At 40.0% G+C, this 144,179-nt stretch overlaps 1 protein-coding gene across 2 annotated transcripts; it reads left to right on the top strand.

Moving 5' to 3' along the window:
- The first annotated feature begins 37,016 nt into the window (after window positions 1-37,016).
- SEPTIN7 (septin 7) lies at window positions 37,017-139,947 on the top strand. 2 transcript variants are annotated; one of them, XM_073332894.1, is made up of 14 exons: window positions 37,018-37,035; window positions 40,999-41,101; window positions 89,124-89,230; window positions 100,974-101,074; window positions 101,970-102,104; window positions 107,900-108,017; window positions 110,067-110,159; window positions 116,338-116,434; window positions 120,324-120,375; window positions 122,963-123,088; window positions 131,116-131,136; window positions 134,144-134,279; window positions 138,221-138,360; window positions 138,932-139,947. In XM_073332894.1, exons 2-14 carry the CDS (start codon window positions 41,092-41,094, stop codon window positions 138,969-138,971), a joined length of 1,176 nt encoding a protein of 391 aa, XP_073188995.1. In that variant the 5' UTR covers window positions 37,018-37,035; window positions 40,999-41,091; the 3' UTR covers window positions 138,972-139,947. The 2 variants fall into 2 exon arrangements, with proteins under 2 accessions (XP_073188996.1, XP_073188995.1); XM_073332895.1 differs by lacking the exon at window positions 131,116-131,136 and having other exon boundaries at window positions 37,017-37,035.
- The last annotated feature ends 4,232 nt before the right edge of the window (window positions 139,948-144,179 follow it).

Genomic DNA, 144,179 nt, shown 5'->3' with positions numbered 1-144,179 from the left:
CCTTGATATCAGCAGATCTTTGATTGCGTGAGCTACTTGCATCACAGCAGCCCCCACAGTAGATTTGCCCAATCCAAATTGATTCCCAACTGACCGGTAGCTGTCTGGCGTTGCAAGCTTCCACAGGGCTATCGCCACTCGCTTCTCAACTGTGAGGGCTGCTCTCATCCTGGTATTCATGCGCTTCAGGGCAGGGGAAAGCAAGTCACAAAGTTCCATGAAAGTGCCCTTACGCATGCGAAAGTTTCGCAGCCACTGGGAATCGTCCCAGACCTGCAACACTATGCGGTCCCACCAGTCTGTGCTTGTTTCCCGAGCCCAGAATCGGCGTTCCACAGCATGAACCTGCCCCATTAGCACCATGATGCATGCATTGGCAGGGCCCATGCTTTCAGAGAAATCTGTGTCCATGTCCTGATCACTCACGGGACCGCGCTGACGTCGCCTCCTCGCCCGGTATCGCGTTGCCATGTTCTGGTGCTGCATATACTGCTGGATAATGCGTGTGGTGGTTGATGTGCTCCTAATTGCCAAAATGAGCTCAGCGGCCTCCATGCTTGCCTTGGTATGGCGTCCGCACAGAAAAAAGGCGCAGAACGATTGTCTGCCGTTGCTCTGACAGAGGGAGGGGCGACTGACGACACGGCTTACAGGGTTGGCTTCAGGGAGCTAAAATCAACAAAGGGTGTGCCTGTACATCAAGGAGTATTTCAGGCAGGACTGCACGGAGGGTTCCAATAAGAAATGGTGCACCAAAGTTATCGTTGTTATTGGAACAAGGAGGTTAGCCTGGCCTCTGATTGATACATGGCTAGATTTACCTCGCTGCACCTTCTCTGTAAGTGACTGCAGTGTGATCTAGAAGAATGAGTCCCCTAGACAGGGGAAGGGGGGAAGCAAATCTGGTCTATTTCTTGTTTTGATCCACTCCATCTATCTTTTACATCTTTGGCTGGCAGCAGACGGTGCAGAAGGACTGCATGCCATCCACATCTCATGGCTGCTCGGCAGAAGATGGTACAGTATGACTGCTAGCAGTCCGTATCGCCTGCCCGCTCACCATAAGACGGTTCAATAGGACTGACTGCAGGACTAAAGAGAATGACCTGCTCAAGTCACTCCAAATTTAGTCCCTGCGCCATGTCTGCCCAGGCGCTCCTGATCGACCTCACAGAGGCGACCAGGAGCACCTCAGACATGACGATGACGGCTACCAGTCGTACTGTACCGTCTGCTGCCACAAGGCAAGGGGTTGCTGCTACTGTGTAGCAATGCCGTACCGCGTCTGCCAGCATCCAGGAGACATAGGGTGACGGTTACCTGAGCGGGCTCCATGCTTGCCGTGGTATGGCGTCTGCACAGGTAACTCAGGAAAAAAGGCGTGAAATGATTGTCTGCCCTTGCTTTCGCGGGGGGAGGGAGGGTGGGAACGGGGGCCTGACGATATGTACCCAGAACCACACGCGACAATGTTTTAGCCCCATCAGGCATTGGGATATCAACCCAGAATTCCAATGGGCAGCGGAGACTGCGGGAACTGTGGGATAGCTACCCACAGTGCAACGCTCCGGAAGTCGACGCTTGCCTCGGTACTGTGGAAGCGCTCCGCCGAGTTAATGCACTTAATGCACTTAGAGCATTTTCTGTGGGGACACACACACTCGAATATATAAAACCGATTTCAAAAAAACCGACTTCTATAAATTCGACCTAATTTCGTAGTGTAGACATACCCTAACTATAGTTATTTCATTATCATCCTGATACAAAGCTTTAAAAATTAAGCCTCACTGGAATATTTATAACCTTCCTGCTTTGATTTCAGAGAAATCTCACTGCCCCTTCCCATACACATTTCATGCAGTGGCCCTGGGTGAGAATTTTACCACCGCCCTGGACACACAGGACTGCCTTGGGATAGAGAAGTACCAGGCCACCACGAAAGTCCTAAGGGAGATTGTTAATCATCACTCCCTGGTGGACATCTGGCACAAGCACCAGCAGGCCTCCATCACCTTCACTTATATCTGGGTGGAGGACACTACACAACCCCAATCTCTGTGTGCCAGTGGTGGAGTTCCCCTTGGTGCACCTGAGGATGGTCCTGGCTGGTTCCACCAGACTTGGGAGACCTCCTGGACTATGATCAGAGGGACTGTGTGGACCCAGTGATGCTCAGCCAGTGCATGGGGCTGCCCACCCTATGTGTCACTTGTTGTGTGTTCAAGGAGATGAGGGCAGCCTTGCCTCCTGCTTCTCTCACTTTCCGCAAACAGGTCCTGAAGGGGAGGGAGGGTGCTCCCCATCCAACCCTCACTCCTGGCCCTCTGGAACTTGTCATTAGGCTCCTCTATCGCCCCCAACATATCATCTGAACTGGCTGAATAACATCCAGCCAGTCAGTCTCTGAACCACGCCCAGAGAATATCTGTACACACTCGTGCTTCACACCATCCACTTCTTTTCCCTCGTGTTCCACCCCAGTGTTAAATGGCAGAATCTGCTGTGACCAGCGGAGGGCAAGGAACCCCACTGGGCCAGTCTGTACTCTGCTGTGGTTCCACGGCCCACAGGGGATATCAGTTGGCGGCTCCTCCCCGGAGCCGTAAGCATGGACGTATACCTGCCGCAGTTCACTAACTCCCCCAATACCTACCCTTTCTGCTGCAAGAGGGAGACCCTGGTTCACATCTATAGAGGTTGCAGCCCCCATTCCAGCACTTTTCCCTGCACCTCCTGATTTTTGCACACCGCATCCATGGCTCTGCAAAGTCACAGACCTCCTTGTCAGCCTCCTGGCACTGGCCAAGATGGCCAGCCATCACTCCAGCAGTAGGAAGCTGGATGCGGGGTACTCTATGACTCTGGGGTCTATTTCTAGTCCCTTGTCTGCTTACACCTCTGGGCAGACTTCCTTAAGGCAATAACCACTGACTCTTTAGACGTCTTTGAAGAGTGCTGGGTGCTGTCTGGGGTTCTCTGCTCGGTGTCTACTTATGGTTCCCTGATTTTTTACCTTTGACTTAATTCCTATTCCTGTTTTTTCTCTTTTGTTATCCCCCGTAAACAACTGGATCCTGGCCTTAGTGGTTCCTTCCCTTAGTTCAGGGTGAGGCCCTTTACTTTTGGAAGGGTCTAGACCAGCTTGTCCCGTACTTCAAACAGTACACACTTCATTTTGTAAGCCCCACAGAGGATGGGGGGGGGGAAGAAATATCAGGTCCTCAAGAGGAGAAATAGGAAATGAGTAGCGGGCACTGGAAAGCCATGGAAGATAAGTAAAGAGTGAGGACATGACATGTGCAGGGCCAGGTTAAGGCAATCTGCGGCCCTATGCACACAACAACATGGGGATCCTGGTTGATTGCAATCACACAGCCCAGCCCCTAACCCCACAGTTCCAACCCCCACTTGGAGATGCAGTGGTAGGGAGCCCATCCCTTTCCAAAGAGGCAGGGGAAACAGCATAGGGCCCCTTTTTTTCCCCCAGAAGCCCCAGCAGGGGCACCTTCTCATCTTCAGAAGGTGTAGGTGGCAACCGGCAGCCCTCCCAGTACTTAGCCAAGCATCCAGGGTACACCTGCGTGGAATGGTGGGCCAAACCCACTACACTTTTCTCCTACTACACACAGAGTCCTCTGCTGGGGTGAGGCTGGCAGGCCCTCCAAGAGCAGAGGGCCTTGATTTTAACATCCCATTTAGGGCTGATGAGAGAGAGGTAAGAGTGGGGAACAATTGTATCAGGGCCCCATGCTGAGGTGGGCCCTCAGAACATCTGTAATGTCTGTGTAAATAAAGTAAAATGGGAGGGGATGGGGATCCAGCTAACATGATGAACTGTAGCCCCACATTTCTCTGGATGGGCCTGATGGTGATGCCTGGGGCAGTTCACCTCTCTCAGAGCTATTGTTTCAGGCTGTCTGCAGATGTCTGCATTAGTTACACTCAGGTCACATTTTTCAGGCTTTTCTTTGCAACTGTGAGAGCTAGAAACTTTTCTTTCTTACAGGAAATCTGAGCTGGTAATGTAATTAGATGACTCCAGAAGCAAGAGCACTAGGAACAGGCCTGTAAGTGTCTATACCTTAACAGACTTTGAGGATAGAAAGGACTGGTATGATTATCCTCTGTGACCTCCTGCATAACACAGATCATAAAATTTCACCAAGTGATTCCTGAATGAAGGCTGTATCAGCTGCCTTGCACTGATACCAACCATCAGCAAAGTAAGTGTCTGTATTAATTGGTTTAATGTTATTTACTTAATATTAAGGTGTGCTTACAGCCTTTCTGTTGTACCTTTTAATTAACAGGAGTAGGGGAAGCCCAACGGGTGTGGGTAGAGAACGGCCTCAAAATACCTTGTTAAATAAATGCAACGTGCTGTTCGATAAAAATGTTTTACTGTGCAAAGTTAAACATTTATTTTTCAAGGAGATGCTCCGAGTTCTGCTTTATTCCGTGTGGAGAGAACGAGGCGGGGCGCCAGGCAGAGCCAAGAGTAGCAAAATAGCTCCTCAGCTGCTCTTGGACCCTGCTCAGAGCAGGGAGGCGGGCAGCAGGTGGAACAGAGAGCAGGCCAGCCTCTCATCTTCCTCTTTTTAAACCATCTGTAGTAGAGGATCGCTCAAAGTCCCAAATCAGTATTGGGGTCCCATTGTGCTGGACACTATTCAAACAGTTTACAGTGTAACTAAGAGCTTGCAGTCTAAGGCCCTGATCCTACAATGAGCTCTGCATAAGAAAACCCTTGCATGCAACGGAGTTAACTGGAGAACTGGAGCCTACCACTGAATTGATGAGCGAGCAGGGAGACTGAGAGATGATGAAGCCAGTGCATGGAGCAGAAATGAAACAGAGGGGGAAAAGCCTTGATTAGCAACACCATCATAGCTGCACTTTTACTGAGAAACGAGCAAGAAATTCTCCTATGAAAAACATACTTATTATTGGCCAAAACTTCCCCGACTTTTTTGATAGTAAGTCAGGAAGTGATAAAGCTGGTCAGACAAAATGACTAACTTGTTATTTTTTCAGTATCAAAAGTGTATTTTTGGTCATTACTGTTGGAGAAAAACATTGTGGCCTAATCTGTTTTTACTATTGTAAATCCATCAGTGATACACAACAAATGGAATTTATGTATATAAAGATTCATTTCTTAAGAATTTTATTTCAGTCTAGGTCTGTGCTTTACCTATAAGTATCTTATTACTACTTAGCACTCATTTGGCACTTTACTTGTTCCATGCTCAGTACAAACATTAGATTATTTTGTAACAAGTTTTCCAATCAAGTAAACATAGAAAAATGCAGAATTTTAATAAGCATTACTTTCATGCTGAGTGTCAGCAGGAGAGGTTCACAACCCAAACCACCACAGCACACACAACGTAGTTCCCTTTATAGCTTATCCCCTTTTTAGTGGATCTTTTATTTCATTTCCTCAGGCCCAGATCCACAAAAGGACTTAGGCATTGCAATGCTCAGGATTGCAGTGTCTAACTTTTAGGCACCTAGAAAAATCACTGGAACAACACTGTGATCCATACAGCCTGAGTTAGGGACCTAGTCTCCCTATACAATGAATGGGGAGAGAGAAGCACCTTAAAATGTGAACCACAAAAGTCTAAGCTAATCAATATGAGATGCTGACAAGAGGGGTATGTGCTAAGCTTCTCTCCTCTCACAGAGGTTGACACCATGTCCAGGCTGCAGGGAGGTGCCTATCTCTGCTTGACAATCCAGAGGAACCTGTCTCGTGTTGTCAGGCAGCTTAGGCACTTAAGTAATATCTTACAGGAATGACTTAGGGCTGGTTTACACTGGAAACTTACACTGGCATAACTATGTCGTTCAGAGGTGTGAAAATTCCACTCCCCAGCAACATAGTTCAGCCACCCTAACCCCAGGTGTAGACAGCACTAGGTTGACAGAAGAATTCTACCGTCAGCCTAGCTACCACCTCTCAGGGAATTGGGAGAACTCCTCCTGTTGACATAGGTAGTGTCTATATTGAAGCACTACAGTAGTACAGCTGCAGTATTTCAAGTGTAGACAATCTTTAGGTGCCACACAAAATAGCCAGAGGAAGAGATGTCACTGCTTCCCCCCTTATAACATTTAGCCTAGTGAGTAAAGCACACACCTGGAATATGGGAGACCTCATTTCAATTCCCCCTAAAAGGGATTTGAACAGGGGCCTCTCACTTCTCAGGAGTGTACTAACCACTGAGCTATGGAACATTCTGACACAGTGCTTCCTCTCACCACCCTCTCTTGTTGAAGCTGTTCCACTGTGGCTAACTAATTAAAGAGCAACTGGAGTAAGTAAACTGGAGCCTGGAGTTACCACAAAGGTGCCCTAATCACCAAGCAACAGTCATTCTCTCTAAGTCTAGAGTTCAGGTGTCTAAGGACCTTAATGGATCCTACCCTCAGTGACTAAACTCAAAGGGCTGTACTTTTGTCGAAAGAGATCAAAAATCTCATATATGAGCTTGACTTCCTATCAAAACTTCCTGTTCTTCCCTTTTTAGATGGACTCTGTCTTATCTCCGTTGAGTGTGAGCTAATGAGACCCACCTGGTATGGCTGCCTGGGTGAAAGTCAGCAGACTAATAATCCTGCAACTCCTCACAGCTGTTCATGCTTCTCCCAGATAGAAGTAAGGAAATGGTGGTGCAGGCTTAATAAATTCCTTCCCATGGTGCCCTAGAGTCTAAGCACCTTGTCATGCTGAGATGTTATCAAAAATTACTGATTTTGTAAATAAACTATGAGCAATATCCAACTGGACAAATTAGGAATTGTTGTATCCCACACTTCTAGTAGGTACAATGCCTAAATAAAACAAATGTTTTCAATTTGTTGTTTGATATGATTTAACACATTGTGATTCAATAAAGTCTTAGAATGGTCGCATTTTCAAATTCACTGTAGAATGTATTGCATTTGGATACAGAAAAAAATTCAAGTGTAGAGCCTCAGCTCCATGTTCATTGTAAGAGGCCACGCACTACTATCACAACAGATTACACTCCATTATGTTAAAAACTGTCATTTTTGCAGCAGCATGCATTTATGCAACAAGACATCAGTAGCTAATGCATTTGCCAGAGACATTAACCTGAACAGACACTTTCTTTATAGCTACGGTAATTATGAATAATATGGAAAGGTTTTTAGCCAATCACAGCCTAGAAAAATCAAATGCTGTTCTCTTGCAAATGACACAGAATTTTTTTTACTGACAGTACAGTCATATCATTCCATTGCTATACAAACCAGTCCCTTACTGAAAGTAAAATCCACGCACATATAGGGCCTTTAAAAGACCCTCCACATTGTGCAAGCACTGCTTTGGCCCTTCACGGGGCAAGTAAGGTGGAGGTCATGTATAATGACCCTATAAGAGGGCTTCTTCTCTATCTACTTGCCACATAGGGCACCTGTGGTGGGCTACTCGATCTTTGGTCATATAGCTCGAATAGTCCAAAATCCCTTCGTAGGGATTTATAAAGGCTATAGCTACTCTATCAGCCCAATCACACTGGGGTGGTGGTGTAATCCACCAGTTGGTAGGGGAATTAATTCTGTCCCCCCTCTTCTCAGCAACAGCACGGTTCCCACCCAGCAACAAAGCCTATTTATTAACTCTATGTCCCACCCCAAAAGGGACCACAGAAAGTCCACTAAAGCAGCATCACCCAATTTTCAAATTCTCACAAGACAAGAATTTTTTTAATACTATGGTTTGTCTTGTCCATCACACAACAGGAACAATGCTCATGGTGTTGATTTTCATTCACAGTAAACAACTTCTGCTGTTACCAAACATCTTAGCTTCCCTTCGTATTTAGTTATCCCATAAGCCATTTATTTACATATGTAGTTATGATTCATATACCAGTATATTGCTGCCAAGACAATTCCATGGCAGTGGGGATATTTACAGACATTTTAAATATTATAGACAAATATAGTAAACAGTCAGAAATAACTTTGATATGAAATGGAAACTCATTGACTTTCAAAGTGGAATTCTCAATACTGAACTTCTTGAACAGCTAATAGATATGACAACAAATAAAACAATATAATTTTGAATTACAGGCAGAACTATGCTGCCATTCTTTTCGACATTAAAAATAATCAAAACAAATTTTCAGAAGAAAAGCTGCTTACATGAATATTTGCTTTCTGCACAACTAGCCCCATCTTTAATTAGGGTTCCATTTTCAAAAAGAGCCTAGTGCAACAGCTCAAACCAAAGATATTTTCAGAAAGTAGAACACACATCTAAACTGAATAATAAAGTGTGATATCCAGTCATTTATTCCTGTCACACTGATTCAGTTAAGATAACTGAAGTCTCAAAAATGGTATGGGTACCACAACACTAGCTTCAAAACCCATGACACTGAAAATCATCCAACTGTTCACTCATTTTAGTAGAAAAAAACTGGTTTTGTTTAGCAGCTTTTACAATGAAGGTATTCTAAAGCACTTTATAAAGTAGTGAGTTAGCTACTAATAATGCTGTCAATATATAACCAAACATAACAGGCTTCATACATAGCTTGCACAGAGCATTGGGCATCACATTACAAACCGTTTTACTGAAAGATGGAATGTTGGCTAGGATGTAGAACATATAATATAAACATCACACGTGTAGGAAGAGCATGTTGTCAATTAACCCCTAAATAACATATAACAATCTTGTGACCCAGAGAAGTAGAGAAAACAATGTGAAACTGTCTTCTTTTGTAAAGCTCATGTTTATTTATAGCACTATATAAATAAAAATGAACCAAAACCATGCATTTTTGAAACCAAAACACAAAAAATGTATTTTATACTTCAACAAGAGTTGAAAAAAAAATGATGCAGAAGCTTGTCACTATAAAGAGTATGTAATTTCTTCAAAAACTGTCTTCACTGTAGGTTTGTGTTAATATGTAAAATTTTTATTTGGAAGGCTAAGAAGGTGTCTTGGGTTTTTCTGATGTATCTGCTATGAAAACTGCAAAAAGAAAAGGAGTACTTGTGGCACCTTAGAGACTAACAAATTTATTTGAGCATAAGCTTTCATGAGCTACAGCTTACTTCATCCACTACATGCATCCGATGAAGTGAGCTGTAGCTCACAAAAGCTTGTGCTCAAATAAATTTGTTAGTCTCTAAGGTGCCATAAGTACTCCTTTTCTTTTTGCGGATACAGATTAACATGGCTGCTACTCTGAAACCTGCTATGAAAACTGGTTCTTGAAATATGCCAGGTTTATAGGTAGGATATATCATCAAAAAGATCAAGAATTCCAAAGTCTGCTTAACTAATTCCTTTTAAGTTTCAGAGTAGCAGCCGTGTTAGTCTGTAACCGCAAAAACAAAAGGAGTACTTGTGACACCTTAGAGACTAACACATTTATTTGAGCACTTGCCCCATAACCTCAGCCGTGCAGAACACAATGCCATCCACAGCCTCAGAAACAACTCTGACATCATAATCAAAAAGGCTGACAAAGGAGGTGCTGTCATCATCATGAATAGGTCAGAATATGAACAAGAGGCTGCTAGGCAGCTCTCCAACACCACATTCTACAAGCCATTACCCTCTGATCCCATGGAGGGTTACCAAAAGAAACTGCACCCTCTGCTCAAGAAACTCCCTGAAAAAGCACAGGAACAAATCCGCACAGACACACCCCTAGAACCCCGAGCAGGGGTATTCTATCTGCTACCCAAGATCCATAAACCTGGAAATCCTGGACGCCCCATCATCTCAGGCTTTAGCACCCTGACAGCAAGATTGTCTAACTATGTAGACTCCCTCCTCAGGCCCTACGCTACCAGCACTCCCAGCTACCTTCGAGACACCACTGACTTCCTGAGGAAACTACAATCCATCGGTGATCTTCATGAAAACACCATCCTAGCCACTACGGATGTAGAAGCCCTCTATCCCAACATTCACACAAAGATGGACTACAAGCTGTCAGGAACAGTATCCCTGATAATGTCACAGCAAACCTGGTGGCTGAACTTTGTGACTTTGTCCTCACCCATAACTATTTCACATTTGGGGACAATGTATACCTTCAAATCAGCGGCACTGCTATGGGTACCCGCATGGCCCCACACTATGCCAACATTTTTATGGCTGACTTAGAACAACGCTTCCTCAGCTCTCATCCCCTAACGCCTCTACTCGTGCTACATTAATGACATCTTCATCATCTGGGCCCATGAAAAAGAAGCCCTTGAGGAATTCCACCATGATTTCAACAATTTCCATCCCACCATCAACCACAGCCTGGACCAGTCCACACAAGAAATCCATTTCCTGGACACTACAGTGCTAATAAGCGACGGTCACATAAACAACACCCTATACCGGAAACCTGCTGACCGCTATACTTACCTACATGCCTCCAGCTTTCATCCAGACCACAACACACGATCCATTGTCTACAGCCAAGCTCTATGATACAACCGCATTTGCTCCAACCCCTCAGACAGAGACAAACACCTACAAGATCTCTATCACGCATTCTTACAACTACAATACCCACCTGCTAAGTGAAGAAACAGATTGACAGAGCCAGAAGAGTACCCACAAGTTACCTACTACAGGACAGGCCCAACAAAGAAAATAACAGAACGCCACTAGCCATCACCTTCAGCCCCCAACTAAAACCTCTCCAGCGCATCATTAAGGATCTGCAACCTATCCTGAAGGACAACCCATCGCTCTCAAATATCTTGGGAGACAGGCCTGTCCCTGCTTACAGACAGCCCCCCAACCTGAAGCAAATACTCACCAGCAACCACACACCACACAACAAAACCACTAACCCAGGAACCTATCCTTGCAACAAAGCCCGTTGCCAACTGTTTCCACATATCTATTCAGGGGACACCATCATAGGGCCTAATCACATCAGCCACACTATCAGAGGCTCGTTCACCTGCACACCTACCAATGTGATAATATGCCATCATGTGCCAGCAATGCCCCTCTGCCATGTACATTGGCCAAACTGGACTGTCTCTACGTAAAAGAATAAATGGACACAAATCAGAGTCAAGAATTATAACATTCAAAAACCAGTCAGAAAACACTTCAATCTCTCTAGTCATCGATTAGAGACCTACAAGTGGCAATTCTTCAACAAAAAAACTTCGAAAACAGACTCCAATGAGAGACTGCTGAACTGGAATTAATTTGCAAAGTGGACATCATTACATTAGGCTTGAATAAAGACTGGGAGTGGATGGGTCATTACACAAAGTAAAACTATTTCCTCATGTTTATTTCCTCCCCCCCCCCCACTGTTCCTCACACGTTCTTGTCAACTGCTGGAAATGGCCCATGTTGATTATCACTACAAAAGGTTTTTTTTCTCTCCTGCTGGTAATCATTCTCGTTACAGTGTGAATGGTAACACCCATTGTTTCATGTTCTCTGTGTATATAAAATCTCCCCACTGTATTTTCCACTGCATGCATCTGATGAAGTGAGCTGTAGCACACGAAAGCTTATGCTCAAATAAATTTGTTAGTCTCTAAGGTGCCACAAGTACTCCTTTCCTTTTAAGTTGTTGTGTCTTCAAATAGTGCTCAGTCATCACGGCAATATTACTAAGTGTTATTTTTCTTATGCAGAATAGTAGTCAAAGCATTGCAATCCACAATATGAATACAGAGAATTAATCTGAGTGTAAATTTCAATCTCCTGTTTGATAAATGTTTAATTTTCTAATATGTTCTTCCATGTGTTATGTATCTATAGTTTTTCTAACTTAATTCAGGTGTAATGATTTACTTTTTGCACACTAGATTCATGTATTTAGCTATTCACTGTGTTCTAAGTAAATGCAAACCCAGTTTTGTGCAGATGTTTGCTAATAATAAGCAAAGGTGACTATAGAACTGAGAGATAGTGCTCCCACTGAATCCAAATCCAAAACTCACACTGACTTCAACAGATTGGATTAAAATAAACCTAGATTTCTGTTGAACAAGCCTACAACAATATATACATATGGTATGAAGGATGTGGTGGCTCTCTCTATTTTTATATTGTATATGATTGCTATAAGGGATACATGGTAGCTATAGAGCATAGGGAGCTGAATAACATAGGTTTGTTTGATTTAATAGTATGCTGTTACAAAAGCAGTGCAGAGGGAGAGGCAATGCATACAGACAAGCCACCTCCTGATAAATAGCAGGGAGAGTCAGAGACTGTAAATAATTAACACACTTTGTTCTACAACTTTTTCTTTTTAAATGGGGTAAAAAACTGTCTAAAATTTGCACAGAAAAAAAGAAAAATGTAAGAAAGCCTTTTCTGTTATGGGAAGCTGGGCTCTTTTTTAAATAACAAATGTTGATCAATAAAGAAGTGGCCATCAATCCATGTGTATTTTACTTGTTTTTATTCTACAAGATGCAGTGCATCCTTACTAGGGTGCTAAGTGTTCTCTAATATAACTATTCACTAAGCTTCTGCTCTCCTCAGGCCTTGATCTTGCAAAATGATCAGTATGGAAAGACCCATATGCCTGTGAGACTGTGCAGGGATAAGGGTTCGTATGTGCAGATTGACTTGCAGGACTGAGTATTAATGATTACATATCTGGGTACCCTGAGAGCCTCTTAAGGTTTTATTTAAGATTGACCATCCTGAGTGGGATTTACTGATTCACAAATAAACAAACACAAAACTGGAACTACAGGAGATGTGCTCCCTCGCCAAATCTCAATCACATTGCTTTTTGTCACTCTTCTACACCCTCGCTCCCTGGCCTGAATATTGGTTGCTTTTTTAGATTCTAACTCCCCTTTGGGTATAGAATTTGTCATATTATTAGTCAACAAAGTGTCTGGCACTTTGTAAGTAAGTATTAGTTGCATTTTGCAAATAGTTTATTGTTACTATAAAACAAGCATTCTACCATATTTCCCAAACCACATGTTCTTCACAAGGAGCAAAATAGCGTAAAGTAATGAATTACTTCCATGAAGGCTATATCACATCTCATTTAATGAAGTACACATTATTTCTAAGGATACAAGACCAAGGGTTAAACTCTTTTCTAGATTCTACTGATATGTATTCTCCACTACTACACAAAGCACACATTTTCCTCTCCTAGACAATAAGTGTATGTGTACGCCTCTCACAAAAATCGCATCATTGGGTCATAATCTATCAAAGCCTCTTTCTTTAGATAATTGAAGTAATGGATGTATACCAGTACAATACAGTAAACACTACAAAACAAGAGATGCTGTATTTTTCCAATGGCTATTATTCAATGGAAGCTTGTGTTAATGTATTTTTTCAATATTTTAAAAGTATTTGTTGACATATATGGCATCTCACTGTTTTTAGCATTGCATTCATATTTTTGGAAGCACAACATATGGTGAGATTTTTAAAAAGGCTCTGAGAAGCATATAACATCTTAACTAATTTGCATATTTATAGAATAGTGTTATGAGCGGTACCCAATGCCAGGAGCCTGCAGGGACGGTAGTGACAAGCGTATGAAGGACACTGTATACTTTGCTTTTGAGATTGTAGCTTATTTGCCATTTCATGACTGCTCTGTTGACCTCAACAGCATCAACTGAAACAGAAAAGCTATACAAACATAAACCCTGATCCTGCAAACCCTTATTCACACAAGTGGTCCTATTGATTTAATGGGACTACTCACTAGAGGCAGGATATGAAGGATTGGGCACCAGGGGCCCAATCATGAATGGTTCAAAGTACCTTTTATTATTATGATTCATTTGTTTGTAATACTGCAGTATCTAGGAGCCTTAGTTATGGATCAGGACCCTATTGTGCTAGGCACTGTACAGAAGCAGAACAAAAAGATGGGCCCTGCTCCAAAAAGCTTAAAATCTAAGTACAGTAAAAGCTTTGTTATCCGGCATGCTGGAGGAATGGGGGGTGCCAATAAGTCAAAAATTCCGGTTAACTAAGAGGGAGGGAGTTTGGGTATGGGAGGGTGTGACGTTGCACCCCATAAGACTTTATGGAAATATGCTTATGAATGTATATATGACATAACTGGAATGTTTTATGCTACATATGCCATGTAACATATCTATATAAAGATTATGATCTACTGAATATATTCATCCTATTTGTATGCATGTGTAAATGTTATATTTGAAGTTATGAATATTGACTGTTTACTTGTTTGATTTTAAATAGCCTTAGTAAGGCATTTGGTCAGTGTCTTTAGAAAGGAATTTGCAAGTTAAGTGCCCAATCAAGAAGCACTTAACGGACAATGGATCTTGGAAGGCTCCAATCCACATAAGAAGTCTACATGAGGACGTTCAAGGTAGCATGTGAACCATGGCTGCTTCCTGTAAGTTCTGAATCATGCATGGACATGGATTTGTGACTCCAAAACTCCATCTTGTAGCTGGAATTCTACACAGGGGAAGGGAGGGTATCCACCCACAAGAGAAAATCTATTTAAACCCCTGGGAGACCCCTCCATTTGGTCTTCAGCTGGCTCAAGAGATAGCCTCTCCACCCCAAAGGATAGTAGCTGCAGGGGGTGTGAGTGATTGCTGGACCCAGACTAGAAGGAGACTAGTCTGTAAAAGGAAGCTTACTGGAACTCCTCTGAGGGTGAGGTTTTATCTGTATTCAGTTTTTTTACTGTATTAGGCATAGACTTCCAGGTTTTATTTTATTTTACTTGGTAATTCACTTTGTTCTGTCTGTGACTACTTGGAACCACTTTCTGTATTTAATAAAATCACTTTTTAACTTATTAATTAACCCAGAGTATGTATTAATACCTGGGGCCAGGGGAGGGGGGTCAAACAGCTGTGCATATCTATCTATCAGTGTTATAGAGGGCAAACAATTTATGCGTTTACCCTGTATAAGCTTTATACAAGGTAAAACGGATTTATTTGGGGTTTGGACCCGATTGGGAGTTGGGCATCTGAGTGTTAAAGACAGGAACACTTCTTAAGCTGTTTTTAGTTAAGCCTACAGCTGTTAGGGGACGTGGTTCAGACCTGGGTCTCTGTTTGTGGACAGCAAGCCTGTCTGGCACAGCCAGGCAGGGTTCTGGAGTCCCAAGCTGGCAAGGAAGGCAGGGGCAGAAATAGTCTTGGCACATCAGTTGGCAGCCCCCAGGGGGTTTCTGTGATCCGATCCGACCCGTCACAGAGGGGGCTCAGGGCTGGGGGTTGAGGAGTGGCAGGGAGTGCGGGGCATGGGCTCTGGGAGGGAGTTTGGGTGAGGGGGGGAGCTCGGGGCAGGGGGTTGGGGTGTAGGAGGGGGCTCGGGGTGCCAGATAAGGGCGGCGCTCGCCTCAAGCGGCTCCCTGGAAGCAGCAACATGTCTCTGATGCTCCTAGGCGGAGGCATAGCCAGGCGGTTCTGCGCACTGCCTCCACCTTCAGGCACCACCCTCACAGCTCCCATTGGCCATGGTTAGTTGCCAATGGGAGCTGCGGAGCCAGTGCTTGTGGTGGAGCAGGGCAGGGGCAGTTCACAGATCCCCCATGGCTGTTCCTCTGCCTAGGAGCAGCAGGGACATGTCACTGCTTTCAGGGAGACATGTGGAGCCAGGTATGGAACCTGTCGGCCTCGCACCAACCGGACTTTTAATGGGTATCAGAAATGCAGGTTTCTAGAGCTTTCCTGTTGGTAAAGTGCCAGATAACACAGCTTTTACTGTATAAGACAAGAGACAACAGATGGATACAGACAAATAGATGGGAAAGTGCAAGGAAACTATGAGACAATATTGATCAGCATGATAGGTTGTGTTCTCAGTACACCAGTAGCCTAACTGTTGTCAGGATGTTTTTTGTAGGCATCACAGCAAATGAGAGGTTTAAGGAGGGATTTGGAGGAGGACAATGTGCCTCCTATTTAGGTGCTGAGCATTCTCAACCCAGCTTCTAGCAAGAGGTGCTGGTCACTTTACAAACAAATTGCAGGTTTTTTTTAAATTAATCAATTTATACAGCAGCCTTGAAATTTCCTTCCCAAGTTAATTTTTCCTAATTCTAGTAGTGTAGTAGTGAAGGCCCAGATCCACAAAGGTACTTAGGCCGGATCCACAAAGGTGTTGCAACACTGAGCATTGCAGCACATAACTAGAAATCATAGGAACAACCCTGCAATCCACAAAGCCTGAATTAGGCACCTAAGTTCCTATACAATCAATGGGAAGACATAGGCGCCTTACAATATGATCCACAAAAGCCAGAATACTAGGTGAGGAGCTGCCTAAACTAGCCAAAGGGAGAGACCAGTGAATGGGGCATGTCCTAAACCCCATCCCTCTCACAGACTAGGTGACTAAGTCTGGGCAGCAGGGAGTTGTCTATCTCTGCTTAGCGATCCACAACTGGGAACCTGCCATATGGAGTCATATGGGTTAGGTACCAAAGGTGTTTCTTGTGGGAACGAATTAGGCACCTGCCTCCCTCCACACAAAACAGCCACTGGTGGAGGAGTTGGTGATGCCATTGCCCACCTTATAACTTCTAAACCAGGGGTTAGAGTACTCACCTGGGATGTGGGAGACCCACATCCAAATCCCCCCTCAGCCACAGGGAGAGAAAGGATTTGAACAAGGGTTCCCCAGCTCTCAGGAGAGTGCACTTCCCACAAGTCTGTGGGATATTCTGAGATGGGGCTCCTTCAATCTCTCAGGCTGCAGCTGTTCCTTTTTGGATTAAATAATTAAGAGTCATTGGAGCAGACGGACTGGACCCTAGGTCTCCCACCTCACAAGAATGACTGAAGTGCCTAACTCCAGGAGAGGGATTTCCCGCTACGGTTCCCAAGCAGAGAGAGCGGCTTCCCTGCAGCCTTGACTCAAATACCTATCTCCTGGAGAGGGGCAGGGTTTAGGACACGGGGTTTAGGACACGCCTTTTGTCAGCCTCTCCCATATGTGAACAGGTGGCAGATACAATAGGCTAAACCTCTCCTGGCGCAGCTGCTGCCTCCCTGACACCAGATGCCTGGGCCATGGTGGCCCTGCCTGCGCTCTGCCTTTTCCCGTCCCTGCTCCACCCCTTCCCTGAGGCCCCCACCATCCACCACTGCCTGGCTGAGTCCCTCCTCTCCTCCACTCCACCCTCCCTCTCTGGAGGTCCCTGCCGCTCACTGTGTTCCTCCTCTCCTCCATGCCCCCTCTTCAAGTCCCTCCTCTTCTCCAACCTCTCCCTGTGAGGTGTCCCCCACCCCCTACGTCCCTCCTTTCCCGTGCAGGCCTCATGGAGGGAGTGTGTGGAGAAGAGGAGGGATGCAGTGAGCAGTGGGGGTGAGGGGGGGCGTGGAGGAGAGGAGGGATATGGAGAGCGCAAGTGACAGGGTCCTCACAGGGGAGGGGAGATGGAGGAATTCCGGGAATGGTGGGTGGTGAAGGCCTTGTGGGGGTGGAGGAGAGGAGGGACACAAGGAGTGGCAGGCGGTGAGGGCCTTGTCGGGGAGGGAGGGAGGAGAGGAGGAACACTCTGAGCTGCGGAGGGAGGGGGGCTGAGAGGGGAGAGAGCCAAGCTGGAGTGGGGTGGGACCTGTGGCAGAGCAGGAGTGGAGTGTGGGTGGGGCCGCAGCCAGAAGAGTCGGGGCTGTGAGCTAGCCTCCACCAGGGGAAGCTTCACCCGCTGCCCATGCTTATGTGGCTCCCCCCCAGCATACTGGCTTTGTTGATCACATTCTTCATAGCCTGTCTCTCCTCAGTTCATTGTTTATGGAGCCTATGAGCCTAACTCAAGTTTTGTGGACCACAGAGTTGTTTGTGATCCACAGAGTTAGTCATTACAACACTGTGTTGCAATGCCTAAGTCCCTTTGTGGATCCAGGCCAAAGTCCTTACCCTGAGAAAAAAAGAGTAAATTGCCCTAAAAATTAACATTACAGCATTTATTATGCTGGACACAGAATGCCTCAGACATCAGCATTTTTTGTTCTTTCTTCTCAAAATGTACTATTTTTTTTTACCGACCTTCCTAATTATGCTCCTAATTATTGTATGAAAAGAGAAAAAAAAAAAGCTATTTGCAGCCCTTAAGAACCTGTCATTAACCTCTCACAAAAACCAAATGAGATTTAATGAGATTGGGTTCAGTCTTGCTTCAGATTAAGTTAGTGGCAATTTTGCCTCTGATTTCAGAGAGAGCAGGATGGATGTATCCATTCCACTACTTTTTTTTCCACCAGTTAATCTATCAAGCAATTTCTCACTTAAAAGACCTACTCTGAAACAATTTATTCTCTTTTTAGAACATCTCCCAATAAATTACCTATTTTAGATATGGTATGCAATGTGATATTACTGAAAAGACCATGGAAAAATGAAGCACAACAGCTTGAAACCCTTATAAGAGAAAAATAATTCTATTTTTCTTGTTTTGTCTTATTGTTTGTTCCACTGTGTTGTACTTTTTATGGATTAGTTGTTGGTGTATACTGTGTGTGCAATAAACAACTATTATGGCTATCAAATGTTGTTTTTATTTATTTATTTATTTTATCAATTGACCACAAAAGCCATGTACTTATAATTTAATGTCATGGACATTGCCATCCAAAACAACTACAGTGAAAAGGATTGTTTCTTCTCATCTATTAAGAAAGATACAAACTTATAGTAGATAATATTGGGCAGCCTTGTGGCCAAAGATAATAAGAGTCTCTCTCTCTCGGGCATCTCAGAACCACATAATATTGTAACTGTTCCAGCTCTTGAAGCAGGATAGAACCACAAAGAATGGTGATGCATATCTTCTCTAATATAAGTCTAAAGAGTATGTGCTGTCAGTGCTTTCACAAGAAGTGTTTGCTCTCTATGTTATCATAATAAAAGTAACTAACTACCAACTAGATGTATTTTTATACAGAGTTTAGGAAAGAAATAAAATTGGGTAGACAATATGTTTCATCTATGTCTCTCTCTCTCATTGCTCATTTATACCTTCTAACAACACTACTAATCAGAGAATACCCATAAGTATCCCTATGCCTTCTACAACAATGTATGATACTGAGACATCACTACTAGACATAAAACTAGGTCCTTCTGTACCAACAGTAACAGTTCTGCACTTAAAAATTCATTCTCAAAATGGCAGGAAATCAACTGCATTCAGACGTAACACCACAAGACTTGTTAAAACTATGAATATTCCCTCTTTTCTGCTAGCTCTTTCCCCGCTACAGTAGAGTACTGATAATTAACGTGATGAGAACTGGCAAGCACAGACCTCTATAACATTATGTGGAGCACAAAGAAAGCACTTAGATTGTAAACTCCTTAGGGCAGAGACCATCTTTTTAGTCCATGTTTGTACACCGCCTGGCACAATAATAATATAATAGTTTGAAATTGCACACCACACATATAAACATCTAGGCCCAGATTTTCAAAGCGGCGTATGTTCCTAACTTCCATGAAATCAATGGAAGTTATAAACCTAAATACCTTTGAGGATCTGGGCCTTCAAGCCTTCAGCGTTGGCACTGAAAGACACGATTTTGAAAGGTTCCAAGGCTTTTTTGGCCCGAATATAAAAAATGCAATATTCTCAACTCTGAGCTTAGTGTTTGAATGAGATATGGAATTAGTTTGTCTGCCTTTACTGGTGTTCATTCTTCTCAGATACTGCTACTCCGTCCTTGCAAGTGATGGCATTTACCTCTGACTCATAATATTTCTGAAGAGCCAATTTACTGTCTTTGGAATGCACCAGACTGAACTAAACAGCACATATTATCAGAACAGTTCCAAAGGAGCAGATGGAATACACCTTGAGTCTCCTGCAAAGGTTTTATCTTCCTTCTGAAAACTGCCACATACAAGCACGGTTTTACTTTGTTTTTTAAAGTTTTCATTCACTCCTGGGACACAGGATTCAAATTAATACTTGCTGACAGCAGGAAAGGTTGGCCATTATTTACACTTCAGGAATTTGACAGAGGAAGATTGATAATTAAATATCCACAACCTCCACTTCTTAGACAGCTTCATTTAGTTCTTTCAAATCTCTTTTGTTTGTATTTACAATTATAGTTGAAGAAGTTCACGTGGACTTAATTAGGAAAGTCATTTTAACAAAAAATAAAATAGCCAGACAATAACTTAGTTTCTCATGACACTTTTCATAAGATGAGAGGTTTGCCCAAATGTTCTTGGGCAAGATTCCCACTTCCTACCCTTCACAGTGTGGAGCGCTCTAGCTGTGTATTTGATTGCAGCTCTCCACCCCAGAAGCAGCTGCTTTCCAGCAGGGCAGAATGTTCAGTTTGTAGAGTGCAAGAAGCGCTCTACATGAATGTAAAATACACAGTATGGAGCAAGGCGTGTACAGGAGCCGATGGCTTGTTATTGGGCCACATGGTTGGGGGCAGGCAGGCGTGTTTGCACTTTGATACTAAAGCGAAGGTCTCCCCAGACTGAGGACGGGCACGGGTGAGCAAGAGATTACCCCTGGGCCCAAACATCTCCTTGAAGAAAATCACACACAGCACAGAGAGGGAGCCGCTCGCTCCTTGACACTCCCCGCGCAGCAGCAGCCTGAGCCAGTCCGCGCTGGGCAGGGCAAGCGCAGGTGCGAAGGCGAGTGCACCAAGATTTGGAATATGGAATTAGCACCAGGAGCCCGTCCCGCCAACGCCGCCCGGCAGCCGCCTACTTCACTTCACTTCACTTCACTTCCCCTCCCCGTCCCGTCCACCCTCCCGCCTCCTCCTCCTCGCTGCCCGCGCTTTTCCGCAGCCTCGGCCTCTTTTACGCTAATTCCGTAAATCGGTGACATCAGTTTACGGGGCTTGTGGGGGACTAGAAAACGTATCGCAGCACAGTTTTCGTTAGCTTCTATACGGCGTAGAGAGTAACGACCCTACCAGAATACCCGTGGAAAGCGTTAGAGTAGCCGCCTTGCGCAGCCCTGCTTGTCAGCCATCTTTGATTTGGGCAAGGCTCTTCCCCCCCCCAATACGTTGCTATCACCGTGGCTCAGTCCGAAGAGAGGGGGATTTCCTCCTGACGCTGAGCCCAGCGAACATCGCAGATACAAGACAGTACAGCGTCTCATCGGCCGCATTTGCCCGGATTCAAAATGGCCCCCGGGCACGTCCACGGGGCGGGGCAATAGTCAAATCTCTCGAGAGTGGCCGGGATCTCAGGCCGCAAGGCCGGAAGCTGCTGCGTACGAGGAGAGGCGTGGGGAAAGCGCAAGCCCGCCTGTTCGCGTGCGTAGGGGCGGCGTGGTGCAGGGTGGCTACGCTGCGGAATCGGCGTAGGGGACGTTAACGAATCGGCGGGGCGGAGGCAGCGGCGGCGGCGGCAGCAGCAGTAGCTGGGGGTTGGCTGGTGGGGGGAGGGGGAAGCTCGGTCAGTGCCGCCGCGGCTGAGGTGGAGGAACGTCAACAGCAGCAGATCCGCCGCCAGCGCCATGGGTGAGTGTCCAGCCCGGGGCCCGCCCTGCGCTCGGAGCCGGGACAGTGACAGTTGGAGCGGGGGGGGGGGCGGCGGCGTTTCCTGGGGGCGGCGGCGGCGGCTCGGGGTCTCCATGACGGGCAGGGGGGGCGGTGGGTCTCTCTGCCGCCCGCGAGGCTGTAACGCCGGGCATGGCCCAGCCGCCGCCCCCTTCCAGTCCGAGGCGCCGGAGCCACCCCGCCCCAGAGACCTCGCTCGCAGCCAGCGCTCCAGGCGCAGCCCGCCGCGGGACCCCGCCCCGCTGCATCCTCAGAGCTGATGGCTCCAGCCCCCCCCCCCACACACACACACACTTCCCCGAACTGGGCCTGGCTCCAGCCCCCCCCCCCCCCCCCCCCGGCTCCAACGCGCGCCCCCACCCCCCACTTCCTGCATTGTAATTTTTTTAAAACCGGTGCAAAATCGGAAATGCTTGAGAGATTTTTTTTTTTGCCCCCTCCCCTCTAGTTTGCGCCCAAATTTGGGAGGGAGGAATTTGCAGCAGGAATTAAAGCAGGAGAAATATGCAGGAGAGAAGCGGGTGGGACTGAAATCATAGGGGGGGGGGCAGGAAATGAAAGTGTGTTTGGTAGCGTGAGATACGAGAGAAATTGCAGCATGTTTCCCCTCTTAGTTACTGTGAGCTGTGGGTGTTTTATAAAGCTTTTTCATAGTCAATGTATATACACGTTTTTAACCTCTTTCTTCCCACCCCACCCCCAAAGCCCCCTCCTGTATTGTGAATGAGAGCTCAGTTTCACTTGAGTTATCCAGTCACACCCCAAAAGAGCTTGCGGTATTGTTAGACTTCTGGGTCTCATGATGTATTTGATTTTTCGTTGTAATTGAAGTGATAGTAAATGAGTTGCTCAGTATTCATTCACAACTAGTCCACCTATGTACCTTTTGTCCCTTGGAAGATTTTTTAAAAATAAATGTAAGACACACAACTTCTATTTTATTAATTTTTTAAAAAGAAACCTACGGAAGAGCTTTGGACTAAGCCTTAACTAATTTTTTAAGACAGATGACCAAATAATTGTTGTGACAGGATATTCAAAACTTAATAGGCAACTTTGGGGGAAGTATTAGTTACTTTAAGATACTGTGACTTTATGTTGCAATAGGACTTCAGTCCATAGGAAAGTAAGGTAAAAGTATGTAAAGTGTAACATTTACATATCTTTGGATGTAGCTTTGGGCATGTTTCCTTGTGAAGACCCAGTAACACAGCAGAGGCTCAGGGGAGTAATGTCTTATCTGAGAATACTTGTTTATAATTTGTTCTTTATTACTGTCCTTTATAATCTTCATCTGAGAGGCACTGTGATATATAGGTTCTCAATTATGTAATGCTTTATACCCGAAAAGTTAAGTTCACAGAGGAGATATATGCTTTTGTACATTGAAAAGTCTAAGCTCTGTATTAATGTGTTTAGTGAAACCCCTGTCCAATTAAAACAAAAAAACAAGCCTGAAATATCAGTATTGGCTGTGTATATATGTGTACTCAGCACTTTGAAAATTAGATACACCTCTTCATTTCACTGAAGGTAGTTAATACCTCTTTCCACGGTATGCATCCAATGAAGTGAGCTGTAGCTCACGAAAGCTCATGCTCAAATAAATTGGTTAGTCTCTAAGGTGCCACAAGTCCTCCTTTTCTTTTTGCGAATATAGACTAACACGGCTGTTACTCTGAATACCTCTTTAAACTCTGTAACAATGCCTTATTGGTACTAAAGTACCAGAATGTAGGCTGAATTATATAAACTGATTTTTTTCACTGGGGGCTATGAAGCTAGGATTATCATAAGAATAACACACCAATTGGATCACTGTGGTGGTTCCTAGATGACAGTACTTGTTCAAGGAGATTTAAATTTATTTTAAGGTATCTTAACTTAGCATGTTTGATATTCAGCCCTTTTCTCCCTACATTTCCTCTCTTCCCAGTTAACCCTGAATTAGAGTCTAGCTGGAGTATAATATTTAAGTTAAAGAAAATCAGTAAATTGTCAGATGAGAGAGACAATATATTAGATTAACTGTTATCGTAGTGAGGTGGCTTTTTTTAAAGTGCAGACATAGTACTTTATTCTAGGGAAGAAGGGAAACGTAACACTTCCCTGTAACTTGGAACTTCTCCCTCTCCCTTAAAACATATGTAGGTGGGATTTACAGCATTTACTTGCTGAAAGTATTAGTGAATGAATGGGATAGTTGTCTTTTGCACTTTTTTTGTGCATATGTGAAGTACTGTGTTAAGCATTTTTGGAGTAACTCTTCCATGTCTCCTTATCCTGTAACACTTTTGCATCACACTTTAGTATAAAATTGATAAGCAGATTGGGGCTGATAGCATTGAAATCCAAAGCAGAGCAGCATTTGTTTTCTAGCTTAAAGCAATATTATCTGCATTTTTGTAGCAGACACTTTAACAACCAGCACCAATAAATGAAAGTTCTGTGTGAATACAGGCTTTGAAAAGTGACTAAAAAAATAACAGTTACAGAATCATCCAGATGTTGCATTTAGGGGTTGATAGGATATTTTAGGACCTCACTTTGAAATATCAGTATCCACTTAGACCATGTCAGAATCTATTGCTTCTGCCTGAGTGAATCTTTATAATCCCTGAAACGGACAAATTAACTACCTTTTAGCTCATCCTGTTATTGGGGTAACTGTAGGCATGTCTTCTTTTGGTCAAATTGAAATAGATCAGTAATTTTTGGATTGGTCACTTTAAACTGATCACCCTATATAGGTGTCCCCAAAGGTAACTTCATTTTTGGATGCATGTAACTTGTTACTCAATTTATGCGCTGCTACTGTAAACATGCAGGTGTTCTGTGATAAGATTCAAGCATGTAATATGCTTAATATTGCTTGTTAATATAAAACAAAAGTGTTAAATTTATATCTGCTAATGTAAAAGAGAAGACTGGGAGTTCATCCTCTTGGGACTGAGACGGACACAGCAGAACTCTAAACTATGTTCTGATAAAACACCACAGCATTTTCTTCAGTTTACCCACAAAACCAAATAACTTGTCTTCTTTTAGAACTTCTCTCACTTAAAATGGTGCTTTAGATGTGTTCTTTAAATGATTTTAATGGACCATCTTCAAAGAGTATACAAAAACATCCATCAGACATTAAATTCTAAATAAAGAAAAACAAGTGTTTTCTTGGTAGTCCCGAATTTGGATTTTGACTGTATACATCTGAAAACTTTGTTCGGATCTTGCATTGTAGGAAAAAAGTTGTGTGTTATCTTTAAAACTGGCATACAGCTGTTGAGTTGATAGTTTCTATTACCTGCTCTGGTTGGGGTCAGACTTGTCCTTTGTCGGTTGGGCAGGTTATTAATAGAGTAACTGAGGTTATGTAAACCATATGGTCATAATGTTACAGAAATAATTGAATGCTTTAGTTCAAAAGGAGCAGCAGATCCATGGTTACTGTACCTGTGAGGTCTGAATGGGATGATAGATGTTTAGTAAGTTTTGTTGTAATCACTCCTGCAAGTGCCTACTCACAGAACTAACTATAGGATGAGGCTTGTAGCTTGATGTGATTGGGATAGTAGTTATTCTGGTATACATTTTTTTTTATTTAAATTTATTATAGGGCTTATGTCCACTTAACCCATTGAGAATACACAGTCATGTGCATGTTAGAGATGTTCCTGAATTTGAAATTTGGTTTATTCACTCATGAATAACACAAGCTATCTGCAAGTGTTTTCTCTGTAAGTAGTGGTATTTTAGTCATGACTTGAATAGCTTGCCTGAGCAGTGTTTAAATTAGTAATTGAATTTTGAGTGGTGTTCAACTGTGGGCTACTGTATAAATTGTACTTACCTAGTGGTCTGCGGATACCTAGCCAAATGTGGCTACAAAAAGGGGTTGTGGGCGAGGAGGAGTGTCAGCATAGGTGATGTGAAGCTTTTTCACAATGGCAGGGACTAGAAACTTAATTTTAATGAAAGCTTAAATTCTGTAGAATCTGATAGTTTTGGTAATCTCTCTTCTTCTTCCAACTCTCCTGGAGAACTTCCCATTTGCCAGTGGTGAGTTGATCAGTAAATTTTTTTAACCACTGTTTTAATCACAGTTTTAAGAGTACTGTTTTTAATGTCTTGTACCAGGATGGGGGAACTCTTTTTTTTTTTTTTTTTGGTAGGGGATTTTTTGCATTACTAATCAAATTTTTTCTGGTTTCAGAGTAGCAGCCGTGTTAGTCTGTATCCGCAAAAAGAACAGGAGGACTTGTGGCACCTTAGAGACTAACAAATTTATTTGAGCATAAGCTTTCGTGAGCTACAGCTCACTTCATCGGATGCATTTCTGTGTTTTGTAGCTTCACTTTCAGAGATAAGTGCAGCTGCTTTGCAAAACCTATTTTACTGCATTGGTCAAGTATGGATAGGAGAAAAATTGCTGTTTAGGGTACTCTTAGCTATCCCTAAGAATAGAGCATGTAGATACCATGCTGCTAAACATAGAAAATAGCACTTCTCAAGAGGAAAGTGGCCAGTTTGTCTGTAGTATATAAAAGAATGAATCTTGTTCTGACTCACATCCTGGCACTTAGATATCATTCTAGAACCACATTACCCTGCATACAACATAGTTTTTATCGTGCCACCGTCGCCCAGTTTTTTCATACTGACACATTCTCTTCTTGGCTGTCACTACTATATCCCATTTGAAAGTCTGATAGAATCAGCTTGAGATCCCTGGATACTGGAAGACTAACATTCAGATCACATGCTTGACAGAACACGTTGGTGCTGTCAGAAAGACCAGTACTCTGCATATTTTAGCCTCTTTAAATCACTTTATTCACATGGGGGGAGGAAGGGAATGAGAATACGGACTTGAGTTTGTTTCCTAGTAGTTTAGTTTTGACTCATTTCAAGTTTCTTTTTCTAAATTTTCTCCTGAGGAAAATGGCACTGTTTCTTAAAGTGACAAAATGTTAAGGGCAAAAGTTTAGTGTATAGATGATTGCAACCAGTTTTGAAAAATATTGTCGTAAAACAGATAATGGCCTCAGGTACCATGGAGAATGATTTATATCTAGATGGGGAAAGTTTTGCATCTAAACAATAAAAATGTGCTTTGGTGAGACCAATACTGGAATACTACATCCAGTTTTGCTGTCAGCATTTATAAAAGGATGTTGAAAAATTGAAGAGCATTCAGGGAAGAGCCCAAAATGATTCAAGGGCTAGAAAAAATGCCCCACAATCAGACTACAGGGAGCTCAGTCTCTTTATCAAAGAGATCAAGGTCACTTAATTAGTGTTTAAGTACCTTGATGGAGAAAAAATACTGGGTACTAAAGTGCTCTTCAGTCTGGTAGAGAAAGGCATAATGAGAACCAGTACGTGGAAAAGAGAGAGAAACTAGAAATAAACCACAGATTTTTGAGCGTGATTAACTATTGGAACAAACTCCCAGTGGAAGAGTGGATTCTTCATTTTGAAATTATCAAATCAAGACTGGATGCCTTTCTGGAAAGTATTTTTTAGTCATGATGAAATTTTATGGCTTGTTATACAGAAGGTCAGACTAGATGATCTAATAGTCACCTCTGACCTTAATGTATGAAATATTACCTTTTCCCCATGCTGCTTTCGCTAGTCATTCCTTATTTATAACTTTTTAAAAAGTAATTGATACAGACACAGAAGTAAACATTTTTAATAATTAAAAAATCTGACGTAATGAGCAAGGGTCACAATTATCAAGAGCATTCAAGAACAACACTAAAGTCCCTGTAGGGCATCAGAAGAAAACCTAATATACCAGTGTTTGATTTGTTGTGATCTTCTAGCATCTATCTTTCTGTCCTTCTACAAGGACTTTCAGAAAGTTTTAGTATTCTCTTCCTGAACTTTCAAATCAGCTATATTTGTTTTCCATTTTTTCCCCTCTTAACCTCTAGGAGATTCCACCCTAAGTACCTAACATTAGTTCTAATCCTGAATAATTACAGAAATGGGTTCCACAGTGGAATCCAGAGAAACTTGGGGGTTGCAACAAACAGCTTTTGGAGTTTGTGGTCCATCTGCAAAGTGATCTGACAAACTGCAGCTACTAAGAGAGGTGGTTACTTGGAGTGCAACAAATGACTTAAGTACTTAGTACTTGGACTTTTTGGGTCTTATCTGTTTTTTTTTTTTTTGGGGAGGTATTATAAAACCAAAAATTAAAGTTCAGTTGGCCCCCTTTAAGCCAAATGAGTGCAATATAATAAGCAACAGTGAAATAAAGTCCTATTTTGGGCTGCCACACTGCTGAATATATACACTTTCCTATACATTAATTAGCCTGAAAATTGGTAGCAGTCTAGGGATTTCAGGAGTGAGTGTCTTTGACCCATAGTCCCCCAGGGGCAGAATAATTAATTGCCTTGGCAGAAGGCTCTAGGCAAAAGAGGTTTTTGCTGTTGGTGTAGTCACAAAACTTCACTTTCATTCCACCGTGTTAAACGTGGGTGAATGCTTTTCACAAAACAATCACTGTATATTTGACACATCGATCCTCATCCTCAAAGGAACCTGCACAGCATTTTCAAAAGATAAGATTGGGAGCTTAAATTCATACCTTCGCTGGACACCGAATCATGGATTGAATAGGCACTGGATTTATGGCTTATTACAACAATCTATAAGCCACTGTCTTCCCCCCCCCACCCCCCCCCAGCTGCTTTCCCCTGCCTTCCTTTCCTCCCATGACTGGAGGGGTGTTAACTTCACCTTGAGTGAAATATGTGTTAACCACTTATGCTAAATATTCTTTTCCACCTTGTATTTATCTGTGACACTGAGTATGTTTCCCAGACCTGAAGAAGAGCTCTGTGTAAGCACAAAAGCTTGTCTCTCACCAACAGTAGTTGGGTCAATAAAAGATATTAGCTCGCCCACCTTGTCTCTCTAATGTTAAACATTAAGGCTATGTCTACACCAGCACTTTTGTTGGTAAAACTTTTGTTGGCTGAGATGTTTAAAAAAAAAAAATACCCAACTGCCCCTGACCGAGATAAGCTTCACCGATGTGAACAGAGCTGTCAGCGTGGACAGTGCTGTGGGCGGGAGATGCTTTCCCACTGACATAGCTACTCTCACTTCTTGAGGGCGGTTTAATTATGCTGATAGGAGAGCTTTCTCCTGTTGGCATAGAGTGGCTATATGGGAGACCTTACACTGGTGCAGCTGCAGCAGTACAGGTGTACCACTGTAAGCTCTGTAGTGTATACATAGCCTAAAACTTTTGAAAGACAAAATATACTCTCACAAGCTTCAGTCAGTACTGTTGGTGGTTAAGCAGGTAACACTCTTCAGTCTGGCAGTATTGAACCTGTGGCCTATCATGACATGGCAGTATGCTACTGGAGATGCTGTTTTTTGAATAAGATGTAAAACTGAGATCCTGATAAACTGGCATCTACTAAAGATTCCCTGCGTTTTTCATAAGTGGAGTGTTAATCCTGGGCAGTTTGCCTAGCTAAATTCACCTTGTAGTTGTAGTTGATCTGTCCTAAATTTTTTATGTAGTTTTGTCTACTGTTAAATAGCTGCTACAGAAGTTGGTGCTTTTCAGTGATGGATAAAGCTTAAATCATTTGGAGAGCCTCTGGAATGAAAGATTCTGTAAATGTATATTTAATTTTTGATTTTTAAAGTATTAGGGTATGGTAGAATTCTGAGTTAAGGCTCAAACATTTGGGCTCCAAATGCAGGCTTAAAAAGAACTAATCTTTAATTGGAACACTGGAAATTTCCAAAGTGGAAAGGGGCTAGGAAACCCATCTTGATTTTTTCTGTCTCTGAAAATGCAAATAATACTTATTAATTTAGGAGCTAAATTCAGATACTCTTTAATAAAGCAAAGGGAAAAAAACACTGAGATTTATATTTGTTGCCTTTTGGAGGCTTTGCCAAGGAATGTGAAATCAGGATTTGAAAAATCTACTGTCACTAGGCAAGTGAGAATTATTCCCTGGAAAATGAGAGAAATTACACAATTAACCTCTGCCGGATATAAGCTTGCATTTAAAAATATGTATCTCTGCATTTATGGTTGAGGAAAACCTTACAAGAACAATTTGTACATTAATGAAGGAACGTCTTCCTAAATTGCCAGCAGATAGTTCTGGTGATGGCTTTTGTTTTTAGTTGTACCAAGTACTGGGTTTCACTATTACTATTCAGAATCTTCTGGCATCCGCAAAAGTGTCAAGAATTCGTAAGTTTCAAGCTGCTGTTACTGATACGTAAAGCAGAGGCAAGCAATACATTTTATCACTGGAGGAGGGAGTATAGTAGAAATCTCTCCAGTCTCTTCTCAGAAGAGACAGGAAGCTGTCTTCTTTCATACAGCTCAAGAAGAGTAATCTTCAAACTTGCCATCTGTTAGTTAGGGTGGTTTGACTGGAGACTCCCAAGTGGGAGCGAGCAACAGAAATCCCAGCATTCTCCCAGTTCCTAGTAGCTAGTGGCAAAAGAGTTGGGCTATTGATCAGGGAGTTGCCCCAGGACTTTGCTTGTGTAGTGCCTCCTTTTCTTGTCTTTGTATTTACCTTCAGGTACTGGGTTAGGTATCTGGTGATTTTATTTATTATTCACGTAAACAGTTCTTTTGAGATGTTCTGCTAGAATTCTAAAAGCAGCAAATCTTTACACATCTGAAATGCTCAGTAAGTGATCTGTACACACTACTATTTGGTTATTTAACTTTAAAGTAGACTGTTCTAATGTTTGGGTGTTTTTGGTCATTAGAGTTCTTAAATTTTTATTATCCAAATGAATGAGTTATGAGTTGGTCTTGGGCAAGCTTTGAAAATGACTGCAGTGATGATCCTGTAGAGGAAAACCGCAGTTGGCAGGCTGATGCTTTGGTCTACCTGAATGGTTCTTTTTGTAGTATTGCAGCTTTAGTCCTCTGACTCGGTTCAGCTTTTCCATGTGGAGCAATTGAGCTACTAGTAATCAGTACGCTGTTGGATGAATTCTTTTTTTCTCACCATCTGGAGTAGTAACAATTGCAACTAAAGTCAATTTTTAGCCCCAGAGTGAACAGCATCAGAAATGGGCTAAATTTTAGTGGTTTGCAGCTTCCAGTACATAAATTATGTAGTTGTATGATCACTATATTTGCAATCATTGTCTAACAGTACATTTTATCATTTAGTTTAGTCTAGTTTGGGTTGTTAGTGTGGATTATGCATCCGTTGAATCTTGTAGACTACTTCCCTCCCATTTATACTGGCAAACATCTTTGACATCTACAGCAGTTGTTTATGTTGAAAATGTTATGTTCACTAAAATTCTTATTTAGCTGTCTTGTAATTCTCCAATGGAAAACAAGTACCAACATGTGACCAGCCAGCTCTGTGCTCGAGACCATTAGTGGTCCACAGACCATAGTTCAAGTGCATTTGGTCAAACTTTTCCAATTCATTGCTTAACTTCTGTGTTTTTAATTGACATCACTCTTAAAATTATTACTAATTCACAATCTCTCCTTTCTTCTAATAACCATCCACCAAATATTTTGATAAAACTGGAAGTCTTCAGATGTTCAGGGGATAGCTTCCAGTCGAACTCAGAATTAAGTCTAGATTACTTTCCAGTAAATGTAGAAACTTTCAAAATGCTGCTAATCCAATTGACATGTAACAAAGCATTTTTTTACTGGTAGATCCTGACAAATAGATATTCTAATGGAAACAGTTTTTTAAAGCAATATTTAAAAGTAAAAACTAAATGTTCAGAAGGTTGTGATTTTTGGCTTTAGCTTTAGTATCTAAAATGTGTTGTACATAGTGAAGAATAGGGGTTGTTGGAAACGCAGCCTGCCTCAAACAGAGAGTTTCTTACTTAAACTCAGGTAGGATTAGTTCGTATAAGCCACAGTGTTAAAAGCACCCAGAACTGGTATGGGGAAAATAAGAGGAAAGATAAAGAATTAGGTGTTTTCAACTTTGGGAACCACTGGTGTCCAAAACATGGGGGAGAGGGTCAGAATAAATAGACCTCTTTAAAGAGCTCTTCAGTGATCTAAAATGAGAATTCATCATGTTTACAGCAAGTATAAAAATGATCCATTCTTAAAATTATAGAAAAGAAAATTAGGACTACTTTAAATATCAAAAGCAAAATAATGTTCAAGAGTAAGTGGACTGAACTCTCTAACAGTAGCTTCTCCCAGAGTTAAATGTTTGCAGAAGGAATTTGAAGGTCTACCAATATGTCAGTTGTGCCTATATTTGAAACATTTGGTCCTTATTTTAGTGGATAAAGCCTTTAAAGAGGCTACAGAGTACAGGAATATTTTTAAGAAAGATACTGATCCTCTGCTGAGCTGTAGTAGATGTCAGGGCCTTGTATGGTGGCTTCCAGTCGGAAGAGAAATACACAACATGGAGTCTGGGTATATTTTCAGTGAAGTTCGTTTGGTTTTTTTTACACTAACATACAGTCTTGGAACAGCAGTGGTCACAAGCAGCACGCATGCAATTCCTCCCTTTCAACTCAGACACCATTGCCTGGCTTACAGCGAGCTTCTCTTCCTCAAGAATACTCTCTAATTAGAGAGTTTAAGATGGAAAACACTCTTACTGCTTGCTACAGCTCTTCCTAGAAATTTGCAAGAGACAGTCACATATTCGTCGAAGACTAAAACTTGCTTACAGCCTTAAGAATTCGTAAGGTAATAACACTATCTGATGACACTTGCTATAAAGGATGAATTAATCAAACTGCATATTCTGAGGGGAAAATATTTTTCTACTCACCTTGTGTAGATATGGAAAATATATTTTAAAACAGCCTAGGTGAATTTTGGAACAAACGATCTTATTTGGGAAAAATCACCTTTTTCTTTTTGAAGGGATTGTTAGCTTATAATCCAGTTGATGTCATAAAAGGAGTTGAAAGCATTTGCATATACTGTTTGCTCCCAAATTGCCACATCTGTTTTTGTTCTAATCGCATGTTCCACACAACCTGAAGAAACTGAATTTGACAGTACTTGTGTGTATGCACCAACTGAACCCGTGAGAAACTTATCTTTCAGTTATAGTAGTTTGAGATGTCACTTGTGAAAATTGGAAGAGACATTTTAAAGTTGATTTCTTTTTTGTTAATTTTAGGGGTAAAATAATTAGCTAGCTTTTGCAGCTTCAGCTTAATGCTGGTAGTTGCCTGACCGTCTGCCAGAATATCTGCTGTAGGTGAAGAGGTGGGAAGAAGGCATAAAATGCAAATATCTATTGGATAAACTATTTGAAATACAATTAATATTTACGGACTTGCGCTGTTTCGAATGTTGACAAACAACATACTATTTTGCATCACTCTCCTTATATTCTTCCCTGTTTCTGTACTGAGCTCTCTCCCAATATCATGCTGCTTTTCTGTTCTCTTGTTGGTCTGCTTTTGAGACCTCAACATTTTCACTCTTTTTACGGAGAAGTAAGTAAAATGATTTATTCTAGAATCTTAATCTTTAAATTATTCTTCTGTCTCTTCAGAGAGAGGTGTTCTTGTAACATCCACTTGTCTGCATGTGTACAAGGGTGGAAGACACAACACGAGAACAGGAATCTCTAAGACGTGCATGAAATATTTGGAGGGGTTTGATTTTTTTTAAAGCTGTTGAATATTGCTTCAATGAGCAGTTTTGTACCAAACTCAATTTGTCCACTTCTAATAAAGAGAAACTTCTGTTCCAACTTAGTTTCCTTTATTAATTTATTTTGACAAAACAGCTGGTTTATCAGTATTGGTGAGCAATACCCATGGATGATCACTGTCTGGCATTGCAGCAAGAGGAGCAGCAGTGAGTCGCTATGCTCCTCATAGCTTCCGAGTTTCCAGCTCTCCTTCCAAATTTAACTGGGCATAGATGATTGTTGAGTTGACAGTGCATGAGATGGGTAGGTTTGAGACTCAGTCAGCTGGACTCCGGGCATACTGTAGAAATTTCAGTAGAAATCTGTAATTGTTCTCTTCAGAGGTGCTTTCAATCAGTTCAGGTGGAAAAGTTAGCTTAATTTTCTTGTGGGATAGAGCCTTAAATTTTCTTTTTTTAAGGCCAAATTATCCTACTTTCTTAAAAGCCTTATTTCTGCTGGCTGCAGCTGACTCCCACTGGTGAGAGTAGCTGTTCTGGTTTCCTTTCTGTCAGTGCTAAACCTTTGCTACCCTGTTCATAACAGTTATTCATTATTGACTTAGCAGATGTTTCTACCTTCAACTCTGAATATTGAAAGGAAAAATTCTTCCTGTTTGCAGAAGTTTTGGATAAGCATAATTTGATAAAACAGAATAAATTGTTTTCCCTTTTATGCTATTTCTACTATGCACTTGTTCAGGGTGAGTTTTGTTATGTGAATTTGGCCAGTTTTTGTAGTTCTCATAAAAACAAGATTGATAGTGCTGCTTGAAAGCAGATGCTAGGGCCTTGCACAGGCCTGTTATACACCTTGGTATTAAATGACCCCATTCGAGTACTCCATACCTAATATCACTATAACAGAAATTGCCAGTTGCAGAGCATGTGTGCAGGTATTTACCTGGTCATTTTGCTTCTGGGATGTCTCAGGAGTGTAGGATGATAGTGACAGGAAGAAATAGTATTATACACCCTATTAACAGCAGTATATTTTTCTAGTTTTTAATGTTTAGGAAAATTATAACAAACTTTAGAGTAAAAACTCTTCATTAATAGTCTTCAGAGGTGTTTTGACTTCTGTCTGAAACTTAATCCCCAATGAAGCCTTGAGATTCCAGCAAGTGTGGGAGACTTCAAGGGTCCACCAAAATCTTTGAACACTGTAAAAATTGTAACTCTTTAAATATACCATAAGTTAACAAACTACTTGTTTCAATTGTGGTTTATTGATTTAACCTAACATAGCATGCCGGCAGAAGTCACTTTTAACCTAAAACTAGAAATTCTACTTATTGACCCTATTCACAGCATCTTGGGCCAGTAGCCAGCTGAGTAAAAATGTAGAGGCAAATAAACTGAATGTGGGATAGGGTTCTGAGGGGGAGCTGTTTAAACTTCTTTACTGGGGGAAAAATAGATAACAGCAAGTGCAGTTCCTTAAAGTGCCAAACTACAAGGGTTTTTTCAAAACAACCTTTATACAAAGAAAAGCCTGCATTCCATTTATCTGGATTTCTTACAAGAGCAAGTTACCAATTTGGCACATTACATTCTATAAAATGTTCCCAAATGTGCGTAAGGTTGCCTAATGCTTTCTATTTTCAAACTCTGCTTTCAGCTGCTTATAACTATGCCAAATGTCAACTGTTTGGGCTGAATTTTCCATGATAGGTGTCTGACTCAGGCTGAACTTTTTGGGAAAGTTTCTGTAAAAATGGTACAGTACAGCCATTTCTTAGACTAACGCCAAGGAAATTTTTTTGCCCACATTAGTGACAGAATAAGACTTTTTTCTTTTTTAAAAAAGAAGTTCTTCCACATTTTGGGAAGGGCATTGGGAGTCACCAGGGTGCTAAAGATGTTCCTCTTGCTAATCCCATGAATGCCTACATGCCAAGTTGCAAGCCTCTGAAAAATATGAAGTTCACAATGCTCAATGGAGATGTGTTAGAGACTGGCAGCTAAAGTCTCAAAAGATTCTCAGCACTGCGCATGCTACCTCTCCAAACAGCTGCTGTGTGTCAGTCAGACTGTGCATTTACTAACACCTGCAGAGCGACGCAGTATGCTTTGTTTTGGGGCAGCAGGAGCTGAGCAGGACTTTATCTGCAATTTCTCCTTTTAGCAGCTGGGAGGTATGGGGATCATTGTGGTACCAGGCAGCAGAACTGAGAGCAAGGAGGACTTTCTCCTTTGCTCCTGCTGCTGGTCGCCAGGCAGTGTGGAAGAGGAAGCAGCTGACCATGAATGAATTGTGTGTGAGAAGGCGGGTGGGGTGGCTGAAACACAACTGGCAGTGGGTGGATGGGAGCAGAGAGGTACAGACAGGCTTGAGGGATGGTACAAAAAAGTATATAACCAGTAAAGAACACTTCCCTCCAGAAAGTACAGTTGAATCCAGGTTCGTCATGTAGGCAGGTGTCTGGGAAAGCCACTAGCAAATTGTCTCATCCCCCCTCTAGTCACTGGCTCACTTGGAGGGCGCTACAAGTTATTCATTTAGTTCAAGTAGTCCCAAACCTGCCGCTTAATTCATGTGGGAGTCAGTATGGTTCTGCACGATAGGTGTGTTTTTGCCTACTTTATTTTTTAAAAAATGAAGAAATATTAAAACTACATTTAAAAAAAAATTACAGTTGCCAAGCCAAGTCCTCAAAGGTTAGGAAATACCAGAATTGTGGTTGCTCATGCAGCTTCAGTTTGGCCTCCATATAAATGTGTATTCCGATCGTCTTTAATTATATGATCAAATACTATTGTTTCCTCATACAGTGAATGGCATGGCTGGTGCACTGAGCATGATTTAATTTAGGCTTTTGTAGTGAATAAAGGTGTTGTCTGTAGGACCCCTACCTCATTTGTTGCAGAGGTATGCTGTGGACAGGGCAAGGAATGGCAGGAAGAGAAAGGATGCTCTTGTGGTCAAGGTACTTAAATGCCACCCTGGAGAAAAGGATTCTATTTGTGCCTCTGCCACAGAGTTGCTATGTGATGCTGGTTAGGACACTTGCCAAAATTTTCACTTGTGGCCACTAATTGTGTTCTTCATTTTCTGGGCACCTAATTCAAGACACCTGGGGCTAGATTTACAGAAGTGCTGAGTGCACAAACTGCAGATGGAGTTAATTGGAGCTATTCATTGGACATAAGTAATATGAGAAAAATACTAAGTATTCTGAAAAATCAGGCCGTAGGTATCTTAAATTGGGAACTCAAAAGTAATGGGCACTTTTGATAATTTTAGCCTTAATCACTATGCCTCCGTTCTCCCACTGTAAAATGTGGTGGTATCAATTCATCTTTCAGGGATTTTGTGAAGATATTGTTTGTATAGCACTTGGATACTAGTCAGAGTGCCACAGAAAAGATCATGGGGAAATTAATAATGTTGTGTCCATGGTTTGGATGGTGTTTGCTAAAAAGGCCTGGGTCGCACATTGAATGAGAAACAAATTTGAAGAGCCCATCTATCCTGTTCACTCAAAGAGGTATTGGTAGTGTTGGAAAAAGTATTATGTGATCGTGGACTAAGACTGCATTGTAATCATAGGCTCCAGGAAGCCAAATTATGATTGTACAGATTTAGTATAGTCTGTACTATGAAGGAACAAACATCTGTTTTTTTTAAATCAAATTATAAGCAATTCTGTAGACTATTAAAATGATAGTTGATCAAATGTAAGTAACTTTATATTTTTCCTCCCCTTCCTTGGTGTTCTGCTGCATGCTGCTGGACCTGTCATTGCAATGCTTGGAATTCATCACTTTTTACTGTTACCCTTGGATGTACTCTCTCAATATCTGGAACACTGGAATGATGGAAATATGTTGTTTACAAAGTAGCTGTGAGTATCATTACTTTTACAATTACTCTTAGACTAAAAAACAGTGTTGATTTGTTAGAGTAAGTGTTGAACTAAAACTTTACAGAATACAGTTGGATGAAAATCAAGCTAAGGATAAAGTTAAGCTACTGTAGGTATTTAAAACTTGATGTTCTGGGCTGGTATAGTGATTCACAGTGTGGAAGTAAATCAATGAAATAATAGCAAAAACAGCTTTTAAAAAACATTTGAGGAATTTAAAAGCTAAGAATTTAGTAAATTGCTGGAAAATAGAAAGTCATAAAAAGCAGAATGGGATTAATCATGATTTAAATCAGCAAGCAGGAAACCTTGATTTAAATTTGATTTTTATCACTTAACATTTGGTTATTTTCCTGAAGAGCAGTTCATTCTCATTGTGTTTAATCATTAAGATGTTGATTTATAATGAACATTGTACTAAATTTGCTAACCAGGAGTATATGCTGCATCTGTACACTTATTTAAGCAATTATATAGTGAAATCAAAGTTCCTCCAAGCCAATGGCTCATCAGGCTGATGCAGTTTAAGGCACGTCAGTTTCATAGCCAGGGGTACACAAGACAGTGATGTGGCCAGCCTCACCACCTTTGACTGCCCTAACCCCATGGTCAGGTGCCCATTTTACAACTGGGTGAACTGGAAGTCACCTTCCAGTGTGAGAACGAGCAATATGCGAATCTATGACGTTGAGGATTGTAGTTGAGCACCTTAACCACTCAGTCATTGCGCCTCAATCAGTTATATAGCTTAACATGCATTTATTCAGATAGTTATTTTTGTTTTATTATGTTAGAAAATGGTGAATGATGCATTTCTTTAGTAATTTTTACTCAGCATTTGTCATACTGCATTTGGATTGAAATTGGAATTCAATAAAAATGCACAAAACCAGCATTTTAAAGTTTTTGATAAATAAAACTACCTTTATGTACAGGACACCTAAGAAATTTAGGAAAAAAGTACCAAGACATGTTTTGCATTTAAAACGCACTACATTTACAGATATTAGTGATCTATTTAGGCGCCTAATCTGCTTGGGTAGTTTTGGAAATGCCATTAGATACCTATATACCTTCGCAAATCTGGTCCTGTGTCAGTTAGGTTTTTAGAACTGGTATATCTCATCCTCTCACCTAGTTTTTAATTCATAGTTTGGAAGAGGAAAACTTCTCAACTTTGAAATAGTTGAGGTGAAGGAAATTCTTTGCATCTCCAACTAATTTGAAACCAAAAATAATGAATGCAAAAGCTTTACTACACAACTAACAAAGTATTTACATTTGGAAAAATATAAATATCGACATTCACTCCATTTTAAAGACTGAAAATAATATTTAATGCAGCCAATGATGGTGTGCTATACCTATAAAGCTTGAGTTAACCTCAAAAGTTAGGCATTCCCTTCCCTCCATTCTTTGTGTAATGAAAAAAACAGCATTTAATTCATAATTTAATTCATTCATTAAAAGCTGTTTAATTCATTAAAAAGAAAGGTTTCATTGATGCAGCATATCTTTAAATGATTGTAATAGGTTTATTTTTTAAAAACTCTTTATCCACCCTAATTAAAAAGACAACACAGCATCTAAGCAAAGCTTGTAGAGTAACTGGCTTTTTAAAGTAATTTATTCCTCCAGAGGTTCAGGATGTGTATGAGGTAAGTTTTTTGTTGTTGTTACAGGAATGATTATCACAGCAACACTTCTACTGAGTGTAGACAGTACTAATGAAAGGATACAAGTGTGAAATGCACTATAGCAAAGCTTTTAACTTATGTTCTCTTTAAAATATATTTATAAAAAGCATTTTCCTAAAATAAAATCTGATGATGATACCTACTGCTTTAACCACTTCAGTTTACAAAAACCAAAACACACCCATAATGTTGTTTTACAAAATGTCTGCAGCACATGCACTGAGGCATTCTTCCAGCAACTAAAGATTTTTAGCCTAGGGTCTTACTGCAAAAGCCTGGCAACACTAATAACCTATAACTGCTCTGAACTACATTAATTTGCAACTGTTGGTAAAAATATTGTGCACAGTATACTTGCAAGATGATGTAGATTTGGGCTAAATCCTATTGTTTCACGCAATTTAATTGTGGATTTATAGCTCAAAAGGGGAAAGGGAAACTGAAAAAATAACCCTTGAAGCATGACCTGAAATCAACAGATCTGGGTTCCCTTGGATCAAATGGGGAAGTGGGATCCAGTATTTGAGGACCTGTCACTGAAAAATCCATCACGAGCTTCTTCCTATTTAAATCTGGAAGTTCTGTGCTTGAATACTCTGAAACACTGCACATATTCACTTTACTAGTTGTTGTTCTCAGGTATTGAAGACAATATTACTCTCTGACCCACTGGTGATTCAGAAAAGTGGTAGTCGGTAATAGTCCAGTATAGGTTGGTTTTTAATTTTTCTTAATTATTTTGGGGCAGCACAGGATTCCTCCACTCTCTATGGGAAATTACTGTTCCACCTAGGGTTTCTTCATAGCAACAGGGCTGTCAAAGACTTTTTCCACTGTGTGGCATGTAGAAGCTATATTTACCCTGGTCCCAGTGGGAGCGGGGATCAAGCAACTTCTCCTCTACAGTATAGCATAGGGGTGGACGCAGCAGCTTACCATCAAAGTGTAATACCCCAGGACAGAGTGATGAAACAGGCTCTCAGCCTGCGTGCGCCCCCCCTCAACCCTCCCAATGAGAGAAACAGTTTAAAACCATTGCCATAAAGGAATAAACTAAACTTTCTATCCGTTAAAAACAAGCCCTACCCCGCACACATCTGAAATGGACAATCCTAAGGTTCTCTTAAAGCAATAGCAGGAGGTAGCACATGATGCTACTGCTTACCAGCAATGTGGGTATTACTGGGTCTAGATAAGTGGTTCTCAACCTTTTTACGATTGTGGGCCTCCTATGCAGCTCTCTCTGTTACGTGGGCCGCATCCATACAATATATAATTAACCTGTATGGCCCTGAGGATGTCTCATGGGCCACAGCTGTGTGCTGATTGGGCTGCAAGTGGCCTGTGGATTGAAAACCACTGTTCTAGTTTGAAGAAGGGGTAGGATTAAGCACCTGCAAAAGCCTTTATTAATGAGTGACAAAATAGGCACTGACAACACCCACATCCTTCCAAACTCTCCCCACAAAAGGCATCCTTCTGAACTATTAGTGAGGAAAAGGAGACTCATGTCACTTCTACGGTAGGTTTTTTTTGCACCAGTATAATCACACTGAACTAGCTGCACTAGTGACCATTCCATGTAGAAGTGGTGCACTAGTGTGACTTGCCTCCGTTTCAGTTTGGGTTAAGTTGTGCAAGCAAAAGGGCATGTCTATACTAGGAGTGCTTTCCTTGTTTATAGGAATACAGGTAAAGTATATCAGCAAAGTGCTGGTATTATGGATGCAGATATACTGATGCAAAGTGCAGTTTTGCCAGTATCAAACCACCCCCTGCAAGCAAATATTTTGTACCATTAAAAGTGCATCTTTTCTGGTATAACTGCATCCACAGTAGGGACTTCTGTTGACACAGTTATTTCAGTCAGGGATCACACCTCTTCACACTCTGTCAACATAGCGTGCTGGCAGAAGTCTATAGTGCTGACGTGGCCTAAGTCACTTTTTACATTGTTGCAATGCCATGCATACTTGGAGTTTGCACCAGTACCACCCCAATGGTACAACTATACTTATGCAAAATCCCATTGTAGACAATGGCTGGCTATCCCCCACTCCAGTTTTCTGCCTGTTGCTGCAGTTTACTAAATTGTCTACAATTTAATGAATAAACATCTTGACTTAATCAGGAGTGGCATAACAGTTGTACAGATGTTAAAAGCTAACAAAGATTAGTCTGAAGTGTATTAGAAAATTACAAGCATTTCTTTTGACTATTTAAATGTCTTTTGTTTTTGTATTAGCAACAGAAGAACCTTGAAGGATATGTGGGGTTTGCAAATCTCCCAAATCAAGTTTACAGAAAGTCAGTGAAGAGAGGGTTTGAATTCACACTCATGGTAGTAGGTGAGTTGTTTTCTTTATGCATTTAATTTGTGATTCACCTTCACTAAAAGAATTTGGAGTAACTGAAGTTTTAGCTTTTAATGTGTTTGCCTCATTTGTGTAAGCTAGTTAAAACATATATTTACTTACCATTTTTGTTTTTTAAAATGTTATACAATTCTAAAGTGTGTTTTTAGGGCATACAGTTCAGTTGGACATTCATTTTTTGTCTTCTGTTACATAAGCAGATGAATAGGGATAGAAAATGGGGAAGATAAAGAGCCTTCAGCAGAGAGGGGGTGTTGTGCTAGCCTATGGAGAAACATTAATGTAGATCTACTGAAAAGTGACTGCAAAAATGATGTAGTGGAAGTCATTGAGGTCTAGAGCTCAGCATCGTGTTCAGTCTACAAGTAAAAATGTTTTGTAGTTGTCAATAGAACAGTTTCAGCTGGGGATCTGAAAGTCTAGTTCAGGGATCAGCAATGTTTGGCACGCAGCCTGCCAGGGTAAGCCCCCTGGCGAGCCGGGCCGGTTTGTTTGCAGCTCCCAATGGCCGTGGTTCGCAGGTAATCAGCCGAACCTACGGACGTGGCAGATAAACAAACTGGCTCGGCCTGCCAGGGGGCTTACCGTGGCGGGCTGCATGCCAAAGTTTGCTGATCCCTGGTCTGGTTGGATTTTTCCTTCTTGCACATCAGTAATCAGGACCTTGTGTATCGTGTGTTTGTGGCACCAAAATTTGTAAGACTGAATCCTTTGGTTTCAGGCTGTAAGACTGAATCCTTTGGTTTCGCCCACTGTCTGTGTGCACTTATTGACAGTCTCTTCAATGGCTTGATCCACAGTGGTTTGATAACCTCATCTGTATCGAGAAGCCTCCATTTTTTAAAAATTATCATACACGTCAGGGTGTTCTATTTCAGCCATGTCATTTCTGTGTAGTATACTAACAGATATCTTGCATAATTCTGCTTGTCTTAAGCAAAGCAGTAGGGTGTCATTGCTCTTGCCATTGCTCGGTGAAGAAGCCAGTCACCTTCTCTGGATGCACAAATAGGCCCAAGAGCCACCTCAACCATATCAGTGTAGTTTATCCAAATGTTGCCATTTTCATGCTTCAATAAGTTCAGGTGTGTGTTGAAAGCTGAAAGATGATCAAACATCTGTCCTGTGTATAGACATCATTCAGCTGTTGCCGTGTAGTGTTGCTGCACAACTTTTCCATCTGGATTATTGTCATTGAGGCTTTAAGTAAACCGGGTGGTGTTCATACAGATATAAAAGCAGGGCCTCGTACACTGATTTATGTAGTCTGACAGCTCAGTTGTACTTTTGTCCCTCCAGTACACTGCTGATGGAACCTTCAGCAGTAATACTGCACTCAACCTTGGGACCAACATCCTGGAATCTTTTCCCAATGATCAGAGACATACTGCATATGTGTGAAATGTTCCCATTCTGATTATGGACTTGAGTTTGTCATCCTTCCACAGTACTTCTGCAACTTTGGCATACAGTGCCTGCTGAGGCACACATTTATATCTTTCAAGTCAAATTTTTCCAGTGTTTTCAGTCTTCAGGATTTCATACACCATAGACATCTCCATTGCTGGCACATTACTGGTTCCCAAATATCCAACACTGATCTGAGTCTCACTGTGCATGCATGGATGTTAAGCCAGTCCAAGAGCTGATCATCTGGTCACTTACATTTGTTTGCCTGACCAGAGACCATACTTGGTTCTTAATTGGAGCATTGTGAATGGGCTCCTCATAGTTTGTGCCCACTGGTTCCATCCCAGGATGGCCAGCTTGGTTACAGATGCTATCAGGAGGAAGCATTAGTGGTGGAGGGAGTGATGCTGTGATTTTTGTTTTAGTTTTGTTTTATTTTAGACTTTCTCTGCATGTGTAAGCTTATTGGATTGTCCAGTAGTTGGTACCTGAGGCTGCACTGCAATACCATTTATTCTGTGTGATGTCCCTGCACTACTGAGTGTCTCCAAGTCCGTTGATGTTATATTCCAAAGGTGGAGATGCAGGACAGAACATTGGATGGTTTTGCCACATTAGCCAGTTTCTGTAGACGAATGGCAATGTCCATTTTCCTCCAGCCAACTATAGGATATCCCATAACCTAGTTGGTTAAGTATCTCGTTGCCTGTGAGGTATTTCACTTACCCTGGTAACAGGGTTTGCTTGGCAGGTTTCTGCACACCTCCACCAATGGCATATATATGTAATCTTAGGGGAAAGGATGGTATGAGTCTTTGAATTTATGAACATGGTGTGCTCTTTTGTGTTCCCTGTTAAATCCATTTTGAAGTCTGTGATATTCTGGCATTGGGGTGTAATCATTTTCAAGCCTCACTGGTTGTGGAGGCCATGGTGGATCATTTTTGGATATTTTCAGATTTAACCAATAACCATGGCACATGGCTTCAAGACCTGATCAGGGTCTTCTGAGAAAAGTGTATCCAGCTCAAAGACCATTCTTAGATTCTCTGAGACTTAGGCCTGGTCTACATGGGGAGTGAGGGGGGAGATCGATCTAAGATACGCAACTTCAGCTACAAGAATAGCGTAACTGAAGTCGACATATCTTAGATAGACTTAGAATCACTTACTTCGCGTCCTCGCGGTGTGGGATTGACGGCCGCCGCTCCCTTATTGACTCCGCTTTCGCCTCTCGCCATGATGGAGTTCCAGAGTCGACGGCAGATCGATCTCCAATAGACGGATCGCTATCCGACGGGTAGTGTAGACATGGCCTTGGACAGGTTGTCTGGTATCACCACAAGTTTGCCATTTTCTAATATAATCTACAGGCTGTTACTGAATTCTGCTTCCAGTTTTCTCCGACTGTTTGTAGCATGATTTCTTTTTCCTCCCAGTGGCTAAAGTAGATCTGAGTGGACATGTAGGCTCTAAAGTTTTTTACATTGTTTTATTTTTGAATACAATTACTTTTTGTACATAATTCTACATTTGTAAGTTCAATTTTCATGATAGAGATTGCACTACGGTACTTGTATTAGGTGAATTGAAAAATACTATCTTTTGTTCTTTACAGTGAAAATACTTGTAATAAAAATATAAAGTGAGCACTGTACACTTTGTATTCAGTGTTGTAATAGAAATCAATATATTTGAAAATGTAGAAAAACATCCAAAATATTTAATAAATTTCAATTGGTATTCTATTGTTTAACAGTACGTAATTTTTTAACTCAAAAAAATTAAACCTGATTGATCGCATGAGTTAACTGCGATTAATCAACAGCCCTAATTGCAGTATATTTTCCTTTTAGTTGTACCTATGATGAGCAACAAAATCTTGGCTTCATAGTTCTTTACAGTGCTAGAAACACCTTTTGCTTAGAAAGAAAAGGAGTACTTGTGGCACCTTACACGGCTGCTACTCTGAAACCTTCTGCTTAGAGTTTCATTATGACTTTTGTCTTGTCCTCTGGTTTAGTTATATGTACAGATTGTAAATGTTAGATGTTCAGACTTGGTGAGTTTGGATGGCTTGTGGCTAGGACTCTTGCATATCTTTGCAGCTACAAGCATATGTGTTGTAAATCGCTTTCTGCGTACAGTCATGTGACTTGCTGCAAGTGCTTTCTCTGCAGTTCCTGTTTCCTGAATAGGTTTTCTGTAGCTTTTGTCTAATGACTCTAAACACTCACTTCAAATCTCATCCTATGTATCTGCCTCTTGTATTACTTTGCATTTGTGTTTATCCTAGCTCTGTAGATAATTTTTGGGTTCCAGCTTGTGGGAAAGATGATGTACCCCATACTGTGGGTATTGAATATACTTAAAAATTTAAATGAAGTTCAAAGTCACAAACTTAAATTTGACTATTTTAGGCTTGGACTCTGCACATGTTCTTTTGTATAAGGCTTGAAAAGAGCCAAAGTACAATCTTGATTTTTAAAACAGCACATTTGTAATTTAAAGTGTCTTTTTAATGGAAGATGCATAGTTGCTGTAAATTTAGTTAGGTTCTTCTGGTACCTGTCCATATTTTGGTTAGAATTGCCCTCTTGAAGCTACACACCAAGGTGAACAATTTCTTAATGGAAGCCAGCAAGTGTTATCAAAGGAGCTATTATACCAAGAGATGAGTATAACAAAGGTCTTAAGCCAAGCCCAATTAATAAGAATTTTAACTTGTCTATTTAAATTTGGTTCAGCTTGTCCTTTCAACACTGATCAGGCTTTAGCTTGGCTAGTCACCTTCAGGGTGTTTTAAATAAAACATCTTTAAATTGCTGAAATATTCTTTTAAAATTAGCTGTTGAATATTCAATTTCATAGTATTTTAAAAAATTTACATTGAAATTAATTCACTTTCCATGCCTGTCTACACCAAATCTCTAACACTTGACCACTTTACAATACTTTTAAAAACCAGGTTTTAAAATGGTTCTGCTAACTGTGTTAAAGGCCCAGTGTGAAGAGCTTAATTGAGCTTGTTTGAGAATAAGTGGATGGGAAATAGTTATCTAGGACTGAAAGTTTTTGGTCTTCCTATTTGTGCTGTTGTAGCAGCTTTAGTCCTGGGGCAGGATCCTGTTGTGCTAGGTGCTTTACAAACGCACACAACAAAGACAGTCACTGCCACAGCCTACACCTAGGTTCATGTGATCGGGACTTTTGCTTGATACATCAGAGCTGGAAGAAATGGAGGATTGAGATGCTTCTGCTGGCTTTCTGCTACTGTTGTGTTGCTGATGCCCACATAGAATTATTCTAAGTCTAGAAACAAAACCATTAAAAACATTTCTGGGGATGGTCAGGGGGATTAATCATGTGGGAAAATAGTCTATGAAGAGGATAGTAGTGGACAGGGCACTGGATTGGGGGTTCTGTTCCCACCTCTGCCACTGACCTGCTGTGACTTTGGGCAAGTCACTCCACTTCTCTCTTCCTTGGGGTTTGTCTCACCACCCATCACTATAGTATCTGAGCATCCCTCCATGCTCTTCTCCCCTCCCATCCTTTCTCTGTTTTTCTGGTGTAGACTAGGGGCGGGCAAAGTTCTCGGCCTGAGGGCTGCATCGGGTTTCGGAAATTGTATGGAGAGCTGGTTAGGGGAGTCTGTGCCTCCCCAAACAGCCAGGCGTGGCCCAGCCCCCGTCCCGCTTCTTGCCCCCCCGCTCCCTGTCCCCTGACTGCCCCTGGAACCCCCACCCCTGACTGCCCCCGCAGGACCCCTGCCCCATCAAACTGCCCCTTCTCCCTGTCCCCAGAACCTCTGCCCCTGAGTACCCCCTGCCACCCCATCCAACCCCCCCGACTCCTCCCCCCCGACCCATTCAACCGCCTTGTTCCCTGCCCTCTGACCGACACCTATCCACAACCCTGACCACCCCCCCGAACTCCCCTGTCCTCTATCCAACCCCCACCCCATTATTGTGCTCCCTGGGGCACTGGTGGCCAGCGGTGCTACAGCTGCGCTGCCCGGCTGGAGCCAGCCATGCCACCGTACAGGTCAGAGCACTGGGTCAAGCTGGGCGCTGCAACTGCGCTGCCCCAGGAGCTCACAGCCCCACCGCCCAGAGCATTGCACCAGCGCAGTGAGCTGAGGCTGCGGGGAAAGGGAACAGCAGGGGAGGGGCCGGGGGCAAGCCTCAGGAGCTCAGGGGCCTGGCAGAACGGTCCCACGGGCTGTAGTTTGCTCACCTCTGGTTTAGACTGTAAAGTTTAGACTTTTTGGTCTAGACTGGTTTAGACTCTTTAGGGCAAGGATTCTTAGTATATGTACATGCCTAACACAATGGGACTCTTGTTTGGAGGCCTCTGGACCCGACTGCAATAAAAATAAAAGCAAAAATTTAAATATTTACATACAAGTTTTATTAAATATATAAGGAAGGTATCAGAACTGATTCCATATTTTCTTGCTTGAGAACACTTTATTTTAGTTACATTAGTCCCTGCACCACTGTGTTGTTACCTTGCCCCTTGTCTACGTAGGGCATTAAATTTGCATTGTGACACCCACTAGTTGGTGCACAGTATTAAGTTGTAATAATTGCATGCACATGACTCGGCTGTGCCCTCGTGTGTACACAGTAGAGCTGGGGCACACTAAGCACATGTCATTCTGGGACCGTATCCTATGGGCCTTTGCTTTGATGCTGAACAGTGTGTATTCTGGATATTTTTCTCACTGCATGCTGTGGCATATATAGTGGAAGTCAGATGGAAGCTAGTGGAATTCTAGATCTTGGGGTCAATTTTTATATTTTAAAAATCCCATGACTCTGCTCTCTCCATCCCATGCTGGTCAGGGACACAACCCTATGCTCCAGGTGTCCCTAAACCTCTGACTGCCAGAAGCTGTGACTGAATGATAAGGAAGGGATCATTTGATAACTGCTCTGTTCTGTTTATGATATTTGAAGCATAAGGCACGACCAATGTTGGAAGACAGGAGAGTGGGCTAGATGCACCATTGGTCTGATCCAGTGTGACCACGCTTATTCTTCTCTTTTCGGGGGTAGAGGGGAATTACTGCCATTATTTGAATTGCTGTCAGCAAGCAGGACCGAACAATGCTCTGCGCTGCTGTGTTTTTGCAACTGTAAATAAGCAGAGTCTGTTTGGGCTTTGAGTTCTTGGAGCCAAGTGCCTTTGGTTTTGAACTTTACCCACTGCACTACCAAGCAGATGAGGCAGTAGCAGCAGCAGCAGAGGGAGGAAAAGGAGGATAATACCATGCTACTGCAGGAGCTATTTGTGTATCAGCTTCAAACAGTGCAGCACTGTTTCTAGGCTCAGAAAATTAGCGTTAATTGGTGGGAAAGGATCATTCTGCAGACCTGGGGTGATCAGCTGTTGCGAGAGAACTTCAGGAAGGTGAAGACAACCTTTCTTGAGATGTGTGCTGAACTAGTCCTGGAGCTGTAATGGTAGTATGCCAACATGCAGTGCCCCATATCTGTGGAGAAGTGGGTCATCCTTGCCATCTGGAAGCTGGCCACTCCCGAATGTTACTGGTCTGTAGCCATGCCCATGTGTGATGCCATGTATTAGGACTCTGTGTTCCTCAGATGTGGCTACCATGGCCTCATGAGGCCACCAGAGGCTTTTCAAGTGGCCACAAACTTCTGGGCTATGTTTGGGGGAAGGGGACAAAGTAGCAGCCCTTCCCTCCCCCTGTTCCTGGATGCACTGCCTTGGTGTTGGTTGCTGGGACCACCAGCAAGGGTTGGGTCCTGCCCACCTCTGGAGACACCTGGGGCACAAAGTGGGAGTTCCCCGTCTTCCCAGGGGCAGTGGGGCTCAGGCTTTGGGCTTCAGCTCTGGGGTGGGAGGCTCTGGCCGAGGGACTTCAGACTTCATCCCCAGGCATCAGCTGTGCAGCGGCAGGCCCCAGGCTCTGGATGCAAGGCTTTGGGCTCTAGCCGCGGGGCTCCAGCCCTCTGCTGACTCCCCAGATCCACCATCCAGAGCTTAATTTGTCCCCAGGCTTGTCAGGGCTGAGTAAGTCTGCTGTGAAAAGTGATATTAACAAACATACAAGTATCACTTTTCACAGCAGACTTACTAGTTAGCAACAAATGAATTACAATGATTTGGTCATGTGTATATGCATATTTATTTGTTTTTCCTAAAGCTAATTACGTATTTTTAGGGAAAAGTGTGAGAGCAGCCACTAACAAGAGTTGGTAGCTGTAAAGTGTGGCCACCAATTTTTTTTTCCTTAGAACTTCTGCATTAGGTACTGTTGCACTGAGTTTTAAAGGTTGCTATTGATTTTTTGCATGCAGGGAGGCCATAAATTGCATTAGGGCACTCTGTGTGTGTACTTTATGCTGTTTGGGTGTGCAGTGGTGCCTGGCAGACTGTCTGGTGCTGGGAATTGTGTTACTGGTCTGCCTTTGCAGTTTTGATGTGCCTTGGAATGTACTTATATGGGGTTGGAGAGGTTAGTGGAGGGCACCTGGGGTGAGCTGAAAAGTAATCCCCTTAACATCCTCTTTGCGCCGTCCTGACTTTTGATGACATTACATTGATGCAAGTGACTAGGAGGTGGAGAATGGCCTTATTTAAAAAGGCAAACTGCAGACGAGAGATGCTGTGAAGTTATTCATCAAGCTGGTACTCCCTGAAATGCAGCAGGAGTGAATTGTGAGCTATACTAAGGCAGTGACTGTGCAGCTATCCCACATAATGTCTATACCAAAATCAAGCAATTTCTCAGTCTTAGGTTCTTTATCTTCTCTGCAGATGTGCTGAAAGTGCAGAGAAAGATAGGGTTCTGCACTGGTTATTTAAAGCCTTAACTGCACCCAGTCTTTCTATGTAAGTCTCTGAAAAGCCATTAAGAGCTGTATGGCTCTTCTATCCTTAAAGTGAACATCTTTTCATGTACAAATGGGTGCTACAGGGCATGTATGCTTCAGCTGTAGCCTTAGTCTCTTTATGGGCAATCAATGTCCATGTCTACTTCATGTAAACTGAGAATACTAACCAAACTTTTCCTGTAACTACTGCCTCAATAAACAGTTGAATTTAGCGCAACTAAATGTTTTTTCATTATTCAAATGTGCTGCAAGTGGGCAGGTGGGGTAGAGGTTGCAGCTGTGCCTTGGTGCCATATACCCTCTGGAGCAGGTGAATAATTTTTTGGGACATGGGGATGACATTTGGCAAGCAGGAGAGATGCAGGGAGGTGAAAGGGAAATAGGTACATAGATAGGCATGTGTCCTCCATGGCAGGGGCTTATAAACAATTGATGGTTGGGGCTTCAGCATGAGACAGAAGCTGATTGCCCAGCTATTCAAGACGCCATTGTGAAAATATCTGCTGGGGGCAGGAAGTGAATCAAGGTGGGACAGCATGGACCCAAGGGAGGCAGGAATTGGGGACCTTTCCTAGGTCTATACTCAGAAGTTAAGCCAAGCCGGCTACGGCTGAAAAGCGCACGCTCCTTAGTGACCGAACCCCCGGCACAGACTGCAGTAGCGATGGTAGTGGAAGAACCTCTTCTGTCATCATAGTGCAGTGGTTCTCAAACTTTTGTACTGGTGACTCCTTTCACGTAGAAAGCCTCTGATTGCGACCCCCTCCCCCCCCAATAAATTAAACACACATATTTAACACCATTATAAATACTGGAGGCAAAGCATGGTTTGGGGTGGAGGCTCGCAACGCCCCCTGTAATAACTTCACGACCACCTGAGGGGTCCCGACCCCCAGTTTGAGAACCCTGCCATAGTGGGTGTCTACACCCTGAGGCGCGAGGGCAGCACCGCTGTAGTGTTTCAAGTGTAGACAACCCCTTAGTCTCCAAGCTCATATCTGCCAAAGATGGCTGCAGTAGTGGGGCACCTGGAAGAGAAGTTAGCACAGTAAATAGTAAAGTTAGATACTTGTACACTGAGGTTCCCTTGATAGGATCTGCTTCTTAAATCCTGAGCTGGGTTTCTCGCTGGGAATTGGGCTTGATTCCTGCACAGCAGGCCTCAGTGTCCTTAATCCCAAAGAGATCCTGGCTTTTGAGGGAGAGATGTTCATTGCTCTCTTCATATTCCACTTCTGACTCTTGCTACTCATCTTCAGGGGAGGTGGGGGTAATGGGTTGCAGGGTCCACAACCCCCCTAGGTTCTGTAGTGATGTAATTGCTCACAATTCTGTCAGCGCCTCAGCAAAAAGACCGATTATATTTCTGTTGCCAGACTATTTCCTGACATTCCTGGCTTTAGTATAAAAACTTCCTGTACCTTTGTAGGTTTTGCTTGCTGGGGAATTTCAAAGGCTATTACACCTATGTCTTGTGGATGCAGCACACTTTTTTCCAGCAATGACCTCAGTAGCACATTAAAATTGATAGCCCCTGGTCACTGTCAGCATCTCAGTAGGACAAGAGTATAAGGACACATCATTTGTGAGCACAAGTACGTTGGTCAAGACAAGCAAAAGGACAGGAGGAAGCTAGAGTCCAAAATAGACTTACAGTAGTGACTCTACTATATTGACTAGTAGAGACGCAGTTTAGTCTTTTTCTCTCTGTGCTTGGGAGGACTGTGAAGGTACCACATACCCTTGGAAGGACCCTGTTTTGCTTTAGTTACATTTGACTAAAGGAACACCATTGCCTTTTTGCAGGAGGTAGTGCTGTGGTATAGATTCTCTGTGAGGGGGAAGAACAAATGAACTTGGAAGACATCCCTATCTGAAAAAGGAAGTAGTAAGGAACTTAGCCTCCTTTCTGCTACTGTGAATTTTTCCTTAAGTCCTCTTTGATTCTGTTTGGGAGTTCTGGGGAAAGAGAATTGTGCAAAATCCAAAGGATGGTGCAAGAAGAGAATTTTAGGATGTTTGAGTTTTCAGATGTCAGTCAAATGTCCTAGTTAATTGGATTAGTAGTCCATATAAACTCAAGATTGTCTCCATTTCTTCTTGCCAGGCTGACTATTTAAAAAAGTGAATGTGTCACTTGAAAGAATGGACTTCCCTTTTCACTTTGTTCCACCGCGTTCTATTTTAAAATCCCAGCTCACTTCCCTGTCACCACCTACACTGCAGCTCTGTTGCTACATCTGTGAAAGCTTAGACATACCCTAATGCAAAAATTTCAGTATTCAAATTCGGAAATATTTAAAGACTGAAAACAAAAGGTATACGTTAGCAATATAACAAAAGCATTAAAAATATATTCATAAAATATTTTCCTAACAGAAGAAATGAGTAATCTTTTACTGTTTTCTAAACCTGAGGTTTTATATTTCATAGCATCACTAAAATACATGCTGGCTTTCTATATGTTGCTGCAGTAAAGGATTAGGTATATTGCCTAATTATAAAAATAAACAGCCTCATTCTGCCCACAGTTATATCTTCTGGATCTGTGCATGTATATTTGGTCCTTTAACTTATGTTTACTACTTACACGGAAAAGTCAAGACTTCCTGCATCTTCATGTCAGACTTCATCTGACTTCTATCGTCCCCTTGCCTTGATTGAGATTCGTTTAGGTAAAAACTGTTAATTGACATTTGTTCAATAGTTAGTAGTTTTTCTTGATTCTTATCTTTTTAGGCTTCTCTGGTGTGGGTGGAAACTTCCTGCATTTTCAGTCATCCAGATGTAGGCAAAAAAATTGAATGAATGAAGTGAAGTGAATCTACTCTAACAGCTGTGCCTAAAGAGAAAATGTTTAGCCTGCATAGGAGAAAATAACATTCATTTAGATTTTGTAGTTTCGAGGGAATGAGACATTTTTCTTTAGTTCCTAAAACCAGTTTTTTTAACTCTCCATTTTAAGATGGAAGTGTGGCTTGAAATAGATTTGATTTCAATGCTCAGTGTTTCATTACTTTCAGGTAACTTCCTATAAATGTTATAGTTGGGCTTTAGTGCTTTCTCAAAACTTTCTTTAATAGACTTGCATTTTTAACTTTTATACTGATATCAGACTTATAAGGAAGTGTATATAAAGAGTGAACTACAGTATCTCTTCTTGCTAACACATCATCAGAGTAAGGAGGCAAAAATCTGTGGTAAACTCCCTGTCATCTGGACGCAAATTTATGTATCCTGTGTCCTAATTCTAGATAACTACAGTGAACTTGAAGTATATAGCTGTGTGTAAGTATTGTGTATAAATATTGTATGGATCACTTAAGGGGAAGATAAAAAAGGGGTTTTAAAAATTTGGGTGTGATACTAAACTCCCCCTAACTGATATAACTACTACTTTTTTAATATAACTTCTTTTGAGATCATACAGTATTTCCGATTTTCTAAATTTTAAATATACCTTTTTGTCAGGCTTCTTAGCAATGGGTTTGCAATACATAAATTGACACTAACCATGGCTGCAAACTAATGGTAGTTAATTGAAATGTTGGCAGCAAGCTACTTGTAATTCACTTGGTTTTCAGTTCAGGTAGAAAACAAGTCAAAATGTTCTCCTTTTTAAAACCCGTTTTGTTGCTTTGTCCACTTGACTTGTCAACTCTGACTACATTCATTCTCAGTGGCCTCATGAGAAGCAGCATAAATTGCCTCACCTTTTTGCAGATTTTGAATTGGAGAACCGATTCAGGGAGAGTCACAGAAAGCGATGTCGTAAAATATTAAACCCTACATAATGTGGTTAAGTGGTGTTTATTATCCTTCTCGACGCGCCCCAATATTTAACACAACTAGTTTTGTACTTTTACCTATAAAATTGTAGTTTGAACATCAGCAATGTTACTAAACAATACCTGCTGTTTTCAGTGCAGTAGTTTATACTGAACCACTTTCCCCTATGTAAGTATATGATTTTCTACATGGTCCTCCTGAGCTAGCTCACTAATGAATCGTTGAGTGAACTATTAGATGAAATAACATGAGAAAAGAGGATATGTTGTCTATACTGGTTCCTAATGAACACACAGTGTGCTTTTGGTTGCTATGATAAAACAATTACTTGAATCTGGCATCAGTTCCTTTTGGATACATGGTTACAGATGCTTTATTTCAATGTCCGTTAATGTCAGCAACCACAGTGTGTTTTTTTGATCCACGTTTGGCTAGTGAATAGTTGATGCATTTCATACTGTACAGCTCCATGACTGAAGGCCAAGGATTCTTTCCAAATTGTTTTAAAGATTTTTTTCACCTTTCTCTTTTCCAAAACTGAACAACCTACCAAGTAACTATAGCACAGCCAGACATAATAATATCTAATGGAAAGCCATTCCCCATATGTAACCGATTGATCACATCATTTCAAGCATCAATGGGAGGTACTCAGACACCAAATTGATTAATCTGGAATACTGTGTGCAGATGTGGTCTCATCTCAAAAAAGATATATTTATTGGAATTGGAAAAGGTTCAGAAAAGGACGACAAAAATGCTTAGGGGTATGGAACGGCTTCCGTATGAGGAGAGATTAATAAGACTGGGACTTTCAGCTTGGAAAAGAGACACCTAAGGGGAGATATGATTGAGGTCTATAAAATCATGACTGGTGTGGAGAAAGTGGTGTTTACTACTTCTCATAACACAAGAACTAGGGATCACCAAATGAAATGAATAGGCAGCAGGTTTAAAACAAATAGAAGGAAGTATTTCTTCACACCATGCACAGTCAACCTGTGGAACTCCTTTCCAGAGGATGTTGTGAAGGCCAAGACCATAACAGGGTTCAAAAAAGAACTAGATAAATTCATGGTGGATAGGTCCATCAATGGCTATTAGCCAGGATAGGCAGGGATGGTGTCCCTAGCCTCTGTTTGCCAGAAGCTGGGAATGAGCAACAGGGATGGATCACTTGATTACCTGTTCATTGCCTCTGGGGCACCTGGCACTGGCCACTGTCGGGAGGCAGGATACTGGCCTAGATGGACCTTTGGTCTGACCTAGTAGGGCCGTTCTTATGTTTTTAATGCAGTATCCCTGCTTGAGAACCACTGGGATATGTGTACCCCTAGGGGTACACAGAGGTTTTCCGGGGGGGGGGGGTACATGAACTCATCTAGATCAATCAACCTAGGTGTTGTGACCTCCCCCCCCCCCCGCCCCGGGGGGTTGCAAGTATAGGTCTGGCATTAGGGGGTGGCAAGCAGGGCAGTTGCCCAGGGCCCCATGAAGCTAAGTTACCCCCCTTCAGATTCCTGGAAGGGGTACAGTGGTCTGGAAAGTTTGAGAACCACTAGTCTATAAACAACATACATCTTAAAGCAGATGCTTAACTAGGAGGTGTCTTTTATAGGTTTATTTTCTGTTTGTGCCACTTGCTGGCTGGTTGCACACCAGAAACATTCTTGTGCTTCTTGTTCCTATTTGCCAAACTCCAGAGTCTGATGTTGCTGTCACATTTTACCCACAAACATTCATGGGTCTGAAAGCCGATTTTGTAGTCCCCTTTCTTAAAGGGCTAGGAAACAATCTTGTTGCAGATTTGATAAAAACTTTATATCCCCTTGCAGTGTCAAGGAATGTTAATAAATAAAACTGCAGAGTTAGAATAGATCGGGGTAGGCAACCTATGGCACATGTGCCAAAGGCAGCACACGAGCTGATTTTCAGTGGCACTCACACTGCCCAGGTCCTGGCCACTGGTCCGGGGGGCTCTGCATTTTAATTTAATTTTAAATGAAGCTTCTTAAACATTTTAAAAACCTTATTTACTTTACATACAACAATAGTTTAGTTTTATATATTAAAGATTTACAGAAAGAGACCTAAAAACATTAAAATGTATTACTGGCACGCGAAACCTTAAATTAGAGCGAATAAATGAAGACTCGGCACACCACTTCTGAAAGGTTGCCAACCCGGAGAATAGATTATTCTGTATCCTGGTTTGATACTCATGGAGGGACTGTTTGTGATCTAACCTTTCCATTGTAGTAAAGTCACGTTGACCTCTTAAATATGACCTATGCCTCTGAGTCAATAAACAGATGCTTCTCCCCTATGTAACACTGGCAATGCAAATTGATCTAAACTGTGAACCCATTCAATGCTCTCGTTGAATATCGCTCATCTGCCCTACTTTCTCTTCTCTCCTACATAGGTTAGCTCACATAGAAAGAAACTAATATCTCTATCTTGGTGTCCCTTCAGTATGCTGCAGGAACGTGAATTTTTCTCATTTCAATGCTTCTGGATAGTCTTCTCAATATATTGGGGTTTGAGCATAAATACTGGCACCTTAGATTACAGTAGGAAGTCTGATATCTACGTTAAGGAATATCCCAGATAGGTCCTGGGAAACTACAAGTTTTTAGTCTTAAATCCTTTTTTAGAAGAATATACATGTCACCTTTAATTTGTTTAGTAATTTTTCCATTTCCCTTCATGATCCCCTCTGTCTCTTTGGTTGCATTATGCAGAGGGAGAAAACATTCTCTCAAAACATGCAGATTTCCCAGCAGTTGGGAAGAACCTTGCTCCAGTCTCGCTATAGCTGCTGGCTGCTTTCTTGCTTTTCTCGACATCTCCTTTCTCCATGTTCATCTCTTGCCGACTTACCCCTTGGCCCATCTTCTTTGCAGCAGATAATTCTGCAACACTTGTATCCTTGACAGTTCTTTTTAAATGAATTCTTGCAAATATCTGCTGACTCATCCCTTGATAAATAGGAGTGTGCATATATATACGCTTTATTGGGTGAAGTTACTCCATGTGTAATAGTGTCTTAATTTTAGGTTACTGGAAACAAGATTTCTAATAATTTGTGAGCTTGAATGTAGTAAGTCAGTTTGGCTTCTTTTGATGAGTTTAAAGTTTAGCCTTCCTCCTTACTTTGACAATATTTCATGGGCCAAATTCACTTGCTGTATGTCAGCATAGCTCCGAAGGAGTCACTAACACTATTCCAATTTACATAATTAAGGATCTGACCCTAAATATCCATCTGTCATGATTTTGATAAAATTGTGCTGTGAGGCACATGACTGAATGCTCTTCGCCAGGCTATTAGAGAGACAATCTGGGTGAGGGAATATCTGGTATTGGACCAACTACTGGTGATGGAAAGAGACAAGCTTTCGAGCTACACAGAGGTTATCTTCAGGTCTGGGAAAGGAAAGGTACTTTCCCAGGTGTAGCTCAAAAGCTTGTCTCTTTCAGCAAAAGAAGTTGGTCCAGTAAAAGATGTTACCTCACCCACCTTCTCTCTCTAACATCATGGGACGAACGAACATGGCTGCAGCAACACTGCAGACTTCACAAGGACAGACTGTTCTTCAGAAGAGTGAAAAAAGTATAGGACCTGGGACAATTTATTAAACCAACAGAACTTTTCAGAAAGACAAATTATAGGATAGAATTAAACAAGTAAAACACGAAGTATGGTTTCAGAGTAGCAGCCATGTTAGTCTGTATACGCGAAAAGAAAAGGAGGACTTGTGGCACTTTAGAGACTAACAAATTTATTTGAGCATAAGCTTTCGCGAGCTACAACTCACTTCATCAGATGCATTCGGTGGAAAATGAGTGCATCCGATGAATTGAGCTGTAGCTTGCGGAAGCTTATGCTCAGATAAATTTGTTAGTCTCTGTCAAGGTTCCTCCCCCACTCTGAACTCTAGGGTACAGATGTGGGGACCTGCATGAAAAAACCTCCTAAGCTTATCTTTACCAGCTTAGGTCAAAACTTCCCCAAGGTACAAAATATTACCCCCGTTATCCTTGGAATGGCCGCTACCACCACCAAACTAATACTGGTTACTGGGGAAGAGCTGTTTGGACGCGTCCTTCCCCCCAAAATACTTCCCAAAACCTTGCACCCCACTTCCTGGACAAGGTTTGGTAAAAAGCCTCACCAATTTGCCTAGGTGACTACAGACCCAGACCCTTGGATCTTAAGAACAATGAACAATCCTCCCAACACTTGCACTCCCCCTTTCCTGGGAAATGTTGGATAAAAAGCCTCACCAATTTGCATAGGTGACCACAAACCCAAACCCTTGGATCTGAGAACAATGAAAAAGCATTCAGTGTTTTACAAGAAGACTTTTAATAAAAAATAGAAGTAAATAGAAATAAAGAAATCCCCCCTGTAAAATCAGGATGGTATATATATCTTACAGGGTAATTAGATTCAAAAACATAGAGAACCCCTCTAGGCAAAACCTTAAGTTACAAAAAAGATACACAGACAGAAATAGTTATTCTATTCAGCACAATTCTTTTCTCAGCCATTTAAAGAAATCATAATCTAACACATACCTAGCTAGATTACTTACTAAAAGTTCTAAGACTCCATTCCTGTTCTGTCCCCGGCCAAGACGACTACAGACAGACCCACAAACCCTTTGTTTCTCTCCCTCCTCCCAGCTTTTGAAAGTATCTTGTCTCCTCATTGGTCATTTTGGTCAGGTGCCAGCGAGGTTACCTTTAGCTTCTTAACCCTTTACAGGTGAGAGGAGCTTCCCCTGGCCAGGAGGGATTTCAAAGGGGTTTACCCTTCCCTTTATTTTTATGACAGTCTCTAAGGTGCCACAAGTCCTCCTTTTCTTTTTACAGAAAGTATGGTAAGTCATTTTAAGAGCATGTGCTAGTCATAGCAGGTACATTTGCATGCTTGTGGTTTTTACTTACGTGTGCACGTGGAACAGGGCTGTTTTTCATATCTGGTGACAACCTACTTATTTGAAAAGAATCTGAAGCATTCCCAGATCTCCACTCTCTAATTGTGAACTGAAATGCTTTTTAAAAATAGTTGCAATCTCCAATCATTAAACGAATACCTGGGTAGATAGGAATATTTTAAATTTGTGTACCAGTGCCGGAGTTCAGGCTCTCTTTCTAGTCCTGATGACATGAACTTCAACAGAGTGGTTTTTTTTTTTTTTTCAAAAGACTATTTGAAAACATTCACAGACATGCTTATAGAACAAGACTTGGTAGTGTCTTATTCAGCTTTCAAGTACCACTTTCAAGTGGTAAACTGTCAAATGAACCAGTGTTCAAAGTATTTCAACTGCAATACAGACCCTTCACCTCCCTAGAGAAGAGCGTTAAGAGTGGAGTTTGTAAGACTGCAATGAAAAACTACCTGAAATAAAAAGGGGGTTGGTTTGGATTCAGAGTATCATTGGTAATTTACATCAAACTAGCCAAGTGTTCAGGTCAAGTGGCTTTTGTTGTAATGATAAACTTGATAGCGAACAATATGTATTAGAAAAGTATAGTAGACCTTTCAGTAACCTGGCTTGTTCTAATCTTCAGAAATTTAATAAAGGCACAAGATATTCAGAATTGAAATTTATAATGGTCTTCAAGAGGCCTGGAATAGCAAAATAATTTGTTGCTCTAAGCTTGGACAATCCACATACAGGAACTGACTGTTTTCTCCCCCTAGTCAAATTTGTTGTCATTAGGTGGGTTATAACACTTGTATTTCACTGGTCCTGAATATATGACCAGACTTTTAAATGATCAGAACAGTCTATAATCCTGGGATGAATACAGTGATCACAGGAACATTCTGGGGTCTTCTCCAGAAAGATTTAAGGGATTCTGATTTAAGGTTTGGTCAGTCATGATTTTCTTTCACGTGTAAATCTCAGAGGCCTGGAGAGGATATGAATAATGAATTGAAAAGAACTTCCAACCTTATTTACAGGTTTTTCCCATTCTGAGTTTGTTAGAACTGATCACACCCTTCCGCACAGGATTATTTATTATGAGATTTTTAAATCTTGAATTTGACTTGGAAGTCAGTGCTTTCTCACCCTTCTACTAGTTTTACAGAACTGAACCAGAATGTTGCAGCACGTTTCCTGTTACTCACATCTCTTATCTTTTGTCAGTATATTCCTGATTCAGCAGTTGCATTCGATGTTCATAGGTGTGGAGCTGTTTTTCCAGAAGACATTAAGCAGCCCACTCCCAATGCCATTTGACCACATCAGCTATTATCCTGAAGTATAAACAGCAGACTTGAAAGTCAAAAGTTTTCATTGGCCATTATGATAGATTCTACAAATAAGGATTTGAAGAGGAATTTTAAATTGAGTTTGCTTTTTAAAATCTTCACTGAGACTGTCACTTTAGTTTTTGGTGGGTTTTTTTTGGTGTGTGTGTTTGGTTTTTTTTTGTTTTGTTTTTTTAAATAATGCCACCTACCCTTTATCTTAGTGTATATTTTCCTCCTCTCCTCAGCTCACCGAATTATGATAGACTGTAATGAAACTCTTTTTAAGGAGACTTCATTGTTAAGCTTTTAAGGCTTGGTCTACGCTACCAACTTGTGTTGGTATAACTCTGTCGCTCAGGAATGTGGTAAATCCATACTCCTGAGTGATACAGATTTACTGTCCTACCACCTCTTTAGACAGTGTTATGTCAACGGGAGGGTGTCTCCCATTGACATAACTATTTCCCCCCCCCCTTTGGGGAAGCGCTCCCATCAGTATGGGTAGGGTCTTCACTAAGTGCTACAATGGCACAGCTGCCCTGGTGCAGCTGCACTGCTGCAGCCATGTAAGTGTGGACAAGCCCTTAGAATCACAGTGGCAGAACATAATATCAGAAAATCTCCAGATTTACCTAAAACAGGGATAGTCAATTGTATTTTGTTAAGGTCCAGATTTCTTGGTCAATGTATAGTCAAGGTCCAGACTCCAGAAAAACATTTTTCGTACTGCAATAGCAATAATTATAAGTAAATAAAAATTTCTTGGTCCATTCAAAAGCATCTGGCAGTCCAGATTTGGCCTGTGATCCACCTATTGACTAGCCCTGACCTAAAGTGTTAAGAATTTCCATTGTATTCCATTTTTCTGTGAATTGTTTTAGCTTTTGAATAACCTCTCTTCCCTTTCCTTGCTCACAGCTCTGAATTATGAAGTTTTTCTATTGACACATCAAATTTTTCATTATTCATCATTCTGAAAGTCCCAAGGACAATTCACATAGTATGATCTTCTCTATATTGAAAGAAATACAGCTTGAAACAATGCTAACCACTGAGTATAAAACTTTGCCAGCTAACACAATTTAGCAAATGCAGAACTCAGTCTAGAAACACAACTTGTGTCCTGCCACAATGATTTGTGGGGTGTTCAGACCAGCACATACAAATGTTAGCTAACTTAAAGTAACAGACAGTCAACTAAAGTAAACCTAGTGTAGACAGAGATGCTTACTATAGTCTGTCTCTTCTCCTCCTGCCTCTTGCGAATGGATAGAATACAAATGGAAAACTATTGTCACATGGCAGTCTCAAAATAATAAATGCAAAATGCTCAAGAAAACACTATGATAAAGGGGCTCATGTCTTGGGAATGCCCAAGACTGTTAAACTTCTGGATTGAAACAGAATTATTTCAAGGATATGTTCTCTCTCTTTTCTTCCTTCTCAGGGTAGAGGAATGTTCTAATTAGCTGAAGCTGAACAAAAATATCTGTTCTAGTGACGGCGGCCAGTGATGGATTTCATCAATACATTTGACAAGAATTAAAAATTGAATTTATTACTTTACCGTACACATTACATCCATTATTAAATTTTCCTTCATTATTAGATTAACTGATTCATTTGATTAAAGATGGACCAAATAGGGTGAACTGGTTGAAAATAAATCATTAACATAATTCATTAGGCTGTGCTTCTGTAATGTGTAACTTTTATGCAGTTGAATTTAGATTTCTCTTTTTACTGCTCACTCTATGTATTCACAATGTCAACAGTTGTGTATCTTTAATAAAGTTACTAAAAATAGCTGTGAACCCACAAAAGCAATGAAATGGAGTTGAGGCTAAAATCTGGTCTGATAATCCAGTCTTAAATTATCACAGTTTTTCCTACTTAATACAGGGATCTGTGTATGTGATCCTGTGTACCATAGGTGCTATTGCACTGTGGTGTGAATTAAGGATAGCTTCTGCTGAGGTTTTTATCCTCAACTCTGTCTTCTGACATAAGCCCTCAGAAGCAATTAAATTCAAATGTTAAGATAATTGAGGGGAGTTGGCTCAGGAGGGCATTTTGCAACTGTTGCTAAGCATGCTTTTTTTAAAAAAAGGAGTCTTAAGGCTTAACTTGTAACTTACTAGAAGAAACTAATTTTAGAAGTACATGTAATAGAAAGTTGTAAAGTGTCTGCATAAGCATAGTTGATTAGAGTAATTACAATGCATTTTATACCACTGTACAATTAGAGAAGATGAAAGTGTACCTGTCTAAAACACAGAAAACTATGTAACCAATTTGCTTCTAACAGTAAGCCAACTCTGCCACAGAGGCTTTGCATACACTGGCTAGACAAAGTGATACATCTTTTTAAAGATCTGTATTTATATGGCTTTTTGCTAGAAAGATACTTGTTATCTGCAGTGTTTGTTACAAGTAAGATACTCTTAGAGCCTGTTTAAAATGTTGTTGCAACTACTCTTGAAAGCATATGTGCTTATCAGTGTGTTTTGAGATATGGTAGACGTGATTATCCTTTATACTGTATTTGGAAAGAAAATGAAATCCTATTTTTTCGCTATATCCACTTAGCCGATTAATAGCTAAAGTAACATGGAAGAGAGGGAGGAATGCTAGAAAAATAGCAGCACTCCTAATTCTCATCTTGTAGCTTCAATTCGTATTTGTCTATTGGTGCCAGTCTGTAGAGGTGTGACATTTCCATACCCATTATTACTACTTTAATATAAGATACAGGGTGTGTCAGATGTGCCTAAGAATTCTAGCAAAAAAATTGGGATTAATCGTATGTTTCCTGTACAGTGTTTTTATGCAAGTTCAAGAGCCTTTATTTTGAACTTTCATATGTTGGATACAAGAATCAAAAGGAAAATCCAAGTAGAGAGGTAGGCAGGGCAAATGAGTGAGGCATCTAGCAGAATTGAAGAAAAAGACACCAACAAATAGAGAATGCTATGGGAAGGGAAGTGGCATTAAAAGTAGAAAAAATAAAAAGGAAAGTCCAGAAATCCAGGAGAGGACCAACTTTAAGGTTATAAAAAAAAAGTAATATAAACTTGTGAATAGCTGAAGAAGTGTGGGCATTGTGCTCCTAGGCAGCTTCCATTGTGTATCCCTGTGCTCCGGAGTTGTATTACTGTTAGTGGCTTTTCTGGATAACTCAACAAGCAGTAAACTTTGATTTACATCTATTTTAATCATGTTTTGCATTCAGATGTTTTAGTTATTTTCCTAAAGAAAGGTTGATTTTCACTGGTTGGTAACCATTAACGCATGATGATTTTCCACCAAATATAGCCTTTGCACTAAATCTGGTGCTTTTTTTCTAACCAGGAGAATACATTTATCTGCATTTAAGCAATTATGCAACTTACATTATTCAGATTTTTACTTTTAGTGATAGTGAATGCTGCATTTCTTTATTTTTTTATTTGTGTAAAGCTATAATTGGATGGATAGTCAAACAATTAAAAATTCACAAAGCATTTTAGTTATTAAATAACTGGCAAATGTGTTGCACACAAGTATGTTTATCAATATTTTACATTTAAATCTTTTAAGTTATGGAAGCATTATCTGTAATTAAGGCTACGATTTAGTCACGGATATTTTTAGTAAACGTCACAGACAGTAACCAGAAAGTCATGGCCAGTGACCTGTCCGTGACGTTTACTAAAAATACCCCTAACTAAATATTATCTGGGAGGGAAGTACAGTGCTCCAGTGGACACTGCTGCTCGGGTGTGGGGGTGCCTGGGGTCCTGCCACTACTGCTGCTTCCTGGGGGAGGGCAGAGGGAGGCACGGCCCTGCTACTACTGCTCCGAGCCGGGGGAGCAGTCCGGGGCCCCACCACTGTTCCTGGACGGTTGCTCCGGGGAAGTGCCTGGGACTAGCTGCTGGGGTGGCCCTGGGGTCAGCCGCTGCAGCTGTGGAAGTCATGGAGGTCCTGGAAAGTCACAGAATCCGTGACCTCTGGGAAAGATTCGCAGCCTTATCTGTAATTAGTGAATGGATTATTTCTGGCCACAGTGTCCCTCAAGATTTTAGAAGTAATAGATCTCATCCTCTCACACCCAGCTTTTATTCATAGATTTTCAGCTTGTTCAGCTCCCCATTGGCTTCTTAACTTTGAATGAATTAGTCATTAAACTGAAATAGTTGAATAAACTGAAATGAAGAAAATATTCTCTTTATATGCAGAAGAGGCTACTGCTATCAAAATCAGGTTCAACACTTCAACAAATTCTGGTTGTAGGTGCTTATCCAGTGACTTCCACCAGTTCAGTGGTTTGACTTTAAAACTTTGACAACAAACATACACTGTTAAATATTTTATTCTTTAATTTAAAAGGTCTAAAAGATGAGTAAGTTTAGGGCTTAACATTGTCATAATTTCAATTTTAATTTTAAATAGACTTAATTTTTAAAAATTAAACCTAATTTTAATTTAAATAAACTGATTTAAAATAAGTGATCTTTTAAAAATCAGATTTATCCACCCTGTATTGACCAGTGCTGGCCTAAAACTTTGTACAGTGTAAACAAACTGGTACTAGATAATGGTTTGAAATGGGATCTGTTTTTTGGTAAGTAAATTTTAAAGGAAAAATAATGTTCATTTTCATGTGAATGGTACTAACTTGGGCAATCAGACCTTTTATACTGTTTACATAGTAGCTTTGTTCAACCAAATTGCTACTTTTTCTAGTACAGACCACATTTTCTGCTGGCTGTTCCATGGACCCCCATTTTCCTCACAATATAACATTTGTTTTGTAATTACATCAGCATTTCTGTGGAAAAGTAGTAGAATTATATTAGGTTTTTTAATGATTTGGTAGTTGTAAATAAGCTCTTGTCATTACATGACCAACCAGCTCTCCATGGGTCCTCAGTAACTGCCATAGATCAGTCTGAAAATCTCCAGGGTAGCTCATTTAATGTTTTCTTGAAGCTCACTTGACACATACTTTCTTTTACGTTTACACCATTTCTTTATTGCTCATGGACATGCAAGATTTTTGTCCAGTGTACCTATCTATTGCAAGAAGAAAAAATATTGTTTGCTGTAGTCTGGTACTTGTATGAATCCTGAACTTGTGCCAAAAAAGCACAACTAGACTGATGTGCCAGCAAAAGGGTATTTTGATTTTTGTAATCTAAAATCTTCTACCTGGACTAGAAATAATTTACACCATTTGAAAACTGGGACTTCATTAACTGTTTGTGATGTTGGACTTTAGTAATTTCGTTGTGTAGCTTTCTCTTGACCATGTGAAATTTCTGTGTGTCAATTTCCCTTTCAAGAAAGTCTAGAGGTATAAGCTTGGAATCAAAACTTTCAAAGAGCACAAGACATTATGTTCCAACTCTAACGGTTTGTAAAGAATGCTAAAATATTCCTGAACCAACAGGCTGGAAAACATCAATGCAGTTAAGGGTTTTTTGGGGTTTGGGTTTTTCTTCTTGCTTTTTGGACAGCTAGTCTCAAGAACCTGAAGTAAATCAGAAACCTACCCAGATACAGGGGTGCATTGAATTAAAACAGTGATTTTAATCATGTTTTAAATGAGCAAGCAGAAAACCTTGGTTTAAATGGTCTATTTTAATTTTCTTTTGCATTTGTACTTTTTAGTTATTTCCCTAAAGCAGTGGCTCTCAACCAGGGGTCCGGGGGGCCATGAGCAGGTTTCAGGGGGTCCGCCAAGCATAGCTGGCATTAGACTTGCTAGGGTCCAGGGCAGAAAGTGGAAGTCCCACCACATGGGACTGCAGCCTGGGGCCCCGAGCCCCACCACCCAGGGCTTGAGCAAGTTAGCTCTGCAATGTTCCCTGTGGTGTGAGGGGTCCTGGGCAATTGCCCTTCTTGCTACCCCCTAACACCAGCCCTGTTTTTTATGTGCAGAAACAGTTGTTGTGGCCCAACTGGGCTGTGGAGTTTTTATAGCATGTTGGGGGGCCTCAGAAAGAAAAAGGTTGAGAACCACTTCCCTAAAGAAAGGTTGGTACTCAGTGGTTGATATAAGTTGGTACTGCTTGTTGATAACAGGAAGATACGTTATCACTATCCATTTTTTTAAAACAATTGTAGCCTATCATATACTGGTCAGATTCTTAATTTTTACATTTTAGAAAATGATGAATGATTTTCTTCAGTAAATTAACTGAAATTTACTGCATTTGAATGAAAATTGGAGTTCAATTAATGCACAGACAACAAATAAAAAATTAAATCTACCTTAAATGTGCTGGATACTTTTTTCCTTGCGTAAGTCACAATATGTTTTGCATTTAAAAATAATTGAAGTGTTATCTGTAGTTAGTGAATTGAACTGATCGTTTCTGGTCACTATGATCTTCAAGATTTTACAAGAAGTAGATCTCCTCTTTGCACCGCATTTTTATTCATAGAAAAAGCAGGAAAGCTCTTCCTTTTCCAACTCCTAGCTGGTTTCTCAAATTTGAATGAAAATCATTGAACTAAACCAGTTGAGTAAACAAATGAAGAAAATATTTTCTTCTGTACCTGCGGAAGAGGCTATTGCTGTCCAAAAGGTGGTTTAGCCCTTCAGCAAACTCCTGGTTTCACATGGTTTGTTGGTTAATGACTTCCCACTATTTCAGTGGTTTGACTTTCTTTAAAACTTTGGCAGCAAACATGCTGCTTGAATATTATGTAATTTAACTGATTTTAATAAATTGTAGTGAACATAGGTCTTAACATGATTTGTCATACTTTCAAATTTAATTTGAAATAGCTTTATTTTAAAGCAAGATGTATTAACTGATTTAAATAAATCCAGATTTATCTTTTTAATTCTATTTATCCAACCTGGCCAGGAAAGACATGGACACTGGAACCACTGAATAGGTCCCTAATAAGAATATGTGCAGCTGGAACGGCTTGACTGTACATTTGGCAGTAGAGACTTTGTCTTCCATAGTCTGTAGTTAATTCTTAACCTTCTGATGATTAAAAATCTGCTGCAACTCCCAAGCCTTTGGTTGGGTCCAGTGGCAGGGAGGGAATGATTGAAGGGACAAGTTAAAGCAATGCTATAGAAAAGGGGTGTTTTTGCAGGGGTGGGGCGGAGGATAGAGAGAAAATAAGGGTGGACATAGATGGAAGAGGGAGCATGGAGAGAGGAAGGTCAGTTGAAAACTCTGGGAGGAAAAATAATGATCTTACTGGGAAAAGGAGTGAAGACAGGAAGAGAAAGTTACAGAGGCAAAGGATAAAGTAGCTTGGTAAAATACTTGACAAAAATATTTTATAGATATTTATAAAATTTACTCAAGACTGCTTTGTGGTGTTCAACCAACTGCCTAGCCAACCAGTATTAATCAGCAAATGTATTACATTAATAGCAGAATTAGTCAAATATATTGAGCCAGTACTTTTCTGTAATTTGACCAGCCTTATGAAGTAGCATTTTAAAAATGTGTTAAATAAAAAGCTGATATGCAATAAATAGTTGCAATTTAAAGAAATGTGGTAGTACAGCAAGGGGTTGTGGCTTTGGGGTGGGGTAGAAAGGAGGTATAGCAGCTCTGATAGCACTGGTGTTTTTATTCCTTGCTAGCTGCAGTTAGTCCTTAGGCTAGTAAGAACTACATAAAATTTTCCTGCCTTGAAATCTTTATAAACTAAGGGCATGGCTACACTTGTGAGTTACAGCACAATAAAGGAGCCCCAGGCACACTAGCTCACTACCTGACCACACTGGCAAGGCACGTAGAGCGCTCTGCTGGTACCCCACCTTGGCGAGTGGAATAACGTTTGCTGCGCCCTCGCTGGAGCGCCGTAGCACCAGTGTGGATGAGGTGTTGCTTTACTGCACTCTGATCAGCCTCCAGAAACGTCCCATAATCCCCTTAAGTCAAGTGGCCACTCTTGACATTGTTTGGAATCGGTTGTAGGAATGCGGAAATGCCCTTTGAAAGCTCCGTTTCTGACAGCCGGCTGCTTATCTGCTCTGAGACAAAGCAACCATTCATGTGGAATGCTGTGTGAGAGAGAGCAAGAGGCGAGGGGGGTCTGCTGCTGTCTGAACTTACAAGACAGCATGCTGACATGCTCTGAGCCCCCCAAAAACTCACCCTCTCCCCCCACATACACACAACACATTCCACCCCACCCCCCCATCTGTGAAAAGCACATTGCAGCCACTTGCATGCTGGGATAGCTGTCCATAATGCACTGCTCCCAGTGCTGCTGCAAGTGCTGCAAATGTGGCCACACCAGTACTCTTGAAGCTGTCCGTGTGGACAGACTGCAGTGCTTTCCCTACTGCGCTCTACGAAGGCTGGTTTAACTCAAAGCGCTCTACATCTGCAAGTGTAGCCATGCCCTAACTCACTGAACCAAAACAATAGATTCACTAGTGTCTCAAGTGAGTGCAAAATCATTTCCTTTCCTTCTATCCCTTCTCCAGTCTCTTCCCGAGTTATCCTCTTCTGTTTTAGTCTTTGTTCTTTTGGAAGGGAATCTACAGAACAAGTTCAGTGAATGTGAAGTTCTTCTTTACTATTGTGCATAAAATTTCATTTATCTTTTTAGAACTTTGTTTTTCTCTGAATGATTAAATACTTTAACTCACAGATCTCATACCTAGAAACTAGGATATTAGAATATATGTTCTTAGTTGTAGAACTTCAGTTGTACAGTGAGAAGTTGTAAGACAGCAGCCTCTATTTTTTGTGTGTAAAATAACTTTTATTTCCAGAAGAATAAGGCTGTCTGTTGATTTGGTAGCTAGAGGCAACCAGAATTTCTGGAGCTATACTATAAAATTTAAAAAAAAAAAAAAAAAAGAAATTCTGCAGAGCTCTCAACTCAGTAAACTGAAATTACTATAGAGATCCTCTAATTGGCATGTGATTGTAAAAGTTTGAGCTCTTAGCACTCCCCCGGTCATGAGCTTGAGACCTCTCAGTAGCACAGAAAAGGAAAGTTATGAAGTCGTAGCTCCAACAGAAAGGTGGAAATATTGTACACAGTGATGCCAATGCTACATTTAAGTTGGCATGCTAGAATTAATGCAGTTTTTCATTCTTTTCCCCTCTCCTGCAATTTTTAAAGTTTCTAGAATAGTTTGGGAATAGTGCTAGCCTTCTTTCATGCACAATATTTGTTTATGGCATACCAGCTATAAAAAGTCAATTTCCCAGTAAACTCACATATTACACTGAACACTTCACTAATTCTATCTATAATAAAATAAGGTCTGGTCTATACTGAAAACTTACATCAGTATAGCTACATCTTTCAGGATGTGGAAAAATCCACAAGCCTGAGACAACACAGCTATGCTGCCCTAACTCCCAATGTAGACTGCACTAGGTACTGCATCTCTGAGATGGATTAAGTAGAGCAACAGGAGAACCTCTGCCGTCTCTGTAGTGAGTGTCTACACTGAAGAACTGCAGCAGCACAGCTGTAGTATTTTAAGTGCAGACTTGCCATAAGATTTTATTTTTTTTTATACACCCATTCACCTTTCTTAAACTGAATCTTCAGGCATATTCCTTCTGATTCAGATGTTTTGTTTGATGGACTTTGAACTGCGGCAATACTTGTGATTCAACTTAAATTCTGTCCTAGGATTTATAATCTACCATTAAAGTAAAATTGCAGTGGAATATAATAGCTTCTATTTTCTCTTGATTCTGTGTACAGTTACTAAACTAAAATTCCTTATGAATATAAATATGAAGCAACAAAGCATCCATATTGTCTGGTTGCTTACATGTATCCAGACTGGAAAATCAGTGTCACAGCCAGAAATGCAGAGTCTGTGGTATTTCTACAGATGCTCTTTAGTAAAACTATTTCTTTCTCCGCCCCCCCCCCCCGGCTTAGTCCCTGATCTGTGCAAATAGACCCTTGCTCCTGTACAGATCCTCACTGAGACTTCTCACAGGTGCAAAATTCCACCCATGTGGCTCAGCTTGCAGGATCAGAGTCTGAGGACATCACTGCACTATAGGCACTACTGTGGAAACAACTACGGTGCTGCTGCTGTAGCGCCATAGTATAGCTTCCATTTTCTCCAGCAATGGAAGGGGGGTTTCCATCGATGTAAGTAATCCACCTCCCCAAACAGTGACAGCTAGGTTGATAGAAAAATTCTTCCGTTAACATAGCTGCATTTGCCCTGGGAGTTCAGTTAGCTTAACTACTGTGCTCTGGGAAGGGGTGATGAATTTGTCAACTTAACTTTCAAGTGCATGTACGTCTCACGCTGTTTCATAACTAATAAGATGTAGAGAGAGAGTGCTCTTGTTTCTGTTTCTGGTTATGTCTCTGATATTGCTGCCTTAATAAATATTATCAGATTGTATTTCATGTTGGCATTGTCACTTAAACTCCCAGGAGCTAGCTGTCTAGTTCATATCGAAGGATACTCTGAAATCTGTCACGTACTTGTAAACATTTATCTAGTAACTTTCTTAAATATTTTCACTAAATGGTGTAAGGCAACATGCATGTTAAAGTATATATAATAAAAGCTTTGTTCCTAATTTATGCAGTTGCTCATTTCTTAAAATGTTTGGTTATGATTTTTAAGTTGTCTTTGGAAAGTGAGGACCTACTGATGTTAAAAGGCAGAGACATAAACATTGGAGTGGAAAATGGAATATCTAAAAGGCAAAAGCAACTTTTTATTTGTAGTTCGCTCCTAAGTATTCTGTCCTTGTCAGGGTATCCTGCCTTGGGGAGGAGGGATGTCTTCATCTCTCATAAAACATCTGTTAAGCCTTGTGCAGGAGAAGTTTTTGTAAATAGAAGTTTTCCCTTGTGACTTCTATTCAGTTGTCTATATCCTGCTTGGCCTTTTGAAATTAGGCAAAATCCTGCAGGGTGGATGTTCTGCCTTTATAAATATCTTCTTTAGAACTTTTAGATTAGTGGTTTTCTCCCTTCTGTGAACTACACCTTTGGTTATTGAGTGTATGATCTTGAAGGCTTAAGTGCAACTCCTTGTCCCACCCTAACCTTGGTCATAATTTACTATATAGGTAGATTCTGCCATTCAGTTGGTAATTTTGTCAAACATGTTTTCTGAGATTCATATCAACCAAAGGAGGATTCCATAAAATATGTACAAAATTTAGTTATGCAGAGCCATAATATTCTGATACATTTATAATTCCTCCACAGCATATCTGAGCACAATTATTCTAAAGACTTTTCTCACACTTGCCTTCTGGCACGTTGAGACAGTTGGGTCAGTTTTTAAATTTGCCACACCTGCAAGGATGTTGGCCTGACATGAATAAAAGATAGTCAAACTCTTTCAGTTCAGATCAAATTATCATATTAATTAGGTGGGAAAGACTTAAGTTATCCATCCTCTGAAAGAGCAGAACATAATGTTGTTCTCTTCCTCCTCCTTCTCAAGTCAGTCCAAGTTAAGAACCACTGGAAAGAACTGATTACTGTAGCAACATACACAATAGTTTCTAAACCCATGTGTTCCTGGCAGTTAGTTTAAATTTGTGTATTCTCTTATTGTATCCAGTTATCTACATAACCGTACAAAAAATTGACCCAGACCTTTCATATAAACAAAACTTGGCTTGACATATAAAACCTTGTGAGCATGTGCTTTGACTACTGCTGGGTAAGTCAGAAACTGCTACTTTGGTGTCTAAATTTGATAGTTTGAATATTCAAAGAAATGCAGTACAAGGTACACTAAATTACAAAGAAATGGAATTTTATTTACAATGACTAGGTTGTTACAATAAGCTATTTAAAATAAGTTTTTTTCCATTTTCTACACTGAACTTAAAACTGACTGTGTGAGTACTATATGCATTTATAGAATGTAGCTGTGACTTGTCTAACTGATTCAGCAATTGCTCTAACAATTTTGGTTCACCTTTCAGAATAGAATTCCCAGCACATCTTTTTCTCAGAGCTTATCAGGAGGTAAAACAATGTAATAAAATGTCTGCTTTTCAGTATTTTATAAATTGCAGCTGTGCATATTGTGAATAGTATGTGGAATACAAGCAATTTCTTATTGCATAAATATTTTTTCTTGGTGCTTTTGTTTGAGAATTAAGAATGTTACCAGTTTAACGCTTGTGTATTTTTCAATTTAAGTAGAACTTTTTAGCTGATATGATCTGATCCCTGTGTTGGGAGTCCAAGGTTTCAAAGTCTGCCTCCTTCATTGACTTATAGCAACTTAATTTTTAGTGGAGAGGAGAGTCTGCTGACCGCCCTTGCCTTGGCTCTGGCGAGTGAGAGCAGCTTCAGACAGTCTGAGGGAAAAGTATTGGCTTGGAAGCCCTACTCCGCTGTTGCTGAAACAAAGATGCTGCAGCAGGTCAAAGAGAGCAGGAATACAAAGACTAGCAATAGGAGACGTGTACAAGGGGATAGGAGCCCCAAACAGTTAATGTGGGCTGGGGAAAAGATGGACAGACCAAACTTTGGGGAGTTGGTGGGTGAGGGTTGTGCAGAGATCCACTCTCCCTTGGTCAAAAAAGGGCATTAAAGCTTTCTAATGAGATGAGTTCATTATTTTTTCGTCTCTGTGATCTATTGGAGACTTAAAGGTCTTACTATTAATATTAAAAATTCAGGTCCTTTCTACTCTATCTTGAGAGACTCTTCAGATGATTGGAGAACTGTAGGAATAGTGAATCAGTGATCATGCAAGTAGACCCCATTAGGGATGAAAAATTATTATTTTAACTCTTTAAAAGGTGGTCTTTTCTAGTTAACACCTGTTGAACACAAGTAACTGAAACCGGATAAAAGAGGTCTCTAAAGATTCCACTCTCCCTCCTCCCCCCTTTCCATTAGGAACTGAGAGCTCAGTCTTCCACCTTGTCACACATAGTTGTAAAACTATTAGAAGCCTTTTTATACCTGTTTGTACTTGCCATGAAACCCATGTTAGCATCCTGCTAGCAAGAACAATATTCTGAACAAGCAACGTTCCAGTTCGTGTAGATAGGACCTTAGTGATAGTTGTCAACTTTTCTTAAATAGGAAATAATACTGTAAGAGCAAAGTTTTGTCATTTCTGTCATGTTTTGCAATAGGAAATAATCTATAACTTGTCACAAGACCATGTTTGTCAATATTTAACTCCTTGAAAAGTTAAAAAGAATGTGAGTTCTGGTAAACAGACTTCAGAATCTTCCATTTGTAGAGTGATTCTAATTCTTAAAATCCCAAAGTGCCTTACCAATGTAATTAACTGCATGCAGTCATTCAGCTATCTTGGGAGTAAAATACCATTTCAATAGTAATGCGCAACACTACATAGGAAATCAAGATGATTAGCTATAGTAATCTTTTGAAACCAAAAGGAGGAATTTTATGAGGATAGAGCAGTTACCTTAACTGGAAAGTGGGCTGGATATGAGTTAACCTTCTTTCTCTTGAATTATTAATGATTTCAATGATTCAAGACCTCTACCAGTCTCTTATGATTGACTCAGCCTCCCAGTATCCCTATGCCCCCAAGGCCAAGATGGTCACTGGTTTCTTGTCAACTTCAGAGGAAGTGTCATCTACTGAGCCTCTTCCTCTGGCTCTTAAAGTTGTCCCACCCAAGTATTGACTTGGCCTGATTCCTGCTTGTCTTGTAAGCTCTCAAGAGGTCACAACACTAAATGATAACTATAGGATAAACCACTTAAACTATTTAATTTGAGGGAGATAACTAGTCTGAGTATCCCATAGTTTCATGTAACTGACATAAACTGCTAGATTGAACTTGATTAAAATAGTTCCTTGAGCATTTCTCAGTGAATAATTCATTGGCTTGTCAATTAGAATTCTCACAGGTCTGTCAGCAGTAACAGACAGCAGCTCTTTCGGCTCTTAATAAACCGGTAATACAATTATAGTTTTCATATGGAAACACTTGCAACACAATAGCATTTAGGCATGTAGTGTAGACAGGTGTGTTGTTTGCTTTTTCCTTATGCAAAACCAGCAGTACTTCTGCTTTTTCCTTACTGTGGGTTGTGGGTCTTTAATATTCCCTATTTGTTCCTGTTCATGCCATTAAAGATGGCCATTGTAGCACAGTGAGTTCTCTTGGGAAATATGGAAAATCCAGAATAGAATCTGCAACTGTTCCAAATGTTCGCTCATTACAGACCAGTATGGGAATAGAACCCCATGGTATGCAAGACAAATAAATTGGTCCTCACAAGAATAAGTGTATATGAAATTCATAGTTTAAGTCTGACCAGTACAAAAAAGATTAGTGACTTGAAGAAAAAGCGAAACTGTGTCCTCATTTTTACTTGTACAAATTCATTTATTTCAGTATCGTAGCATTTGTATGACTAAGGGCAAATTTGGCATGATGTTACCCTACTTTGGTAAAGCTTTTTGCAGCAGCAAAATAGACGGATGGTTTTTTCTTAAACAAAAACTCCAAAGTCTGTCTCCACATGTATTTTCTGGAAATGCAGTCAGCCCGGTATTGTGACTGGGACTATAGAAGGAGTGTCATACAGGAGCTGAACTTCAGTGCTAATGGTAATGGAAAGACTGGATTTAAAGGGACACTGAATTTAAATCTTAAATTGACTACTCTTGACAATTTCTGATAGAACACTCTTTTAAATAGTGTGCATTTAGCAAGATTGGTCAATCAATAAGCATGTTAATTACATACTGCTGTTTAGGAAAGCTTTTACACATAGAGGCAGGCAATGATGGTGTTAGGGCTTGGCTACACTTGCGAGTTACAACGCAATAAAGGAGCCCCGGGCACACTAGCTCACTACCCGTCCACACTGGCAAGGCACATAGAGCGCTCTGACTCCACGGCTACAGCGCTGCTGGTACTCCACCTCGCCGAGTGGAGTAACGTTTGCTGCGCCCTCGCTGGAGCACCACGGCGCCAGTGTGGACAAGGTGTTGCTTTACTGCGCTCTGATCAGCCTCCAGAAACGTCCCATAATCCCCTTTAAGTCAAGTGGTCACTCTTGACATTGTTCGGAATTGGCTGTAGGAATGCGGAAATACCCTTTGAAAGCTCTGTTTCTGACAGCCGGCTGCTTATCTGCTCCGAGACAAAGCAACCATTCATGTGGAAAGCTGTGTGAGAGAGAGCAAGAGCCTGGGGGGGAGGAAGGGGGGTCTGCTGCTATCTGAACTTACAAGACAGCATGCTGACATGCTCTGAGCCCCCCAAAAACTCACCCTCTCCCCCCACATACATACAACACACTCCCTGTCACACTCCACCCCACCCCCCATTTGAAAAGCACATTGCAGCCACTTGCATGCTGGGATAGCTGCCCATAATGCACCGCTCCCGGTGCTGTTGCAAGTGCTGCAAATGTGGCCACACCAGTACGCTTGAAGCTGTCCGTGTGGACAGACTGCAGTGCTTTCCCGACTGCGCTCTACGAAGGCTGGTTTAACTCAAAGCGCTCTACATCTGCAAGTGTAGCCATGCCCTTATTTACACTCTAAAATAAAGGCTGGGGAGGAAATTATAGCAGTCAGGTGACTCTGAAGGAAAGAGCTCCTCTTTGTCTTCCAGCAGTTAAAAGGATTGGGAGTGTGGGTGTGGCTAGGTATTTCTCAAATTTATCACACCTAATAGCCAGCTGTTTGATTGAAACACAGCACTCGCAAGCAAGATATTAATTTAGCACTGCGGTAGAAACTGCAGCTCTCCCTAGCAGATTGTTATATTGTGAATAGGCTTCTCATCAGAGTGTTGCCCTGTGACCTTGCTAGTGAAAGACTCCTATTCTACTTAATCTGTCTCTGGCTAATAAGCGTCATTCAGCAGGATTTTTAAAAATGACCAATTTACTTTCTTACATCTGTAAATCATTCTTACTTTATTACCTGAACCACATCTGAAGCAATTTAGATGCAACTTGTTTAGTTCCAAATAGAGGAACCATTTTCTTTTCTTTCTGTCCAGTAGCAATGGTTTCTAAGCTAACAGAAAATCAAGCTTAGCGTGTAACTAAAGTTAATACTATAGGTGTGCATGAAACTCTCCATTCAGAGTCGCATGTAGTTTACGTTGACTTAAAATGTACGTTTAAAGGAGGCCACATAGCATTAGTATTCAGATTTATGGCGAGTATATTTTTGGAAGGGTTATTCTAGAGAAGTCAAAAGGCTTATTGATGTATTTTATAATGTCAATTTAATGTAGCTGAGAGGAAAACATTTTGCCTAAAACCTTTTTCCACAGCATTCCAAATGATTTTCTGTGGGATCATTTAACCTTAGCATAATTGTATACCAAGATAAGTAGTGCTACTCTGTGTGTAACAACCAGTTTAGAGCACTGTCAATTGTCTGTTGCATGTCTTAGACCAGGCCTACACTAAAGTTCAGTCGATACAGCTACGTTGCTGAGGGGGGTGAAAAGTCCACAGCCCCCTGAGCAATGTAGTTAAGTCAGCCTAACCCTTGGTGTAGAAAGTGCTTGGACTCCATGCTTTTTTTTTTTTTTAAAGGGATGAGTTTTCATGTCTAAGTCTGTGGAGTATCTAGCACGACAAGGCCAAATCCTGATTGGGGCCCTTTAGGCAAGAATGAGAGAAGACCGGGAGCATGCTGAGAAGTTAAGGGAGTGTAAGGACTGATTGGACAGAGAATGGCATATGCAGGAAAGGATGTTTGACGTAATGTAGAAAGAGTAGTGCTTATGTCTAACACCCCAACCTAACTCTGTCCTGCAGCCTCTTGAGACCATAGGATACTGGGAACCCCCTTTCTCTCCCCTAACTGCAAGGGACAGACAGTTCCCATGCCATTTCACCCCCAAGACAAGAACAGCTACATTCCCACCTGCATGTTTTTGTGCCCCCCATTTGCACAAACTTGTTCATGCTATACTTTGGGTATTTCTTCACCATTTTAGTTTTTAAGTTTGCACTAGCTTGTCAAATACATTATTTACAACTGCACATGGTTGAAAAATTTCATTGTTACAGCTCTAACACATTCCTAAAAAAAATTCAACTCACCAAGCATGTGTATTATGTTGTATTCATCTAAATTCATTTCATTTGTTACAGTATATTCATTTCCCTGTCCTATATCGTGCTCTTAGTACAAGCAAAATGCTTTCCTACCTCTGGTTTCCTGTCCTATGGTGCCTCTATTAAATGTCCCTATTTCTGGCTGTCAGTGCTCCAGGGTCTCTTCACCTCCAATTCCCACCCAGTGCTGAGGTTCTCTCCTTTGCATTCTGATGTCTTGCAAAACACAGCAAGTGCCAATAGCACCAGGAAGATCTCTCGGAAGCCTCCAGTCTTGTCAGGAGACCACTCCACTTTTCTTTGTTTTGCAAATATACCTGCCGCAGTCCTGCTGCAACTACACAAGGTGTAGTTAAACAGCTCCCATCTTTTATCCAAGCTTCAAGTAAGTTTTAATATGCTAGGAAGCAGATGGTAACCTGGGCCTTCCAGAATAACAGCTGGAACCACACCATTGTCTGTGGTTAGTTTTGTGAACAAAAGTAACATTTTTTTTTGTTGTTGTTTGCACAAAATGGAATGATCCTGGCATCGTGCACCTTACCAAACCAGTGCACGTTAGTTTTAGTGAACCTGATCAACCAGGACTTGCGTGAAAATGGAGGAATACTTGTTTGTTTTTGGCTAGCTCAGACCTGCAGCGGATGGTGACAAACAATTGCCCCTATACAATTTGGGGAAAACAAGTGTTCAAAGAAGTCAGTAACTGAGTTTGAGGATCTGGGGTAACAGCCCCAACAGTTGATCTACCAACACCAAACTAAACAGCTACTGGTGGTAGCCATGCAGGGTAGTAAGCTACCAGATGGCAGCATCCACATGCTTCTCCACTTTGAGGGGGTGTCTCATGATGGGCCATACTGGAGCTCCAGGGTGAGGTCTGCAGATTTCCAGGAAAGTGGCCTTCCACATCCTGAAGTTCTGCAGTCACTGCTGGTCACCTTGGATTGGCAGCACTCCCTTGAAAATGGTGCTGGCTAACATACATATATACCTATATCCCATATATCCATGGGATTTTGACCCCCAAGTCCCTGAATTCCAGTAGGTATCCCACAATCCACAACAATAAACTCATAATGCATTGAGCCAGCACCAGAATATTACATTTTGGGATGCTTGCCCAGAATGCTGTGCACTTATTTTGAAAGAGTCCAGTGCTGTGTGAATGCTGTGATTCACAAGGGAAGTAGCCAAAGCATGGCAAAGTAGCCTGGATACATTCTGTTATATCTGTATAATTATAGCAAGAGACTGTCTAACTTTCCCATGTTTACAAAGTCTAGGTTTTACTGCTGCTTCCTCTTTAATGTCACGAATAACCGAAAGGACATAGTATTCATGGACCACTGTATTTCTTCAGGTTTTCACAGCTGTCAGACAGTAGTAGTGTTGAGTGGACAATATGGACCTCCATCTATGACTTAAAATTTCATTTGATTTACAAATTGTAAGTTCAGATACAGCCATCTTGAATCTTTCTGCATTCTTTTGGAATGACTGAATGTACAGGAAAGACTGTAAAGTTATTGTAAATTCTAGTCTTTTTTTTTTATATTTTTACATCCCTGTAACCAGGAGACATAGGAAGGGTGCCCCAGAATTGAGGAGGACTTCGTGACCACATCTCTTGTCGCTGCTGTTCTCTCTAATTCACTCTGTGCAGGCAATTAAAGTATCTGCATTCAATACTACCATTTGCACAGGGAAAAGGAAGTTTGAACTCTGCTGCTTACTCTTTTTAGGTTCCTAATTCCTTCAACTCAGGCAGCAGTTGTCCCAGATCAGATAAGCTCTTAAACCTCTGGGAAGGGCCCCTCCTTCTGTATTTTTACCCTTTTTTGTATTGATTTACTCTTTTTCCATTTGGCCCTTCCCTTCTCTTTTCCAGCTCCCATAGATAAGCTTTTATTGAATTTATTCTTTCTGCATTACTGCTGGTGAAAAGCCAAGAGTAGGATCGTAGGGACAATGCTTACTAAGGGATTTTTCTATATAGATAATGCAGAATGCTAAGGTAGTGATTATCCCATATCCAGTTTAAAACCTGAAATACTTCACAGGTAAGTTTTGGGGTTTTTTTTAAGTTTTTACTTGCTTACAGGTTAGCATTGGCTAAAACTAAAGGTTGACGCCTTTTTTGTGCACTAGACAAATAGTGTTCATATGCCATTGAAACATGGCACTTGAGCCAAGAATAAAGTAAGGAGAAATCACCTAAGGCTTCAGTTTCCCTTCTTCTTTGGAAGACTGAAGTTTTCTGTATGGAAAAGCCTTGTCTGGTTTGCCTCAGATGTTGCATAAAATATTCTATTCCAGCCTAAGATTACATCTGCAAAACTTCAGACAGATTGGTTAGTTTGGCAAAGGTATATGTCAAAATTGGTCTGTAAAATGAAAGTCCTGTTTCAATCTTTACTATGGAGAGAGCAATATCCGTTTTTAAAACGCTATCCTAATGGCTGCTAAAGAGATTTCGCTAACCAACCCTCACCGCTTCATGGATTCTCTGAATTATTTAAATGGTATTTATGGTTTCAGTGACTTCCAAGTGTCTAACAGCAGCCTTGCTTTGAATTTGAAGTTAAATTTTGTGCTCTGGAAGAGGTTGATAGAACTGTTCAGTGTGCACTGAATGTCAGAACCTTGATGTTGGCAATGTGGCTGCCCATAGGCAAAAGCAAAGTTCATCTGCCGTAGGCTTCCCTGCTGTTGTGTTGTACCAGAAAACTGTTCATGGAATCCTGGCTCCAGCCGAAGTGATTTCTCTGAAACTGTTAATTTAAGAACAAAGATCACTAAATGAAGGTTTAGATTGTTCTTGCCCTTTTTATATATTTTTATAGAATGTTAATCTAAAATGCTGCAAGACTTTTTACAAGTCCCTGTGTTCTGTATGGAACTATGTATGGGGGAAACTCTAAAATGTGGCAGTGCCTGATCCTTTGTTGTTTGTAGTCACATTATTTAAGTCCAAATTATCTTACTCAAATTTACCAGTACAGTGACATCAACATATGTATTCCTGTGTTTTTTAAAATGTATTTGTGAACATGAATGAATCTCTGTGGAGAGGTTCCAGAATAAGTCTTGGAATGGAAAGGGTCTTGCAGTCTTACCCTGCTGTCCCCTATAATGGCTTGATTTGCTTACCATAGCACCATTTACCACCTGTGTGAGGTGGCTTGTTCTATCCTATCTTTTGGTACCTATTCAGTCTCTTCTGCTTCTCATCTACTTTAGAACCTATACCAAAAAATTAATGTAGCATCTCCTACTGAACTTTTACCTATGCGTGCAGCTTCATTCCTGTGTAAAACTACCTGCTGTGTGCTGCAGCTGCGTCAGAGCCATTATTCAGGACATCAGGCATTTCCATACAGCTGCAGGTACTGTGTGCATACATGTACGGTGAGTTGTGTAAGGATGAAAAGACACGAAATACATAATTTTTTATACAGTCTGACAGGCTGATATAATTTTTTTTCCCTGTGGCTTATAAGTACCAGTTTTATATTGATGGGGAATCTCTCATGTAAAAACATTGTCTAATGGAAAAATTATCCACAAAAAACTAAGAAAATATAGTGACACCTGCCAAAAATGGAATACATACAGCTGATTTTAAAGACACGTTAGCAGAAAGTGTATTCGGTGGATTTGTATTGCTTCGTAATAGCACCAAATACACACCATACGAAAACTATGAAATGCACTAAGCAACATTATCTGCTTTACAGCATTGAGAAAAGAGATTTATGTAAGTGAGCTGTTCCTACCATCCCTATAATTTTAAAACATTTTACTAAAAAACAATCTAACTAAAATTCAGCTAGGTCTAAATACAGTTCTCTGTTCAAAATGTGGTGGTGTGCTTTGATAAAATTGCACATATTGTGGAAAATGAGTGTAACTTTGCTCTGTAGCATTCATAATAAACTTTTATCTTCAGTGGGTTAGTATTACAAAATGGTGGCCACTGTGAAATAAAAGCTAATACTGCAATGGACAGGAGGAATTTAAATGTTTTTGAACCTGTATTTCCAATCATTCTAGACTGGACAGTGTGGTTCAAATTAGTCACTATTTTTAGTGGGACTACCTAATTTATACCTTTTTAAAAAATCAAACCCTAATTTATTTTATATTTTGATTATAGAAGCTTAAATGCCAGTGCTTGCAAAAACAAAACACCCTTTTTATGGGGATGAGTAGCTCCTAGCCAATTTTCTAGTACTACTTGGAACTGAAAAAGCAATTTTAATGTCATTCATATATTAGAATTTTAAGACCAACTGTACAGCAAGTAATGTCATACAAAATCAGTATAGCATATAGTCAATGAATTAAACTGGTTACTGATCTCAAACAATAACTTTTAGTGGGGAATCATTAAATGAATTTCTCGTGGAATTTGCGGGATTCAGTTCTTTGGCCCAACACTATTTAATACGAATGAAATGGTTAAAAAATGTATATTTGCTAATAGTTGGCAGATGACACATTGGAGTAGGGTTAATGATACGTCACTTAAGGTATGTCTGTACTACCCGCCGGATCGGCAGGTAGCAATCGATCACTCCAGTGGGGGTCGATTTATCGCGTCTAGTGTAGACGTGATAAATTGACCCCGAGCGCTCTCCCGTCGACTCCTGTACTCCGCTGATGCGAGAGGCGCAGGCAGAGTTGACGGGGACTGGTAGCAGTCAACCAACCGCAGTGAAAACACTGCGGTGAGTAGGTCTAAGTACATCAACTTCAGCTACATTATTTGCGTAGCTGAAGTTGCATTACTTAGATCGATCCCCCCCCTTCCCCCCCCCCAGTGTAGACCAGGCCTTAATGATCTGCTTCACTTTATAAGGTGGATGCAATCAAATGTGTTTTATTATGGTCAAATTCAAGGTCTTATATCTGAGCATAAAGAATATAGGCCATGCTTACAGGACAGAGAACTATAGAAAGCAGTGACTCATATGAAGGTCTTAGGAGTGATGGGGATTAACCAACAGAACATATGTTCCCTATGTGATACTGTAGCCAAAAGGCCTTATGTGATGTATAAACTAAGGTATGGGTATGGAGGTTATATTACTGCTGTATACTGCACCACTGGTGGGAACCCTACTGAAGTATTGTGTCCAGTTCTTGTATCCATGCTGCCACAAGAATGTTGAAAAATTGGGGAGAGTTCAGAGAAGTCATAAAAATGACTTCACAATGAGACTTAAAGTGTGCAATCAGTTTAACTTTTTGAAGGGAAATTTTAAAAATTACTTGATTAAGCTATAAGGAACTACCCAAGGAGAAGATATAGTAGGAGAGATCTGTAATATAGCAGATTAAGGCAAAACAAAAATTCAAAGACTGGAAGTTGAAGCTGACATTCAAATGTGAATTTATATACACACGCAACAGCGTACTCATTGGAACTACTTACCAGTAGATGTGGTGTATTCGCCACTTGAAATTTCTAAGGGCATGTCTACATGAGCACTCAAAGTTAAGATGAATCTGTTAAAGTCAGTGAGCATAAATTAAAGCGTGTAAACTCTCTTCTCCCTTCTCCCTTTCTCCCCTAAGATGCTTTCATTCAGTAATAATCTCCCAAGGAGGATTAAGTTATTATTAAGGATTAACTTTCTTTAAGTTATAGTGATCTAAGTTCTCTTGGTTTACTACAGTAGTTCTCAAACTTTTGTACCGGTGTCCGCTTTCACATAACAAGCCTCTGAGTGTGACCCTCCGCCCCTCCCCCGGCCCCCTACACTTATAAGTTAAAAACACCTTTTAATATATTTAACACCATTATAAATGCTGGAGGCAAAGCAGGGTTTGAGGTGGAGGCTGACAGCTTGCGACCCCCTGAGGGGTTCCAATCCCCAGTTAGAGAACCCCTCGTTTACTATGATTGAGGTATTTGAAGACCATTGAAAAGTCTTAGAACACAATTTCAAAAATCTCAGTAGTGACTCCTGTTTTGTCAAACTTAAGTTGTACTCCCTTCTGTATGCAAAACTGAATCTTTCTGAAGTCTGACATTGAGTTTACAATGTCAGTCATTTTAAAAAAAAGTCAATAGCACTAATCCGGTAGTAAACAGTGAGTGGCCATGTCATAAATATAAAGGGAAGGGTAACCACCTTTCTATATACAGTACTATAAAATCCCTCCTGGCCAGAGGCAAAATCCTTTCACCCGTAAAGGGTTAAGAATCTAAGGTAACCTAGCTGGCACCTGACCCAAAATGACCAATGAGAGGACAAGATACTTTCACATCTTGAGGGGGGCGGGGAACAAAGTGTTGGTCGGTCTGTCTGTGTGATGCTTTTGCCGAGAACAGATCAGGAATGCAGCCTTACAACTCTTGTTAAGTTAGTAAGTAATCTAGCTAGAAATGTTAGATTTTCTTTTTGTTAATGGCTGGTAAAATAAGCTGCGCTGGATGGAATGTATGTTCCTGGTTTTTTGTCTTTTTTGTAACTTAAGGTTTTGCCTAGAGGGATTCTCTGTTTTGAATCTGATTACCGTGTAAAGTATTTACCATCCTGATTTTACAGAGGTGATTCTTTACTTTTTCTTTAATTAAAATTCTTCTTTGAAGAACCTGATTGCTTTTTCATTGTTCTTAAAATCCAAGGGTTTGGGTCTGTGTTCAACTGTACAAATTGGTGAGGTTTCTTATCAAGCCTTCCCCAGGAAAGGGGGTGTAGGGCTTGGGGGGATATTTTGGGGGAAGACGTCTCCAAGTGGGCTCTTTCCCTGTTCTTTGTTTAACACGCTTGGTGGTGGCAGCATACGGTTCAAGGACAAGGCAAAGTTTGTACCTTGGGGAAGTTTTTAACCTTAACTGGTAAGAATAAGCTTAGGGGGTCTTTCATGCAGGTCCCCACATCTGTACCCTAGAGTTCAGAGTGGGGAAGGAACTTTAACAGGCTATAACAAATGTTCTAAGTTTTACTAGAAATTGGACTGAGACTGGCTTTCATGAAAGGCTGCAATACTGAATAAAATTCCAAGGTGTACTGAAACTATTTCGTAAAGTAGGGAAATAACGGCTGGAATTCTCAGTAGTGCTCAGAGCTGAACTAACTGATCCCATTGAAGGCAATGGGAGTTTTACCACTGACTAAAATAGAGGCATAGTTAGGACAACACCAAGGCCATGTCTAAACTACCGGCTAAATTGGCACCGCTGCGATAGATGCATCGGTGTCGATTTAGTGGGTCTGGTGAAGACTCGCTAAGTTGATGGGAAGGCGTCTCTCGTTGACACAGTGCAGCGTAGACATCGCTGTAAGTCGACCTAAGGTACATCAACTTCAGTTGCGTAACTTGCATAATGGAACTAACATAACTGAGATCAATTTACAGTGTTAGTGTAGACCAGCCCTGTATGCATTTGAAAATCCCAGCCAGCATTTTTAGTGTAACCTAGAATATTCAAGATTTAAGTCATAAAAAGAATATTACCTTGTTTCTAGCCACTAATGTAGCAGAGCATCAGCTAGCCATGGCAAAAACCATTGCACCTTAACTGGTCTGTCTCGATTTTAATGAAAACAAAAAACCCCTTCCAGAATAAAAAATTCTGGGTGAAATTTCACATCTTAACTGTATAACCTCTTTCCTGACATCACTGTAGTTTCTCTTTTTACTATACTTTCATGTTCTTGGATCCTTTGTTTTCTACTTAAAATAACAATGTTGCTTCCCTTTCACGGAGGGTCTTCCCAATGAGCAGTATTGAAGAAGGCAAGTGGTGTTGAGTGGTGAGCGGGAGAGTATATATTATGGGTGGACTAGCTGGTAGCTTGCAGACTAAACATGCTTCTAACTCTTGTATTGATTCTCTTTAATTGCTGGGGAAGCAGGGTGGTCTACTGTACTTTTTTCTCATCCCAGAGAGGGGCTGATGATGTAATCAGAATCCCTAAATGAAAGGGGTGGTACAAGGAAGTAAGCAGTCAGAAATACAATTGTTAGTGATTCCAACCCTGTGACAAAGTTGTCAGATGTTAATGGTCTTCCTTTATCATGTATTCTTGTAATCTCTTCCTAATTTATCCCATTATTATTTTTTTTATTTTTATTTTTTGTCTTTATCCATTCTGCTTTGTGGCCAGGGCTAGCTAACTCTATTATTCACGCCTTTCCCTGGCTCCTCTCTCTACCCAAGTCTACCATCTAGTGAAGAACAAAGGTATATAGAAAAACTGGGTGGTGCACAAATGATGTCAGCCTACTTATTTTTCCAGCAGCTTCAACTCAAGAAACCTTTTACTCAGCCCTGCTCCAGTAATGGAAAGACCAGACCTGCAGGGACCTAAAGCTTTAGTAACTGAGGAGCGGAAGTTCAGAGAACGTTACCATATATAGGGTGAGCTTGTGGTGTCCCATCAGATCCCTTAAAACTTCAGAATCTTATTTCCACATGTTCAGTCTCACGTTGACCTGGCAAGCCAAGGCAAATAGCTTAGCAAAGATTTCTGTTGAATGTTCCCATTTAAAAAAAAGCTGTTGAGGCATTTAGAACAGCAGTACATTTTGACTAACCTTAAAAAAATATATGATTGACTCTGAAGGGATCCCAGAATATAGCATACCAACATCTTTCTGCAACCCATGCAATCTCTGATATTTGTTAAAGAACAAAGCATTTTGAGATTCTTCCAGTGAACTAGAGGTATAACATTCAAAGTAGTTATACATCAGAAAGTGAAGTGGTGTTCTTTTGTAGAGAGAAGCCAAAAGGTAGAACAGAACTCCTCAACTTTCCTTGTATACATGATTGTATGTTATACAATGAGCAACATTCTGACTTCAGCTCAAATTTTGATCACAGCTTCAGATTTGGCGATCAGAGCCCACCTGTTCGTTGCAAAATGAGTAAGAAAGAATTTGAGCAACTTATTCTTGTACTAAAAACCTTATAAGTGGAAGGGTACAAGTACGTGTCTAGTAGAAAATACTTACTTGCAAGCACAGTAGTTACCAGAACAGTGCTGCATGCACAACAAACTTGACCACCCCCCCGAAAAAACACAAAAAACCCCTGTCTCATCGCTATCTTCAGTGATTTAGCCTATCATTAAGACTTGCTTTGCCTGCCAGACTTCAGTTTTTATGGATAGTTTACGAACTTCACTGCAATGTTAGCTCTAAATAGAACTTGAGTTTTGCCCCTAACCCAACTCCTGTCTCCACGCACAGATCTATAGCTCAAATTAAGTGGTGCTTTAATAAACTTGAGCTAGTTGATCCATCAGGGGCTGTGGGCTGAAGCTCAAGTTACTACTTCTCAGCTGCTAATCCAGTCACTGGGTAGCACGACTATAGGTTCAGTGTGGCCAATCTGTAATTTGTGTGGCCTGTCTATGTGCTGAGATAATGTGACTTATACGGGTTGTGATTTCTAAAGGGCACTAAAGTGTTGGACATTAATTGGTCTGTACAGACCCTGCTGGTGCACACTAAATATTCCCGAGTGTGCTTTCAATGCTATTTCAAACAGTAGTACTTTAATGCACGCTAGGGAACCTGTAGTACACACCAGTAGGGTCTATACCAGGAATAATCAATTATTTGTTGTCAAGGTCCAGAGTCCTGAGGGGAAAAAACAAAGAACCAATGATAATTAAATTAAAAAATGTCAGGGGCCATTCAAAATTGGCAGTCTGGATTTGGCCCACAGTCTGCCTGTTGACTACCCCGGTCTATATGGATCAACTAATGCATAACATGTAGGTGTGCTTTAGAAATCACACCCCATAGGGCACATTGCTGCTCTGTAAAGGCAAGTGCTCACTCAAGTTAGCTTAAGATAGTGAGCTCTGCAGGGCCAGATTAAGGCATAAACTAACTAAACTACAGTTTAGGGCCTCACAATATGAGGGGCCTCTAAAAAAGAAAAAACTGACTCCATTTCAAATTTTATCAAAATTGGTTGATAAAAATAAAGGAGATATGGGGAAAAAAGATTCTAATCAGAGACATTTTCATTCAGATATGACAAAAGTATATACATCTGACTACACAAATACCCTTACCATATCCTTACCCTTCACTAATTGTTTATCATTGATAGGCAGGAGGCCAGGGCTGAGTGGGGGGAAAAAGGCAGCGTTTTGTTGGCCAGTTGCTACTGGTAAAATTCTGACCATGCCTTCGTAACTTATTTAAATAAATAAATAATCTCACTGCCGATGACATTGGGTAAAATGTGAGGTCGGAGACAGCAGTGTTGTGAAGCAATCCTGCCAAGCTTATACTCATATGGGACTTGTTGCAGGAGTGATGTCATGTATAGCATCCCCCTTGGCAGGTAATAGCCAGAAGGCAGCCATCTTTTCTTTATGGTCCAGCATGCTAAGTCGTATATTGCCTTTACTCCTGATTTTCTTCATTTTCTTAAGTGTTAGTGGGTTCGTTCTTCTTTTGATCCGTACATATGTACAATTGTATATTTTAGTGTGCATGCTGCTTTCTGCTTCATGCGCTATCCAGGCTTCACGTGACTGAGTTTGCAGGTGATCATCCTATGGGCTGGGGTCAAGTGGAACTTGACAAGGATAAATTTGTGGCGGCTTCTCTCCCTTCAGTTTCGGGAACCTTCACAGTAAATATCAGAGTGCTGATGAAAAGATAGAGGGTTTTGAGAAAAGGAAGGAAGGTGTGTGTGTGTGTGTGTGTGTATGTATATATACACCAAAATATTCTGAGTACTTGGTGAGCAAATTATTTCAGACTGTGTGCACATATGATATATAGGCTATTAAAGCCTATAATAGTCATTATATTTGCTTGAATATAGGCTAGTCTTTCTCAATTTCTCAATGCCTGTCTAGAGATTACCAGTCTGTTTTCTGGTAAATTCTTCCTCTCTTTCATGCAGATAGCTTGCTGTCACTCTGTGTGTCCGAGGTGTTTACTCAAGAATAATTAGTGGGGGAGAGAGAAGCGAATGCGAAGAGACATGTCTGCCTAGAAAATGCTGCAAGACAAGCTATCTGCCCTGAGCATTCTGTGAATCAAAAGTGACAAACTCTGTAGTTTATCATTTGAGGACATCATCAATTACTCTACTTTCCAAAAATCACTAAAGAAAATGTTTTAAATTTCAGTGTTAAAATTAATGTGATGTGAAAACAGACATACTGCAGGTTGTCTTTACTTCCATTAAGTAAGCTGATCTGTGTAATTGTAACTGCTTTTGTGTTGCTGTAGATATAAAGTTTTCATATCTACTAATTAAGAAATTATAGATGAAAATGTTAATTTCAAACTATTTTATAATGCAAACAGACATATTGCAAGACGTGATTTAGTTAGATTATTATTCTTTGCCTTTGTATATATGCAAATATAAAGCTTTCATGTTTATATATTCAATGTCCTTTTTGTGAAAATAATTTTTTTTTAATGGTATGGGGCCTCTTACACTTGACATAGGTTAAGGCCTCAGAATGTCATAATCTGGCCCTGGATCTCTGGCTACTCCACTCAGACTAGCCTAACTTGCTGTGAAGACAAGCCCTTGTCTGCTGCAATTCATAATAGTAATAAGCAATAACGTGAGCTTTTGTTTTGATGATTTTCATACTCAGTTACTTGCAATATTCTAGGATTTTTTGCCAAGAATATTTTACTCTGAAATTTTTCTAGGATGGCTTTGTAAATCAACCAGCAGTTACTGTAAAGAGAGAAGTGCAGCTGGTTACTCCTCCCTTAGAGAAAGTGGTTTGAAAGTCATCAGTGGTTTGAATCCAGTCTTTATTGGCTTAGGAGCAAATTTCTCTGTCATCACCTTTGCTTCAGTACCCCCCTTGAGTAGCACAGTGTAACAAGACTTGAAGCATGCCGCAAACCTGACTAACACGCTTTTTTTTCTGTTCACATACCAGTGAGTGAATGTTGTAATAGTTTCTTAAGTGGTTAGTTTTAATTTTTTGGCTGTTGTAAAGACAAGGACTTAATTTATAAACTGTTTTAGTGGTTGATGTACCTCATACCCTGCTTCTGTAGATCTATAAATAGGCAGAATTTTTATGGGGTTTGTAATTTTGTTTGAATTGGCAATTACTTCTAAAATAGTTAGCAGTGCCTGCGTTATTGTCACTTATGAGCAAATTGCAAAAATAATTCCCATGCAAACCCTGTACATTTGGAACTCCACTCTAATTACTTAGAACCGCAAGAGCTACACCAAAATAACAATCTCTTGTTATAATAAACCCATTGCATAAAATTTTAAATAAGGTAGTTCCACTAGTACACTATACTTCCAGTTCTGAATAGGTAGCCTGTTTAGAATTTTACATGGCAACGTCTTGTTTGTGTGTGTGTGTATTTTGTGACTGGGGCAAAGACTGGGGAGGAAAAGTAGCAAAGTGCATTCAGCACTTAATGACTGTCATGGGATTCAATGTGAAAAGTAGATGCTTGTAAACTTAGCAATGAAAGTCTCATTTTGCAGTGTAAAATAGTTGTTTGTTTCCTCTGAGCATATGTTTGTAGCTAGGAAAGGTTTTTTTACATACCAAATTTTAAAATGTGAGATTATAAAAAGTACATACTGTATGTGATGATTTTAATTGTATGGCCTAATACTTTACCCTTTCTTCTAGGTGAATCTGGATTGGGAAAATCAACATTAATCAACTCATTGTTCTTAACAGACTTGTATTCCCCAGACTATCCAGGTCCTTCGCATAGAATTAAAAAGACTGTACAGGTATGTGTGTAGCTTGTTTTTTTGTCTTGTAATTTGCAAACTGACAATAGTTTAAGATAGTGTTTTGAAGTTAGTGTCCCAAAGAGAAACCTAGCTTGTACAATAAGCTTGTTCATATTTCTATCTATATTTTTTTCTTTACAATCAATCAATAACTTGCATGTATAAATAAGCTATTTTTCTATTGTGTGGTTGCCGCCATTGCCAGTGATGTGGTTTAAATCTCTCAGCTATCTGACTGGTGGCCACCAATCTCACTGTAGGTCCCTGATCCTTCAGTCATTCCAGTTGTTTCTGTTCAGAGGCAGGAAAATCTCTGTAGAAGTGAAGCTATTGCTTTGTAAATACATGGTTTTTTCAGTATAGATTCAATAAACGCTTTAAGTTCTTGTTTTTATTAATCTCCAAAGTTAAATGTCCTAAATGCCTTTCCTATTTTCCAGTTGCTTTTTTAAAAAGCCCTCTGTCTTCTGACCTCTCTGCATTCCAAATTCCAAACCATCCAGCCCAATCCTTTTCTCCTCTTTGTGCCGTCAGAGTGCTGTTGTCTTGTTAAGATGATAATCTTGGACAAACTGAAATTGCAGTCATTCTTACAAAACTATTCAAGAAGCTATGTTCCTCTGTATCTTATTACACCAAAATGTTACAGTGCTGTAGAATTTAGTGTTGATGAAATGAGGGAGCTGGGGTGAAACACTCGTTGTAGAATTCAGGTGCAGTGTACAAAACATGATAGGCATACATGTTGAAAAGCAAGACACCTTTTTAACAGTAACTAAAAGACTTTTTGCATTGTTGTGGAAAAAGTTAAATATATGCCAAAAGATCTAACTGACCAAGGCAGGATAGTCAGAGCCTTTTTAAGGGGAACTGAACGCTTCTTCAAATGCGTTGCATTGAATTAAGTTATACAGTCCCGTTCTTCAATTTATATCCTTTCTTGTAATAGTTTTGGCCATATAAATTGTGTAAGGTTTCATACTGTTTTGTTTAAGGGCTTGTCATGCTGTAATAGAATCCCAGATAACAAAGTGCAGTTAGCAAATTTAAAAACTGGGAAGTTATATTCAGGCAGAAGAAACGTTACCAGTGAGTGAGTAAATTTAAATATTTCAGACCAAAGATGATGACCAAAAATTCCTAATTTTTGTATGCTATTTTCTTTGTATTATATTGCTAGTAATTGATCATGCTTTAAAGTGATACCATAATTTAAATCACATTTGTCTTTGAATTTTATCAACTCTTAAAAATAACATTTAGGTTTACTAGATCTGAAAGACTAATGCAAGGCAAATGTCAGCTAGTGTGTTTACACCAATAATCAAATTCTAATGATGTAACATGAATTTAAATTATGTAATGTGTGCAGTATAAGAATATGCTTAAAACCATGATTGGCTAATAGTAGTAGTCTTGAAAAGAAACAGGATGATGTATTCATATCTTATAGTGCTAATTAAAACCTTTCTATTCCCTCAATAACTAGGGAGGATGTTAAACAGTGACTTCTGATTTAAAAAAAAGATTAGGAGGACTGGATAACTTACGCTAACAAGAGTAGCTCTCTGATCCGCTAATTTTGAGTTAACAAATCTTGGAACACTGGGGAAGTTCCAGAGGATTGGGAAAAAAGTTCATGTTATGCCAGTATTTAAAAGGAGACGTGTAAATGAGATGACCCCAGTAATTTTAGGCCAGTTAGCATGACCCCAATCTTAGGAAAATATCTTGGAAAAGCTAATAGTGCTTGACAATCATGAGGCAGGTTATTGGTAATAGCTTTTTACTTGCAATATTACTTCTAGGATTTTTTGCCAGTCTTTTACTCTGAATTCTAGGATGGCTTTGTAAATCAACCAGCAGTTACTGTAAAGAGAGCAGTGCGGCTGCTTCCTCCTCCCTTAGAGAAAGTATGTCATCAGTGGTTTGTCAGACATATAGATTAACATAATTTGTTGAGGAAGAGTCAACATGGTTTTAGTAAAGGGAAATCATGCCTCACCAATCTACTAGAATTCTTTGTGGGGGTCAACAAGCATGTGGACCAAAGGGACCCAGTGGATATAGTATACTTAAATTTTCAGAAAGCCTTTGACAAGGTCCCACATCAAAGGCTCTTACACAAAGTAAGCTGCCACAGGATAAGAAGGAAGGTGCTTTCGTGGATTGGTAACTGGTTAAAAGATAGGAAACAAAGGGTAGGTATAAATGTCAGTTTTCAGAATGGAGAAAGGTAAATAGTGGTGTCCCCCAGGGGTCTGTTCTGGGACCAGTCCTATTTAACATATTCCTAAATGATATGGAAAAAGGGGTAAACAGTGAGGTAGCAAAATTTGCAGATGATACAAAATTACTAAAGATAGTTAAGACCCAGGCAAACTGCGAAGAGCTACAAAAGGATCTCTCAAAATTGGGTGACTGGGCAAGAAAATGGTAGATGAAATTTAATGTTGATAAATGCCAAGTAATGCACATTGGAAAGCATAATCCCAACTACACATGTAAAATGATGGGGTCTAAATTAGCTGTTAATTCTCTGAAAAATCCACTCAATGTGCAGCGGCCGTCAAAAAAACAAACAGAATGCTGAGAATAATTAAGAAAGGGATAGATAATAGGACAGAAAATATCATGTTGCCTCTATATAAATCCATGGTATGCCCACATCTTGAATACTGTGTGAAGTAGTGGTCGCCCCATCTCAAAAAAGATATATTGGAATCAGAAACAATTTAGAAAAGGGCAACAAAAATTATTAGAGGTATGGAATGGCTTCTGTATGAGGAGAGATTAATAAGACTTGGACTTTTCAGCTTGGAAAAGAGACAGCTAAGGGGAGATATGATTGAGGTCTATAAAACCATGACTGGTGTAGAGAAAGTGGTGTTTAATACTTCTCAGAACACAAGAACTAGGGGGTCACCAAATGAAATTAATAGGCAGCAGGTTTAAAACAAATAGAAGGAAGTATTTCTTCACACAGTGCGCAGTCAACCTGTGGAACTCCTTTCCAGAGGATATTGTGAAGGCCAAGACCATAACAGGGTTCAAAAAAGAACTAGATAAATTAATGAAGGATAAGTCCATCAATGGCTATTAGCCCGGATGGGCAGGAACGGTATCCCTAGCCTGTGTTTGCCAGAAGCTGGCAGTGAACGATGGGATGGATCACTTGATGTTTCCCTGTTCTGTTCATTCCCTCTGGGGCACCTGGCACTGGCCAGTTGGAAGACAGGATAGTGGGCTGGATGGACCTTTGGTCTGAACCAGTAGGGCCATTCTTATGTTCTTATGATGCAATTCGTAAAGAATTAAAGGAGGGTAGTATAATTTATGCCAGTCAAGGTGACCTTGGAAAATAGATCTTGTCAAACTAGATATTATTTTTTGAGATCACAAATCTGGTTGGTAAAGATACTGTTGACATAATATATCTAGAATTCTGTAAAGACTTCAGGCTTGTCTACACAGAGTAGCAATGCAGCCTACAAGCATGTAATTTTTAAAGCACGCTAACATGCCCATGTTTGAAACAGCACTATGTTAAAGTGCACTAGTGAACCTTTAGCGTGCACAGCACAGTCTGCATGGACCAATCAATGTGAAACATGTTAATGTGTTTCCAAAATTATACCTTTATATGGCATGTTACCCCACCATGTAGACAAGCCCTTAGTCCCCTAGGATATGCTGCGTAAAAAGCACTACACAAAATCAATGTATCCCATATTAAATGGATTAAATACTGATTAGCTCACCTTAAAGTAATTGTAAATGGACGTGTTTCTTGGACCAAGGTTATTTGGTATATTTATCAGCAATGTGGAAAATAGTATAAAAAAGCTGCAAATTTTACCAGTAATTAATGCACAAATTGGCACAGTGGTGAATAATGAGGACAGGTCAGTTATTAAAATACATCTTGATCAGCTGGTAAAGTGGGCTCACTTGAACAGTGTACATGTTAATATAATGGAGTCGCATCTTACGTGGGGGTTAGGTTCTAAAGTCAGTGTAAAGCGAAAATCACGTATAGTCAAAATTACCGTTGAAAATCCCTTAAATCGCCCATAAAGTACAGTATACTGTACATGGTTGTGTACACTGTACAACCCTGTACAGTAATATGTATTAATATATACAGTAATGTACAGTATATAATAGAGTATATATGTAAAATATAATTTTACAGTACTGTATTTTAATATATATGTATATATGTATAATGTATGTATATATGTAAAATATAATTTTACAGTACTGTATTTTTAATTACAGGGGTAATTACAGAGGGTCATCAGGGCTTGATATTGATCCAGGAGACGGAGGTGACGGAGAGCTTGGGTGATGGAGAGCGAGTCGTAGACTAAGTGGATGGCTCTGGTTCAGCTCAGGAAGTTGATTGCATAGGCTCATCTGCTGCTGCTTGTTTTTCCTTGAAAAACATGGTGATTGGCAACTGTCACTGTTGTCTCTTGAGCTGCGCAAACATTTATTGATACGGTCTCAAATCGTCCATAATACTATGTGTGATTTTGAGGCCTCGTTCCATAGAGGGATCATATTCAGAAATTAAATCATTCAAGTGTTTCACTGCTTGGAACACTTCAGCAAATTTATGAAGATTCCAACTTGCTAGCTCTTCCTGGTCGTCGTCGTCGTCATCTTCGTCTTCTGTAGACGATTTTTTCAGTTCCTCTAACACTTCGTTAGTCAATGTTCTCTATGGCTCTCAATTAAATGTTCAATTTCTTCCTTAAGGATGTCAATGAAGCCATCACCACCCACTTGCCTGGCCACCTGAACAATACGTTTCACTTCTTTGTCAATGGTTGGGAAACCCTTAAAATCATTCACACATTCTTTCCATAGGTTTCGCTGAAATGTATTGACTGTTTCAGGCTTGTTTGCATCCAGTGATATAAGTGATGCAATCAGCAATGTTGAAGGACTTCCAACACTCCATCACATTAAGATTGGGATCAGCATCCGTAGCGCTACATATCCGTGAGAATGTAAGCCTCGTGTACATGGCCTTGAAACAGTGAATCACACCTTGGTCGAGAGATTGGAGGATGGAGGTGGTTTTGGGGGGGAGAAAGAAGACTTCACCGTCATTATGCGCAAAGCGGAGTGCCTCGGCATGGCCAGAAGCATTGTCTACAATCAGCAACACTTTAAAGTCAAGTCCTTTCTCTTCGAGGTATCGCTTGACCTCCGGAATGAAACACTTGTGGAACCAATCCAGAAATAATGCTGCCGTCACCCAAGTGTTTTTGATTGCCAGAACACAGGCAGGAGATTTTTGTTCTTTCCTTTTAGGGCTCGGGGATTTGCAGCCCTGTAGAGCAAGCCCAGCTTTATTAAATGCCTAGCCGCATTGCCACAAAATAACTGTTTCTAAAACTGTTAAGCCAACTTTGGCTGGCTTTGAATTCCTTCTCATCAGAAGGCTGTCCCTCTTCGGTGGGAGGTTTGAACAGCGCATAGAGGCTAAGAGCCTTTTCTCGCAGTGTGTTGCCATAGATAGGCACACATTTTATGGTTCATGTCTTCCAGCCATAAATTTAATGCCTTTTCAGTCTTCACTAAAGTCTTATCATGCATCTGGCTTGTCACCCTTAGCAGTTATTGGAGCACTTGATACCACAGCTTGACGAATTTCTCTCTCTCGAATCTTGATGGCGCTGATGCTAGATTCGTTGCGGCCATATTTACGCGCCACGTTGGAGACCGATATACCGTCTCTCAAGTCCAACACAGCCGGTTTTTCCTCCAGCGTTAGAACAGATCACTGTTTCTTCTTTTAAGCACCAGATGAAGTAGTTGGCTTGCGTTTAGGGGCCATGTTGTACGAAAAATACTTATCTTTAAACACTAGAATCACACTCGGCACAGCGAGATGCTCACACTATGAGAGGCACGCGGAAACTGAGACCAACTGAGAGAACAGCAGATTCATGTCTCCCATCTCACGCTCGCTCACGCTCATTGAGTGGAATGGTCGGTGGAATCACCCTCACTATTTACTGGTGGTGGTTTTTGCCAAGCGTGTATAGTTGAATTTGCGTAAGTTAAATGCACTTATGATGTGACTCACCTGTACAGCCAAATGCAATGTCATGCATTTAGGAACCAAAATAGGTTATGCTTACAAGATGGGAAACAGTATGCTGGAATGCAGTGGCAATGAAAAGGACTCTGAGTTAATCATGGATAGTCAACTGAACACCAGCTCCCATTGCAAAGCTGTACCTAAGAGAGCAAACACAATCCTTGAATGTATAAACAGAGGAATATGAAGGATGGGTAGGGAGGTGGTATTACCTCTGAATACAGCATTAGTGAGACAGTTATTGGAATACAATGGCCCAGTCTGGTGGTCATGCTTCATAAAGGATGTTGACACACTGGAAAGGGTTTAAAAAAGAATGATTCAGGATCTGGAAAACATATATTTATAATGAGACTGAAGTCCAATTTTATTTTTTTCAAGAGAAGATTAAGATGACTTGGTCACTGTCTACAAGTACATACATGGAGTACAGATTTTCGTACATGGCTCTTTTAATCTAGCAGAACAAATTATAATGAAATCCTGTGGTTGGAAGCTGAAGCTAGATAAATTCAGACAAAATAAGGTGCACATTTGTAACAGTGAGGGTAATTAACTATTGGAACGTGGCAAGGTGGATTCTCAATCACTTCAAGTCTTTAAATCAAGATTGGATATCTTTCTAAAAGATATGCTGTAGCACAAAACAGAATTTATGGGCTTGATCCAGAAATTACTGGATGAGATTCTTTTGTCCTGTTATGCAGGAGGTCAGACTAGATTGTCAAAATGGTCCCTTTTGGCCTTAAAATCTGCTAACCTTATACATGAAAACTATGCTGTTTCCTTGCTCCACCAATAAGAATTCAGTGAAATCAAGTATCTTGTAGTTGAAGAGGGTTCTAACTTGATTTATGTTCATACAAATTGAAACACAAATGGAAACTGGATATGGTTTGGAAGTAATTAGTCCTCACTACAGTATCACACTTGTTTAACTTTGTTCAGTCTCTGTTCATACGTTTAAATTAGGAGTCATTAGGATGACAAATTTATATTGTAATGGTATGAAGGGCATTCATCCATTTAGGAGTCATTGCTACCCTTATCTGGCAGTCTGCTTTTTCATGTACAACTATCTTGTGATGGCTGAAAAATCAACAAGTATTGTCTCTTAATTCAAATGTCATGTAGGTAAATAGTGGAAAATATTAGAATTGTAACCTTGAATGTTCTATCTATTAGACTCCTGTGGCTGATATTTAATTGTGATTCCAATTCAAATATCTAGGTAGAGAAGGTTCTTGATCTATTAATATCATGTCACCAGCATGTGTCCATATTCATGCTTATGTTGGGTGCTCTTGGGGCAGATTTAAATAGTGAATTGAAATTCAGCATGTTTAGGGGCTCTACGGTTTATCATTCCCAGTTAATACCTATACCTGAGCCTTGTTCGTGTGGATTGAAACATTCTTAGTAGAAGTTATACTTTTTTTCCTGCTCCTCTGTATCATGTAAAAAACATTTATTGAGTAGGAGTTAAGGTGATTAAAATAGAGAAGTTTAACTGCATAAGTATGAACTGTAATTTTGGCAGTGCTTGATAATCATGAGGCAGATTATGGGTGATAGTTTTATTTAAAAAAAAATGAAAAATAAGTTTCATTCTAAGGATTCTTTTAAACAAACACAAAGATTTCCAGTTTCCACTTTGCAACTTACATCAGTCAAGACTTTGGCAATGTTTTTCAGAGATTATGCAGAGTGTTTTCAGGTAGGTGAATTCAAAAGAAGCTATTAAGTAAGCAAGCTTATGTGAAATACACTTCATTTGATCATCAGTTAAATATTTTAAATGGTGTGTATGATATAGGAATGCTTGATCCAATAGTAATACAGTAGACGCTCATTAGTAGCAACATATCAGTGCCCTTTTGCTATGTTGCTCCTAAGGCCACGTCTACACTACCCACCGGATCGGCGGGTAGCGATCAATCCCCGATCGCTCTGCTGTCGACTCCAGAACTCCACCAGGGTGAGAGGCGGCAGCGGAGTCGACGGGGGAGCAGCGGCCATGGATCCCGCGCTGCAAGGACGCTAAGTAAGTGGTTCTAAGTCTATCTAAGATACGTCGACTTCAGCTATGCTATTCTCGTAGCTGAAGTTGTGTACCTTAGATTGATTTCTCTGCCCCCCACCCCTCACCCTCCCGCACCCCCAGTGTAGACCAGGCTTCAGTGGCTGTTGCTGTTATGGGGAGTGTTGACAATTCACAGTAGGGAAAGTGTTCCCAGGGCAAATGCTTCTCGTAAGCAGTGGTTGCTCTTACAAAGTGTTGCCGCAAATAAGCGTCTACTGAGACTAAGACTTGTATTCAGTTTGATAGGTTCCAGTGTAATAATGTAAAAAGACCAATCTGACCTGCTTAACTAAAGTGCATGGGAAAATGGTCATTTGGAATGGATTTGTTAAGAAAAGTTTTAAATTCCAGGACTTGAACTAATTTGTTTTCCGTGAATCTCTTGGGAATACTTGTAAAACCAGATGATAGGATACAGTTGGATTCTAACTGTGAATGACACTAGTTTACAGTTGTCTGGATCGGTTCCAGATGTAGCTGCGTTCTGAGATTTTGGCCATGTATGGACACAAATTCACTTAGTTCACAAAAGAAAAATAACTTAAACAGGCTGCATGGCACAAGTTCTTAATATCGATCTCTAATTGACATTAAGAAAAGTAACCTGATTTATTGTGCTGTGGAGGACAAGGTTTGAGTATCCCACCTGTGTACAGAATTTCAATATTCCAAGGTTTCGAAAATTGTGTAAGGCAGGATGTAGAAAAGATACACAAGTCCAATTTCTAAATAGAACTCGGAAGGCTTATATATTAGTAATAAGTGTAAAATTTACTTTTGGATAGGCACTGGCTGCTGCAGAAGTGGATTTGGAAAATATGTAACTTAAGCACTGTGGATATTGTTAGGGCCACTCATCATGTTTGCAAAGATGTTTGTTAAGCCTACTCAGGATTTTAGTTTGAAAATCCTTTTCAGTATTGGAAGGGAAATGTATAATTCACCCCATCAACAAAAGCTACTCTTTTTAAGCAACAGGAAACCTCAGACAAATGAAGAGTGAACGATTGTACACTGATTTTCATGTAACATTTAATAGTGTTCTGAAGATAAATCCCAACTAATCCAGAACCATTTGCAAAATATGTGCACAGTCTGCAGGGTCCTAAGCAAGCACTCAGTGATTGGGCCTTGTCTGGTTCCACCTTTGGAGGGTGGGGAGGGAGAATCCAGGCTTGTGTACCTCCTCTCAATTCATTTGTCAGGGTATCAGACCACACACTGTGGAATCTATGTAGGGTTCCAAGCAATAGTGTTTGTTGCTTGCACTTAAGGCTAGCCGTGCCAGTGATATTTTTTTCTGTTTAGGCACAAGTGAGGGTATCTAAAATCAATCCTTTTGGTAGCCAATATGATTCAGGTGTGGAAAAGGTTATGTTTATTGCATACATTAATTCACACTTTTTCTGATATTTCACATTTTTGAAGGTGCAGAGGAGACTAAAACATTGAATCTTCCTCAGCAACTTGGCTTTCTTTGCTCTTATTTGAATGATGTTCAGTGTCTTATCTCAGCAAGACTGTTTCATTTTCTTATTATTTCTACAAAGTTTATATTCTAGATTTATTGTTTTATTAAAGGTGCTTATCCATTTGTTAGTGACTCATTTTAAGTTGGATCATGTGGCAAATAGTTGCAAGTGTCTTGCAGCTGACTTCAAGTGTGGTGATTTCACTGTGTTCTGCAATTAGCTATGTATGTGTAAGAAACAGCTTTGCATCACTGACATACTCTGTACCCTAAAATAGCAAAATTGTATTATATCATGTGATTGGTCAGGAAGTCCATCCAAATAACTAAAATTGTTTGTAAAAGTTAGGGCTTTTAGTCATGTCTGTCACTGAGGCTTTTGTGAAAGTGGTACTCCACTTGAAAGTTGTCATAAGAACTAAAATTGAAAGGGCCCCAGACTGGGGAGTAGTTTATACAGAAAACAGATATATAGGAATAGTGTTCTAAAACTGTAGCCTTTGTGTGCTCACTCAAATGAACATGACTGGAGGACTGCATGGTTTACAAGATTGGTAATAAGGTACTGAGCTTGTTAACGTTAGGACATCTCTTTGAGTCTAGGTCTAGGAAACAGTGATCATTTAACTAGCTAGATCTTAATTGGTTGTCTTAGTCAACATCAGGAAAACCACCACCAAACTTCTTGGCATTTTGAGAGGCTAAAGAGTTAATGTGCGTGCAAAAGCTTTCATTCCTATAGTTAGTCACTGATGTTACATAGCTAAATAAGTCCTGGAGCAAAGTCCTGCTAGCCATGCTACTCCATGAAGTAGGGAACATTGCTCTTTGGAAAGTGCTGTGCATATTATGTGCATTCCTTCAGTTGCCACCTTAAGGTGGCAGAGGATTGAACAGTGCTGCTGCATTCTTGGAATATGATTGATGCCCCAAGGAAAGGTGGTTGTGAGGACTTGAGCCTTTCATTTTACCATAGGGTATAAAAACAATCTGCATAGACTACTGCAAAAAGACAGAGACAAAGACCAAAATTAATAATCTTGTTTCCTTTGGTTTTGTCTAACCGTGATAAGCCTTCATGAAAAAGGGGGTTCACATTTTAGCTTCAAATTTAATGCAAAGTTGGTGGCTAGTACAGATAACGTCATGGTGGGATGAGGGACTTTGCGTACATAACCAAAACCTGATTGGATGATGATGTAGTACAGATATTGGCAAAACTAGCTCCAGCTGTGTTTTTAAAAAGCTATATGTTGTCTCTGCCCAAGAAACCAACACTAATGTTGGCAATCTTGCTAACTACTCATAAGGATCAATATATGTTTAGGGAAAGGAAAGCGGGGAAGCTTATTTGCTTTTAAAAGGAAAAATAAAATCCTAAACACTTATAGTGGAAGACTTTGCGTTCTGGGACTGATTTTTACTAAACACTAAATTTTTTAAAACAATTATACTTTTAAACAAAATGCATAGAAATAGTAGGGATCACAGGCTTTATTCAGTTTTTTTAAAAAGGATAGTCACTTCCTTTAAAGGGAGTAAAGTGGAGTAATTTCTTAGTATGATCTTCGACATGTATGGATATAGGAATATGTATACTGACTTACTACATCTTGTTGCATGGACTGTGCAAGCTTTGGGATCTTTTTGCTAAATTTCTATCAGTATTGGTCACTTTGTTTTTCTAAAACTGCATAAAATTGGAACTTATTAAAATAATGCTGCCAACCAGTGAAAATATTAGATAGTGCTATCAGCAATTGAAAATATTAAGCTCCTCTCCACATACTTTACAAATAGATTTTCTAACATTGATAGTATCCAGTTTTCCACACTTTGTCTTAAAGCTTAAATAAAAAGTCAGATGACATAGGCAGAATGAGTCTTTGCAGCTTCCATTCTGAACTGTGAAGTTCCCCAAGTCTGTAATTGTTCATGTATAATTTGTATTCTAATGGCTATCTAGACACATTGAGTCTGTGGGTTTTTTGCATTGAAATAAGTGACATAAAATCATTGTTGTTTTTATAATTACTATATGAGAATTTAAATCCTTTTAATCTTATAGGTTGAACAGTCAAAAGTTTTAATCAAAGAAGGTGGTGTTCAGTTACTACTCACAATAGTTGACACACCAGGATTTGGAGATGCAGTGGATAATAGCAATTGGTAAGAAATTACTTTCTTATGATCTCCCAAAGTAAATTTGAATAATATTGTCCTTGTGATCATTTAGTATCAAAACTCATTTTTAAAGATGCCAGTTTTTCTTTTAAATCATAAGGTTTACTTCTTTAAACTTTTATACATTTGTATGGGCAATATTTCTCTATTAGCCAGAAATTTTATTTTAAAAGCTGATTTGCCTTTTGCTATTTTAATTTGGTTAAAATGCTTTTAGCTTCTCTCAAACTAGCTCGAATGTGAACAGAATCTTCAGCCTTTTGTGCATTATCATTGCTCCCAAGAAGCTGAAACTAATTATTTCTATGATATCACAGGATTAGAATCCCTTGATATCCCGCAAAGAGTATTCCTTTAGTTACTGTTCGTAAGTGTTCAGTTTAATACCATTACAGTGGGTAGTTGTGTTTAAAGGGCTTTTCAGTGGGCATGTGGACTGTTGTCTTAAAGCTATGGTGCTGTTTGTCTTTTTTTAACATTTAATCCTTTATTCTTTCCCTTAGCATATTTGAGTTTATATTGTAATAACAATTCATATTTACTTGCAATGCACATAATTACAGTTCAAAATTCTGTTGACTATAAGAGCAGCTCTTAATCTAAGTTTCTAGGATTTAGGAATGTATTGGTTAACATTTCAAGTTAAAAGTAAAGTTTTGTTATTTTAAAGTGGTTTAGACTATAATTCGTCCATTTCTCCTCCTACATTTAAATACCTCAGTATTTTTAAACTAGATACTCTAGCAATACTGTACATACACTGACTGCTGAAAACAGATAAACAGTATGTGTATCTCATAAATTGATGTTTAATGCATATGTGATATATATATATATATATAACTGGTCTTACAGGTTTTTATTTATGTACACTCTGTAGTTGGCAGCCTGTTATTGACTACATTGACAGTAAGTTTGAAGACTACCTGAATGCAGAATCTCGTGTGAATCGACGTCAGATGCCAGATAATAGGGTGCAGTGTTGTTTATACTTCATTGCTCCTTCAGGACATGGGTTAGTATCTTAATACTTTAATGTGCCTTTCCCCCCTAATTCTATCTCAAATGCACCTTCAAACTTTTGCATTCCTAAAATATGCAAAATTCCAGGTCAGGATTATTCAACATATAGACTGCAGGCTATGGTTAATTTCATGGGATAATTTAATTTGTCTTCTCAGACACTAACAAACCCAGACTTGTAGTAAATCAGAATACCAAGAAATAGGATTAGTTACCAAGAAAAAGTTGTCAGTTTATCCCATTTGTGAACATTCGTATGTCTTTCATTCCCCTAATGCCACTTCTGTATTAATTATCACGCAATTTATTAAAAATTTGAACTGTAGAAGATGCTCCCAGAACTCAGCCAACAAATTTTAAACTTTCTTTGAACTCAGATGATAACTCAAAAGGGAGGGGAAATGTACCTATATATTTAAGTAGCTCATTTGCCATACATTCATATTGGAACTTAGCATGGCTTTTGTTCAGTGAATTGAAAACTCCTGATACTGAAATTCTACTTTAATTCACAGATTTCACTATTATGCAAACTTTCATCCACTCCATCTCACTTCTAACTTGGTCAGACTTCTCTCTAGTGGGGGAGACAGAAAATTGCACTTTTGAAGTACTTGATCTTGGGCCATTTTGATCTGATATTGGAGGTGTACAGCAATTTATTGTGGTATTACAACTTTGATTAATTTGTGAGTGACTTTCTCTGCTTGTTACATTTGTACCTTAAAAACTAGAAATGGAAAGCAAGGGCCACCCTGCAAAGTAGTAACCAAGGCTGGTGGAAGCCAGGGTGGGGCTGTAGATAGGCTGCTGAAGTCAGAGCTGCTGAACCAGTGTTGTCTAGCACACACATACTCAGGGTGTGACTTGCATACTGGCAGGCTAGTTGTGAGTACCTTAGATTGGAAGCTCCAATAGCAAAGCATTGTGAGGCACCCATGGTTATGGGGCAGGGTTACAACACAGCCCTTTGCTGATCTGGATCGCGCCCGAAAATACCATTGAATCACGAACACTTAAGTGTACTCAGGGAATATAAAGTGACCGAGGCCTAGTTACCATTTTTTTCTTTTTTTTCTTTTAAAGATGTTTCCTTATCTGTAAAGAATATTACTCATTTCCTACCTGTTTTTTATGGTGTTACATGGTCTGATCTTGTCTCCAGGGCTCACTGTGGCCTATATAATTGTCATTGTCAAGTGAAACACATCTTTCTCTCTATTCTGAATAAAATAAAACTCCATTTACAATGGGCAAAAATATGTGTAGAGTAGGTGTCTTTTCTTTGCCCTCTTGGTTTTAAAATTCTTAAATATTTTCATAAAATAAAATTGAACTGAAGTGTTAGCACTTGTATGTTCATGAAAAATAATCACATTAAATCCAGAAAGACTGCCGCAATCACTGAAAAATACACATAAGGACAGCAAACTCCTTTCCACTGAAGACCACGCACACCCTCAGCAATAGCTTGAGAAATTAAGTGAACCTGATAGCATGCCCAGTAGATTAACAAACTGGGTTGTAGTCACCCAGAATTGGGATTGAGTTCCAGGATTGGATCTCTCATGGAAAAGTCCCTGGCATTATCCCCTCCCTTTTTATTTATGAGACTGTTAGCTCCAGTACTTCTGTTTACAACAGCAGATGACATTGTAAAATACTTCTCTGCTTCAGTATTCCCCCCCCCCCCCCCCCCCTCCGATTTGTGTTAGTTTCTGAAGCTTTTGGCCCGGACATGGTAAAATGGGATCACATCGCCAAATAGATTTTCTTAACAAATTTAATATGCATTGTTTTTGATGCTTAATGGAAGTTTTGATTTTTAACTATAGTTGAAAAGTTAACACTTACCACTAGCTACTGTATATGTGGAATTAAGTATCTTTCCACAAGAGTTTATTGGATTACAGCTTCGAATCCTTATAAATATTATTTAAAGAAATTCAGATGCATGTAGCATTTTAGAAAATTTTAGCCTTTGCCAGCTCGTCTGGGTTCAATAGCACTGAATAAATAAGATTCCAGTATTTGTCTATGGGAACAAACAATCTCTATTTCTCACAGATTTTAAAAGTACAAGATGAGTTGAAGTGTACACGGCCTTTTGCTGATTTGAATCCAGTTTCCCCAGCTGCTTAAGTGAAATAAACTGAATAAATCCACTCATGGTGGACCTCTTCATGCAATTGCCAGTCTTGTCAACTGTCTTGGCCCTTCAGATAACTTAATCAGCATGGAAGCTGAACAGAATTCTCAGCCATAGGATTTGTCCTTTAGACCAGGAGTAGGTTATTTTGGTGGAATGCGGAAGCTTGTGTTGCCCCTGCAAATGTAGTATCCATTCATAGATATTAAGGTCAGAAGGGACCATTATGATCATCTAGTCTGACCTCCTGCATAATGCAGGCCACAGAATCTCACCCACCCCTTCCTGCGATAAACCTCTCCCCTATATCTGAGCTATTGAAGTCCTCAAATCATGGTTTAAAGACTTCAAGGAGAAGAGAATCCTCCAGCAAGTGACCCATGACCCATGCTACAGAGGAAGGCGAAAAACCTCCAGTTCTGGCAATCTGGCCTGAACAGTTCTGTACTAAATTCAAGTGTGGGGGAGAAATTTAAATGAGAAGCTAGTATAAATATAATCAAAGTCAAATCTGTTGACAGTGGCCTGATCTAATCCCAGTATAAACTTTTTTTTTATAATGTAGCTTTTTATTGAAGTCATATCTGTACATGTTATATCAGAGAAGCACGTTTCCAAGATACATTCCTGGAGTATTAGTCTTGGAGGTCTAGCTGTTTTGTCATAATGCCTCAACTCTATATTTGTCTAATACATCTTACATTTAAAATATTAGAATATTAAAGCACAGAATCTAAGAAATAAATGAAAGTAACAAACTTTATTCCCTATTGATACCCAAATGGTTATTCTACTTTATCGAACAATCATCTAGGTGAAGAATGTGCCACTGTACTGTTGACATTTGACACTCAAAGTTCTTCGCTCTTTTCAGAATTTTGAATTAAATGTAGGTCAGTTTCAGTTTAAACTGGGAAACAGTTGTAACTGTAGAGTACATTTTAATTAAATCTTGCAATTTGTGCTCTGTTCCAAATAAATAAGAGGAGAGAACCATTCAAGTGGCCTAGTGTTGTTGTTGGCAGGCAAGAGAACAGACTCTGAATTTGAGCCGCTATTCTCTAAGCGAAAGGGGGTTGACCGCACTGCTAGGTATCTCTTGTCAAAGGGGAGATAGATTCACTTCTGTTGCTTTCTTATCAAACTTAGCCCTTACGCCAGAGGTCCCCAAACTATGGGGAGTGTGGAGGAACATTTGGGGGGGCCCGAGCTAGCCCTCATGGGGGACAGGGAGGGAGCACAACCCAGCCCCGCTCTGCTCTGGCCATGGCCCCAGCTCTGCAACTGGCCCCAGCCTTGGCCCCTGACCACAGCTCCATAACCAGCCTCGGTCCCTGATTGTGGCCTCGTTGAGGCCCTGGTCCCAGCCCCTGGCCACAGCTGTGGCCCCAGCCTTGCCCCCCTTTAACCTTGTCCATGTTCTCCTACCCATCCCCCAGGAGCCGCCCACCCTGCTCCTGACTGCAGCTTCGGTGGGGGAGGGTCGGACAAGGGTAAGGGGGGGTGTGCCCCCAAAAATTTTGGGAACCACAGCCTTAGGCTATAGGGGTGGCCTTGACAAGTTCTGAACAGAGGTCAGCTCCATGGGAAACTGCTGCACCATGAAGTTTATTTGTATAGAGATAGGAATTGGCTTTCTTTTCAGATCATGTTCTTGATGGGTCATATCAAACATAACATAAGAATGGCCATACTGGGTCAGACCAAAGGTCCATCTAGCCCAATATCCTATCTTCTGACAGTGGCCAACACCAGAGGGAATGAAAAGAACAGGTAATCATCAAGTGATCCATTCCGTTGCCCATTCTGAGCTTCTGGCAATCAGAGGCTAGGGACACCATCCCTGCCCATCCTGGCTAATAGCCATTGTCGGAGCTATCCTCCATGAATTTATCTAGTTCTTTTTTTGACTGTGTTGTGTGAAGAAATACTTCCCTTTGTTTTAAACCTGCTGCCTATTAATTTAATTTGGTGACTCCTAGTTCTTGTGTTATGAGAGGGAACAAATAACACTTCCTTATTTACTTCCTCCATACCAGTCATGATTTTATAGACCTCTGTCATATCCCCCCTTAGTCATCTCTTCCAAGCTGAAAAGTCCTAGTCTTATTAATCTCTCCTAATATGGAAGCTGTTCCAAATCCCTAATTATTTTTGTTTTGTTTTTTTAACCTTTCCAATTCCAATATATCTTTTTTGAGATGTGGCAACCACAAAGGGTGATTTACTGCATGGAGAGTCATAATCTCAGGGCTTAGGAAGTTGGAAGAGTGTGCTTAACAAGGTTAGCTGCTTCATGGGTCAGCTGCATCTGAATTTCTCTCACATTATGGTGGTTCAGAACACTACTTAAGTGCTTTTACAACAAACTGTATTGGGAACGTCCGGTTGTTTCACAGGATTGATGGAAGGTTTAGCACTATACAGCAAATTATCTAATTGTGCATCCTTATGGTAGGCAAGGTTTAAAGAAGTTTGAGTATTTAGATTATTTACGTCTTTTAGTTTAAAGAATGGTCAATGGCATTAATGAATTCCTGCCATGATAAAATTAGGAAAAAATGCACGAGAATAAAGTGTAGGAAGACTGCCAATTTTTAGAGCTCTGGGGAAAACTTGCAGCTTTTGTACAATAGAACTGCTTTACCCTGAACAGACAGAAATACTAGACAAAGTTGTAAATCATGTCTGAAGTGTCCCATGTCCATCACTAACAAGATCATCTCTTCCCATGATTGTAGTCTTGATGATGGTCTTACCATCAGGTATGGAGAAACAAATGAAAATGAGTTTGATATCATCCTGGTGGATACTTGTCCATATTACATAACCATAGTTGGTGGTCTCCCTGTTTGAAGGGCCCAGGCTTGGAATAAACAAGGGTATTTCTGAATGTCACATCTGAAGATTTTTGGTAGTGCTATGTAAGGAAGCTTGCTTTTTATTTTAGTCAGTCCTGTGGCTTCTCAGTCTGTCAGAAGAAATAACTTGAAAATTATTTTCCAAAGAATAAAATTGAACACTTTAAAATTTACAGACCTGGAGTTCATGCTCCAGTTAATCACTCTCCTGTAGCATTATCAAGAAACCTATAGCCCACATTATATAAATGTTCAGTGGTATTCCACCTTCTTCTTGTCTCCAGAACTTTCTTTCAAGCATCATATTATTAAAGTGAACAATATCCTATTGCTACTGTTAAAGATACTTAGGCAGTAACAAGAGCACTCATCCATTTTACTTCCAGTAAGTCAGCGTTTCCAAAGCGCAGGCAGGACTGCCTATCGGGTGCATATGAGCTGTACGTTGAAAGAGTTTAGCCTTAAACACTACATGAGAGTTGAAGTGGATTAAAATTGGTTGCATTTTCCTCAAGGAGGGGAGTTTTCGAAAGAATGGACGACGGGGGATGGATCACTTGATGAATACCTGTTCTGTTCATTCCCTCTGGGGCACCTGGCATTGGCCACTGTCAGAAGACAGGGTACTGGACTAGATGGACCTTTTGTCTGACCCAGTATGGCTGTTCTTACAGTCTTAAGTTTGATAAATGCTGTGGAAAACAGCATATTTTTTTAGGGGATCTAATGTTCAGTGCTTAAAGAATTTAAATTACAAGAACTTAATTTGTTTTTCAGACTTAAGCCTTTGGATATTGAGTTTATGAAGCGCCTGCATGAAAAAGTCAATATCATTCCACTTATTGCCAAAGCAGACACACTTACACCTGAGGAATGCCAACAATTTAAAAAACAGGTGAGTTGAAAGACTCATCTATATTTACAACATAGCCTGATTTAGCGCTTTGGTTTCCATGTGGCTAGTTTTAATTTTTCATACAGTTAAGATTAAACCCCGAAGCAGTACCTCAAAGCTGCAAAACTGAGTAACATATACCACTAGTTTTGAATATATTGGTGGAACGATCTTATCCTTGGGGGAGAAATATTAAAAGTGCTGTGGGATTCTTGATGAGTGAAATATGTTCACTGAATTTGTGTCTTTTAACAGCGACAGCATGAAAGAGAGCTTTCAAAGTTGAGATAGTTATAGAACGAAGTGTGAAATAATGCCTGTTTTACCAGTCTCATTAGTTATATGGAAATGGTAACAAATTAAGTGCATGAAACCATCAAGACTAAAGAAGAGCAAGTAGCTAGCTAAAGGACATTATATGTGATAGTTAGTCTTAACCTTCTTATCAGAACTCCAGTATTTAAATTTTAAAGGTAGTGATATTGTAATATAGGTAAAAAGAAAGGAGGACTTGTGGCACCTTAGAGACTAACCAATTTATTTGAGCATGAGCTTTCGTGAGCTACAGCTCACTTCATCAGATGTTTACCGTGGAAAGTGAGCTGTAGCTCACGAAAGCTCATGCTCAAATAAATTGGTTAGTCTCTAAGGTGCCACAAGTCCTCCTTTCTTTTTGCGAATACATGCAGTTTCCACGGTAAACATCTGATGAAGTGAGCTGTAGCTCACGAAAGCTCATGCTCAAATAAATTGGTTAGTCTCTAAGGTGCCACAAGTCCTCCTTTCTTTTTGCGAATACAGACTAACACGGCTGTTCCTCTGAAACCTGTAATATAGGTGTGGCTGCAAAATTGTTCTAAATGCATTAGATTTGTAGAGTGGGCTTAAGATTCATCTCCTCAGTGGCTACAGAGTGAATAATCGCAGTGGCATAATTTGTTCTTTTTGGGGGAGTGTGGGGAGACAGGATGGGAAAGTGAAGAGGCAAGGGTTTTTTTATACTGTTTCTAGTGCAAGTTTCTAGAGGATCCAGCTTCTGAAAAGACAGTTGTAATATAAGTTAGGTAGACAGCATGGTGAAAAAATTGGGTTTGGGACTATAAAGGGAATGCAACTCCTGGTCTCGATGGGAGAGCAGACATGAATTCCATTTTGTGATATTTCTCTGATGTAGAACTTCATGTACAAGGATAGGAGGAACGTGGCAGAATGTTGTTGCTTATTGGTAATAAGTATGCAACTTGTTTAATATGTTGTATATTTTTGTTGCCATTCTTCAATTTCTCCTGAAAATAAAACCTTGCACTAGAGTTGCATACTAGAAACCTCTCTCAAGCTGCAAAATGATATACCAAACACTACATCCTCTAGCCAATGTCTGTCTTTAAATGGTATAGCCCTTTCCTGTTCCAAAATTCTGGACAACTGAAATTAGATTTATTAAAAATAACTTGCAAATAGGTAATTTAGAAATTAGGAGAGTGAGTGTCTTAATTTTTTAAGACACTCAGCTGCTCTTAAATTTTCACTAACATTTTCATTTTTGTTCTATGCTTGCCACTGGAGTCAGTCCACCTGCCTCAAATTCTGCTGAGAGGGACAGGCAGGTGATACTGCTTCAAGCAGTGCCAATTCAGCTGAGCTGGAGGTGAACAGAAGTAGGAGTGACAACAGTAACTACAGTAGAACTTGTATTATTTAGCTATGCTTGAAAATCATTCAAACTTTTGTGGGAAAAATAAGTGTTATTGAAAGAACAGTTTATTTAGATTATGTGCAATAAATGGAAAATTCCAAGGTTAAATTTCAGGCAAGTTTCCAAAAATTAGATTATTGGGGGATTTGCTGAGCATACTACACCTATCTTTCACATACACTAGCAGTCATCTGAGGCATTAACTTCATTGCAGAAGTCAGTTTAAAAAAGAGAATTCCCCAATGCCAAATGGAGGGAGTAGAATGACCAGGTAACAGCAAGTAAATAATGCATGCTTCAGTAATAATTTTACTGATTGTTTGACTGTTAGTAACTCAATGTTTCTCTTTTAGATTATGAAAGAAATCCAAGAGCACAAAATTAAAATATACGAATTTCCAGAAACAGATGATGAAGAAGAGAATAAGCTGGTTAAAAAGATAAAGGTAGATAATTTTTGTGTTTTGCAACATATTGTTCACAACTAGATAATTTCATTTTAGGGGCGAGGGAATATCTTGCCCTTTTTGAGGGCTCCAGGACTAGCTGCTCCAAGAAGCAGTCATTAATGGTGTCCAGGAATTTTATCTCTGCATCCCATCCTGAGCCCACATGTTCTCAGTCAACATGGGGATAGCTGAAAGTCACCATTATTATTAGGTTTTCTGTTTTTGTAGCCTCTAATTTCCCTGAGCATTTCACAGTCACCAGTATAATGACTGGTAGCATACTCCTACTGCTATACTCTTATTATTCAATCATGGAATTTCTATCCATAGAAATTCTGTGATACTGTTTGATTCATTTAAGATATTTACTCTGCTGACTTACACGTATACTGCCACTCCCCAACCTACTCTGCCATTCCTGTATATTTTGTAGCCTGGTATTACTGTGTCCCATTGGTTATCATCATTGCACCAAGTTCTTGTGTTGCCTGTTATATCAATATTCTCATTTAATACCAGGCATTCAAGTTCACCTATCTTAGTATTTAGACTTCAACCATAGCACTTATAAATTTGTCAGTCTTTTAGTTGTCTGCCTTCATGTGATGTGATGGAATGGGACTTTTGTTTGACTGCTTCTCTTCAGTTCCTACCTGTATTTACTTAAATTATATCCTCTCCTCTTTATTAGAATATAGAGTATCCCCTTTAATAAATCCTCCACTACAGGATGTGTCTGTCTGAACCATGTGCTTCTCTGCACCTGTGATCATTCCTCCGATCCTTAGTTTAAAAACTCCTCTGTGACTTTTTAAATTTTATATGCTTTAAAAAGTCTGGTTCTGTGGTGGTTTAGGTGTAGCCCATCTTTCCGATGTAGGCTCCTCCTTTCCCAAAAGGTTCCTCAGTTCCTGATAAACCTAAACCCCTCCTCTGAACACCATCATCTCATCCGTTCATTGATACCCTGCAGTTCAGCCTGTCTGTCTCTGCGTGTGGAACTGAAAGCGTTCCCGAGACTGCTACCAAGAAGCCTAAGGCTATGTCTACACTACAGAGCATATGGTGTCACATCTGTAGTGATGCAGCTGCACCACTGTAAGATCTCTTGTATAGCTGTTCTGTGCTGACCGGAGAGAGCCCTCCTGTCAACATAATTTAATCCACCCTCAACGAGTGTACCACCTACGTGTACCACGACCACTAGCTCCTCCCCAGTACTGCACATAAGTCTGTCTAAATGTCTTGAGATCTATAACCTTCATGCTCATCAGGCAATTCACCATGCACTTCTCCTGGACATCATAAACCCAACTATATGTTTATAATAATCAAATCCCCCATTACTATTGCCTGTCCCTTCCTAATAACAGGGATCCCCTCCCCTGGAGAGGTATCCTCAGTGCGAGAGGATGCCATGGCATCATCTGGAAGAAGGGTTCCAACTAAGGGATCATTTCTCTCCGCTCCAGCTTGATGTTCTCCTTCCTCAAGACTTTCATCCTCCTCAGCAACATAAAGGCTGTCAGACTGGGATGGGACTGTTCTGCTGTGTCCCGGAAAGTCTCATCTGTCTACCACTTTGTGTCTCTCTGTCTCCAGTTCAGTCACTCTGGTTTCAAGAGCCCGTACTCTGTCTCTGAGGGCCATGAGTTGCTTGCACCAAATGCACAAACATGCCACCTCCCCACAAGGCAGGTAAACATACATGCTGCATTCAGTGCAATAAACTGGATAGCCCCCTGACTCTGTTGCTCGACTTCTGCCTTGATTATTTTTAATCTTGCAGGGTTGGTTGGTTGTTCTCTGTGTGTATATTTTTTTTGAGTGGGGTGATTATTGGCCTAAGTTAGAGAATATTTATTAGGTGTCTCTGGCTCTCTCGCTCCCTCTCTGAACTCTCTCGCAAAAGTCCCCTGTTCACTAGCTCATCTGGTCAATTACAAGCTGGCTTTTTAAACCCCTGTTCTCCCTGAGTTAGCCCTGCCCCCTTGTCAAGAGATTCTAAGTATAAAAGGATGGCAGGCTAGAAACTTTTTAGGAAACTCTCAGCCTAGGCTCAACACACAGACCAAACTATAAACTTCAATCAAGCAGGCATATGGCAAGCAAGCACACAACGAACTCACCCCAAGGATCACGTACTCAGTCCTCCTTCACCTGGAGAACTCCCTCACTGAACTCCCCTGTTTGCTGCTCCTGTTCACTAGCTCCTCTGCTTGCGAGCTGGCTTTTTAAACTCCTGTTCTCCCTAAATTAGACCCACCTCCTTGTCAAGGGATGCTAAAGGTAGTAGGGAACGAAGGATGGCTGGCTAGAATCTTGTTAGGAAGCTCTTACCCTTGCTTAGCAGGCCACTAAACTCGGGCCCCATCCTCCCCAAATAGACCACACAGAAACTTCACTCAAGCCTGTAGATGGCAATTTTGTTGGAATTAATGACTTTTTCCTTTTTCTGGAGACCATTTTAATGAGCTTTTGAATAATCTAACACCCTGCTTAAAAGTAGGGCTATCAAGTGATTAAAAAAATTAATCGTGCTGTTAAACTATAATAGAATACCATTTATTTAAATTTTTTTGGATGTTTTCCACATTTTCAAATATATTGATTTCCGTTTCAGTGCAGAATACAAAGTGCACAATGCTCACTTTATTTTTAAATATTTGCACTGTAAAAATAAGTCTTTTTCAATTCACTTAATATGAGTACTGTAGTGCAATCTCTTTATAATGAAAGTTGAACTTACAAATTTAGAATTATGCACAAAAATTACTGCATTCAAAAATAAAACGTCAAACTTTAGAACCTACATGTCCACTCAGTCCTATTTCGTGTTCAGCCAGTCGCTCAGACAAGTTTGTTTACATGTGCTGGAAACAATGCTGCCCGCTTCTTGTTTACAATGTCACCTGAAAGTGAGAACAAATGTTCTCATGGCACTGTTGGAGCCGGTGTCGCAATATATTTACATGCCAGATGCGCTAAAGATTTGTATGTCCCTTCATGCTTCAACCACCATTCCAGAGGACATGCATCCATGATGATGATGGGTTCTGCTCGATAACCATCCAAAACGGTGCAGACTGACGCATGTTCAATTTCTCCATCTGAGTCAGCTGTCACCAGCAGAAGGTTGATTTTCTATTTTGGTGGTTCAGTTTCTGTAGTTCCTGCATTGGACTGTTGCTCTTTTAAGACTTCTGAAAGCATGGGGGGGGGGGAGGGATAGCTCAGTGGTTTGAGCATTGGTCTGCTAAACCCAGGGTTGTGAGTTCAATCCTTGAGGGGGCCATTTAGGGATCTGGGGAAAAAATTGGGGATTGGTCCTGCTTTGAGCAGGGGGTTGGACTAGATGACCTCCTGAGGTCCCTTCCAACCCTGATATTCTATGATTCATGCTCCACACCTCGTCCCTCTCAGATTTTGGAAGGCACTTCCAATTCTTAAACCTTGGGTCAAGTGCTGCAGCTATCTTTAGAAATCTCACATTAGTACATTCTTTGCATTTCGTCAAATCTGCAGTGAAAGTGTTCTTCAAACAAACAACATGCTGGGTCATCATCCAAGACTGCTTTAACATGAAATATATGGCAGAATGCGGGTAAAACATAGAGCAGGGGACATACAGTTCTCCCCCCAAGGAGTTCAGTCACAAATTTAATTGACGCATTATTTTTTTAACGAGCATCATCAGCATGGAAATGTAAACAGACTTGTTTGTCTTAGCAGTTGGCTGAAAAAGAAGTAGGACTGAGTGGACTTGTAGGCTCTAAAGTTTTACATTGTTTTGTTTTTGAGTGCAGTTATGTAACCAAAAAAAAAAAAATCTACATTTGCACTTTCACAATAAAGAGATTGCACTACAGTACTTTTATGAGGTGAATTGAAAAATACTGTTTTGTTTAACTTTTACAGTGCAAATATTTTAATAATATAAAGTGACTGTACACTTTCTATTCTGTGTTGTAATTGAAATCAATATATTTGAAAATGTAGAAAAACATTCAAAATATTTAATAAATTTCAATTGGTATTCTGTTCTTTAACAGTGTAATTAGAACAGCAATTCATCATGAGTAATTTTTTTAATCGTGATTAATTTTTTAGTTAATCGCGTGAGTTACTGCGATTAATTAACAACCCTACTTAAAAATAAATTTTAGAATGAAAACTATAGTCAATATACATTTAACTCTTATATGACGGTTTATTACCTCCTTATCCTTCCAATCTGTCACCATTGTTCATTTCATCCACCTGTACATTTGTGAACTATGGCTGTATTCTATCTTGTCTGTACTGTGGGTAGCATAGTGGGTCCTTGAACTTTGTTTGGGGGTCCTGAGTGCTGCCATAATACAAATAATTTATTTAAAAGCATTTCCTGTAGAATGTAGTAACTATATCCTGTGCTAAATCCCTTCTTTAAAAATATTAATCAGTGGTAGAGAACACTTCAGTAACACTCTTGTGTTTTGAACCAGTGCTGTAGAATAATTGATAGAGTTTTGTTTTTTTAAATAAGGAATAAACTTGGAGGCCCAAAGCATAGGTATGCAGCAGCACAGGGTATGCTTACTACTGAGTTAAATAGAAGCACCCTCTAGTGATTGGTATGCTAAAACTGCAATTGAGGAGAAAAGCAGCAGAAAACCGAAAAGGGCCCTCAAAGTGTGAAAAGCTCAAACTTTTAAACAATTGAAAACCCTTGTTCCTTCTCTCATACTTCATTCCATCATATTTTGTTTCCCTCAGTCACTTTCCCCAGATGTATTTCTTTTTATTCCCAACAGTTTAACAAGGTTCTTCTTCCTAGAAAAGATGTAATATTTTTGTTTGCATTGTGTATTGAAAACAATTGGAATGGGGAAGACCTAGGGTTCTCCCAGGATAAACACAAACAGATATAGGAGTTGATCTGGTGATGAATCTTGCTAGCCTGTAGAGCAGGGGTGGGCAAACTTTTTGGCCCAAGGGCTGCATCGGGATTCCAAAACTGTATGGAGGGCAGGAAAGGGAAGGCTGTGCCTCCCCAAACAGCCTGACCCCTGCGCCCATCCGTCCCTTCCCACTTCCTGCCCCAATTGCCTCCCTCAGAACTCCCGACCCATCCAATACCACCACCACCACCACCCCGCTCCTTGTCCCCTGACGGCCCCCTCCTGGGACTCCCCACCCCTAACTGCCCCCTGGGACCCTGCCTCCTATCCAATCTCCCCTGCTCCCTGTCCCCTGACTGCTCCGACCCCTATCCACCCCCCTGCCCCCCGACAGGCCCCTCGGGACTCCCACCCCTATCCAACCCCCCCATTCCCTGTCCCCTGACTGCACCCCCATTCCCCCAACCCATTCCCCCCCCCCGGACTCCCACGTCTATCCAACTGCCCCCCGCCCCTTTACCATGCCACTCAGAGCAGCAGGAGCTTGCAGCCACACCGCCGCACTGCCCGGCAGGAGTGGCGGGCCAGAGCACTGGTGGCACGGCAAGGTGAGGCTGCAAGGGAGGGGAACAGCAGGGGCTAGCCTCCCCGGTTGGGAGCTCAGGGGCCAGGCAGGACAGTCCCACAAGCCGGATGTAGCCTGCGGGCTGTAGTTTGCCCACCTCTGCTGTAGAGTGAAAAGCAGAATAGAGATGGGGTTAACTTTGTAAGATGTTGCTTTCAAGTAATTGACAGCTTTTCTTGTGTGTAAATTTGAGTTCTGCATCAGCCAAGGCAGCCATTTTTGATGACCATAAACTCAAAAGTTATGAGTACAAGATTCAGTCAAAGCAAACATTATAGTAGCCATTAAGAATAGTGAATTGCATAATCACTGTAAAGGTTGAGAAATAACCAGTGATCAAAACCCTGTACTCAGACTGGCTGACAATCCTTGTTAATCAGTACATGGTTTACATGCTCTATGGCCTATAAAAATAACTGTGTGGTTATTTTTAAATCAGACTTACAGACCAATCAGAATACAGGGAATTTCAAAGCTGGATAAATCTCCTGTAACTGGTACATATCAGTAATAGTACAAGCTTCCCTGAACTTTTGGTGAGCTGGATTACAGAATAATAAAACCCTACTTTGTTTTGTATTAAGTTTATACTTATGCTTTATTTCAATATCTTTAGGCCGAAGACACACATTGGTATTGAAAAATCATACTGTTTTTTATCTTTTAGGACCGTTTACCTCTTGCTGTGGTAGGAAGTAATACGATCATTGAAGTCAATGGCAAGAGAGTCAGAGGAAGGCAATATCCTTGGGGTGTTGCAGAAGGTAAACTTTTTTCCAGTATTTGTAGCTTTTCTATTGTAATGTAAGTGCATTGGATTATAAATAAATCTGCAGTCTTTGCTTCAAACATTTTAACTTACATTAAAGTATTTGCAACTGAAAACTTAATAAAACCTGCAGATTTTGTTCAGCAGTGCTACAATTTGTGTAAATCATCCTTTTTCCAGCCTCAGAACAAATGCAGTCTTGCCAAAGTTAAATGTTTTATAAAAGATATACTTAAGTTTTTTGCTTGTGAATCATCTGTTCAAGACCCATGGAGGTATCTTCCAGTGAACTGTAATTAAACTGCAGTATCTTACTTTAATTTCAGTTCATACTTCATTACATAAACAAGATTATGCTTGATGTTCAGCTGTTTACTAGTGCTCATAATATTTCCACTTCAGTGTTGCAGAAATGTCCATATGGTTTATTACATAAACAATCAGTTTCCTAGTCTCTTGTTTCCAGGGGCTTTCGCATTAGGGATGTTTGTTTGATCATCTAGGCTAGAATAAATACAATTTAAAATTCCTGGCAGATCATCTTATTTTCACTAGACTATAATAAATTGTTGTTTTTCCTAAAGCCATTGACCTTAGAGTTGAGCATACTGAAAGTTTTCGTCTCGCATTGAGTTCAAAGATACATTTTCATTTAACAACCCAAATGCCATTCTCCGCTATGTAAAGTCTAATTAAAGTTTGATATTTGCTTTTTGTACCCGTTGTAAGTGGAAATAGGTATAGTTTGCTGCTTTAGTATAGATTTGAAGATAACTGTTTTTATGAGATAACGAATATTATTTGCCTGCTACATACCATTCATTACCTCTTTGCATGCATGATAAATATGGTACATGAAAACCCAAACACCGAGCCTTCAACAGCTGCCTTTGCGAAGTGAAGTTTTATTCTATTTTTGGTTTGCATATGTATGCACCCAACTCCAACATATGTTGGAGTGACCACCATAGATTGTTTTACATTGTGTTTACCACAATAATTCTTATCTATAAACTTTATGAAGCAAATTTTTTTTAAAGCAGCTTAACTGTGAACCAAGTTAATGCAGCACTAAACAAAACAGCATATTTTACAAATATGTTAAAGGAAGTGCTGTAGTTCTTTGAAGTGCATGTCTGACAGGAAATGGGTTTTGGTGTAGAGTATAAACCAGCTGCAGTAGAACATTGGGAGGGGGCAGGGGCAGGCTCTTGGTTTAGACATTTGAAATATTAAATGGTGCTACTGTTTTTACTTTAAAAACAAACTTTTATAACTCTATACTTTATTGGGAGTATGATTTCACATGTTATGTAAATGGAATGTCAAAGCAGAAATTAAAATTATTTGGAGTAAAATAACTGCAGGGTATAGCTGTTGCATGAATTTGTATTAGAGGGTCACAAGCCTTGTTGCTTTTCTAGGCTGAGCTTAGATAGCACACACCAGGGGCTCCTTGCATTCCTCCATTCCCCTCCGCAAGCTCCCTGTTCACATCCTCCTAATGCCAGGACTCTGATCCCCTTTCCCATATGCCAGAGTCTTTGTCTCCCCATATGCCAGGGGCTCTGTCTTCCATGTCCCCTTCTCCATACCATTGTCTCCCATTCTTCCCCCATTTCTCCTACTATTCTTACTACTTATCTTTCAGTCTGATGGAGAAATCATTCACAGTGTCTTTCACAGTTCTTTTATCTATAAGTAAATACATTGGGTCGAGTGCATGGCCTCGATTTGCTCAGCCACTGTGTATTTAAATACATACTAAATAAAGGTGAAACAAGGAACTTGATGTCTTACAAAGATCATCAGTGGGGTGCAATTTTGCAGAATATTCTTTTGCAGTGAACTGTTCTCAGTAAAGTTATGTTTATGTCCTGGTCTTTGATGATGATGTCTGCTCAGTTAGTCTGACCACAGTGCAAGTGTAGAATTAACCTGAATCCATTAAATGTGCAGATCCGAGTGGTGGTTTGGGGGGGTGGGGGGAAGAGGGTGAGCATCAATAACAACTCTGATCTGATTCAGTGTTTGCTAATGATTCTGGGACCATTAACAGCGGACACTCAGGTCATTATGTAGATCTGCTGGAATTCCAGTCCTGTTGGAATTCTCCCATGGTTTACATTGCCATCCCATCTATAAACACAAACTCACCAGATATTGTATTCTGTAAATAAAGCTACACTTCAGATTCACAAGCAAAGAACTACATGTAATTTCCATTTTAGTCACTTATCAGTCTCATACACTTGAGCAGTGATGTAATGGCCTACATCTTCTGGGTTAGTGTTCATCTGTATAAATGTCTATAGTTAACAGGCTCCTGATTTTCAAACTCGGTGTAAATTAGCAATTAAAATAGAACCACCAATTTTAGCATGAAATTCAGTGGGTATTTGTGTACTTTGATTTAATTTCTCTTTGGAAATCAGGAGTGCATTGGTATATTTGGGATTTTAGTAAACTGGCAAATTTTTGAAAGGGGATTTGCTGTCAATATATTGTACTACATTTTTCTTTTACTGTAGGATTCTTTGTCCGATTACATAGTTCCTTTTTAATTTAAGAACTTTTGATTAATTGGGTGTAATTAAAAATTGATTTGGTCTTTCTGAAGTAAATATACATAATACACCCAATATTTTAAAAACAGGATTTTCCTGATCCTGGTAGACTTTGTTCTCAGGAGAGCTAACTTGGTGGGTGTGATGGCACCTGGCTTGGTGTGTTGGAGCCTTATTTGGGGAAGAAGTTGGCAAATCAGGACACTGGGGACTAGGAAAATGAGTTTAGTCAGTTATGTGCTGATTGCCTTACCCTTGCTCTCTGGCGAAGTCAACATATAGTCTTAAAGTTCCTGGATTGTTCAAATACCTTTACTCATATGTAAATATTTTAAAAGTGATGAATAAAACTTCATTTGTGTCTGCTTCCAGTACTATGAAGTTCAGGTATTTTAGCTTCCAAAAATTAACTACTCTATCTGTTCAATTGGTAGAATTTACCTGATACCAAATTTGATGTCACTTCACTTGTAAAATTGATTTTGTATTTTTATGTGGTAACATGGCAATCCAAAATTTATAACATATCCTATATGGAATTTGTCTCAGATACATAGTATAGAGTTCAGTGGCTCTTTGCAAACATATATATGGATGTCTGTTCCAGAATCGTGATTAAATGCAATTGGGATTATTGCTTTCTAGTTGCATGGAGACACTGTCAACTTGAAATCTAATCAGCTTTTTAAGTGTAATTTAAAGTACTACATTTGTCCCTGAATTCCCCTACCAGTTTGTTTTACAATCATATTTTCTTATGATATATCTTAAATGTTTTTCTCTCTGTTGCACTGAGACTTACACAAGTTGGGAGACTTCGCCATGTAGAGGAAGCGGTACATTAAACAGCCATTATTTAGTTAGTTTCATTGAGTGTACACTAAAATTTAGAACGCTCATCTTTGTTATAGTAATCTTAGATACTATTTGTAACAATATAGTTGAAAAAATTAACACACTTTTTAAAAATTTGGTGTCACTTTAAATTCACCTGTTTCATTTGGAAATTATTCTTCACTCTCTTCCCTGAGCTTTTGAAATGTTATGTACTGTCCAACAGCTACTACATTTCAGTGGTAGGTTGAGTGATATGTTTTGCATATATGTCTGTTAAGCTTTTTTATGTAATCTGGAATGAGAAGTATAAAATTCGCTCTGGGAAAAAAATATGGGGGCACATGTAGAGAAACAGGAGGTTTATACATAGGAAAACATTAATACTCAAATATATTCAATCTCAACATCTCCCTCTACCTTATGTATGGCACAAGTTTTGGTTACACTGTCTTAACTTACATTTTACTTTCTTCCCCACAGTTGAAAATGGTGAACACTGTGACTTCACAATTCTAAGGAACATGTTGATAAGGTAAGTAGTTTATGTGGAACATTGCACACCTATTGTGAAAGGAGTTCAGTTGAATATAAGAGAAGGAAACTTATGTTCTCTACCTCCTTATATTGTATATTCTTTTTCAAGGACATCTTTCACTCCTCTGCAAATGTTGAATATTGATCTGCTTTCTGCTTCAAGTAAAAGTGCAGAATATTTACTTTACAATTCCAAGACCTCTTGCTTCATTATACAAGAATAATAGTCTCATAACATGTCATAACTTGTTCATCAATCAATGAAATGCGGCTATCTGACACAGCCTCCAGAATATATTTTTTCCTCTCTAATTGGCAATGGAAGTTTTGTCTTTGTCCCTTAAATATTTATAAGATTATTTGAATAGGTCAAGATTGAGCAGCTAGTGCTCCTGTCATTAAATAGTGTGGATTAGAACTTGCTGGACGGATAACCTGGTTTCTATCCTAACATCAATGACAGTGAAATATGCAGGAAATGAAAACAGAAATGCAGAGGGACAAAATAGAAGCCCTCTTAGTACAATAATACCTTTCAACTTTTTAAAAGTTTGCTAAAATGTAACAAGCCTATGGGAAAGAATGGCAGTAAGGGAAATTTGGATTAAAAGCAAACTTTTCTATTGCTTTTCCGTTTTTTTTCCAAATAAAGTACAAGGCCTAAGTTCTGTCACCTGTGACTCAAAATATGCAACTCCTGCTGAAGTTACTAGAAATTGTGGATGTGTGTGAGGGCAGACTTTGAACCATAGTAAGTTAGTCTTGAACAAGAGTTTGATAATTGCTTAATACTTCTATACTGTCTTACTACAGAGAGTACTTGTGGAATAAACTGGTTGCTTTTTAACATATTAGTCCTTTGTTCCAAAGTAAAACCTTAGTCATGCAATATGACAAGGAATAATTAAAAAAAAGTAGGCCACTCCCAAATTTCTTCTAACCCAACAAAACCCAGTACAATACAAATTCAACCATGCTGTCCTAGAAGGACAAAGTTTAATTAGCATGAAGTTGAGCAAAGGAAAAGTTAGACTTGACAGTAAACCAAAGACTGATTATAAAATTTTCAGGGGAAATAATGGAAGATATGTAAAGGGATTGACTCAAAAAGGCTCTGCAAAGTATTAGCTACATTTAACACAAAGATCTTGTAATGGAGAGGGCTGGACTAGGTAGTTTTTTCTAAGGACTAGGTAGTTTTTTCTAATTCCTGTGGGGTGTGTTTTTTTTGTTTTTGTTTTTGTTTTTTTTATTGTATGTAACGTACGTCGACATACTCTTGGGCATAATTTTGTTTAAACAAATCCTGAGCAAGTGGTAATGTTGATGTATTGCCTGCCCACTCTGTGTGTGGTTATTTTTTCCTAAAAATTGATAAACCAACAGACAATTGAAGTTCTGTTCGTAGTGATGTAATACTGTCTAGGCATTTAGTGTCCTACTTCCAGGATGGGTGTTTTCCAAAGTAGGATTTGATGTATTCCCTGTGTTAAAAGGTGATGGAGTCTCTCTGCCTTTTTTATCATGGGCAATTTTAGATTTATTTCCCAATCTCTTGTAACAATTGCTGTTTGGCAGCTTAGCTTCACTCCAGAGGATTTTCTTTGAGCTGCTGAATGGATATTGTGGATAGTTGGTACTTGACCTTTACCTTGGACACACAACAAGTACTACTTCTAAGCTTGAAATGTGGAAGCTCAAGTCAAGTTTGTGCTTGGAACTCTAACTTATTGCCTGACAAATGTTTAGATGGGTCTAATGCAGCATTATTACAAGACTATAGAGCTATATTTCATATTGGTCCTCCTCATTTACAAGTTCACCAACAAAATATATTATATTTGTAAAACTTGTAATATTAACGTTTGGAATGCTGCAGTTCTTGGAGTAGTGTTCCTGTGGGTGCTCCACTTCAGGTGTGCCAGAGCCTTTGATTGGAGATTTTTGGTAGAAGTGTCCAGCCTGCACATGTGCCCCACACATCCTCGTGCTCCCCACAGAACCGCAGCCAATGGGAGCTGCAGGGGCGGAGCCTGTGGGTAGCTCACGGCGGAGCCTCCCCGACCCCTCCACCGCCTAGGAGCTGCAGGACCATGCTAGTGGGAGTCCCCCACCCCAAAGTAAACACCCCCAAACCCCTACCCCTAGCCCTGAGCACCCTACCACACACCCAAACTGCTGCTGCTGGCCCAAAATCTCTGCTATCAAAAATCTATATTCAAAGGCACAGGCACACCAGAACTGGAGCACCCATCAGGTGATGCATTTCGAAGAACTCTAGTTACTTTACAAGGTAAGTAAGCTCTCGATTTTGAAATGCTATTCTGTGCAAAATATGCTGTCCTTTCTGTGACCCTACCATCATTCATTAAGTTTGAAATGAAGGCATTTATATTGTTGCTCCCATGAACAAGAATATTAAAAAAAAAAAAAAAGTTCTCCAATTCTCATTGTTTCGATAGGACAGAATAAATTTGATTGGATTATTAAATCTGCAAAATGAAGGTGATCTAATCTGATTTTCAGATCATGTTTGATATTCATGAAGAATGAACTCTGCTGATAGCCTGTACTTCTATTGACAGAACTCACATGCAGGACCTGAAGGATGTCACTAACAACGTACATTATGAGAACTACAGGAGCAGAAAACTGGCAGCTGTTACGTACAATGGAGTTGACAACAACAAAAACAAAGGGCAGCTAACTAAGTAAGTGCTTGTTAAATTTGTATCAACATTTGATGTCACCATTCTATATTTTCTACTTAATTTCAGTCATTTACCTCAAGTTATGAAGGCCTCATCTAAACACAATAGAGCACTAAAATTATTTAGTCAACATGTTTGCTAAACCTATACAACTGCTGTGTGTAAACAAGCAAGAAGTTTAATGTTCATTGTGATTCTTCAAAGCACATTAATCATTTGAGAGTTTTTGGACATCAAGGTTTCTATTTCTGGGCACAACTTGCTCTTGGCTTTTGTGGTTTCTCTTGCTGATGGTGCTGCTCAGTGCTTTGTTTTTGCGGAAGAGTGGATTTAATTATCTTTGTGTTTAGTAACTTTAAGAATAAAATCACACATTCTCTTCCCCATCTTCAGTGGACTCTGCTCAGTATTTTTCAAAGCCTCTCATCGTGGTAGAAAGCTTGTTAGTAACACACAGCAGTCTTTCCATCTCCATACCTTTGTGAGAGGGGAGCTGCTAGGGCAGTATTTCAACCCCAGCTGGTGCAGGAACAAAGAACTAACAACTTTGGTCCCTTTTATGGTTGCACTTTGCATGCCATTCTGGTTAATTTTAAATTATGGAAGCATAAAATATAAATTTTGTTTATTCTTCCTATTCTGTTTATATAACAAATAAGTTGACTATTTTCAAGAATTGTTAGATTCAGTATACATTTTAAAATTTTGTATATTCATCTATGTAATAGTGAAGACATAATGTGTCTGAGGGAGCTAGTGTAAATTATTTCAGGTATTTGTTTTAAAAAATTATTCTTGAGGCAAGTTAGTCGTGAATGGTATAATTATTTCCTTGATAGACTGAGAATAGCATTCCAATATAGTATCCGAGTGCAGGGGTGCTATACAGTGACTGTCTCGCAATTGTACAGCTATTTCTCAGCGAGGGGTATCCCTGATCTCTGGCAGGGGCAGGTCGCAGTCTGATTTGTATGGCTATTTCACACTAAGGGCTTGTCCACACTAAAATTTTTACTGTTTGAAAATGGTTCTGAAGGAATGAGTTAGCTGGCACAATGCTAAACTTGTGCCCCCTGCTGCATTGACTGCCATGTAATAGAATCATGTCACCAAATCAGCTTTTCACAACCAAGTTCAAACACAGTAAAATTTTGGAGTGAAGAGAATTCCAAAGTAGAACCGCATCTGTACTTTGACTAGTCACGTTGTTACACACACAACAGTTTCTCACCTTGCCCAACCTGTTGTCACAACGTCCTGCTCCACATCCTTTGAGGCTCTTGAGTGCTCACAGAGAGAGATTTAAAATTTCTTTTTAAAGTTTGTCTGCATTGCTGACAATAGCATAGCATGGTTGATTGAGCAGGCAAGAGTCCAATAATACCTCCTCTTCTCATCCCTCAGATCCCTCAGGTAATTTTAGTGAGAAAATACCTCATGGGGTAGAGTGATTATGAAGAGAATTAGGGAAGAAGGGAGAGATGTAAAAGTTTGATTGGATATTTGAATTGGGCATGTAGCAGGGTGAGAGGAGAAAAGAATATAGTTAAGTGCAAAACCTTGAGGGTGCTTTCTCTTCAAAGTGGTAATAATATCCTGGACTGATAAGTTCTGCCTTCTCCATGGGATTTATAAAGCTCCTTAGATTGTGGATGACATGTAAAGTTGCAACAAAAACAAAAGAAACTGATCACACTTATTTTGTTACGTAATTTTGGAGTTAATACCATTGCTTTTACAATAAGGGTCAAGTAAGGGGAAAACACTGCATGTGCTTTGACTTCCAAAGTTTTACTTTTGTTGATCTCACACCTTTACCCTTACTTCAATTTTGTCCCTCATCGGCAGATTTCTACTTGTCCGTGCCTCGAAACCCAAACTCTCTCCATATGTTATGTAGTCTGAACACTGTAAATCCTTAAAATGCAATATACAATTGCATTCTTTGTTCTTAATATTGAAAACTTCTTTGTGTGCTGCTTGCTACCTATTTTGTGTACAATATTCAGAGGTTCCAAAACCAATGTTACGTTTCCTGCACTTATCATTTATCACTAAGGCTGCGAGTCTGTTGCGGATTCCGTGACTTTCCAGGACTTCTACAGTGGCAGGTGCAGCTGGGGCAGTCTCAGGCCACCACCCCCAGCAGCAGCAGGAGTTTGAGTGTGGGAGGGGGCTCAGGGCTGAGGCAGGGGGTTGGGGTACGGGATGGGGTGATGGCTCTGGGCAGCGCTTATCTCCAGGGGGACGTGCCAGCTGCTTCTGGGAACCGCACAAAGCCAGGTAAGGAGCCTGCCAGCTGCCCCCTCCCTCCCAGAAGCAGCAGGGGGTCCCAGGTGCGCGCACACACGCACCCCCCAGCACCCAAGTTTTGGTCAGGGGTATATAGTAACAAGTCATGGGCTGGTCGCAGGCCGTGAATTTTTGTTTACTGTCCATGACTTTTACTAAAAATACCCATGACTAAAACATAGCCTTATTTATCACTAAGACTTTTGTATTCAGAGCAAGTGTTGCTTATGCTTTTAGTTCTCATGAGTGTCTCGATTAGTACTGATGTTGTGGTCTTCTCTTTCAGAAGCATAGCTCATTATCTTACCTCCTGCCACCAAAACCATCCCAGTAACTTTACTACTGTCCCACCTGGTTTGGCCTTTGGGGCTGGATGTATTTATTAAAGTAAAAGATGCCCTTCGGAACATATTTCTCTGTAGCAAATCTCTTCCGTTTAGGATTCTGTTAAGAATCATAGCACTTCATTAGTGCATAGCTGAGGTAAATAAAGAGTAAATTTATATGCTAGTTGGCAGCTTGAGCCCTCAGTTCCATTCATCATGGAGCTACTGTTATGTACAAATATCTGAGTCAGTCCTTGGAGACGACCAAAAAGATTTTCTTGCAGATTTTGAAAGAACTAATGATTGAACCCAGATCCTAGACTAGAGGCCCATAACCTTTCAGCACCCCAGTTCCTTCCTTATTAAGTTTTAGTCTCACTCAGATTCCTGCCTCCTTTTTCAAATAGAGAAAACTGAGTTTGCTTACTGTCATTTTGCCTCCTACCTCTCCAGTATCTTATAAGTAAACACACACCACTACTTCGCGTCAAATTGTTTGCTCCTGTTGTAAATTCTTACCTTGCCCTTTTTTGAAAAACACAAACATTTCAGATTTTTATATTAATTAAAAATCGGATGTCACTGTTCTCACTGAACAGTTGCCTCAACCATATGAACTTTTGAGCCACAGCATCTGTGTTATAAGTATTGTCATGCTACAAATTGAAACACTGACCATCTTTAAGGGTCTATATTTTTATCCAATAACTCTTTAATAAAGGAAAAGAAGAGCAAAGAGAATGGAGTCAAATTATATACAGTTTTTATGAAACTGTACACTTCAGTAACAGTTTAATAGAGTATTTTCCTTTATTTTGGGGCACTTTTAGAATTATGGACAGTCATCAGTAAGAGTACAAGATGTATAGATTTGTAGGTTAGAGCAGTAACCATACATTCCAAGGGATTGATTTGAAAAGAATGTAATTAATGCAACACAGCTATTTAATGCAGATTAACTTTCTGGAGCTACTTGGGTTTACAGCATAACTCCTGTTTGACTCTGACAGCACAGACATTGGATTCCTTGCTCATTCTCACAGGCAGGATAACCAGTCACCACCCACATTCTCCCACTCTAGAGCTCCCTCACTGTGCTTCTCTAGTTTTGATTCCTGCCAGATTTAGAGCAACATATAGGAAGATGATCTCTGTAGCCACATCTGGCTGACATGTGTATTCTTTCATAGAAAGGGGAGAAAGAAAACAAATACACTTCATTTGTGCCTCCCCTCAGGAGTCTTAGACTTATTTTTGCTCTCACCAAGAAACCTCTACTCTCTGTGGCTGATGTGATTTCTGGGGCTGTGACAGACAAAACCAACCTTTCAGATTTCCTAAGGGTGGGATAATAGCTCACCTGTGAAGGTAGAGGCAGGAGTGGACTGAGGCAATGCTTGAGCCATTTTTCTTGTGCTGTGACCGACAAAAGCAGTCCCTTCTTTCTGCAAAGTGTCTGACATCTAGAGTTTGTGGTTCTGGCTTACTTCAGAACTTTTGTGGCTGTCTAGGGAAGGACTTGAAGTGGGTGAGCCCATTCATAAAACTTCAGAAACCTTGCATTCACCTTGCTAGTGATTAATCAGAGATTTACTGACATCAATGGAGCATGCTCTCTATCAAAAGTACCTATGGGTCATATTTGACAGCTGTCAATTTGGCCTGGCCTCTATCCTAAGGCTAGCATGTGTTCTCATTTCATTTATATAGATAGGTAGATAGAAACAGAAATAATAGTTACACACACACTTTGGAGGGCTGCTGTACCCATTTATATAAATGGTCATGGCAGCAGGCTTCCAAAATTTGGTGGTGATTTCTTGGACAGCTGGTTCGCTTGGGCATACTCTCAGCACCAGGCACCCAAGTGGTATGGGAAACACTTGTTAGATTCACTAGATTGAAGAGAACCATATAGAGTCATAAAAGCACCCTAATTCCATCTCCAGAACTCATATGTATTCAAGTCTGCCAGGGTGGGGCACTCATATAGATGCCTTCCCAGCTCAAAGAACTTAGTCCACAAGGGAAAGTAAAGTTCACATAAGCACCCAGGAAACTGTGGGCCATCTGATTAGCCAATTTAGCATTCAGAGGACACATTTGGGAAAAGCCCATCCTAAATATGATGGCATAGTGGTAGTTGTATACTTGAACCACCAGGGTGGCACAAGAAATATATTCAGATCATCTTAAAGTACAGATGGTACTTCTGGTTAAAATACGGTTGGTTAAGCCAATTGGATTCTTCCAGGAGAGAGTTGATGTATTCCAGCAGATTCTTCAAGAATTGGGGAATCCTCACTGTAGACTTGTCCAAAACAAAATTAAGTTTCCTGTTTTGGGGAGCAGGTACCTAGACCTATTAATGTTGTGTGTACCATACACGTTTCAATGGCTTTATCATTTCCTCCCCCTCATATGGAGGGTCTGAAAGAAAAAACAACTGCTCTCCATAAGACACTTTTAGTGTTAATTGCTCTGATTGGGCAAGATGATAGGCATACAGACCTGCTGATGCTCGCCCAAGTGCTAACAATTCCTCTGTTAAAATCAAGATCACCGTCAGCAGGGCCCAGTAATGCCTCCAGACTCCCATGTGGTCCATAATTGGTTTACATTAGGGCATTTGTGAATTTAGGCATCTCCAATAGGGTGACCTGACCCAGACTGTGATGCACTGGAAGGGATTTTTGTCCTGACCAAATTATCAGGTCCTGTGTCCAGGAAGCATACGAAGCCTCAGGTTGCCCATCCATTGAGACTTAATGCTCTCTCAACTACAGCATGGCTAACTCCTGGCCTGGGTCAAGGAGATGTCAGTTGGCATGCTTTGCAAAGTTTCCACATGGCATTCCCTGCACTCTTTAACATGCTATGTCAGTTAAATGTGCAGGTGTCTGCGAATGCAGCCTTTGACAGTAAACTGCTGAGAGCAGTGCTTCCATAAGATAGTGAGAAGTTCTCCTTCTATCTCTTCCCTCTCTTTCAGGATCTTAGAGTATCTTGTTCTTCCTCCCTAGACAGTCTTCTCATAGGCTACTACTATACAGAATTCAGTGTGTGAAGCTGCATTCTGAGTCATAGGCATTTTATTCTCATTTACTGTCTAATGTCTCTTCTGTGGCTTTGAAGACCACAGCGATTTCTGCCTTACTAAGCTCTGGTCTTGGCAAGAAGCTTGTCTGTTTGAGCAAGTTAGAGTAGGCTAATGGATTTCTCTCAGATTAGGGAGAATCAAACTGGAGAAATAGAAAAGGGAACTACAGCCCTATGCGGGACTATTTTTAATCTTGCTCCTGTCTCATCCTCCAATACCCACACCTACTCCCGCTATTATGACAGCAGGTCCTGCAGGACCCATGGGATCCCAGTCCCACAGCAGGGCTCAAGAGGGAACTCCTAGAGAGCAGGAAAATCTTGCAGAGTGAATGTCATCTTTCCTGTAGGACCAAGTAAGTGAGGAGGGAAACCATTGTCTAAGTTGCCATGATTGAGCCTGGTAAGGTGGGAATGTAGTTAGCCTCTGATTCGGGCTCTGTTTTAGGTAGACTAGTTTGTCCAAAAACATTTAAATGTGCTCCAAGAGAAAGAGAGTGGGTTTGCAACATTTTGTTTGTCCATTTTCTCTTGCATTTTACTAGCTCACCAAAATGTATGTTCTGTATCCATATTGCACACTAACCTCTTACTCTGTTAGCAGATGTCAAATATTTTGTATTAAATGTTGTTTGTTGGGGACACACACACACACTCTCTCTCTCTCTCTCTCTCTCTCTATATATATATATTTTCTCTCTCTCACACACACTCTCTCTCTATATATATATATTCTCTCTCTCACACACACACTCTCTGTGTGTGTGTGTGTATACTCTCTCTCTCCTCTCCTCTCCTCTCCTCTCCTGGTGGTAATGTAACCTTTGCAGCTCTGTTCCTTGAGTAAATGTTAGCTCATGTTTTTGAACAAAATACAGTGATTGACTATGAAAACAGAATTAGTAATGTGTGCTACAAGATATATTCTGTATTGTCCAAATGCACCAAAACAAAACAATTTTTCTTGCCTTTTGACTCCCTTGAATTCCTTCCTTGCTTGGCTGATATTATAATCAGCTGTTCTACAAATAACACATTAGCTTAAGAGAAATCCAAAGCATGTTTTTTCCATGATTACGTAGCCTTTTTGTATTTTAGGTTTAGTGTCTGATTCCTTCACATTTTCAACATCATCCCATCTCTAAAAAATATTATGTCAAAGGGTAACCTTCAGGTATATGGATAACTTGTCTCTTCACACTATGCAAATAGTGTAACTGTACACGTGCACTGTGTGGCATCTATTAAAATTGAAACCAAAAATTCTTAATTTGAGAAGTCCTATATTCACTTTTTGATGTGAAATAAACATTTTCAGTGAGGTTAAAAATAAACCATGTTTTTATTATCAAAAGGTATATATTTGTATAAATGACATAAAGATAAGCCTTATCTGGCTGCAGATATGTTCAATAAATTGTCACACAGAGTAACAAAATATGCAACGTGTAGATCCTTTTAACTGCTTCTTAGCATAGACTGCTTCTAACTCCTTTTGACTATGTTCCTAGGATGTTAATAACCTTGCCACACACTCAAGATTCTACGCTTCCTATAGACAGAACAGGAAATTCTAGGGAGCAGTCCTAATAGTATGAATGGCTTCATACTTTGTTGCAAATTATTTAATGTAAAAATACCAGTTCCTGAAGGCTGATCTTTTCTTCTGATTTTACTACTGTCAGTGAGATGCTAACACAACACAAGCTCAAATTAAGATGCCATACTCCATGTAAACTTAATTACATTGTATGCTTTTTCCTGCTGTTGAGCATAGCCTCCTGTGAGACCTCTGCTGGCCAGTAAAGTTAAGTGCTGTTTCTATAGCACCTGAACAGTCTTTCTCTTTAAATATAACATCCATCATTCACTTTGAATATAATGACCTTCATTAGGTGACAAATTTTATAAGGCAAATAAGCCTAGAGATGGATTGGTTTGATTTCAGAAAGCTTACTTAGAGCAAGTAGTTAAGTTAATGTCACTAAAATATGTAAAATCACTTTAAAAGCATGCGTACTTTAGTCACACCACTGTAGGTAAAAACTGTCTTTGAAATATCTCTGCACATCAAATCTGCATTAATATTTACATGGTGTAGTGATTTACTAACTGAGTTTTGAAATAAACATAACCAGCTTTAACTAACAGTCTTTCATTTTACTGTGGAAAATTTGGGGTTTTTTGGGGGGGAAACAAATTTTAATTAGCTTTAGGAATCTATAATGAATTATGCTTTTTTAATTACTGCTTTTTAGTTTTTGTGGTTTTATTTAAGCATGCTAAGCCTCTGTATTTTTTGTTTTTTAGATTTGACACAGTTGAAGGCATGTAAGTGGTTGTTTAAATTTTTCCAAAGACTTCAGACAAAACCTCTTTAAACACATAAGACCTTTAATGTTAAGTGTTTCAAAATTTAAGTTTTCCTGTTGTTCAGCTTCTGGCATCTGTTTTTACTTTAGTGCTTTTTGTTCTAAAACTGCTCTAACATTTTAGATTAAAAGTTATAAATATTTTCAGTGACAAATATTCTTCATAGAACACTCCCACTTACTTTTGAAAGATTTTGGTCAAATTCCATGAGAATAACAAAGACTACAAGAGCACTATAATGGTTGACGATATATGTAAATTATGTAATTCACCCAGATTGGCTCTGCAGTTTCTCATTAGTTCCAGAGTAATAGTTATATTAGTGCTTATTGAGAATTTGTGGAATTTTCATAACTTGTCTCTAGATTTACAGCTGTTTAAGGAGGGGTTAAACTGGCAAACTTGTTAGTGTAGTCAAATTCATTTGACTATGGTTTTATCATACAAATGGCTTGCAGAGGTTCTACTTTTTGTATACATAGAATAACAACTCTAAGGTTTAGAGAGAGCTTAACATTACACATGTATATTATTTTATATGGGGAGAGTGGGAGTGTTCCTGATGCTTTCTTGCACTTCCCTTTTCCTTCTTGCTTAAACCTCACTGATTTCTCTAGACATTGCTTATCAGAATGAGAACTGTGTACAGATCCACTCGTAAAAAACTCCATAGTGGATATTAGCCTGCTAACTTACTGAACTCTCCAGGGAAGCTAAAACTTGACATTTTGGGGGAAATCTGAATAATTTCCTTGAAAATATGACTTGGTAGACCTATCTAAATTCTTAGGTTCTGGTGCTGTTGGGGAGCCAGTTCGGTTCCCATTTGAAGTCAATGGGGGTCTTGGCAGTGACTTCAGTGGCAGTAGGACCTAGGCCTCTAGGTCAATAGTTCTTTACATAGAATTGACACTTTAAAACTTTGCATATCTCTCAAAGAGAGGTATGTTAATGTCTTCAGGAAGTTAAATTTTGTAATGTTTTGACAATGTGTTTATTTACACAGAAACACTACTACTCAAATTCTCTAAAACATTACAATGGATGTTGCACACTCCTCTCATAAATTGGTTTTATGTATTATGGTACTGGGCTTGTAATCGACCAGTACACCAACTTACATGCTATTTTCATCAACAAAAGGTACAGATGCTAACAATCAACCTTTGCAGTAAAAGTAAATCCTGCATTTAGAGTAGGATCAGTTTCCATTTGAAATCTAGTATTCTGCTAACATTTGGTCTGCTGCTCTAAATTTTGCAAATCAGTTCAGATACATCTCAAAAATACCTAAAATTGTCACCTTTTGAAGCACATTTTGAAAATAATGGAATATAAAAACTGTTCAGTTGGCCTTGATTTCATAGGATGCATTTCATTTTCACTTCATTAGTGGCAATTACATATAGCTGAGTTATATGTATAAAATGAGCTATGAATAGTCAAAACAATTCTGACATATTTGACACACACTCCATTGCACTGACTACACATTTTAAACCCGGTTTCCCTCTTCTAAAAGAATGCTTGCAAGTTTTGAATTGAAAGGGGCACTGCATATTAGAAATGCTTTACTCTACCTCAAATACTTTTAGGAGAATTCTGAAAGCATAAAACACATTCAAGCACAAAAAGCAAATACTTTATTTTTGATGTAATCACACCTAGCAACTCCAAATAGTTTGCTTTCTTAGATGAAGGTTGGATCATCTTAGATGGATAGACATTCCCTGCTCGTTTATCATTTTTGTTTTGTGTGTGTACGTAAGTATCCGAGAGTGATGATATAATAAATATATACATACATCTGTTTGCATTATTACATCCATATGCTAGTTAAAGCTCATTTTTTTTCAAATGTTTTTGAAAAACTTACACGTTCAGGCTGAAATTAATTTGTTCCAGTTGTTCTTAATGTTTGAGTACCAAAAAAAAAAAAATTCTTTCAAGGGACTGACTGTATACATTATCTAACCATTAACCATAAAAGAGTAAAATGAGTGGGATATATAATGAGTCTGTGCTGGATTTTACAGAACATCAAAGACTATAACATTTCTAAAATGATATTTTAAAGTGAGAAGCAAGATTAGTAAATCAGTTGCCTGAAAGTGTCTGGAAAAAATTAAAAACATTTATTTGAATTAGGAACATTTTACAAAGCAAAATATCCCATGCTAATAACACTTTCACAACTATATCTGAAGTCCAACTGCTCAAAAACGTCTCAAAATTGCTGTGTATTCAAAAGAATCAGCACAGGAAAAGATTGTATTTACCACAAAGCTGAAATTATGAACTTAGATTTATTTGATAATTCCCTTAGAAATTAATATTGAAAAATCAGTTTCTCTCTACCTGCAACACTTTCCTTTTCTCTTGGTCTGTTCTAGTTTAAGGCCATCTTTCCATTTTTGTGTGCACAAGTATTTTGGTGATTGGACGGGCTGTAGTGTTGGAAGATCACTAGGAAAATGCCACTTTTATTTTTGAATTTTCGTTACTGAATTTTCCATGATTTGACTTTCCCCAAACTCTGTGGTTCTCAACCTGTTTACCACTATGGGCTGCATCCAATACTACCTCTGTTGCCCTGAAGATGTCACATGGGCCGCAGCTCTGTGCTGTTTGGGCCGAAAGCAGCCCGTGGGCCACAGGTTTAGAATCACTGCTCTAGCGGTTCTGTTCAAGGTAGAAAGTAAAGAATTCTCAACATATGACTGCATTATATTTAACTTTAATTTAAATATAAAAAATGTAAGATGTTTACACTATGAAATTCTCTTTTCATAGTTTAACATTGGTTTGATCGAACATATGCAGTTTTCTGAAATTATGAAAATTTAACGTAAGATAAAGGCACATGCAGACACATCGGTCCTTTTTTTTTTTTTGCTTGCCTTGCTTTTCAATGTGATCTTGTATTGCAAAAAAGATTGATTAACCTGCTCTGGGTTTATGGCAGGAGCCCTCTGGCACAGATGGAAGAAGAGAGAAGAGAGCATGTGGCCAAAATGAAAAAAATGGAGATGGAAATGGAGCAGGTCTTTGAGATGAAGGTCAAAGAAAAAGTTCAGAAACTGAAGGACTCTGAAGCTGAGGTAACCAAAATGTGTATTAAGTGCCAATAACGTGCTCAGTGCTGACCAATGGGGAGGGAGTCCTTTCCTCAAGGACACTGTAACATACACATGTTCTGGAGGTTCCCTCATGGCTCCATAGTTAAGAATATAACCTTACATTAGAATTTAAATGAAACTCTCACTAATAATTACCCAAGTTACACTATTTAAATAAAGGAGGCAAGCATGTATTTTCAAGGTAACTTTCACATTTAAACGTCCCCTAATTTCACTTCCGTAATCATAGCATGCTAAAAATCTCTATTCTAGTCTCATGTCTTTCTTTGATGCCCTAAAATGTTACTTTAGAACCTGGTTCCCAAACTGGGGTTCCCAAACCCCTGGGGGTTTGCAGAATGTTACGGGGGTTTGCCACAAAAATGTCACTAATGGCGCCAGAGGACCCCGAGCATTGGAGGCAGCAGGTGCACCCGGTTGCAGGGCAGACAGTCCGAGCCCCAGGGAGAGCGGGGCCGGGGAGTTGGGGCTGGCAGCCCGAGACCTGTCCCTGTGAGCAGGGGAGCTGGCAGCCCAAGCCCCAGGGAGAGTGGGGCTAGGCAGTCAGCGGGACCTGCAGCCCGAGCTCAATTGACCAGGGCAATCAACAGGGTCCAGCAGCAGGAGCCCCATGGAGTGCGGAGGAAATTTAAACTTAAATCCCTGGAAATATTCATTTTTAGGAGGGGGGTTCACGAGATTTCACAGTTTAGTGAAAGGGCTTCGTGGGCTGTTAAAGTTTGGGAACCACTGCTTTAGACTTTAGCTAATTTATGCACTATATAATGTGAATCTGTTATCAATAATAAAGCCCTTTCTTGAAATCCTTCAACTACTCTGCCTGTAATGCCTGTAACAAATCAACCAGTTCATGATGGTTAGCTTAAGGAGTAGACAGGTATGGCTTGCAACTGTTTCAAGTTTTGTAACTTTTAAAAATTGCAAATCTCTACAAAAATTGTATAATCTGACTCACCTCTCTTGTCCCTTTGTATGTCAGTTGTCTTGGATTGTAAACTCTTCAGAGCAGGTTGGGCTAGTCTGTCGTACAACGGCTTTGCCAATATAGCTATACCAGCAAATCCAGCTCCCGGAGACACAGCATATACTGGCATACTGACTGTTTTGCCAGTATAAGCTGTGCCTAGACAGATGTTTTTGCCGATATAGCTATCTGTCTGTTAGGGGGCATGTTTGTTTTTTTTTAACCACACAGCTTACTGACACAGCTATGCTGGCAAAACTTTGTAGTGTAGACCTGGGCCATTACAGTTTATATAGTTCTTAACACAGTGGGGTTCTGATCCTGGTTGGGACCTATGGGCACAATTGTAAAACAAATCAAACAAGTGGATTTTGTAGCTCTGCTAGGGAGGCAGCTTCTCAAAAGAGGCCTGGTGCAACAACCATGGCTGCAAATTAAAAAAATCTTTGCAGACCTACAGGAAGCTTGGAATAATAGAAGCACTAACAGAACCCCTGCCAGTCACTCTGGGAGGAGCCATGGAGGCAGGCGGGACAATGGGAGAGAAGTGAACAGTGATAGCCTGCTACTCTTCACTGTCCAGCCCTGCTGCTCTCCCCCATTACCTAAACTCTCTTCTATTACATAACCAGTCCACTAAAGTCTGCTTCCATAACCTCTCTTGAACCATATTGCCTTCCCAGTGTATGCGTTCTGCTCCCTTTTGAAGTTGTAAACATCTACAAAATTAAGTTGTACAAGTTCAAAGACAGCAGAGTGGGTATAGACAGGGAGTTTTGAATTGGGTTCAGGGAGTGTGTCTGAGTACTTTAGGATGAGTGTGCTATGGGTCTGGTGCATGAAAACATGTCTTTTAGGACACAGGTCATGGAGGGAAGGGGTGTAGAAGAACTGGAGCATGAAGAAAACTGTACTGGATGTGTGTGGAAGAGGTTGGAGGGTTACAGAGAACATGGGCTGACATAAAAGGAGACAAACATAAGAGTGACAAGGGGTGTATGCTTTATTCATGTTAAACTTTTCACACATTGTTACACTTTCAACATGGATAAAAGCACAGACCCACCTACAGATCACCACAAAGTCTTCAGAGGAGAGAGCCCTGCAGAGATTGGCTGTTTTACTATGTTGGACTTTCAAAGGCCTTATTAGAACATATATTATTATATCACAGTTACATTTTAACTTTTGCTAATAGTCCTGGAAATCCCCCCAACAACATTTTTAACATAGTTATGGTTGCTTGTCCTGTAAAATCAAGAAAATCACCTGTTACATCAGTATTGATATGTAAACCAACCACAATTTGCATTTTACCACCTATACCATAATATCCAGATGTTCCTGACCTCTGTTTTACATACAGCTGCCCACAACACACGTGTCTAATTCCTAATAGGCATATTCAAAACACAACCTTAACCTTAACTTTTATTTCAGTTTGGGAAGAATTCATGTCATGTTACTTAGATATGCTTTTACATTCGGTCAACAAAGATATCTTAACTTAAAGATTTTGAATTGTGAGAGGCGTGTGCACTCTAGATGGCTCTGTTGATAGTACATTAGCAAACATAACTTTGTTCAAGTGTTGTATGTGGGATATAATATAGCTTAAAGATCAAGGCTGCAATGCTTTATTTAAATGAAGTTCTGAAGCGCCTTTGTTTTCAGTGAGATTGAATGCTGAGAGATTGTTTGGCAAACAAATAGAGGAAGGGAGTTCTGAAGTGAAATCAAGTGTGAAGGCAAGACGAGACAAATGCAAGGGGCATTCAGGAAGGAGGCTTGAGAGGAGCACAGATGGCAGGTGAAGGGTAGGAGAAAATCAGAGCAGCAATGTAAATATAGATTGGGTTGTGCACAGCTTTGAAAGTAAGAATTAAAAGCTTGTATCTGATATCAAAGGGGAGCGGAAACCAGTGAAGGGAATCAGGCCTGGTCTACACTTATTATTTAGGTTGACATAGCTACAGTGCTAGGAGGTGTGAAAAATTCTCACCTCTGAGACCCATAGCTTTGCCAACCTAGTCCCCAGTGTAAACACAGCTAGGTGAATGGAAAAATGTTTGTTGACATAGCCAATGTCACTGGAGGAGGTGGAGTTTCTACAGCGATGGAGAAACCCCTGTTTTGCATGTAGGCTCAGTCTGTACTGTGGGGTTAGTATGCGGGGGAGTATGGTGGACTTTTTAATTGAGAGGGGAGTGGAGGGAAAGGGAAGATGAATAGCGATTGCCAGTGACGTGTCCAGAGGATGTCAGTCAATTAGGCCCTATTTAAACTAGGTGGAAAAGTGGTGTTTTAAAGCATGTTAGCTAACACATTTTAACATGGTTTTTAAATACCACATGGCAGCTAGTAGAGAGAGGTTTTAACACCTTGACCCTATGCTTTCCCCACCTCCAGAGAGACGTTATAGAACAGGTGATTAGTCAGAAAATCCTGAGGAGGGGAGTGGTCTGCTTCAAAAGCTGTAGATCTAGCATGAAACTGAAGAGACTCTTCTATTGATTGTGATTGGCTAGGTGGCTGGTTGGCTATGATCAATGCTTAATGCTGTTCTAATCCTCTTGTTGCGTTGTGCTCCTCCTGTCTGTTGTCTCCAGCTGTTTGTTTCTAGTCTTCTGCTTGGCTTGTAAACTCTCTGTGCCAGGGACCATCACTTTTATGATTGTATAATGGGATTGTGGCTTTGAGGCATTAGAGCATTATAGATTATAAAGGCAGGAGGTAGAGTCCACGTGCTCAAGAAGTTTGGAGGAAAGATGGGTTAGAAGTGGTAAAGAGTGGAATCAACAGTTTTGGTCTCTAACTCGGGTCCTCACTTCGTTACAGTAGCTGATGTGGCACACTGTACAGTACAACTCCTAATCTTGTTTCTAATGTTGCAGTGTTTGTGCCATTTCTGACTATGTTCTGTGCCTCAATTTCTTAGCTCCAACGACGCCATGAGCAAATGAAAAAGAATTTGGAGGCGCAGCACAAAGAGTTAGAGGAAAAGCGCCGCCAGTTTGAGGATGAGAAAGCAAACTGGGAAACTCAACAGCGTATTTTGGAACAACAGAATTCTTCCAGGTAAGTAGGATTTTTGCTAAAGTTGTTTGTATCTAATGTTCCCCATGTTCTGTAATAATAATTATTAAAAGAAAATTTGATCATCTTAATACATCTGTACACAGCTTGACCATCAAAATTTTTGCTTGGCCAGCTCAAAATGTCCCACTGCTTTTTGGTATATATGAGCATATTTTGGAAACGGGGAGAACCCTAGCTTCCATAGTAGGCACACATGTTCAGTACTTCCTAAATACAACTAACCTCAACAGGTACCATTCATCACTGTAGGAAAACTTTATTAGAATTTGAAGGCTGATTTAATTTTACTTGCATTTCTTCGGCTTCTATTTAAGGGCTGTGAACACAAACATCTGACTGAAAGCGATCAGATCTTCCATTTCCTGGAAGTAGGAGTGTAATGACAAAATGATTGCTATGTCAGTGCTGTGTGCGTAGTATGCCAAGGAAAATTCCTTCCTGTGTCTAAACTAGGACAGCTGAAAATTGCATATTTTAAAAATGTATACATAATGTGCTGAATTGTTCGTCCATAAAATGTTTTTATTTTAAAATGTTTTTATTTTCTTAGAACCTTGGAAAAGAACAAGAAGAAAGGGAAGATCTTTTAAATACATCTATTGACCACCAGTTCTGTATTAGTTGCCAATATGCCAGCCTGGACATCAGTGTTCGTTGGATCCGTTTGACCAATTTTGCACCAGTTGTACCCATAACGATGGATTTAACAGCATGACAAATTTTTTGTTAATTTTGATGGAGATTGAGATGCCTTGAATTGTCTAGGATGTTGTGTACTTGGAAAAATAACAGCTCTAAGTACCCTTTCCTTTTTTCTTTTTAAAACAGATGTCATTTAACGCAAAAGAAAACATTTTACTGTTGTACAATCATGTTCTGGTGGTTTTTTGTTTACAGGATATTCCAAAATACAAGGACTCTGGAAGGTTTTCAGTGAGGATAAATTGCCATAATATGATACAAACTATGCTTCTCTATTATAATACAAGAATTCCATTCAGTGCAGCATATACAATAATGTAATTTAGTCTAACACAGTTGACCCTATTTTTTGACACTTCCATTGTTTAAAAATACACATGGAAAAACAAACTTATAGGCTTACAGTGCACCTCAAGCTTTTTATAACAACCCTTCTTTGTTTTGGATTCTTTAAATATATACTATCCTCATTTACTAACTTCTTTAGCCAGAAGAATTTCATTACTGCTTCATTTTTGTAATAACATTTAATTTAGATATTTTTCCATATATTGGCCCTGCTAAATAGAATGTAGCTTCTTTCATATGGTAGGAACCAGTGAGTAAATCTTTCCTTTAACTCCCTTTTTACATTTTATGGTAAGTAGCAGGAAAATGCATTTATAGGTCATTTTTAGGCAAAATTGTGGAGTTAACTACCAACCTGTTTCTACCTGTGTGCAGTCTTTCTTTATTTTACTAGAAATGGGAATCATGGCCTCTTGAGAAAGTCACCATTTTGCATTTAGCTGTATTCATATACTGCATTTCTGTATTTTTGTTTGTATTGTAAAAAGTCACATAATAAACAATGTTGTGATGTAATCTTATGATGTGTGATACGCTTTCAAGGAATTGCATAACAAAGTACTCACTATGGGAAATATTTCAATGTAACCATGCTTAGATATAAAAATTAACTTTGCATTTAGTCTGTCTAGATATCAGGTTCCCAGTTTAAGGGGTGGACAAGTGTATTCAATCTGTGGGTTATTGACCTAATAAATCACATTTAGGTTGCTGAGTACTATACATGATAGATTGTGCCCTGAAACTGCAAACTAAAAGCTTCTTATCCAGAAGAGGGCACCAACTTTTCATACATTTTTGTATGGTCCAAAACAGTAAGGTGTTCAGACACCTTTTCTGATATTTTCCATGGGTATGTCTCCATTACTCCATCCAGAAGTTTGAAGTGTTCATGGTTGGTTATTAATGGTACTATGAGATGGTTGTAGCCTCTGGGATTTCTCCTCTGTTTGTTAAAAATGTAAGCAAGTCAAACTGAAAACTGAACTTGGTAGCTGGAAAGGTGGCATGTAGCTTGTAAAATGCTTGAACTTTACACAGGAGAGTGTACTAAGCTTTATTTGCCATTATAGAAGCAAAAGATTTGTGTTGACATTTTAAAAAAACAAAAACAAAATGGCAGCATATTTCCCAAATTATTCTACATTGCAGGAAACAGTTGTTACCTGAAGGGACTTTTTTAATGAGGGAAGAGAATCCTAAAGACAGTTTGCTTAACCAGACACGTTACTGTGAAGTGATTTTAGTCCTGATTTGGGATAAGAAGTTTTCCATTGTTAGCTGCAGAGCCTCACTAAGAGTATTTTTTCATGTGACATTCTGACTACTGCATTCCTCTTAACCAGAATGATTAGAAAACTCATGACACACACTGAAATGTATTTGCAAATGGTTTAATTACAACTGACCTTTTGCCTCCAATTTGACTTCCATGCATTTTACTGAAAATGAACATGTGTAGCCAGCAATGAGACTGGTAAACCAATTTCCAGTTTATTGTATTGATTTAATAAATTTTTATTTATCCATGTTAATTGCTTGCACAAAGGTCACTTGTATTATCCAGTAGTCATTTTGCCTTCTATTCCAGTTTGGTTTTGGACAGGATTCCCCCTTTCTTGGTGTCAGTGGCACTCACTCAGATAGCCACACCCAGAACAGGGCTCAAGAATCCATTTGAATTTGAGTTATTTTTATTATTCACTTTGAACATGACAGGTGACTTCTTGCTATGTTGACATTTAGAATCTTGTTCTCTGCAAAATGGGTGTAGCTTTCCTTTAAGCAATCTGAATTGCAAGACCCTTTGTATTGTAATACATGTAAAGCTTCTTCATGCTGTCCCAATTTTTCCCCCAAGACACACTTTGTAGAATATGAGCCTCTTCTGATGCGTGTATTGCCAAAAAAAAAATCTGAATTATAGAGGACTAGTAACTTTGACTGTTGCTCTGTTTGAATATTGCTCTTAAAGCTTGTCAGCTGCTGGGAAATTCCAACATTTGAACATTTCCTTTTGTCCCGAATCGGAAAGAAAATCATATCCCGCAAAAATGAAATTTGTGCAAAAATCATTTAGGAAATGATAAAACAAACGTATTGAAGTGTTTTGTGTTGACTACATTATAAAGATGAAACAAAGCTCTTCAATCTGTCAAATCAGCATTTTCCAAAAGAAAACTGTTCCACTGGAAAATTTTCAACCAGTTCCAATTGCTATCTTTCCAAAAATATGGGTTAATACATGTCCTGCAACTTGTCCCAAACTTGTCCTGCAACTTTCCCAAAATTGGTATGGTTTGACCAAAAGTTGGAGATTCTCATCTGGTACACCATATGCTGATATTCTTCTTTGCCTATCAGGAGCAAGTTTCTTCAATATCTAGTACTAGATGTGGCTTTTCATTAAATACATTGTAATATTTTGAATTATTTAGTTTATATTAAAACAATCCATTTTATTTACTAACAACTTCAGAACAAGTAAACTCATTTAAAATAGAGCAGGTTTTTTGTGGCACTGGACACGCATCTTGTTTTACTGATTGGCATGCCATTAACTTTTGCCACACTTACTCAGCAACAATAAAATAAAGTATTATTGAGGAATTCTGAACACTAGATAGCTTTTCATAATACTTTCCCCATTCTTTATAAGAAGTCAGCAGATCGCATCAGTGGCTAAAGTGTTTGGCTCTTTATTCATTGTAAAAAGGCTTTTAAAAACTGGTTTTTATTCAGAATTGTTTATTTTAATTGATTTTTTTAACTTATAAAATCATTTGGTTTAAAATTTAAATTTGAACTTACAACCAGCCTTCTCCTAAACTTAAGTCTGGGAATCTTACTCAACATCCAGCTAAATAAATCTATCAAACTGGGAGGTGGGAGGAAATTGTGTTGGAAGGGCTAGTAGATGTTTGTTTATATAGCTGCAAGTCTTGTTGCAGTATATGACGTGGCCTGTGCTATTAGTTAATACTTTAAATACAACTGGATAAAATTAATCTAATTAGAAAAACTTCCTGGGTCTGAATCTGGGAATAACTAGATTACAAATTTGTGGTTCCCTCCCATATCTTCAACTGATAAATTAAGCAATCCAATATAGAAATCTTCTTTGATGTCCAAGATTTTTAGTTATGCATCCTAGGTAATCGATTGCTCTGCCTAGTTTGTTTCCCATGTGAAATATTCAGGGGTGAAAGTAACATAGAAGATGTACCAGGGACGGGCATCAGCCTCCCCCAGCCAGCCCTTCTGCGCTGCCTGGCCTGCGCCACCCAGGGCTCCGGCGGCAATTTAAAGGGCCCATGGCTCCAGCTACTGCCACGGGCCCTTTTAAATTGCCGGGGCCTGCTGCCCCTTTTGCACACTGGGCCCAGACTGTGGAGCTAAACATTTCTGCGTAGATGTTGGGGCTCAGGCCCCCCTACCTGACAGGGTCCCAGAACTTGGGTTCCACCTGAGCCCAAACAGCTACAGAATTTTTTCAGCCCCAGATCCTGCAAGCCTGAGTCAGCTGACTGAAGCCAGCCATGGGGTGTGTTATCCCTGTGTGTGTGAAGTCTGAGCGTTGAGTGCTTCTGAAATGTTGCCTCTTACTGGTTTTCTCCTAACGCAGCACTGCCATTCCTCTCATGAAATATTCAGCTTTGGCTCTGGGCATCTTCTCCTACTCCTTTAACTAGTTGCAGATCAAAACATTCTTTTTAGAAGTCTGGCTTATATGCCAGTGTTTGACATGCTCTGTGAAAATGACTTGGGGGCAGTTTTTAGAGTGCAGAAAATTTTTTTTTTCTTCCCCAAAACTTTTGAATGATTTGAATAGAGTGAGACAAACACCTGATGGTTCTGGAACCAACATTATTCCCACGATTATTTGCTTTGCGCAGTCCTTGGCAAAGCTATGGACTAAATAACTTTATCCAAGTGAGACAGCACAGGCTGCTGCTCAACAGGTGGTCCTCTTTACAAACTTCAGCTCGAACGACCAATGAAATCACAGAAGCTTCGCAGCACACCAGGTGGCCTAAGCACCTTTCTTCTCCCCTCCCTCCCAGTCCCCTTGTATGGCACTGAGCTTTCTCTTCTTGTTTCAGAGATTGCTCTAGGTTAAATTCTCCCAGGGGGCCTCCAGATGGGGAGGTGGTTTTGGAGAAGTATCATGAAGACTATTTGCTGACAAATGTGAAAAAGCCAGGAGGAAAACTCAGATGTTCCTGTAGTGGCAAGGCAATATAACTCTAGTTCTCTGCCGTCTTCACCTATTATGCCGTACCTCTGAACTGCCATCCTTAGTGGTCTGAGGTAGTGAAAAGGCTGGCTTCTCTCCAGCACATGGTTTTATGAGGGAGTACGCCTTTTTAGTTTGCCTGTGGTAAGTAGGCCAAAATGATACCTGAGGTGCAGTTGCCTTAGGGGCTCCTGTTCTTCCTCCTTTTCTGTTAACTTTTCCAAGCATGCTAGCTCTAATCTTTGTAGCAGCTAAAGCCTAGGAGGAGGCTAGTGAAATCGAATGCACAGTAGCAATGGTGACAAAAAACATAGTTCAGGTATGAGCTGGAGGAATCTTTTGGCTGCTCCCAGGAGCCTCTGGTTGAAAATCTTATCACTAAATGGATGGGAGCTCTTGAGTAATTTGCCTCATACTGGATGGCGTTTATTCCTTCCTTTGGCTACTGCTGAAGTATTCCTTTTTCAGAGAGGACTTATCCCTGTGGCTCATCAAATACTGCTGAAGAGCA

The sequence above is a fragment of the Lepidochelys kempii genome, chromosome 2, assembly GCF_965140265.1.
Source record: "Lepidochelys kempii isolate rLepKem1 chromosome 2, rLepKem1.hap2, whole genome shotgun sequence".
Taxonomy (NCBI): Eukaryota; Metazoa; Chordata; order Testudines; family Cheloniidae; genus Lepidochelys; species Lepidochelys kempii.
The sequence above is the reverse complement of the archived record's forward strand: the minus strand, read 5'-3'. Positions and strand labels throughout refer to the sequence as shown.

What these genes read in the sequence shown, in the direction of transcription:
- SEPTIN7 (XM_073332894.1), top strand. An exon ending in ATTGCTCCTTCAGGACATGG is followed by an intron (nt 102,105 to 107,899) that starts GTTAGTATCTTA and finishes TTTGTTTTTCAG; the next exon opens with ACTTAAGCCTTTGGATATTG. An exon ending in CTAAGGAACATGTTGATAAG is followed by an intron (nt 120,376 to 122,962) that starts GTAAGTAGTTTA and finishes TTCTATTGACAG; the next exon opens with AACTCACATGCAGGACCTGA.